The sequence below is a fragment of the Sphaeramia orbicularis genome, chromosome 18, assembly GCF_902148855.1.
Source record: "Sphaeramia orbicularis chromosome 18, fSphaOr1.1, whole genome shotgun sequence".
Lineage (NCBI taxonomy): Eukaryota > Metazoa > Chordata > Actinopteri > Kurtiformes > Apogonidae > Sphaeramia > Sphaeramia orbicularis.
In genome coordinates, this window is record NC_043974.1 from 32,957,273 (window position 1) to 33,096,588 (window position 139,316).

At 37.2% G+C, this 139,316-nt stretch overlaps 8 protein-coding genes across 12 annotated transcripts in view; 5 read left to right on the forward strand and 3 right to left on the reverse strand.

Moving 5' to 3' along the window:
- LOC115438340 (uncharacterized) overlaps positions 1–11,955 on the forward strand; it is a 37,866-nt gene extending 25,911 nt beyond the window's left edge. The window contains exon 8 of the mRNA XM_030161915.1: positions 11,772–11,955. Within this exon, the coding sequence (XP_030017775.1) occupies positions 11,772–11,955 (184 nt within the window). The remainder of the gene's footprint in view (positions 1–11,771) is intronic.
- Positions 11,956–37,247: 25,292 nt separating this feature from the next.
- Positions 37,248–57,148, reverse strand: LOC115438853 (phospholipid scramblase 2-like). Its single transcript, XM_030162713.1, has 8 exons — positions 56,991–57,148; positions 56,370–56,510; positions 47,797–48,086; positions 43,937–43,979; positions 43,584–43,804; positions 40,163–40,324; positions 38,723–38,884; positions 37,248–38,630 (listed from the first exon to the last, which is right to left on the reverse strand). The coding sequence occupies exons 2-8, from the start codon at positions 56,380–56,382 to the stop codon at positions 38,571–38,573; spliced, it is 951 nt and encodes a 316-aa protein (XP_030018573.1). The 5' UTR covers positions 56,383–56,510; positions 56,991–57,148; the 3' UTR covers positions 37,248–38,570.
- A 13,631-nt stretch (positions 57,149–70,779) lies between these two features.
- On the reverse strand, positions 70,780–77,016 carry phf23b (PHD finger protein 23b). The gene is made up of 5 exons (XM_030162293.1): positions 76,475–77,016; positions 75,206–75,237; positions 74,998–75,090; positions 73,178–73,790; positions 70,780–72,277 (listed from the first exon to the last, which is right to left on the reverse strand). Exons 1-5 carry the CDS (start codon positions 76,500–76,502, stop codon positions 72,081–72,083), a joined length of 963 nt encoding a protein of 320 aa, XP_030018153.1. The 5' UTR covers positions 76,503–77,016; the 3' UTR covers positions 70,780–72,080.
- A 121-nt stretch (positions 77,017–77,137) lies between these two features.
- On the forward strand, positions 77,138–81,014 carry elp5 (elongator acetyltransferase complex subunit 5). 2 transcript variants are annotated; one of them, XM_030162294.1, is made up of 8 exons: positions 77,138–77,488; positions 77,675–77,735; positions 78,204–78,284; positions 78,488–78,699; positions 79,529–79,704; positions 79,782–79,877; positions 79,986–80,086; positions 80,175–81,014. In XM_030162294.1, the coding sequence occupies exons 1-8, from the start codon at positions 77,434–77,436 to the stop codon at positions 80,281–80,283; spliced, it is 891 nt and encodes a 296-aa protein (XP_030018154.1). In that variant the 5' UTR covers positions 77,138–77,433; the 3' UTR covers positions 80,284–81,014. The 2 variants fall into 2 exon arrangements, with proteins under 2 accessions (XP_030018154.1, XP_030018156.1); XM_030162296.1 differs by lacking the exon at positions 79,782–79,877.
- Positions 81,015–82,124: 1,110 nt separating this feature from the next.
- LOC115438822 (CTD nuclear envelope phosphatase 1A) lies at positions 82,125–101,290 on the forward strand. The gene is made up of 8 exons (XM_030162663.1): positions 82,125–82,850; positions 87,544–87,610; positions 95,555–95,673; positions 95,772–95,843; positions 96,086–96,202; positions 97,438–97,549; positions 97,837–97,921; positions 100,059–101,290. The coding sequence occupies exons 1-8, from the start codon at positions 82,746–82,748 to the stop codon at positions 100,117–100,119; spliced, it is 738 nt and encodes a 245-aa protein (XP_030018523.1). The 5' UTR covers positions 82,125–82,745; the 3' UTR covers positions 100,120–101,290.
- Positions 101,291–108,674: 7,384 nt separating this feature from the next.
- Positions 108,675–111,459, forward strand: gabarapb (GABA(A) receptor-associated protein b). Its single transcript, XM_030162314.1, has 4 exons — positions 108,675–108,906; positions 110,687–110,765; positions 110,859–110,977; positions 111,060–111,459. Exons 1-4 carry the CDS (start codon positions 108,817–108,819, stop codon positions 111,138–111,140), a joined length of 369 nt encoding a protein of 122 aa, XP_030018174.1. The 5' UTR covers positions 108,675–108,816; the 3' UTR covers positions 111,141–111,459.
- A 2,726-nt stretch (positions 111,460–114,185) lies between these two features.
- On the forward strand, positions 114,186–119,815 carry gps2 (G protein pathway suppressor 2). Of its 2 annotated transcripts, none has more exons than XM_030161962.1 (11): positions 114,186–114,359; positions 114,744–114,861; positions 115,551–115,660; positions 115,767–115,879; positions 115,965–116,044; positions 117,004–117,083; positions 117,254–117,425; positions 117,581–117,664; positions 117,753–117,829; positions 117,955–118,050; positions 118,150–118,266. In XM_030161962.1, exons 2-11 carry the CDS (start codon positions 114,768–114,770, stop codon positions 118,171–118,173), a joined length of 930 nt encoding a protein of 309 aa, XP_030017822.1. In that variant the 5' UTR covers positions 114,186–114,359; positions 114,744–114,767; the 3' UTR covers positions 118,174–118,266. The 2 variants fall into 2 exon arrangements, with proteins under 2 accessions (XP_030017822.1, XP_030017821.1); XM_030161961.1 differs by lacking the exon at positions 118,150–118,266 and adding an exon at positions 119,214–119,815 and having other exon boundaries at positions 114,187–114,359.
- Positions 119,816–120,005: 190 nt separating this feature from the next.
- On the reverse strand, positions 120,006–135,511 carry LOC115438385 (eukaryotic translation initiation factor 5A-1). 3 transcript variants are annotated; one of them, XM_030161964.1, is made up of 6 exons: positions 135,147–135,511; positions 131,091–131,315; positions 130,013–130,117; positions 127,765–127,896; positions 123,832–123,904; positions 120,006–120,613 (listed from the first exon to the last, which is right to left on the reverse strand). In XM_030161964.1, the coding sequence occupies exons 2-5, from the start codon at positions 131,256–131,258 to the stop codon at positions 123,842–123,844; spliced, it is 468 nt and encodes a 155-aa protein (XP_030017824.1). In that variant the 5' UTR covers positions 131,259–131,315; positions 135,147–135,511; the 3' UTR covers positions 120,006–120,613; positions 123,832–123,841. The 3 variants fall into 3 exon arrangements, with proteins under 3 accessions (XP_030017824.1, XP_030017825.1, XP_030017823.1); XM_030161965.1 differs by having other exon boundaries at positions 131,091–131,259; positions 135,147–135,510; XM_030161963.1 differs by having other exon boundaries at positions 131,091–131,262; positions 135,147–135,510.
- Between the last annotated feature and the right edge of the window lie 3,805 nt (positions 135,512–139,316).

The window sequence follows — 139,316 nt, forward strand, 5'->3', positions numbered from 1 at the left end:
AAAGGGATCTGCTCTGCCCTCTTGAGGAAGAGTGTGGTATCATCAGCTAGCTGAGTTATGGTCAAATGAGGGCCTAATACATTTAAAGGCTCAATGTCTGGGCTGTTTTTAAGAAAAATAGCTAATAATTCTGCAACTAAAATAAATAATAAAGGAGAGCAGGAGCAGCCTTGTTGGATTCCTCTTCTAACCTCAAATCTCCTAGTAGTTCCTTGAGGGAGCGAGACTGAACTATTAATATCCTTGTACATTAAATTAATTACTTTAATAAATTTTCACCAAAGCCAAAATACTCTAAGGATTTCATTATAAAAGAATGCTCGACTGAGTTAAAGGCTTTGTAAAAATCTAAAAATAAAATAAAGCCTTTATCTTCTATCAAATAATTATGGTCTCTTAAATCCAGACCCAACCTAATATTATTATGTATAGACCTGTCTTTAATAAATCCAGATTAAGTTTCACTTACTATCTGTCCTATGTCTGTTTTCAACCTATTAGCAAAAATAAGAGTAAACAATTTGTAATCAACATTTAATAAACTTATTGGTCTCAAATTATCAATGTACCTTTTGTATTTACCAGGTTTGGGTAATAGAGTAATAACACCTTGTTTCAAAGTTGGCATTAAATCATTCTTTTCAATGCATTCCTTCAGTGCATTAAACAATAGTTCTTTTAAATCTTCCCAGAAAAACTTACAAAAATTTGAGGTCAAACCATCTTGACCAGGTGCCTTTCCTGTTGACATTTGCTTTATAGCTGCATCCAATTCTTTTATTTGGATCTCAGAATCACATAATGTTTTAAACGTCAAGTCAATTTTAGGAATGTTTTGTTTAATTTTCTCCAAAAAGAAAATGAATCTACTCCGGTATGTGCTGATGAGTATAGATTAGAATAAAATAGGTGAATTTCTTCAGATATTAATTTTGTGTCAGAGCATTCTCTATCATTGATCATCAAAAGATCTATTTTATTTCTTTCTTGTCTTCTCTTTTCAAGTCCAAAAAAATATGAATTTCTTCCTCCTTGCTCTATCCATTTAGCTCTGGCTGTAACATACACACCCTGTGCCTTTTGAATGTATAAGTTATCTACTTTAGTTTGTAAACAGAACATTTTTGCCTTATCTTCATCTGATACTTCAAGTTTTCTACAACATTCATTAATTTTTTGAAATAATTTACGTTCACTTTCTCTTTGCATTTTTTGTCTGGATTTACCACATTTAATGAATAAATTTCTGACCTTATATTTGAAATATTCCCATTTTCTACAATAAGTGTCTAAATCAGTATCATTTTTAATTTCTGTCAACAGATCCTGTAGATGCAGTTTCTTAAAACTCTGTTTTGTGTCCAGTTCTTGAGCTAGAGTCACTGACACAAGATTTCTTTGAAAGTTTGAACTATTTACTGAAGAAAAATGACTCACATTACAACAAAAATGTTACAAAAAGCATAGAATCTTTCATCTGTTACAGGAGATCAGTCAAGCCATGTAGTCACAGTCAAAGACTATTGCGCTCTGACCCCCCCCACTGGCTGATGCATCTTACTGTTTTTAACAGATAATACAATGCATATGTTCATAACCAAGCACATTAAACAAGATTAACACTACAAATTAGGTAACAGTTATTTCTTTTGAACACTCAACTTAAACATTGTACCTTACAAATTTCAATTATTTCACACTAATTTGGCATTATGGCTCTAACAGATCCTTTACTTTCTGTACAAAATCCTCTACATTCAATAAATCAGCATTAAATTTTCCAATATTTTTTTTCTTGAAATTTGAATTGTTTCCAGCTTTCAGAGTAATATCAATTACACAATGGTCTGTCAGGGGGCAGCAGATATTGACACCTTTGATACAGAATTTATATTCAGGGGATGTCAGCCAAAAATCTATTCTAGATCGTGATCGCCTATTAGGTTTGATCCAAGAAATATGTCTGCTATTCGGGTTTTTTCTCTCTCCAAATGTCAATAAGATAATTCCTGTCTATGGAATTCTTCAATATAGCATTATAGTGATAATCATTGTACATGGATGGACATCTGTCAAACCAATCATCTGGTGCTAAATTAAAGTCCCCTCCCATTAAAGTAAATTCTGTTCCATACATATTCTATATTCTTCAATATTTTCTGTGATAGAGTCTAATAATAATCTATTTTGACCAGTATTATTATGTCCATAGATATTAATCAGAACTGCAAACATTCCCTCTCAATTTACTACCACAACAATCCAGTGACCATCTTTATCACTCTTTGACGTAACAATTTCTCCAGGAAATCTATGAAAACAATAGCCACACCTCCAGATCTATTGCTCCCATGAGAAAAAATAGGACCAATGGCCCTATATCTTACCGGCCAATTAAAAGCTTTGGGAAATGTATCCAAATGCCATTTACTATCTCCCAGTTATGTGTATTTATTCTGTTACAGAAATAGCCATGTTTTGGTCATATTCCAATCAGATCTGTAAAAAAATTCAAATTCCAACTTGATATCATTGATACTTACTGATTTATTGTATCAATCCACTTCCTATCTGTTATAATGGGAAAATTTTTCAAAGTCACACCAAATCCAGAATCAGATCCGGATGGAAATAATTTCAATACCTTGTGTTGACATCATCATAAAGAAGCTGTATACCAAGTTTGAAGTTAATCAGAACTGGAGTTTCGGAGAAGAAGACGATTGAAATTTTTTCCCCATAAAAGCCCATGTTAAATTTTCCGTAAGTCCCCGGATCCAGAAGAAGATCCTGATCAGCATGTGGACATTATGTTTTGGTCATCTCCCCATCAGGGCTGACTGTAGAAATTTCAACTTGATATCATTTATATTTGCTGAAGTTATTGCATCTATCCACTTCCTATCTCTTATAATGGGGAAATTTTCAAAGGTCGCACAAATCCAGAATCACATCCGGATCCAAATAATTTCACTAACTTTTGTTGACATCATCATAAAGAAGCTGTATACCAAGTTTGAAGTCCATTGGAATTGTAGTTTCAGAGAAGAGATTGAAAGTTTTGTAACGGACGACAGACAACAATGCCGGACGCCGCATGACGACAATAGCTTACGGCCTGTCGGCCAGTAAGCTAAATAGTAGCTTTGCGTTTTACATTGTCCTTTAGATCTCTTGTATTTAAAGATAAAAAAGAAATCTCTGACTTAGAAAAGACATATATAAAGAAACAGAAATACTCTGAACTTTTCCTTAATAAGACTTAGTTATAAAGATAATAGCCAACCTCTTAATATGTGTATTTAACTTTGAAGTTCTCTGAAAAAAAGTTCTTACCCCTCCAGTAACTGTCCATTAATTTATCCTGTTAGGTTACATGTCAGTGTTCAGTTTTTCAGAACCGTTTCAGACTGTTTCCCATTATGAAACTGAAGGGCCGCGGAAATATGCCTTCAGTCCTGGCTTTCCTGGCATCTTGAATCTGCGGCCACAGAGCCTCCGTGGCCTGCTTATCTGCCATACTTAGATCTTCAGAGAAGCGAACACCAGCCTCTTTACATGCATCCGACTCCTTCGTTAACCTCCATATCCCATCTCTGTGGTGCTGCTTGATGAACTGGATGATCACCTGGTGGTATTCTCTTCTCCTCCTTCCTTCCCAGCCGGTGGACTGTGTCCTACAATATCATCCATCTTCTGTGCCCATGCGGGTGCAATCTTCTTAAGTAGGTTTAGCACCTCCTCTCTTGTGTTTTCATTTTCTGTCTCTTTCATGCCTTTCACTCTCAGATTCCACCCTCTGCTGTATCTGTCATGTTCACCAGATCTTTCTTTCAGGACTGTGTTTTCTTTTTCTAGAATAGTCACTTTCTTTTCCAGCTCCATCAGTTTACTTTTGCATTCTTTGACTTCTTCTGCGTTAACTCCAGCGCCGTAGCCAGGCTGCCAGTCATCGTATTGTTAACTTTAATCTGCGACTCCATGTCCTCCAGCTTTTTTTCTTACTTATCAAATCTTGAGGCTAGGGTGTTAAAGGCTGTCAGTATCATCTCAAACGCAGATTCTTTGTTTGGTTTTCCCCATTACGTATCTAGAAACTTTTAGTTGGTGGTGCTTACCGGAGAATCATAAACCTCCTGAAAACCCCGTTTATCTGCTCCGGCGGTAGTAGCTTCCATCGTGTAGTCATGGTCGTCGGCTAATGCCACATTTTCATATTGCTACCTTGTTTTACATCTATTTTATTTGAATTGAAAGTCGTATCTTTATCGTTTTTCTTCTTCTCCATATCCTGTTTGGGCATGTTACCGTCGTAACCCTATAGTTTTTTGTCAGAGGAATTATCTCTTAACTAATACTTTTGAGGAACTTAAGGAAGTGCTTTTAACCGTGCGTCTGCTCAGTCCGCCATCTTGCCCCAGCCACATATCACGTTTTAGTATCTGGTTCCCAGTCTTTGAACCTCGGCTGAGCGGTTGGCCCTTTCGTATACAGTCGTATTGTTCCAGATCTCATCTACGCATGCACATTGTAATCTGTCAGAATTTGTCTCATCTACGCATGTGCACTGCATATCTGTCAGAATATGACAGAATGGCGGCTAGTACGAAGCGGAAGAAACGAACAGGCAGGAATATATTCATGTGAACAGTAGCCAGAAGTGCACATTCATTGTATTCTTTCACATTTCAGCTTTATTAATTTAAATATTTTGAAGCAAGCAACCATGCAGCCTGTCATATAAGCATTCAGTGCAAGTCGGGGGCGGGGCAGTTGTCAGTCAGGGAATTCCCTGGGCTCTCCCGATTCAATCAGGACCTGTAACTGCAGCATGGGATTGGTGAAACAGCTCATTTACTTTACGTTCATTAAATGTTGTCAGAGTAGCCAGAAATGGCCTTACCCTTTCTGTAGAATACTGTGAAAAGTTATAATGTGAAAGAATACAGTGAATGTGCACTTATCGCAACTGTTCGCATGAATATATTCCTCCCTGTTCTTTTCTTCTGCTTCGTACTAGCCACCATTCTGACATATTCTGACAGATATGCAGTGCACATGCGTAGATGAGACAGATTCTGACAGATTACAATGTGTATGCGTAGATGAGATCTGGAACATAACGACCGTATACGAAAGAGCCAACCGCCTCAGCGGAGGTGATACCAAAAAACTAGTACCGGGTACCAGATTCTAGGTTCTTTTCGTAATGGAAATGCAAAAAGGTCGAGTCAAGTCGGTACCACATAGTGGAAATGCGGCATAGGATGGCAGTACAGGTGTGATACACTGTGCAGATGGGTAGTCTGAGGGATCATATCCTTCACAGCCATAGACATATATACTAGACGCCGCATCGGCTGCCGCTGCCTATTGGAGTCACGTGCCTACAGGGCGGCCATCTTGGTACAGTGCAACTTGCTACTACTCTGCATTAAATCTATAGAGGAAACAGGTGTTTGCACTATTAAAGTGATCATAAATCACTCAATTGTCAACATATTTACGCAGGTTGTTTGTTTCAAACGTTAGACATGGAGGATAGATAGACAGACAGATACAGACATAAATAGAACAAAAAGAACTCAGAAAATGTCAAGGGTGTGTTCAGGTCATTATTTTAAATTGCTTTAAGGGAATTGGCATTTGATTATTATTATTATTATTATTATTATTATTATTATCAAAATACTATTATCACTATCATAGATAATATGCTATTATATTATTATCAGTCATAATTAATACTGCTATTATCACTGCCATATTATTAATATTACTATTATTATTATTGTTATTATTTTAACTTTGAAATATTTAAGATAAGTGCAAGAACATAAAGATAGAAATATATTTACAAATTTACAAGAATATTTACAAGAGCTGCCTTTCATTAACCAGGCCTATGGAAGATAAAACCCCTGAAAGAGAACTGTTAGGCACAAGTTTGATTATTTCAAATATATAAACATTTCAAACCAATACAACAAGAGAAGTCGATATAAAAAAGAAGACATTCGAAAAGGAGCGAGATGAAGTTCAATTTATATACTCCTGCCCCCTTACCCTGTCTTTTTACTGACAGGGGCGATTCTAGGATCAGAAGTTTAGGGGTGCTGAGCACCCAGAGTGCTGGCTGGCCAGGCAAATTTCACTGTTTTGTGCATTCTAGCACAATTTTGGGACCATTGTTCCCACATTTGTGAAAGAAAAGCATAACATTTTTTTTTGGGTATGAGAAACTCTGTGACAAAACCATCAAATCTGATACAAGTTATTTAAATACTGAGCCACAGTAAAAGAGGAATGGACTGGAATCATAAAAGAAATATACCCTAAACCCTAATTTCCTGTGGAAGGCAAGCCTCCATTTTGATACAGCAGCTCCTCAACATATACATCTACGAGAGAATGGGTTTAACTCCAGAGGAATATTAGTCTCAGAGCTACCAGATCCACTTCAAAACACTGTCTGCACATGACAATACATTCACTTTACAGGTTCTATCAGTGGAACATTTATAAATCTGTTGTATAAATGTACATAAACCAATATATATGTGGAATAACACTTTATCACATACTGTCAAAACATCAGCAAACCAGCACTTTTGTCATTTGTTTTCCAATAATCTGATTAAATACGTAACATTTAGCACATTTAATCTATGAGGCAGATAATTTCTAAAAAAATTGTAGACCAGTGTATATGTTAAGCATCTCTCTGCTCCCCTCTCTCTTTGTGCTTTAACCAAAAGGCAAATAACCAAACAATGTGTTTTATATCTAATAAGAGATATAAACTGGTACATTTATTCAATTTATAACATCATTGTAATTGAATATTTGGTTGCTGTGGAAAATGAGGTTACACAAATTAGGCCCTTTCCCACCAAAAGGCCCAGGAACTTTATTACCAGGAATTTATTACCAGGAACTTTTTGGGTAAAAGAGTTCCTGGTAACTGTGTTTCCACTGCACCCGAAAGTTCAGGTAATTTATCAAATCAGGTTGATGATGTATGAGGGAGCAGTAATAGAACTGTAGTCCAGTTCATGTACATTCACAAACGAACCTCTAGCACAATAAAATGACACAGTACTTCAAGTGGACAGTTTGGATTTAACATTTTACTGGTTGTTGAAATAATGAATCCATCTGGAATACATTGTAAATGAAGTTAACCATCATTACATATCCTTAATTTGTATTTAAAAATGGTAGAACATGTATTTTCAACTTCTCATTCCTTAAACGAAATCACATCTAACTTTATGTGATGGATCTGTTTCATTTCTATTGTTTTATAGATATAGTCCAGGTTCAACCTAAAGTCAGACAGATTTACTACTCAAATGCCTGCACTTATTTGACTGCATATTACTTATAAAAGTACTTATACTCCACTCATATTTTGATGCCTTGTAAGTGAACAGACAGTATTAGGATAGGATTTTTTTTTAAATTAAAAATTGAAACAAAACAAAGGTGCCTTGAGATTAAAAGGGAAATAAACATTGTGAAGTTTCAGGCTTTTGGACCAGGGTCTGGTCCAGCTAGTCCAGGACAGCCGGTCTGGAACTCCATGGTCCCGGTCCCTTTTTCGCTTTCCTGCAGGAAAAGTAATAAAAATGTTAAAATGAATAACAGAACACATGATGACAGATTCCTACCAGTGTGATGTGACATGTCTAATGTCTGACCTGGGCTGTTGTAAACAGCAGTAGATGATGGACCAGGACACAAACAAGCCGCAGGTTCGGAAAAAGAGGCGAGTCCATCCAGTCCGTTTCAAGTGGAAATCACAAAACATAAAGAATAAATCAGTGTTCAGCTCACAGCGACAACACAAATACATCCAGTTCTCAGATTTAGGTTAGTGTCAGACTGTTGACCAGTTAGTATTAGGTTAACCGGACTTCACTGTTGTCTAAACAGCTGATGCCGCTGACTTCTGTTAAAGCATGGAACCAAACTAAACAGGGAATATTTCTGATATACATACCATTGGTTTGTTCGATAGTCAGATCCACTGCGACCGTTGTGGTCCTTTAGATTCTTTAATCCTGCATAAAGTTCTGCGGCTTTTCTCATATTTCTTTAGGCTTGTGTCTTATATTTGGCTCTGACAGCTTTACTCGCTCGTTTCGTGTCGGCGATTCAAAGTCCGTCTGAATTTCCTCGTCTTCCGTCCACTTGTTGTAGCTTCTCTTTCGGTCCATTTTCTGAATTATTAAAATACAAAGCTTGAGGAAATTAAATGAGTTAAATATTGGCGGTGAACAGAATGCGGAAATGCTGTGAGTCTAGTACTCCACTAAGCCTTCTGCAGCACACAGCCCCATCCCTTAAAGTTCCTGGTAATCTGGAAAGTATTACCTCCCTACAAGGAACTTCTTCGGGATAAATTCGGGGCCGGGGAAAGTCATTTACCCGGGTATTTTCGGTGGAAACGCACCAGGAACTTTGAAAGTTCAGGGTAATACAGAAGGTTCCTGCAAAACTTCCTGCAGTGGAAAGGGCCTATTGTTCTTACACTCTTACCTGAATCTGGCTTTTTTTTTTTTGAAAAAAATACAAATAATAATCGCATGTTCCTGTCTGCGCACACGCACACACACACACACACACACACACACACACACACACACACACACACACACACACAGGAGTTAATGGGTATCCAGTCAGTTAGCCAGTCAGATAAAGACAGTAGCACCTTGTTTTTAATCTGAACACATGCACAGACACAACAGCAGCTTCTCTCAGTTCCATTCAAACAGAGGACAGAGGTTGGCTGAACCACATGGAACATTTCCTAGCTAGAAAAAAATCAGCTAACTCCCACCTAACAGCATAAACAGTTATCTACATTTCATTGCAGCAAAAATAGGGACTGGCAATGATAATAATGTGTTGGTATTAGTAATAGAAGTAAACAAATGTCCTGGTTTACACCAGGTACTTCCACCACTACTGTATCCCAACTCCAGAAGGCGGTGCCTGTGCACTGCTCTGTACAGGTGGAGCCCAGAGTCTGAGTCAGGGAAGGGGAGGAGGGATGGAGTGGATCAAACCATTATTGAGGACAAGATGGGTGGGGGGGTGCTGTATTTTTGTTGTTAAAATATTACGTTTGAACCATGTACTGTATATGTTTTGACATTTTTGTAGCATGTTAAGAATGGACATAAAGTAAACAAGAAAAAAGAAAATTTCAGCAACCTTAAAATATTTAGGGGTGCTGGGAATCAATTTAGGGGCGCTTCAGCTCCCCCAAAAATGGGCTAAAAACACCCATGCTATCGACCAACCTGCTCACTCACATTTATTCCTTACTTACATCTTACCTGTGAAAACTGATTCCACCAGATCTCGTGTTGTGTTCCACTCGTTGAACAGCCATAAGCGGCAGAAGTCCGGCATCTGACAGTTTGAAGGAGCTAGTCTGTTGGGAAATATGTAGAATTTGTATTGGTAGTAAAACATCCAAGCCTCCTGTATCATACCTACATTTGTGATGGTTTAACAAATCATACCGTTGGATATCGATCCAAAAATTCAGTGAATAATTCTAAATTGAGATTGTGGTGTACCTCTTACCTCCATAGATGTACATACACTTCCACCTCTGTATGCACTGTATCAAGATGGCGGTGCCATAGGCACATCCCTCAACAGCTAATGCGGCGTCTTCATGTATATGTCTGTTCACGCCCCTCCCCTCCCAGTTAAGGGGTGAAAGAGAAAGGTGAAAGTGACTATGGTTTTAATCCTCCACCATACATGTTTGCAGTGCTGGTGCAGTTTATGTTATGCAGTGTTGTTTGTTGTATCCAGTGTGCAGTGTTTGTTTCGTGTTATTTAGTTTCTTCCTCTTGTTATTATTATACTACTACTATTACTTAGATACTCATATTAATTATTAGCATATTACTTATTATTACTTATATACAGGGTTCCCACAGGGTCTTAAAAAGTCTTGAATTTACAAATCTGCATTTAATACCTTAAAGTCTTTAAATGTGTTAAATTTGATTTATTAGGTCTTAAGTTACGTTGCCATAAACTTGTTATTTTTAAATGTGTCTGGAAAATCCCCAAGCTGCATTGAAAGTAACATTAGTCTACTGGTTCCACCCATTCCAAACTGAAAATTGATATTGAAATTAGGAACAGATTATTGTTAAAGTAGATATCAAACTGGAAGAAAAATCCAAGGACTCAAAATGACTGTCTTACTGCGTCCAACCTCAGCAGCGAAGGCACATTGCAAGAGTCCTCGCTTATGCAGCTCAAAAATCTGACCACGTTCAAAGAGAGAAAGGTTTTTGGATCAGGAGATCATGGCAGTGTGAATACCTGACAGAAAATGACACCGAATCCACATTTTGCACAAATTTTGGCTTTTAAAGGCTGTGATCTTAAACCATAGACATATATGAAAACGGGAGAAAACACCTATGTAAAGATATGCTTTATGTCAAATATTTGAGCATAGTTTTAATTTAATACAATTTGATTTTATATACCTAATATTTGGAACCAATATTCACTTTTAAAGTCTTTGAAAAGGTTTGTTAAGCATCTTTGTGTTATTTCTGCAATAAATTATATACATTTTTCAAATTGGATTTTATATTTTTTTGTGTGTTTTTTGACCTTTTGTGTTGATATAGTTTGTTAAAGTGGAAAAAATAATAAGCAGATGAAATAGATGAAGTTGTGCTGAAAAAAAGATACTGAATATGGGTATAGTAAATATTTCTTTATATAGCTAGTATATAAAGGCAAAATCAAAAACAGCCAAAATAGGCTCAGACCCCTAAGGGTTAAGATCCAAAAGTGAAAAATGTAAATTCTTGCCATTTTTCAACTGATCTTAAGGTTTTTATTAGGAGTGTCTGTCTTACATGTATACATTCTGTGTTGTGCTGCTACTGGAACCTTAGTTTCCTGAGGACTCCATCTAATTTAATGTAAAATGCCACAAGAAAACTTTGTCATAGAAGCGGCTGGGATGGACCATTACTCAGTGGACAAAATGGAATTCTGCATTCTATAGAAAAGGAACTGACAATCACATGATGCCTTCTTTTATGTATTTGAGGAGTGGGAGTGTTATGTTTGCCATACACAAAGTCAAGGTTTTGGACAAAACAAAGGTAAACTCACAAAAAAACTACACATATGAGCCAAGAACAGATTCTAAATAGTGTTTTGGGAAGAAACCCTCACAACCCTCCAACTATCTAAAGGATGGCAAAGAAAAATTCATCGAACCCACAAAACAAAAGAGTAAGATAGAATCAAGTGAATGGAGGAAAAACACAAAACACAGCACTGATTTTCTTTCAAAGGCAGAATACAGGGAGATCAAAGCAGAGACATCGACTCCTCAGAAGTTGCAACCAAACTGACAAGGAATTGAGTCCCCCCCATCACTGTCAGCCGTGGTGGATTTTGTTTTAGTGATTACTTCCAAATGAATGTTTTTCTAAATTTTAGATCAGTATGCGCTTGTGGTCACTGGCTGCTGTTTAGGAGTTTTGAGGGTTAAACCTATATTCTACCAACATTAACTTTTGTTAGTCTCCTTAAATAGGCTATTATAATTATGAATTTCTTGTCACCACCGTTCATAATATAACTGATAATAATTTCTATATTAAATATAGAAAGTCATCCAATTTGAAAAAATTCATTGTCCCTATTTTCCCTATGAATATGTACACCTCTCCGTACAATTTGTTGTTCTTTTCTTTTCTCAGAATCAGCATGTCTGCCACAGACGCTGTGCAAAGCAAGAAAACAGCGATACAAAGCATCCTGTCAGCGGACCGCCAGCTGATCCTTGACAAAGTTCTTGAAAAAAATCTGATCACACTGAGAGACTACAAAAACCTCAAAACATTTGCAAAGAAACTAATGAAGGGCATGTTATTCGGCTGGTAGATAAGATCATGGATAAAGGAGAGAACACCTGCAAAGAGTTCCTCAACCTCCTACAGACGGATGAAGAGATTAAAATGACTTACCCAGATTTACAGGACATAGAGTTGAATAATACCAGGTCTCTGTCTGTGCCAACCCAAGAAACTTCAACATCTTCTAACGGAGGTATGGGACCATCAGTGAAGAAGGATGATAAAAAACCAGTCAAAAGGAAAAGGGCAGTGGAAAATCCTAAAAGACCAGCTGCTAAGAGGGTAAAAGTAGACAAGGAGCCAAAGGCGGTCAAGGAGCCGAAGCCAAAGGCGGTCAAGGAGCCGAAGCCAAAGGCTGTCAAGGAGCCGAAGCCAAAAGCGGTCAAGGAGCCGAAGCCAAAAGCGGTCAAAAAGCAAATGTCATTGTCAGCACAGGGTCTTGCAGCTTCTCACCCTCCCTCTACTCACAATACCATCCATCCATCCATCCATCAATCAATCAATCATCCATCAATCCATTCACCTATCCATTCACCTATCCCGCCTTTGATCCATATGACCTTCCGGAGCCAAAGGCGGTCAATGAGCCGGAGCCAAAGGCCGTCAAGGACCCAAAGCCAAAGGCAGTCAAGGAGCCAAAACCAAAGGCGGTCAAGGAGCCAAAGCCAAAGGCGTCAAAAAGCAAATGTCATTGTCAGCACAGGGTCTTGCTGCTTCTCACCCTCCCCTCTACTCACCATACCATCCATCCATCCATCCATCAACCAATCAATCCATCCATCAATCCATTCACCTATCCCGCCTTCGATCCATATGACCTTCCGGAGCCAAAGGCGGTCAATGAGCCGGAGCCAAAGGCCGTCAAGGACCCAAAGCCAAAGGCAGTCAAGGAGCCAAAACCAAAGGCGGTCAAGGAGCCAAAGCCAAAGGCGGTCAAAAAGCAAATGTCATTGTCAGCACAGGGTCTTGCTGCTTCTCACCCTCCCTCTACTCACCATACCATCCATCCACCATCCATCAATCAATCAATCCATCCATCAATCCATTCACCTATCCCGCCTTCGATCCATATGACCTTCCGAAGCCAAAGGCGGTCAAGGAGCCGAAGCCAAAGGCGGTCAAGGACCCAAAGCCAAAGGCGGTCAAGGAGCCAAAGCCAAAGGCGGTCAAAAAGCAAATGTCATGTCAGCACAGGGTCTTGCTGCTTCTCACCCTCCCTCTACTCACCATACCATCCATCCACCTATCCATCAACCAATCAGTCCATCCATCAATCCATTCACCTATCCACCTTCGGTCCATATGACCTTCCGAAGCCAAAGGCGGTCAGGAGTCGGAAGCCAAAGGCGGTCAAGGACCCAAAGCCAAAGGCGGTCAAGGAGCCGAAGCCAAAGGCGGTCAAGGCGGTCAAGGAGCCGAAGCCAAAGGCGGTCAAGGAGCCCCAAAGCCAAAGGCGGTCAAGGAGCCGAAGCCAAAAGCGGTCAAAAAGCAAATGTCATTGTCAGCACAGGGTCTTGCTGCTTCTCACCCTCCCTCTACTCACCATACCATCCATCCATCCATCCATCAATCAGTCAATCCATCCGTCAATCCATTACCCATCCCGCCTTCGATCCATATGACCTTTCGAATTGGATGGCGGAATTTTTTTAAGTTTGGCGCAGGAAAAAGCTATTGGTCACCATTTCCCCAAGTGATGTAAACTGTCTTTGAGTTTTCTTTTTTTTCAATACTAAGGAAAATGTGAAAGAAGCAATAATGTCATTGAGCCTGTTTCCATGACTATAAAATCTGATAACTGTTAGTAATCTCATAAATGCAATAATCAGATCTGATGTGTTTACCAGGGCTGTGTAGAGAGCTATAAGGGGGCAGGGGCTCAAACCCTGTGAGCCCTAACACAGGCTGTGCACCTTCTGCACATACTCTGGATTAACCTCCTGATCCTGTCTTGGGGGATGTTCCTGAAGGGTCTGTATGAGCATCCGGTGGTTGCCAGGTGCTGGATGCCTAGCATACACGGATCTACCAAGAGTATCCCACAGATGTTCAATGGGATTGAGAGCTTTGACTTGCTGTGGATTAATAATGTTGCTTGTTGCTAAATGTGAACTTTGTTGAACTACCGTTTGTCATATTTTACATTATGCTCTGGATACTCATCCACTTTTTAGTTGTTTGTTGTATTTTGTTTGTTAATTCAATGTTTTTTAAGAACAAGAAAGAATTTGTTTTCATATTTAATAAAATGGTGTGAAATGGCATCACATAGAATATGTGATAAGTTTCTTTTGATGTTCAGTTTATATAAGTGGAAATAAAGATGTAATGTGTAGAAGTTTTTGTGTTAATACCTGTAATGGTCAGAGCACTGAAACTGAACCCAATTGCAAGGCCCAGAGACAGATGTAAAAGTTCACAGTGTTTATTAAACACAATATCAACTGACAAGTCACTGGTAGTATAAATAAGCAGATCCTTGAAGACACTGAGTCCCGGACTCTTCACAGGATCCGGAGACAGGACTGGAGATTGGACCTCACAGCCGGGGCCAGTAACACGCGTCGGTAACCCGACTAGGGGAAAGCAAAGGACAGTCAGTATTCGAACCAGGTCATACACGGAGAGGCAAACGGGAAGGCAACAGGACATAAGGAACAGGCAGGCTCACGTACCAGTAAATCAGGCGAAAGGTAATCACACAGGTGGGAGTAATGGGAACAGGAAGCAAAGACACCAGACAAGACAAATGAGGAGGACTTAACAAAATAAAACAGGAAATGACAGACAAGACAGACAAAACCAGACTAACATCTGGGGGCTGATGTGACTGTATGCAATGGCTTAAAAACCTTATACGATCATATTTATTCACTCTAGGAAACATCACCTTCCTAAAATAATTCAAAGTAATTTTTTTTTCAGGAAACAAAAAAACGTAAGTAGATATTGAACATTCGATGATTTAAGTAAAAAAAAAAGTCATATTTGTCAAAACAAAATAAATGAGAGAATGAGTTTTGCTTTAAAGGTATGTTTGTTTCAGAGCAAAATACTGTCTGTACATAACAATACATTCACTTTACAGGTTCATGGATGCATCTATTGGATGAATGAGTGTATATATACATACAAACAAAAAGTTACAAAAAATGGCAGGGGTATGAATAATTTTGAGGACGACTGTATATATATATATATATATATATATATATATATATATATATATATATATATATATACAGTCCGTCCTCAAAATTATTCATACCCCTGCCATTTTTTGTAACTTTTTGTTTTTGTGATGAAATGAATGAGTTTTGTCAAGTTTGTTTGTGACTTATGTGTGATACACAAGTGAGGAAATAAGAACAAATGATACTTGGAGAAATACTTTATTTCAGGAGTATTTTATTAGAGGATTTCCAAAAAAAATGCCACGTTCAAAATTATTCATACCCTAGGTTTAAGGTATGTCCAGTGTCTTTTCTTAATAGTCAGTAGAATAGCCTTTGTTCTTGATAATGGTTCCTGTAAGTGTCCACAGGTTCTCTTCTGTCTCCTGTGGGTTTTGGTCCACTCTTCCAGGACCAAAGCCTCCAGCTGGGTCCGGTTGGATGGTTTCCTACCCATCACGCTAGTCTTTGGCTCCCTCCACAGATTCTCTATATGATTTAGGTCAGAGCTTTGACTGGGTCATGTCCTTGAACCACTACTGCACTACCTTGATGGTATGCTTGGGGTCAGTGTCCTGCTGGGACGTCCAGTCAGGACCAATCAAGAGTTTCTCAGCAGACACTTCCACATTGTCATCCAGTATGTTGATATAATCCTCCTTTTTCATGATGCCCTGTATCTTGATGAGGTTCTCGGTGCCACTAGCAGAAAAGCAACCCCATAGCATTATGTTGCCACCACCATGCTTGATGGTTGGGGCTGTGTTCAGCTTGGGTTCTTCTCCTTGCCTCCTTCAGATGCAGTCAACATCCATGTGGCCAAACAACTCCATCTTGTTTCATCAAATCACTGGATTGATGACCAAAAGCTGGATCTTGGTTAAGAAGAGCTCTAGGAAATGCCAGATGAGCCTCCTGATGTTTCATCCTGAGTCATACCATCTTCGTGTGTCTGCATCCATGGAGAACTCCTTTGTGCAATACTGGCTGGATGGTTTTTCTGTGATACCTTCATACCTCGGTTATTTTGGTGGCAACATAATGCTATTGTTATAAACCTGTAATGCTAGGATGCTTCTCTGCTAGTGGCACTGGAAACCTCATGAAGTTACAAGGCATCATGAATTTAACATAATTATATCAACGTCCTGGATGACAGTGTGAAAGTGCTGAGAAACTCTAGACTGGTCCTGATTGGATGTCCCAGCAGGACACTGACCCCAAGCATACCACCAAGGTAGTGCAGTAGTGGTTCAAGGACATGACCCAGTCAAAGTCCTAACCTAAATCATTTAGAGGATCTGTGGAGGGAGCTAAAGACCAGAGTGATGGGTAGGAGACCATCCAACCGGACCCAGCTGGAGGCTTTGGTCCAGGAAGAGTGGACCAAAACCCCACAGGAGACAGAAGAGAACTTATGGACACTTACAGGAACCATTATCAAGAAAAAAGGCTACTCTATTGACTATTAAGAAAAGACTTTGGACTTAATAAACCTAGGGTATGAATAATTTTGAACATGGCGTTTTTTGGAAATCCTCTAATAAAATACTCCTGAAATAAAGTATTTCTCCAAGTATCATTTGTTCTTATTTCCTCACTTGTGTATCACATATAAGTCACAAACAAACTTGACAAAACCTCATTCATTTCATCACAAAAACAAAAAGTTACAAAAAATGGCAGGGGTATGAATAATTTTGAGGACGACTGTATATATATTATATATATATATATATATATATATATATATATATATATATATATATATATATATATATATATATATATGGTGCAGTCCATGACTAATGTAACTAACACTGGCGTAAAACGAAAGTGAAACTTTACATACTTGAACGTCCAGCTCTCGGGTTCTATTTCTGTATTATACAGTGGATCTTACACGAAACACAACTTCTACCTGTATCAACTGGGACCCCTCCACTGCTCTATGGGCTCCATAAATTAAAAAAAAAAAGGATTTGGGGTGGCAGTACCAATGAAAGGAATTGAATTAAGCAGAAGAAGATCTGATAAGTTAGGGGTCTACACACTGGAGATGGTGGCAGTGCTGGTGCTTTGAAATGGATTGAAAAAACTAAGCAAGATAACGTGTTGATGTGTTCTGACTCAGCTTCAGTTCTGAGGAGCCTGAAATCATTCAGATGAAACAGCTGTCAAGACATCTTATTTGAAGTACTGAAGTCAGTTACAAAAATAACAAAATGGGGGGACAGGTTAAGTTTTTTGTGGGTGCCAGCACATGGAGGGGTGAGAGGGAATGAAAAGGTGGATAAATTGGCGAAGAGAGCTCTGAAGAAGCAAATATAGAAATGCATATTAATCTGAGTAAGGCAGAGGTCAACATGTGAAATATGATTAACAACATGATTGACACGATTAAGGCTGGGCCACTGCGCATTAAATAAAACATGAAAGTAATAGGAAAACACCAAACAGGTTTGTGTGAGGGATGTCAGGAGGAGGAGTCTGAGGAGCATGTTTGACTAAGGTGTTCTAAATATGACACACAGACTGAGGAGATTAGTGATGGGACTTTTGGCGCTTTGAAGGGAGCTGTTCAATCAGGAGCTATTCACTGAAAAGAGCCGTTCAAAAGACTGGATCTTTTATGCTTTTGCATTCTTTTGAACACCAATGTTTTAATGACTAAATAGGCTACATGTGATGATTGACATTACATTTTAAAAGGTGTTTAATTGGCGCGGCAGTAAATATTATCTTACCGTGAAAAAGAATAGTTAGTTCAAATGTGTGGGCTAAATACATGACATGAGAAGTGACATTAGGCAAATGCTGGAATTTACCAAAAACATCACAGTACATTATGTGGACTAGCCTGTAGCCTAAAAATGAAGAAGAAAATAAAACATTTTCTTATGAAATATTTTATTCTCCTTAAAACAAGAACAATAAATGTGTGTAAACATTGGAAAAAATTGCACAAAACACAACAGTGATTAATCACTGCAATTACTTAAATACCTTAACAACTGTAGTGCATTTTCACTCAGAATAAGAACAAATGAGTGTAAACATACAGAAAAAATGCATAAAACACAAAAGCGATTTATCATGGCAATTACTTAAATACCTTAACAACTGTAGTACAATGGACTCTATGCACAGCCCCACTACTTCCTGAACTTCAGGTGGCTCCTTTATTCTCTGTCTTTCATTATTGGACACCCTGATTAACCCAGGTGTGTCTAATTAATCAGTAGTCACAACAAGAAGTAGCAGACACACCTGGATTAATCAGGGTGTCCAATAATGAAGACAAGACATAACGGAGCCACCTGAAGTTGAGGAAGTAGTGGGGGCTGTGCATAGAGTCCATTCTCCTCAGAACAAGACAATAAATGATGCTAAATTGACAGGCAATCGAACACTCCCTCCTTGACAAAAAAAAATAAAAAATGAACGGCTCTTTACAAAGACTTGGTTCCCATTGTTCATTTCAAAGAGCCGTTCAAAAGATTCGATTCGTTTGTGAACATTACATCACTAGAGGAGATGAGGAGGAGGATAAAAGAGTCAGGGGTAAATGAATTCACACTGAAGGGGGTATTAAAATGGTATGAGAACACAGGTTAGGGCACTTAGGGATGTTTTAAAGAACACAGGGGTATGATAGGATCTGAGGGACACTGGGGGTATATTGTGGAAAACAGAGGGAAGGCTGAATGCATGAGAATATAGGTGAAGTTTTTTTTTTTTTTTTTTCTTTTTTCTTAGCATTTATTATTGTTTTTATGGGGATAAAGGTTATCTATTGACAGACCCACACTCCGGAGGCAAAAGGGGGGCGGTAATGCACCAAAAGCTGGATGCCACCACCGTAAAACACGAAGAAGAAGAAGAAGCGCGCACTTCGCATGGGACCAGACTTCAGAGGTTTACTTTAAATTCATCTTTTCCTGCTTATCCGGGTTGCGGGTGCATGACCTTAAGCAGAGAAGCCCAGCATCCTGATCAGGTACAGTAACGGTGCAGGTGCAGTAGAAAAGGTGCGTTTAAGGACAGAAAAAAAAGTCGAACTTTTTGCGTATCAGTGTTGCTAAGTGCTAGTGATGTAATACTTCATTCAGTTTGTGATAGTGTTTGTAATATCCTTAGCGCTCCTCCCTCTGCCGGTTTACTGAAACGATTCAGCCACATTTTGCCAATATAACTGTCTACTATCCCTTACATGAGTTGGAATCACTCATTAAGTTTCAAAGCCTCTATAGCGTTTCAGCCCCTCTCCATCCCGGTTAAAGGAGTGAAGGAAAAAGGGAATGTGTGTAATTTTTTTTTTTATTTTTTTTTTATACCCTTCTCCATACATGTTTGCAGGGCTGGTGCAGTTTTTTTTGTGCAGTGTTGTTTGTTATATCCAGTGTGCAGTGTTTGTTTCGTGTTAATTTAGCGTTCTTCTTCTTGTTACTACTATACTACTACTATTAGTCACACACTCATATTACTCATTACCTACTATTATACAGAGTTCCCACTGCATTTAATACCTTAAAGCAGGGGTGTCAAACTCATTTTAGTTCAGTTCCATATTCAGCTAAATTTGATCTGCAGTTGGCCGGACCAGAAAAATAAAAACATAATAACCTATAAATAATGGACAACTCCAAATTCTGTCTTTGTTTTAGTGTAAAAAAACAAACAACAAAAACACATTAAATTATGAAAATACTTACATTTATGAACTATCAAAAAAAAAAGAAAAAACTGAAATTTAAATTAAAAAATGTAAGAAAATTTAGTGCAATTTGAACAATATTCTGCCTCCACTTCTCATTTCTCCATGTGCATAATGGATCAGATCTACAAAGACACTAAACACTGAGGAACAGGCAGAAAAATAGTTAAAATTGTGCTTAGTTTTCTTTAGACTTTCAGGTTGTTCATATTTGTTCAGGTTATTCACATTTTATTGTTACAGGATAGTTTGGAAATGTAAATATTTACATAATTTAATGTTATTTTTTGCACTAAAACAAAGAAAAAAAATTAAGTTGTTAATTCTAGATTTTTTCCTCAGCAGCGATGGCGCATTGCGAAAGGCCTTGCTTATGCAGCTCAAAAATCTGACCATGTTCAAAGAGAGACAGGTTTTTTGCATCAGGAGATCATGGCAGTGTGAATACCTGACAGAAAATGACACAGAATCCACATTTTGCACAGATTTTGGCTTTAAAGGTTGTGGTTTTAAACCATAGACATTTGAAAACTGGACAAACACATACGTAAAGATATGCTTTATGTCAATTTTTGAGTATAGTTTTAATTGATTACAATTTTGATTTATATGTCTAATATTTGGAACCAATATTCACTTTTAAAGTCTCTGAAAAGGTTCGTTAAGCATCTTTGTGTTATTTATGCACTAAATTACATGAATTTTTCAAATCGGATTTTATATATTTTTTGTTTTTTGGCCTTTTCTGTTGATATAGTAGGTTAAAGTGAAAAAATAACAGGCAGATGAAATAGATGAAGTTATGCTGAAAAAAAAGATACCAAATATGGATATAGTAAATATTTCTTTATATAGTATGTAAAGACAAAATCAAAAGTAGTCAAAACAGCCAAATAGGCTCAGACCCATAAGGGTTAAGATTCAGCAGTGAAAAATGTAATTCTTGCCATTTTTCAACTTGTCTTAAGATATTGATCAGCATTCAGGAATGTATGTCCCACATGTGTACATTCTGTGTTGTGCTGCTACAAGAACCTTAGTTTCCTGAGGACTCCATCTAATTTAATGTAAAATGCCACAAGAAAACTTTGTCATATCACTGTAATAAATGATTCTGTGGTCATGTGGATTTTAATTAATGTATTAGGTAAAATATATTCAATATAACTGTGTCGTAGATTTTGTGGCATTTATTTAATTGAATTTCAAATAAAAATGTCTGAAATAAAATCTACTCATTGTAGTTAAATAAAACATAAGCATTCTGTTTATTTAATTCCAACACAGAGAAATATTGAGTGAATTCAAATCACTGTAATCAGGCAATTTTTAATTGAAAAGCACTTCCTGCCAAAGTGTTATTTAATGCAGCGGGCTACCATCACATGACATTTGAAAAGAGTCCAGAATGCCCATCTTCTTCCCCATTGCTCATCTTGCACAATTCCTGGTTGGCTAAAGTAAGGAAACTTATTTGCTTTCACTGGGCTAGTACACTCTAAAAACAACTCAGGGCCTTAGTAAATATCACAATAATATAAAGGTTACTATCTTAATAACATCTGTGAAAATTACTTAAGTTCTTATTTGAGTTGGACATACCAAAATAAATGCTTAGAAATCCAATAGTTAATTTTGTCTTATATGTACATGTATTTTTTAAGTTCATTTCACAAAAAGAAATTAGTATTTGAGTAACAATTATATTTTTAAGATATCCGCTTATACTCATCAGTTTGAAGAACTTGAATTATTACTCATTCTAACTCAGTAGTCTTCATCTCCAACAACAACTTAAAAAAAAAGCGAGTAAGTTTCATTACATAGAACGTTATGATGTGCATCATTTGCATATTGTGGCATGTTTGTTGCAATGCATTGTGAGTATTGGGCATGTTGCTTGTTTATGTGTTGTTTTTCTGTGCAGGGGTTCAGCAGGGTTGTGGTGTTGGTGTGAATTTGGGGTTAATGTGTGTATGGTAATGGTTTATTGGCCTTTTTGTGTTTGTTTTGTATTTTTTGTTGAGTTGCACCATGAGTGAAAGCCATAGGCTGAACAATGCCTGAATAGTTCATCTATGATTGTTGATGTACTTAATTTAAATGGTGAATCTAAATAATCTAAATAATTTCACTGCTTTCAGATTTACTCAATAAATATAAGTATAAATATATGCCTTTGAGTAAATTGAGTAAAGTACAATTACATTCTTATACTGCTGTTATTCCTAAGAAAAAAGAATATTTAGATCTACTTCACTGCATTGATTGAATTCAAATTAATGCACTGATCAATGTAGACGATTATTGCTCAAATATATATCACTGAAATGTAGAATTAAAGAATTTTTTATACGTACTATTTACACATTAAGAAGGTTTATCTTTTTCGTATCAACTCAATACGTTTGTTTAGGTTTTAATTAATTCCATTTTGTTTAGCATTCGAATCTACTCATATTAAGTGGATAACTATTGTTGTGGGTTTTCCGTCCATCAAAAATCAGCTAATCACTATATTCTAACACTAATTTACTGTAATTTTAACACTAAGTCCTATTTTAATAGAAAATAAAAACTCACACTTGAAGTCAAAAAATAGAGTTGACCCAGCCAGTCGTCAGTAGCCTTTTTCATGCGTTTATTTATGAGCACACAAAGTAAACACATAGAACAATTTTTCAAAGAATGGTTAACATCCCCTGAACCCACAGCCTTTATTACCCTTTTTTTGCCCGACCTTCTAGCAGTTTCTAGGTGTTGTCCACTGGCAAAAATTATCTTATGATTTCAACTGACTTCAGAAGCTCTTGTTTTCTCATTAAAATTATCTTTGGTCAGGCATATCTATCTTGTTTACCCCACTTGCCTACATACACGCACACTAAGTCGTTTTTTCTCTTAGCAATTAGTCAGTGTCAGCTGTGCAGACACATGCCCAAACACGCGCCTACTGTGCCACTAGTAGGTCTGGGCGTACTACCAATGGCCTTGGGCCCACACTTGCAGGTTACAAATCTCATATCTCAGACTCAGAAATCATTTTCATATCACACACAGAGAAATCATATCACAGGCACAGAGAAAACTTCTATCACAAATCCCTTACCACCAGCTTGCACCTGCAGGCTCACACACCTTCATGTCATAGACACAGAGAAGACACAGAGAATCCTTCTACACTATTAAGGTCTTCATTTAATTTACATTTACTCAATACCAAACAGAGTGAAATGTAATTAATAATATTGCTTGTAATGTGTTGCCTTATTTTTTATTGATTAGATATGGGGTATCTTTTTTTTACAGTGTAGACGCAGCTGGGATGGACCATCACTCAGTGGAAAAATGGAATTCTGCATTCTACAGAAAAGGGACTGACAATCACATGATGCATCTTTACATGTTGCGGAGTGCGAGTGTTATGTTTGCCAAAGCCAAGGTTTTGGAAGAAACAAAGGTAAACTGACAGAAACACTACACATATGAGCCAAGAACAGATTCTAAAAAGTGTTTAGGGGAAGAAACCCTCACCACCCATCAACTATCTAAAGCAGTCTTGCTCAATGGGGGTATGTGGAAGAAGCCCAGGGGGTACTTGTATTTTTTTGGAAATATCTATTAAATAGGCCACCATGTAGTGAATACAAAATGAACAAGAAAAGCACTCAGAGAGCACAAACCTCCGCCAAGATAGATCTGCACCCCCCCCCCCCCCCCCCCCGCCCCGATCACCACCAAATTTAATTTCTTCCCCTGTGCCAGTATCAACATTTCCTGAAAATTTCATGAAAATCCATCCATAACTTTTTGAGTTATCTTACTAACAAACAAACAAACACGCACACAAAGCAAAGTGATCACATACCTCCTGGTGGAGGTAATCATGAGAATTAATGCTGAATTTCAATATTTTTACAAACTCAGACCCCTAAGCTTTGGTAACATTTTAAGAACAATTCTATTTCATATTATCCAAGATGAGTTTTTTTGAGTAATTAAGCAATTATTTTTTGTTGATGAAAGGTTCATGTATTCATTAAGGACCAGTTAATTAATGAAAGAGGACACTTTTCAGTTTATATGCAGCACACAAAATGTATTACTTAAATTTATACATTATTATTATTACTATACTTATAAACGTGTTATTTTTAATATATTACAGTTAAATATATGTTTGTTTTCAATGTTTGAAAATAAAACACCCTTTAGCACAGGAACATATTTTGCCCCATTTTCAATCAAAAGGCTGAAGGATCAGGGTACTTGGCTAAAAATATATATTTCAGGGGGTACTCTACTGGAAAGTTTGAGAACCACTGATCTAAAGAATGGACAAGACAAATTCTTCGGACCCACAAAACCAAAGAGTCAGACAGAATCAAGTGAATGGAGGAAAAACACAAAACACAACACTGGTCTTCTTTCAAAGGCAGAATACAGGGAGATCAAAAACTCCTCAGAAGTAACAACCAAACTGAACAGTGATTGAGTGCTGCCCCCCCCATCACTGTCAGCCGTGGTGGATTTTATTTTTGTGATGACTTCCAAATGAATATTTTTCTAAATTTCAGAGTCAGCATGTGCTTGTGGCCACTGACTGCTGTTTAGGAGTTTTGAGGGTTAAACCTATACTCTACCAACATTAACTTGCGTTAGTCTCCTTAGATTGGCTATTATGATTATGATTTCTCATCACCACCGTTTATAATATAACTGCTAATAATTTCTAGATAAAATACAGAATTCATCGTTAAGCAAAAAAAGAAATTCCTCACAAAAAATTCATTATCCCTATTTTCAATATGAATATGTACACATCTGCATACAATTTGTTTTCTTTTCTTTTCTCAGAGTCAGCAGCCTGCCAAAGACACTATACGACGCAATAAAACAGATCTTCAAAAGCATCCTGTCAGCAGACCGCCAGCTGATCCTTGACAAAGTTATGAAAAAAATCTGATAACAGATAAAGACTACAAAAACCTCAAAAACATTTGCAAAGAAACTGATGAAGGGCATGTTATTCAGCTGGTAGATAAGATCATGGATAAAGGAGAGAACACCTGCAAAGAGTTCCTCAAACTCCTACAGACGATGAAAGGATTAAAGCGACTTACCCAGATTACAGGAGATAGAGTTGAATGATACCAGGGACTCTGTCTGTGCCAACCCAAGAAACTTCAGCATCTTCTAATGGAGGTATGGGACCATCAGTGAAGAAGGATGATAAAAAAACCAGTCAAAAGGAAAAGGGCAGTGGAAAATCCCAAAAGACAGCTGCTAAGAGGGTAACATGGACAGGAGCTAAAGGTGGTCGAGGGGCCAAAGACAGTAAAGGAGCAAAAGCCAAAGGCCGTCGAGGAGCCAGAGGGCCGTCGAGGAGCCAACGGCCGTCGAGGAGCCAACGGCCGTCGAGGAGCCAGAGGCCGTCGAGGAGCCAGAGGCCGTCAAGGAGCCAGAGGGCCGTCGAGGAGCCAACGGCCGTCGAGGAGCCAACGGCGTCGAGGAGCCAAAGGCTGTCAAGGAGCCAAATAAGGCTGCAAGATTTTGTCAAAAATGAAATCTCGATTTTTTTTCTCTAAAAAAATTTTCTCTAAAATTTTCAACTTCAATTTTTGGGTAAAACTACAGAAGACAACAGAAGTCAGCATGTCATTTTTGTGAGCAGCCCGCAATACAAGGCACTGCTCCAACCTCAAATCTGTGATGGTATCACGTGATGAACCCACAGAAGTTTGTGTTGTGTTTTTTTTGTCTTTAAAATCTTTATTGAATGAAGTAGAGTATACAAACAAGGTATACAACAAGAAAATAACATAACAAGTTTGCCAGGGGGAATACACTACAATACAATGTCCAAATCAGAGCAAATACTGATGGTTTTTATAGCCTTTTTGGTTCCAGATATATCGAACAGCTTTAAATAAAGTTCAACATCTTTCAAAAAAATAAATATTTAGTTTTTTGTTACAGAACTTAGATTTGTGAATGAAAAATTTAGCAGCTAAGAGAAATAAATTATTATTATTATTTATTTTTTCTTTTTGGGGTATCTGGGCCCACAGAAGTGATACCAATGTAAATCAGTGACAGGCATCAGTCGTGCGTGCGTGGACCACATAATATGAGTGATCCCCATGCGGGTTCTATTTAAACTGGGGGATCCGTGCGTGGAACAGACCGACCCAGGACACACTGGAGGGGTTACATCTCTGGAGCTGGTAGATGTGTCTGGGCAGAGGGCTGTCTGAGCTCCTCTGCTGAGGCTGCTGACCCGCTACCTGGATCAGAAGAAGACAGTACGGTACAGATCCGGGACAACGTAAGATGAGTGACCCCCATGCAGCTATATTTCATTTGCGGGATCTGCGAAACTATGGCTTACATTGATATCACTACTGCAGGCTCATTAACAGATTTAACGACCGTGGTCATTACATGGACTTCAGGGAAAGACCGCTCTCACAGATAGGAGGACGAGCCTACGGTAGCCCGTGGGCACGCGGCCGGGAGGCACGAGAGAGATGAAATCGATTTGATGATTTCCCTATTTTAAAAATCGTCCTAATTAAAAAATCCGATTTTGATTTAAAATCGATTAATCGTGCAGCCCTAGTGCCAAAGCCAAAGGCGGTCAAGGAGCCAAAGGCGGTCAAGGAGCCGAAGCCAAAGGCAGTCAAGGAGCAAATGTCATCGTCGGCACAGGGTCTTGCTGCTTCTCACCCTCCCTCTACTCACCATACCTACAGCTCATCTCCACCAGCAACCCACCTCCTAATTCCATTGTATGTACAATGAAAAAGGCTAATCTATCCAGGCAGTCTTCGTTCCAGTCTGAGCCCACAGTTCCAGCTGCTGATTGAGCCACAGTTCCAGCTGCTGTACCCGCAGCTCAGACCCAGTTTGCCAACTTGGCGACTTTCCTGCTAAATCTGGTGACTTTTCAAATCCTCTTGGAAACTTTTCTTTTTTTTTCAAAAGTGACTAATGACAAATCTAGCAACTTTTTCCATCCTCATGCTCTCTCAAATGCATGCTCAAACTTGCATCCAGATGTACATTTATTGACTGTTACCTTTGGGTTACACTGCCTTTGAATAATTTAACTTCAAAGTCACCAATGTTATTCTGTTTCTATCTTTACTTTTTTTATTTTTTATTTTGTTGTTTGCTCCTGGTTATTGTGATATTGAACTATTTTGTTCTTCAAATTCACTGATGTTCTTTCTGTTGTTTGTGCGAGGTCAAGGGAAGGTTAAAAAAAAACATCTGGTCACAAAAATTTTATTACAATAATGTACACCAAACTTATATTTTTGGGTAGGTAATTACTTATATTTTCAAGAAAATATATTTTGAGATGAAATTTGTGAAAAAAAAATTTGAGGAGTTTGAATGTTTGGAAAGTGACAAAGGTTTCTGCCATCATTCTAGGTCATTTTATAAACTGTCATAAATAAACTAAATTTATTCCAAATACATTGATATTCGACTATTATATTATTTATATTATATTCTAAACATACAATGTTTTAAATTAATGAATGCATAATCCATGCAAAATACATTTGAATATAATGTTAATATTATTTATATGTCATAAATATTGTAAAAAAAACAAACAAAAAAAAAACCGAATATGATACTGATCATTGAAATTAAAAAATGTTTAATTTGATATTTACTTTTGTTGTCCATCCATGACATTTTTGGCTTTGTCCATCCATGACGCTGCCATTTGTCAAAACTCTTGCTATTTAGGTGTGATAAAATATTTTTTCTCTAAACAATTATTAGGTTGTAAAATAGAGGGTTTAAGGTATACACTGAATACGTTTCAGGATGAAAATGTCATAGGAACTTCACTTTTGAGAACTTTGTAATTCTTGCAAAAAATAGCCACTATTTTTGTCCATCTGCGACCAGTACTTTGATATTTTTCATTTAAAAATATTTGAAACTAAATTTTGCCCTCTGAGTATGTTTACGATGGCATTTAGACCTTTCCAATTATGTGTAATAATTTGTCTTAAACTTATCTGGTTCAAAAGTTATGAATGAAAAAGTAGTGGACTGTCCATCTGTGACACCCTTGACCTCGCCCTGTTGGTAACTGTTTATTTGTTGTTACTATTTATTGTTGTTGTTACAGTTTATTGTGTTTATTTTTATTGTTGTTACTGTTTATTGTTGTTACTATTTATTGTTGTTGTTACTGTTTATTCCTGTTACTGTTTTATTGTTTGTCGTACTGTTTATATGGTTACTTTTTGTTGTTGTTACGTTATTGTTGTTACTATTTATTGTTGTTGTTACTTGGTTCTATTCCTGTTGTTCCAGGGGCCGGCTGGCACATATTTGAGCAAGAAATGCATCGCCCTCCTTAAACCACATGAAAAAAAAGAGAGAAACGAGTTTACTTTGCCGGTCTACCTCTGAATATTATTGTCTGGTCAGCAGCCTGAATATTGCGGTTGACATTCAATTCAACCTTCAATGTCACTTTCCACCAGCATCCTTGCCCCATTGGGGCGATTTCACGTCTGATTGAAAATCACCCCAGATGCCTCTCATAGACTTATGGTGAGCTTCTTTTTTTTTCAATTTTGGACCCTACATTAATTTTTATGGACCCCCGGGGGAGGGCTTGCTCCAGCGTGATTTTGTCATACACACTGATGCGTGCTCGGATGATACACACAGCATGCGTTGGGAGACTGCAGATTGAAGCTGACAGGAGTTTCTCCCCTTAAGAAGAATCAAGACAAGGTTCATAAAGTGTGAAAATCTTTCTTAACCTCTTTGGACAATCTACTACACATGTACAAGGTCCTTAACAAGTCAAGATGTATGTTTGTAATGTAACACTCTGTGATATGTAATTTATTTTTTTCTACACGTGCCACTTTGTATATCCATAGGTATCTGGTGACAGCAAGGGGTTTGGGAGGGTCACAAGGGTTTTGTTTGATTTTCTTTTTTGTGTGTGTGTGAATACCTGTGTGTATTATCATTCTGTATTTTGAAATTCAAGTAACATATCTAAACACAAGAATAATCAAGACATTCCTGAGAAATACAATGGGACAGGGATGTCTGAATGCATTGATCATGCTTTCCATGGTGAGAGAACTTGTCAGGAACACACCTTATTCATTGAGAGGGTAACTGATCACTTTGCCTGCTTAAAAAAAAGCAAAATTTCAATACAAGTGATGAGTGTGTTATTAAATGATGAGTTGTATTATGTGTACTCTCCAAATGCTGAATTGTAAATAGGTTGTATTGATTGCTTATTGTCAGCCGAATATATTCTGAATATGTTCTGGAAGGACTGGATTAATTTACAGTTTTGATGACAGTATGATTTGATATTATTATCACTATGTCATCCATGATGGCTATAAATTGTAGACTGTGCTAACAGTGATTTCAAGGGCAACTAGAAGTTGACAGTGTATCTGTTGATGGCCACAGTGGAAGTGTTTTATTGTGGAACCAAATGTATTGTATTTGAGACGTAATGGCAAAATTACTTATATCCATATATAGTCATATATATATTCGTATATTTCATATATCATATAGGCTTCTAACTCTATTTCAGATATATTCATGTCACTGTGTATTATAGAACAGTTTGGACCTCTTTTGTGTTGTTCCACAGTAGAAGGCCAAACCAACATTTCTCACAGGGGTTTATCTCTAGTTCCTGACACTAACCAAAACACTTTCCACACGTCATAATTTTCTCATGGGAGACAGAAGACTACAGGGTGATTTGTATTTTTGGGTCAGACCATCTCAGTCTTTGTCTAAGGGGTATCTCTTTCTATGGCGCTCCAAATAAAGGGATTTCTTTGACACTGAACGTTTGAACTTATCCTTCTTTATTATAGACGAATTAGTAGAGTAATATTTTTTCCATAACAGAGACATTTAACTTGATATATCTATACAAAAATACTGCGCCGTATGTACCAATTCATGTCTGGTGTTACCATTTAGTGGTTGAACAGGAAAACCAAATTATTAAACAATGTAATGTAAGACTGTAAAGTTAGCTATCTGACTTTTATTTATTATTATTTAACCATTGAACGGGTTGAACTGAATCGCCTTGAATACATAACAGTTGCTGCCCCTCCCGAGAAATTTGTCAGAGGCCGCCTCTGCCGTTGTTACAATTATTGTTGCTTAAAGATGCTCTGGTCTGCTCTGTTTTGCCTGTTTGTTTGTTTCTGTTTCAGGGTCTGTATCATTGTTTGTTTGTGGTATAACTCCTGTTATGTTCTCCCATCAGATAATATCCATACAGTAACAAAAGAATTCAATGCATGTTCAAAACCCGCTTAGATCAAAACTGTCAAGCACTCGTGGCACCAGTATACTTATATTGGAGGCCAAATTGCTGTACAGGAACAGGGTAAAAAAGAAAAAAGCTCCAAGTAACTTTTCCAGAGGGGACTCCTATATTTTTTCTCGTGGGGGCTGGGTTACATGTTACATTCTGTGTCACTGTTGTGTTGTGTACCAGCCTGGTCGAGAAGTAAAACTGACTGATCACATCGCTTTCAATGATGGAGGGATAAGTTTTAAGCATGTCAGTTTTGTGATTAATTTGCATTATTGTAAAGTGAGGTCACAAATAGTGGGATGCTACACATTACTGAAGTTAACTTTAACATTCTAGTCAGGTTCCTGAGGATTTTGTTGGATTTTAAAGGGGATAAGTAAACCTGCTACATTTTTTGAAACCCATTTGTGTACAGATGTATTAATCAAGATTTAAGTATATCATCTAGTTTTGTAGAATGAACAGACTTTATTTGTGTTATCCAGATGTGAACCCAAATAGTGGGGTGTTACTTGTATAGTTTCAAAGTGAACTAAGAAGTAACATTAACGTAAACGCTGGCAAACTCAAATTAGTCTTTCCACTTTGTGTTAATGTTTTACAGATTTGCCCTGGCTGCCCTTATCTAGGCAAAATAGTTAACTGAAGTGGAAGCTATTTGAGAGTTATCATGAACTCTGAGGAAGAACTCACAAACCCTCTTGGAAAAACCACAAAAGAGTCACACTTCATTCCACAAGTGGTATGTGGAACATCATGTGACATTAGACTGTCAGTTTTAGTTGCCCTGTCCCCCCCAGTTTTGTAGTTAATGTTTGTAAATGTCTCCTTATTATGATTTTAGGTCAGTCAAGTTCAAAGATGCCGGGAAACTCAGGCTGCTTGGCAAGTGGAGGATTCACTCTGAAGAAACCCCATTTTGTTTTGTGTTTTTTTTTTTTTTTGTTTTTTGTTTTTTTATTGGTGATAGTTAACAAGACAATGTGGACAGAAAAACAACACATAAACAAAAGGAAACTCAAACAAATAAACAAACAAAAAACAACAACGACAGAGTATTGACAAACAACGTCATATTGCAATGAAAAAGATCAGAAATGTAAATAGCAATATGATAATAATAATGATACATGATGATAATGATAACTATAAAATATTACTTTCTAATCCAAAAAAAAAGAAAGAAAAAAAAAAAAGCCGGGGGGGGGGGGGGCTTGGTTGAAGAGAGAAAGAGGGGAGGGGAGAGAAAGGGGGAGAAAGAAGTGTAGGTGGAATGAAGGGGAGCAGGGATCCTGGTTTGTCTGTATGTGGAGGTAGAGAGAAAGAATGAAGTTAATGTGGATGATGTAAATTAAAAAATGTTTGTTATGGGTTTGGATGTGGTCTGATATGTGATCCTGTACATGGCTGTGGTTTGGTTACTGCTTTGGTACAAGTTCTGGGTGGACTTTAGATAGTTTGTGAAAGGGTTCCATGTTTCCTCAAAGGCTGATATATTGTTTGTTTTGTAGGCTGTTATTTTTTCTATTGATATGTGTTCTGAGAGTAAATTTGTCCAGTGGGTGATATGGCAGGAGTGTTTGGATTTCCAGTTTTGAAAAATGATTTTCTTGGCGATGGTCAGAGAATTAGTAATGGGTTATTGTGTTTAGTTGGAATTACTCTCATTGGACGCATTGCAACTGTTAAAATGAAAACCCTCCCACAAATTAATTACCTATTTTCATTACTCCCCATTACCCCCACAGACAACTGGTTTCAAACATTAAACTCTTTAACAACTCAGTTCTACTGGAAAAATAAAAAAATCAAGGATCTCACTTTCAACATTACAGAACTCAAAACCACAGGGCGGCCTTGAAGCACCAAACTTTCTTTATTACTTCCTGTCAAATCAATTACAATATTTACTCAAATGGATCCATAAGATAAGTACAGTATACCATGGTACAGATAGAACAGAATCATTGTAAAACTACCTCACTCTCAGACCTCCCATTTTCTACCACAGTCAATCAAGAAACAGGACTACTACAACAACATCACAATCTCCTTAACTCTGACAGCCTGGTGGAAAGCCCACAAAATCACTAAATCATCACTGGCATCATGTAGGCTCACCCCAATTTGGCACAACCCAGACTTCCAGCTGTACAACACCCCTGTTCACTTTCCATCATGGCAACACAAAGGCATCACTCACCTCCACCACTTATTTGAAAATAACCAGTTAATATCATTTAGTAGTACACTTATCCAGAAGTAGGGGTGGAAGAGACCAATTCCTCCAATACCAACAATTAAAATCCATCATTAAATCTAAAATCAACATATCGAACAACAATTACAGTCTTCTTATTTAAGTGAAGAAATCTTTAAAATTACAACCCCCAAAAAAATAATTTCAAAAATTTATAAACTTTTTCATTGTCAGAAACCTCCATAAAACTCCCAACCACCAAATGGGAAAAAGGATTTGGCTGTACCTCCCAACCCGGATTTCTGGATACAAATCAATAAAAACATCTTTTCCATGACCACCAATACAAATTTACAACTCATACAATATAAAACCATTCACAGAATACACATCACTCAGGGGAAAATGTTTAAAATGGGGCTGATTAGCACAGATATCTGCTCACAGTGCACCTGGGGTCACACAGATGATTATCTTCACACCACCTGGTATTGCCAGCCAGTTCTTTCATTTTGGATAACAGTCACAGAAACACTCTCGTGTATCTTGGGCTGCAGAATCCCAGCATCCCCAACGCTCTGTTTGCTGGGGGACTTGACACACATTACAATTCCAACTAAACAGAACCCCATTTTGTGTTACAAAGAGTCATTTGGGACTGTCAACATGGCACACACACCCACCGCTAAGGTAAACTGGCAAAATGATATAGGCCCAAGGGTATTGAAATGTCTTAACTAACAGTAAAATTTAGTAAAATTAGCAAAGTGACACCCCCTCTGTTGTATAGGCACCCCTGTTTGCTGCAATGGTGCCAGAAAAGAAGAGGAGAAATGGGCAAAAGACAAAGATATATAGATGTTCTCTCCATATAACTACACGTCATGAAAACAGGGCTAAGGTTAATTAGGTGGGTTATGTTTGTTAGCTTTTCTATGATGCTTGCTCTGCTCTACTACAATATTTTGGTTGAACTAACAAACATGATATATAATTTCGCCATAATAATGTCGTGCAACTAGACTGTTAGTGCTACAAGTTCAGTTAGTATTTATATCAATCATTTGGGTTAACGTCATCAGGTTCTGTCCTGTAATAAGCTAATGGAATTTGCAATGCTGTAAAATAGTTTCAAAGCTGAACTTTTGTTAATTGCTAAAACTCTATTTGTGATAAAGGTAGCCTATATCTTAACAAGTCATCTCTGAAAGTGTGCCCTGTTCCTCCCTGAAAGTTAGATTAATAGCATGTAAGCACAGACATTAATAGTATGTAATGGTATGTTTATTTAAATGTACAATTCATGGATGTTTTGTATCAGACATTCAGAGTTATACTTACTGCCTTTTCATGCAATTTCAGGGGCACTTCTAAAATATTTTGGATCATTCATCCCATGGCACTGGTCAGGATGAGCCACCATCTACCCCCTCAGCTTCTGGAATGTTCTCAGTGCCTCAAGATGATGAGCTGCCATCTACCTCCTCAGCTACACAGGCCTCTGGAATGATCTGGACACCTGAGGAACAGCCACCATCTATGCCTTCAGTGACAGTGTCTCCACTACTATCTGATACTGAGGGATGAAGACTGGTTTGCTTCTACTTCTCCTCAGCAGGAGGATCCTTCAGGTGGGTTTTTGCAAATGTGTGTCTTTGTGTCTGTTTTCCTGCAAACATTTTGACCAGATAATAGTTATTCTACGTGATTTTAATATTTCTGATCATGTCTGAATAGGCTTATGTGTTATGTTCCACTGTTATGTGCTTTGAATAATGTGCCAATATGCTGTCCAATAGAAATGCCTGCAGCTGAACCCCCACTGAGTCCCACTGCTGAGCATGGGCCTCTGTGAACTGTCCCTGCTAATTGGCCCTCACCTCTGACTGACAGGATTTGGACAGAGTTGGTTCGCAGAGGACCAAGTAAGGTATAACCTGACTTTGTTTCAGTAGTAATGAGAGTGATGGGAGAAGTTGCCACCACCAATAGTTGAAGAAGACATTAGTTAGTGGTGAAAAGAAGTTGGCTGATAAATTCAGAGAACAACAGCCTTTTGCAAAAAGGTTTTAAAGAGGATCATTCATTTAACAAGTTCAGGAATGGCAAATTGGAAACGTGAGCACGTACTCACATCACATGACAATAGGCTATTGTCAGGCTATTGTCTATGTAATTTAAATTATATATATATTTTTTTTTTTTTCCACACAGAATCTGTTCTTTTTCTATATTTTTAGATGTCCTTGTGGACATATAATAAAATATGACAGTTTGTGGGTTTTTGTTGTTGTTGTTTGTTTTTTGTTTTTTTTTGGGGGGGGGTCACTTCCCATCACTTTTCGTCATAGTGCACCCAGCTGCCGTGGATTGATTATATCCTGTGCAGGTGGAAAGTAAGAAGTTGGCTCCCTGGCTCTCTGGTTTATCAACCCTTATGAGACTGCGATGATTATTAACCTAGCTGCAGCGTGGCTCAAGCTGCTCCCCCACACTCTAGGTCCACCCCGTCTTCCATGTCTCACTGAACAAACCAGTACAGGAGAGTCCGCCACTATTGTTTGCTGTTTTTTCTCTAGCTCTATTGTTATGTCTAGGGTCAGCGTGCTGACACCTTTATGTGCTCTGTTCTCCCAGACTTCTGCTGGTGCAGTACCCCCAGGAGCAGGCTGCTGAGAAATCTTCCCTCACCATTGTTGTTCAGTCTACTGTCCACATCGGATCTGTTTCTAAGTTGAGTACACCGAGCTACAGCCTGGGCTTGTGCTGTGTTGGAGGAAGTGGCCTGGGTTGCCCGGCAATGAAGATGTCACCACTGTCCATGCTAACGCTTACCATTATTCATGCCACTCCAAGCTGCTGTCACTGCTAATCTCTGTCATCGTCTACTGCCATTGTCACCATCAAACCATCACTACTGTAAGCTAAGAGTATTGTTCAAACCACATCATCCAATCCATCACAGCTGGTTACCTACAGACTGCCTCTACAACTTCACTGGACCAGCTAGCCGTTAGCCTGGCCTCTGTCTGTGCCAACCCAAGAAACTTCAACATCTTCTAATGGAGGAATGGTACCATGGAAAGCATCAGTGAAGAAGAATGATAAAAAAAAAACAGTCAAAAGGACAGCAGAAAACCCCAAGAGACCAGCTGCTAAGAGGGTAAAAGTAGGCAAGGAACTAAAGGCAGTCAAGGAGCAAAAGCCAAAGTCAGTCAAGAGGCCAAAGATGGTCAAGGTGATGAGCATTTCTTTGATTCATATTTCAGAGCAAACGGTTATCTACTGTTACTGACTCAAGAGCTAAATACTAGTGGATTTTTATTTCAAGGAGCCAAAGGTGGTGAAGGAGCCGGAGCTGGAGCAAAAGCAAAAGCCAAAGGCGGTCAAGGAGTCAAAGGCAAAGACGGTCATTTCCTTCATTATGTAGTAGTCATATTTCAGAGCAAACTGTTACATAATTTTACCAGCTCATGAGCTAAGTACTAGTTGATTTTTATTAATCCATTTATTTAATATTATTCAACCAGGGTGGACCCGTTGAGAAGGGGGATCTCTTTTTAAAGGGTGACCTGGCCAAGATGGCAGCTTGTACAGTTTGTAGTGAATATGGATTAAACAGTGCCCACCTTGTTGTCAGAAGGCCCTTTAGTCAGAAAATGACTGTAGTTTGGATTTAGTTGATAAATCTAACCCTAACCCTTTTTTGACTAACAGGCCTTCTGACAGTAGGGTTACTCCCCCCCTTCTCCCATTCTCCTCCAGTCTCTTATCTTTTTTCTCCTCCTTTACCCTCTCTCTTTAACCCCAACCGGTCAAGGCAGACGGCCATCCTCCAGGAGTCTGGGTCTGCTCAAGGTTATTGCCTGTTAAAAGGAAGTTTTTCCTCGCCACTGTCACCAGTCAAGGGTTTGCTCCTGGAGGATTCGGTTGGGTTTCTGTAAATTGGCTTGAGAGTCTGGTTTTCGACCGGCTCTCTATATAAAGTGTCATGATATAACTTTTGTTATGATTTGACACTATATAAATAAAATTTGATTGATTGATTGATTGATTGACTAAGGGTGCCTCCCGGATTAAACAGCATTGTGCCAACTCAAGCCATGTCTACACATAGACAGGTATTTACAGTAACAGATTTCCCCAACTATGCCTAAGGAAATTTTACATTTGAATGGTTTTTTTTTTTGTTTTTTTTTTTTACACAAGTTTGTATGTTACTCTTTTGTTCAATGGTGCAGCTGTTGCACTTACTTTTCCTATTGCCATGTACGCTATCACTTTGTAAGATACTTTTAAAATAAAGATTATAAAATCAAATTTGCCACAAAAGCTTCAGTTCTTGTTTGAGCTCATAATTCATTCTTCTTTTTCAGAGCAGAGCTTATTAAGAAAAGTTTCCAGCTGATGAAAAAGAGAGATGATGCCTGTAATGTTACCACAGTGATATTGGCAACACAAAATTGCTGCTTTTCTGTTTTTAATGTGGGGAGAAAATCCTTTCCGTGTTCAGACATGTCAAGACCTGCTCACCATCATCTACAAACTCATGTTCTGCATTTCCGTCATGTTCCCAGAAGGTGGAGACAGGCTCCAGAGGATTCACTTATTTTGTTGCACATAAAGTAGGGCATAGCTTAACTTTTAACTGATGTCACCACTGGCAGATGACACTGAAATAAAGCTCACGTCTTCTATAAAGTGAGGAATATGAGTAGAAAGTTATCCAGTAACCCACCTCCAGTTTTGGTGGATAAACAGATTTCCCCTCACGGTGTCGGCCAGTTTTTGAGTGAAACCAGATGTTTTGAGGTTCATTTATGAGGGCATTCCCCAAACTTTCCACCACAGGATGAGACACTTTAACTCTTCATGGTATTTATTTTATTTCTTAACAGTATTCTGTCAAACAAAACAAAGTAAATCACCATCAAAGAGATACAGAAAAGTTATACACAAGTGCTGCAAATAAACCTCTCACTTCATACTTTGGTTACGTTTCCATTGTTTCAGAGGTTAAGGCTGCACACATCAACAGCGGCATATTCACAAAGGCAATAATAGGCGTGTATTTACGGACGGCAAGCTTCAGTCTGGAGTTAAGAGCACTAGTGGCAACCACACCCATGTTAATAAGTCACATATGAACGATTCTGTAACTATACTTAGGAGTAATACACGAGATTTAAATTGCATATTTTTTCTAAAGCGCTGTGATCAGATGAGCTGCAGATGAAAATTCACGTAATACTTCACATTCGACCTCTTCCTGCTTCATAAAGTAGATGCATTTCCTTTTACTGTCGTAGTGGTGTTGTCCAGTCACACTGAGGTCAGATGAACATGTACTAACCACAGTTTCTGCTTTCATTATCGTACTTCTGAGATGCTTTCACTCTCTTCTGCATCAAAATGGCAGTGGTATCAGGGAAACGGAAGAGATCGGAGGTCGAGGTTTGGTAAAGGGTTCAACCACAGCGGGACCACGCTAATGTTTACACTGGATGCTGATTTACAAGTTTAGCTCGACAGGCCTCGATACAGAGGGCTTTGAAGTACATGAAGAAAAAGCACTTTGGTAAATGCTGTTAGTATGCGATAACATATGACTTTGCAACTTTACTAAAACAGACTTAACACCCTCTTGTTCCTCTTACACCCAACCACTAGTCCCTTACGAAGCCACACATTTCTGGTGTTAAACCTGCGACGAGTACAGCTTCTACTTCAACAGTATTGCACTAAATGTTTTATGAAGCACATGAGTGTACTCACTGTAGACAGAGATTAAACAGACAGCATAAATATGAAATGTTTATGCCAAAGGAGCATAAAGCACATTCAAAATCAGAATCCAAACATCTTCTTATGGGTTTGTAGCTGGTCTTACTTCCACTTGTAGGCACTGGAAAGACATTAACAGCTGAGTTTGGTTTTCTTTGGCAAGAAATCTATCTCACCTGGTTCACCTGCTTAAAAATAACATACAAATTTAGTGTATTGAAAAATAATATATGTAAAAAAAACATCTGTGGTAGATTTGTGGATCAGAGTCCTTTATGTCTCGTGGCTGTGTTTGGGTTAAAGTGTCCTTGGCTGATTTTTCTGGAAAACTGAACATTTACAGAGAATGTATAACTTGAAGAAGTCCTTGATCTCCTGCTGTCGTCTACGGTTTCGTTTTCCGCAGTTATGAGAACACGGAGCTGCGCTGGTTCGCCTCCCCGACCTTCTCAAAGAACATGAAATCCTGCAAAGCGGAAACAGTGAGTAAATCCATTAAAAAGTGAAAAGGAATGAACCGAAGCGGGAAAAATGAATTCAGCGAAACAATCGACTTACAATCAGGAAGCACGCTCCCAGCAGCGTGGCCTTCATCTTCACGTCCAGGTCCAGAGGAAACTGGATGCCAAAGTTGTCCGTGTCTGTGAACACTTCCTTCAAAAGGCCGCTCCACTGTTTACTAATGCGGCCAATGGGTTTGTCGCCATCTTTTCCCCTCAGCTAGAGAGCGAGAAGAACGCTAAATAAGCTATGAAACACACTGTCACATTCATGATGACGCTTGATTTTTCTGCAATATTGAGGACTTGCAGCTGACGTCACTGGTCATGTGATTGTTGTTTACACCGCCATACTGGTAGGCACACTATCTGGATCCAGAAAGTCAGATCTGTTGCTTTATGTCGTGTTTTTCTTTGGACTCGTGTTTGCGTATTTGTTATTTGCAAGTATGTCTGCTTGTGATAAAGGCACCATAGATGAGTTTCAATGTTCACTAACAACAGTGATGCGTGCGCAACTCAGAGGTAAAAACACGAGTACCAGCTACCAGGCGGTTCACATCAGCCGTACACCTCCAGGCTCTGCCCTGGAACTCGTGAACGAGCCAATATGTTAGCTCTAAAGCGGTCCATTAACTGTCTCTATCCAAAAGCCGATCCCATCTTGTCTTTCACGGCCACATAATTTGACTTGACCGCTTGGGGAAGGCTGTCCCATAGTAGAAAAGCAGACTTGAACAGACAGGTGGGGAGTATTGTCACCAGCTCCCGCTGTACTCACTGGTGTCGCCCGCCGTAGCTCCGACTGCCACTTCAGGCTGAGGAAACTCTGGCTGCCATCGCTGGCAAAGGGAGCAGGTAGATCCACACTCACTCTGTCTCTATAGGGTGATAGGCCAGGGGAAGCCCTCCTGGTAGGTTTAAAGGGGTCTTCATCACCGTACCACATGATGGCAATTCTTTTTTCCATGCCGCTAAGCGCAACAGGGACGCAGGCTAACTATACTGAGAAGCGATGCTAACCGCGGTAATAACTATAAACAGCGGTCGGCAGAACAGAACCACCGCTGCCACCAATGGAAGCCAGCGTTCTTTCTGCCTAACTTATAATTGGTGAAAGCTAAGTAATAAACAGCACGCAGCAGTTTAGCAGGTCCACCTTTTAACATGTTGTACGATCCAAGAAAAGCCTGCCTACCAATATGGCATCGTAAACAGAAAACCATGTGATCATGTGACGTATGTGCAAAACCTCAATACAGTGGAGGAAAAAAAGCTTTTGGACACTACATTCCACTCGGAGTGCTTGCTGAGCAGAGGTCTGACACCTAGTGGTGAAATTCGGTATCCCAGTTTGGTCCAGTGTTTGGATTCATATTAAACCCCCTCTTACCTGGGATCAAACCTCCATAAAATTTAGCCCACTTCAAAAAAACCAAAAAACAACCCGCTATTTTGCCGTTTACGTCAAAAACAATGTTGTTCTTATGGCCTTTACCTCAAAGTTAACGTCTCCACAGCAGTTGCAGGCGAAGCAGGGCCCCACCAGTTTCAACAGCGTCTCCTTATTGGGTCCCTGGATGGAGAACTTTGGCAAACATGGGTCCCAGTCCTGTTTGATGTATCCTATGGTGGTGCCTGGTGGAGCCTGGACCTCCATCTGAATGCAACATAAATAGCAAGACACCAATTAGAAATTATCCACAGGGGCTTAAAATCTGCCCTGACACCGATGGCTATAAATACATCATCAGGCAGGAACGGATGGTCACATGGGACGACAGGAATGAGGACTGACAAACGAGACACTGACTGGTTTATTGTGGTTTGGCATAACAAAGGTAATAGGTCTCACATGGCTCCTGTCTGGACAGTAAACAGGGCTGCAGTGTTGGAACCAGTAGATGATCAGATTAAATGGAAATGGGATGTGAAAGGATGGAAAAGGACCGAGAGAGTCCAGGAGATCATTTAGACCAACAAAAGGCCATTCAGAGTCTTAACAAACCCAGAATACAAGAGGAACACGAAAAGCAGCTCTGCAGCGAGACTCAACAGCTGAAATAAGGACATGAAGGACGGAGAGGCCAAAGATTTTTACACTAATTAGACCCGAGTCAAACTCTTTTTAGTTCAGGGGCCGTGTACAGACCAATATGATCTCAAGTGGGTCAAACCAGTAAAATAACAACATATAATAATGTCAACTCCAAACCTTTCTCTGTTTTAGAGTGAAAAAAGTAAAATTACATGAAAATGTTGACATCTACAGAGTGCAATTTTAACAATATTATCCCATAAAGACCCAGAGCTAATTTTGTGTCAGTTTAAAATGAATCTTTCTCCATTTTTTAACCTTTAAATGACTTACCACAATTGTATTATTATTATTATTATTATTATTATTACCCTCTGTATTCTGCATTTTAAGTGAAAATCTGGTATTTTTCTGTATTTAATTCACTGATTGAAAGCTCACACTGAAGTTGAGAGTTATTATATCAAAAACACTGAGGAAAGTGAGGAAAAAGGGATTTTTTTCAGTAAAATATATCACTGACAGAACATAAACCAAGTATCTCCATTCACTGTTATTGATCCAACTCCATGGGTTTTACTGGTGAATCAATGTTGTAGAAGATGACAGTGTTTCCACGTTCACTACAGAGCCTCTGAACGTCCAAATGGGTCATATCTGATGACCATGAAAAGATGACAAACTGCATTTTACACCTAATATTTACAAGTATTGATAGGATTAGTGGATCAACAGGTATTTTACTTATTAAATCAGTCAATAATATTGGTTGCTAGTGGATGTTTGGGTCCTTATGGGTTATATCTCAGTTTGTCATGACACATATGCATTACAACTACAGATCACAGTGGATCTACAAATGTGCAAAACATTTACTAACAGACAGAATATAGACAAAATTGCACATTTCTAAAGGCATTTCGGCTTATATTTGTTCAGGTTATTCACATTTTTGTGAAAGGATATCTTGTAAATGTAAACATTTTCATGTAACTAAGACAAAAGTTTTGGAGTTGTCATAGGCTAATATGATAGAACTTGACTGGTCGGACTTGAGATCATATTGGTCTGAATGTGGAACCTGATCTAAAATGAGTTTAACATCCTTGATCCTCGAATATATTCAGTGTAATTTTTGTATTTTGCACAAATCCATCCCGTAGGCCGGATTCGACTGGACCCTTCGATGGCTGGTTTTGGCACACGGCCTTATGTTTGACACCCATGAATTAAAAGGTTAATGAACGGAAACATAATCAGTGCAGTAATTATCAAATGGACAGTTCTAAACCATCTGCTCAGTTAAATCCAGTTTGTTTTTTTGCCATGCTGTGTTCAAAGTACAAGTACATGAACTAAAAAAGTGGGCTACGGTTGTTTAACTAGGTCTTGAAAGCTGTAAATAAAATCAGGATAGCGTACACTTTGGTGTGTATGGGTTGTGTAACACTGTCCATAAAGAACAGGTTCAGTACCCACTTGTGGACTATTGACCTTATGTAGAATTAAGTCAGCTTCATAAACCCTGGAGTTCACTGTTAGTGTTTCACCCCATTTTAAGGCTAACATTGATCTACAATTCTTGTAAATTATCTTCTCAGATTAAATATGTTAAATCTTACATACTTTAATAAGATAATTGGAAACAAAGACCAAAGTGCTGGTTTTCTGATGTTTTCAATGTATATAATAGTGTTATTACACATACATATGTATTGGTTTATGTCCATTTAGCCAATAGATTTATAAAACGTTCCAGTATAAAGAACCTGTAAAGTGAATGTTTTGTAATGTAAAGTGTTTTGCTCTGAGACAAGCATTACTTATAAGTAAAACCCATTCTATCATTAATTCACATCATTTCACATTTTGATCCAAGACTGTACTGGTGAAACTACAGAAAACCAGCCATTGGTTTGAATTTTTCCTTTATTAGTTTCCCTGCTTTTATTCTGGATGTATTTTACTTGTAGTTGTATGGTCATTGTTTACATAGTTGGCAGTGCATTCAGGTACCTCCATCTGGACTAATCCATGTGCACTGGTACTTCAAGTTCCTTTTGTGAAACTGGAGCAAAAAATGACTCTTACAAGAGCATCTAAGAACTAATGCCATGCACTGTGAACACAAACAAAATGTGAGATTTTCATCAACTGATGTAAGATTACCATCTAATGTACTGCATGTGAAAAGTACCTATGATGCAGAACTACAAGGAATGTATAAACCTATACATAAGCCAAGAATACAGGTCATCGATCACTATATTTAGTCTTGATTTGGACTTTTTTCCTTTTAGCTCTTGCAGCTTTTCATTGTCAATCCTTCAATCCATCAACAAGTCATTATTATGGAAACTGAACCCACACATTAGTTAAAGTTTAACATCATAATGACCTGTTATTGATAGTGTGACACATTTGAGTTAAATAGTACCGTACAGATATGAGTGTTTGTGAAAGGTGTGGTAAATCAATATCAATTCATGAGGTCAATGCAATACTCCCTCTTCAGTGTAATACTCATCACTCAGACACGTTTTTTTTTTTTTTAATCTTATCTTGTACATGTATTTTACTACCTTGTATATATCCTTTATATGTTGTATATATTTCTTCTTTCTGTAGTTTAAAGTTGGCCCTTTGTATATTTAAGTATTGCTTTATAATTTTGTAAAATTAGTACTTTTCAATTTCAATTTGTGTGATAGTTTTAGACACAGTCTTTTCTTTTTGCACTTTAAGAATCTGCTGCTAAACGAATTTTCATTGATCCTGTAACAGTGACAATAAAGTTTTTTTATTCTATTCTAAATCAATCTGAAATGGGCTCTGATGCACTATCCTCACACCCCCTGCCACCACTGATCATGTGACCGACCTCTTGCAGGCAGCAGGGACACCAGCAGGACACGCAGCGGAACGGCCGGATGAGGCGAATGACCTCCCTGTCCGAGTTGTCCTTTATCTTCATGTCGAAGCTGCGCAGTGACCCACAGCAGTTCCTGGTGCAGCAGTCATTCTTCTCTTTGGCCTTGTAGATCTTCTGGCCCAGGCTGTTCTTTATCTCGTACTGGTTGTTGGTCTCGAACCCGATGAACGCTGGGCAGGGAGAAGGGGAGCACATGGACGGCAAAGATAAGGAAACACGTCCGAGGCTGTATTTCATTTTATCATCATGATTTATTATTGAAAGGTCTAAAGTTAACCAGGATGAAAAAAAACAGGCTTTACCTTCCAGGAGTTCCACTTTCTGATGAACCAGAATCTGGTCAATCTGAAACCAGGAGGAGAAGTTTATGATCGTTATTCAAGTCAGAATGAAGCCAGTTTTTCAACCAAATATGGTGTAAATCAAGGATCAAACATATGGATGAATTGTGAAGTGCAAAAGTTACACTGAAATGTTAATTGTCAAGGGTGTCAAATTATTTTAGTTTCAAACTCCAAAATTTTACCAATATTCCACCTGTTACTAAATATTTTGTGTGTCTGTAGATCCACTGTGATCTGCAAGTTGTAATGCATGTGTGAGGCATAATGTTAAAATTGCACTTATTTTTCTGGTTGTACATGTTTTTTTCATGTTATTCACATTTTTTAAATACACTTCTTTGAAAACTTGAGGCAGGAAAAAGCCTGATAGTGCTTAAAAAAGACATTAAATAACAGACGGTAAAAGCAGAGGGTTGGGTTTTAAACAGCAGTAGATTTACAGTCTGATTAAATACATATGTCAACTTTAAGAAAACATAAAAATAAATGGAGCTAAAGCTGCTGTAACAGGAAACTGACTCCTCCAACATGTCTCTGACCCACATATAATGACATGCATCCTCTGATTGGTAAATGATTCACAGTGGAAAGTCAAAGAGATAACGTTATTTAGGATCAAACATCCTCTAAACCTTGATCAGACACAAACCCAGAGCTTTACCATGAATTATTTATGTTGTGGATAAGTATAACACAGTACATACAGTCACACACATACATGTCAAACTATGTAAAATTTGCTTAGAGGTCTTATTTCTGTCTTTGTGCATAAGAAATCAATATAAGTGAATCCCCAAAGGAACTTTGTGTTGGTAATGCAAGTTATGCAAATTTACAGGATTTCAGTTCTGTTGCAACATGTTAATGGTCATATGAACTATGTGTTCAAGTCAAAAATGTCCAATTTCATCACAATTAATGCTATATTTTCATGGTCACGAATGGCCAAGTTATATTTAACTGAATTTACCTGAAAAACAAATATTCTATTCTTTTAGATTCCCCAATTTTTCTTACAAGATTAGATACTACACATCACATGTTTTATTTTACAGGTTCAATATGGAGTATGGTGCTGATCCATCCTGCTTATGTTACGCCAAAACATACATTAAGAATGTCACACGTCACTTTTTAAACCAACAGTTTTCTAATAATAAGCATTTTTATAAAGAAATAATTCTATATTGTTATTTACTCTTTAGTATGATGATAACTATACAATAAATAATTCTGATCCTAGTTTTTGCACAGGGATCATTTGTGGAACGGTGACATGGCTGCCGAGCATCAGTATGATGGGATCTGTAACAACCATGTCACATCCGTCCACTGCCACATTTTGTGTTTTGTGTCAGCTGTTATTGTTTTACATCCACAATACTAACATTTATGAATAAGAGGAGAATTACCAATAGTAAGTATATAAGTTTATTACTAATAAAGTACTGGGACTGACCAGATCATCATGGGTAATGTCACATCCGTCCACCAGCAAAAGTTTTCACATACACGTGCTATTCAAAATCCAATATTTCTGAAAATATAACTTCCACTGTCAAATAATATCAGTAGTCTGTGCACAAATGTATTAGCATTATTTCAACACAGTTCTATGCATTTCCTACAACTTTTTTTTTTTTTGACAAAAATGGCCACTCATTTGACCCCCTAAGTAAATTTTAGCCGATGTATAAATAGACCTAAAGCAGTTACACATACATTACAAGCCACAGTGATGGGCAAAACACGTGCCAATATATTTAGTTTAGCTAAAGTTATATTTAGCTAAACCAGTCCAGTTGAACCAAGAAGAACTACCAAGAAGAACGATGACCTGGACAAATGAGAACCTACACAGACAATATAATTAGTGGGTTTTTTTTGGTTGTTTTTTTTTTTAGCTCTGAAGTGACTTTCAGGTTTATATTCAAGATCAAATAACTTCACTGTGTGTAATAGAACTACAGTAAAATGACACAGAATTAAAGTCTACTTACAAGAAACTGAAAAATAAAGGTGGCTTCAGTGTCTTTCATGTAATTGTTACATTCTGCACCTCCTCCTAGTAATGGAAACCAGTTACAACATGAGCTAAAATTCAATTCCCTCAGTGGTCCATGATCACCACACACGTCTGTAACTGTTACCTAGATTTAGCTCTGTTGCATTTCATATATATCGCTTTGTTCTAAAGCATTTTGTACATTTTATGCATATCATGTTGTCCTGCATGTGACGCCCTCCTCTTGTTTAACTCATCATTGTTAAAGAACTAGTTTTCAGCTGATCTACCTGGTTAAATAAAGGTAGGTAAATACATAAATGTACTTCTTCTCTGGCTTCCTCCCATTGTCTAAGGATATGACCCATACAAGGTTATATTTAAGGTTTTTATTGTTTTGCATTGTTTGTTTTATGATTGATGTATAGCCCTTTCTTTCAGCTGTGGTTAAAGTGCTTTATAAATAAAGTTAAGTTGAATTAATTGGTTAATGTAAGGCTACATTCACATGGCAGTCCAAATCTGACTGTTTTTGCCCATATGTGACTCATATCTGATTTTTAATGACAGTGAATGGCACAAATCAGACACAGGACACTTTTACATATGGTCCTAAATCAGATACATACACATATACTTACTTCCAATACCAGCGTTCTTCAGGACCATAGACTGTTCACACATTAGTCTGATCAGAATTAGAATCAGAATACTTTATTAATCCTGGGGGGAAGTTGTAGTGTTACAGCTGCTGCATTCAGGTATAGTAACAAGTAGCAGGAAAATGGTTGAATGATGACTATGGAAATCACATGTAAATTACAATGTGAACAACCACATTAAAAAAAATCAGTCGAGTGCAGACGTGCAGTGTGAGCACCCTCACGACTCTCTTGAGGATTAATACGTTTAGAAAATGAATGAATGAATTGAAAGAAAAGGAAAAAAATGTAGTTGACAAATGAAAAGCACGTAAAATGTGCACAATAGACCCTATGGTTTAAATCAAGATTTAATTTCTTGGTCGAACTCTATTTTGATTAATTATTTTCTGTCAAAGTCAGTATTTCCACTTTGAAGCCTAATATTAACTATCAATCCAAACTTCTAATTAGAGGTCGACTGATATGGTTTTTCTAAGGCTGATGCCGATGCTGATTTTTTAAAATTTGGTCAGCCGATTGCCGATTTTTGAGTCCGATATTTATGGCATGTTTTTATTTATTTTTCTTTAAAGCACACTGACTGTAAAATACAACTGAAACACTCAGTAAATTAAGATTTTTATGCAGCAATATGAATGAAATTAATACACGTACACATAGTACTCTTAGCATTTATTGAACTTCAAGTGCTGCCAACACAGGTGCCTGATCAAATATCTTATAACATTTTTTACAACTGATCAAATATCAGCTTAAAAAATGAAGGCTGAAGGCTGATAATGAAAAAAAAAAGATCAATATATTGGGTTGATGATATATCAGTCTACCTCTGCTTCTGATGATACTGTTTGTAAATCATTCTATTGGAGCCTTTTTTAAAGAAAATCCATGACACTAATTGAGAAAAGATGTGAAGTTTGTGTAAAGTGGCGTAAACCAGATGGTCATGAAAACACCAGGTCAAAGCAGAGCTGAAGAATTATGATGAAGATGAGTCAGATTAAATTCTAGAAGGACGAGGAGGACGTAGGAGTATGATTCACTCTATTTCCAAGAACACAAACCTTGTCACTGAACCTCAGATTTATCATGACCTAAAGCCAGTGCAGTATTTCCTCGTATCTCCTCTGGTTTGACTTGGTTCCTACCTGTGTGAGGTACTCCAGCCCTGGAGGGACCCCGACTGCAACAGCTGGACCTGCAACAGGGGCGGGGGCGATCCCACCCGGGGGCCCGCCGTACTCCGGCCCCGGACCCACCGGCCCCGGCTGGTACATGACAGGAGGTGGACCCGAGTTGTAGCCCGTGTTGAAGCCTGCAGGGGGAGGGGCCTGACCAGGGTCTCCGTATCCCCCCTGAGGGACCGGATACGGCGCCACTGAGTGGCCGCCTGGCTGAGGCATCGGGTATGGGGCCTGGTTTGGAGAGCCCGGGTAACCTGGGAAGACAACGGTGCACGTCACATACACTGAGCCCGTTTACATCCACACTAAAAATCTGACCATTATCTGATTTATGGATTATCAGAATATCAGTGATCATGTAAACAGCATCATGTGACATGGTCTAAACAGCAGGAAGTAATCTGATTATGAGAAATCAGATTAACACACCTGGATTCTTCCGAATACTCCTTTGTGTCTGTGCACGTATACCTGTTAATCTGATTTATTTCATCTTTTACATCTACACGTGTTTAAACAACAAAAAAAAACATGAGTGGAAGACAAAGGACAACAAAAATGTCATTTAGCAGCAGAAAGTTAACGAAGAACTAAAACCATTGGCCATTTTCAACAAGATGTTTTGAAAATAAGAAATCTGACTCTACCATCACTACATAAATACATACTCTGAAAGAAATCCAAAATGGACTGAAACATCTAAACCAGGGTTTTACAATAATCACATTTCTGAAGTGCATGTAAACACATCAGATTTGATCATTACAATTACTGGTTACTATCAGTTATTGGATTGTTATGGCCATGTAAACGGGTTTAGTGTGAACTCTACAATCTGACTGGTTTAATAGTTTGTCATTTTGAACTGTTTTTTACTGCCATCTTGACCAGGACTCTTTAAATGAATGTCATATTTTGAGGTCTGTTATTTATTTTTTCTATTTTTACCAAATCCACTGACTATCCTACACATACCTCTATTTCCTTTTATTTAATGAGGCAATAAACTCATTTTCAAATTAACCCATTCTTCCTCTTTACGTCCTCCAATAATGTTTTTTTTTTTTCTTTACTGAGGTTTGTCTCCTGTTTTGTTCCTGAAAACTACACAAGATTACATTTTGGCCATTTAGGTCCAAGGTCAGAAAAAATGCCACTAGATGCCTCCCAGATTCCAGTTAACAAATCTTAAAGACCTAAGCATCCATTTTTGACCAAAAGCATCTTCTTATCTGAGGTGTTCATTAACTATTGAACCACTAATCACTGATCAGTAAATTAAAATCAAGGAAAATATCGGATTCTCACTGAAAAATGCATAAGACAATGTTATAATACACGATGATAAAACACTTAGGAAAGGTTAAATATGGAGAAGGTCTCTCCAGGTCTAGGTTCTAGGTCTTTAAGGCTTTAAAATGGAGAAAATAATATCAAATCTGTGTAAAAACTGATCTAATTGATGTAATGTACCACAACATCTAGTGCTACAAAAAGTTTAACCTTGAATTATTAATCGTGACATTGTTGACGGTTAATCCAACATAAAAATCACTATATGTCAACATTTTTATCTTAGATCTTTGCAAATTTTAACTAAAGCATCTTGCGATTCATTCCAAAATGGCGTTGTCTGGATCAGTAGGTGTGAGTGCTGTTACGTCATGGGTTAGAACAATGTTATCACTCATTACTTCCTTTGTGTTGTTGAGGACTGTATGCTGTTGTGTAAATGGAATTCAGCTGCTTTGTGCATTCTAGTTTGTTTAGTAAACAGCCCAGACTGGTACAGTGACATATCTGGCAGATCCATATTTGCTCGCTCTGTAGATAAATCTGACTCCTTCTGTTAGTTTCTCTGACTCATTCAGTTGCAAAATAATGTCGGAGAAGAAGCACAATATGGTTAAAACGACTGCAAACGACCAAAAGACAACCGCCCATGAAAGCATCTGTGTCTCATTTTTTTATCCAGATTTATGAATTATTTGACCAAAACATCATCGTTATAACCACATAATTACATACATATGTTTATATTATGTTCTACTTTCACTTTGACCTACATCTGATCTAATTATTGATATCAGATATGATTTTTTTTTTTTTTTTTAAGATTGTAACCCTTTAAATGCCAGTTTTGTGTCATGTTTCACTATGTTTTCAGATGAAAAAACAGAAAAAAATGATTATTTTCAATATACTATACTGTACTGTTGGTGCTATTGTCTTTAATGGACTATTTATTGTAGGTTTGTTGTCTGTGTGATACTGCTGGCTGTAGAACAAATTGCCCCTCTGGGATAATAAAGTTTACCTTGACCTTGATACTACATTGTTTTGAAATACTGTTCCACATTATAACCACATAATTATATCTACACACAATATTTATGCACACTTGTGTATATTCTTTTACTTAGCCTACCTATTTACTTACTTATCATACTGATAGACCTAATATTCATCTAGTACATATGTATTATACAACTTGCTCTTCAAATTGTGTATAATAGAATAGTTTCCATGTACTATTGATAATTTCTGATAATATGATTCTAATGAATGAACCTTGATATATTTACACACTGGAAATGTCATGAAACAATCAATCACAACTCTGTTCAGTTTCATATTAACTTGTTTTGCTCATTGTAAACCACATTTCAGTTAAATCAGGACTAAAACACACTCTTTTGTGCAATTTATGACCAAAAAGGCACCTTTTATTTAATGCAATGCAATGTAATTTCCCAGTTTGGGATATATAAAGTACATTTATCTAAAAAAAAAAACCAAAACAATAATATAGATAATCAGTGCACAACAGCCATAACGATAAGGTTCATATAAACTATTCTTCTTCTACATATATGTTTTGGGCTGATTAATATGTATACAACTCTTTAAGTGAGTCTGTCTGCTTCTGTTTTCAAAGAATAAATAGAAAAAGAGCCTAAAAGGTCAAAACACTGTTTGGATCTGGTCCATGTTTCTGTTTCCGGACTCAAAAAACAGACTTCCCTCAAACGTTTCCAACGTAAATACAGCACGAACACAGTTACCGGAAAGTAACAATAATCGCCTTTTCCCTTATGAAATATCACGCTGCAAATAAATCAACTCATGGACACTGTAAAATGTAGGTAAATTAGTGTCACTTGCAGCTTTTCAAACATAGAACCAACATTTGATCCATGAAACACAGAAAAAACTAGGTCAGAATATTATTAAATAAAAAACAGATCCTGACAATCACAAAAACAACAAAGCATACATTAAAAATAAACCGCAAACTCACGCATATGGAGTGGAAGTGTCAGTTTTAACGTCCAGTATTAAATGATAAAACCTCAGACCGACTCGTTAAATGACTGATGGAGGGAGTCGTGATCTCTGTGTTGGGTGTGGAACCATGTGTCCACTGTGGATCAACCATTAAGCTCCTTATGACTTGACCCACAGACCAGTAATCGACCCAGACTGGAATGGCTCTGGCTAAAGGCTCAAAGATGTATTTTTGCGACAGTTTTTGTTAAAATACTCCCTGAAGCCTCTATCTTCAATGTGGTCAGACCAGTAAAAATACACTGTTGGTCATAAAGTTGTGATAACTTTATTTTCATTCACATTCCTGTTCTTATTCTAACTTATACATATCAGTAATCCCCTTTGACCAGGCATAGTGATTACATTCTGAGTCCCAGTTACACTTTATCTATCAACAATAAATCACATTGTCACAATCATTTCATGAGAAGAGATAAAAAAAATATTTTGTTCCAACTTTATGGACAAAAGTGCAATAACATAATAACCTATAAATACTTACAACTCTAAATTTTCTCCTTGGTTTAATGTGAAAAAAGGGAAATTACATTATAAAAATATTGACATTTACAAATGAATTTACTAAGAAAAATAAGTGCAATTTTAACACTAAGTTAAAAGTAGAAAATGTTTTAATATTTTTAACACTGATAAATTAAACACAATAAGTAACAGGCATATGTTTTACTGTAAAGAAGTAATATTTCATAAAAATGTTTACATCTACAACTATTCTTTCGCAAAAAATATGAATACCTGAAATACCTTAAGAAAATTTGGGTGCAATTTTACCAATGTTCTACCTGTTACTAAATGTTTTGTGCATTTGTAGATCCACTTTTGATCTGTAAGTTTTAATGCACATGTGAAAATCATAAACTGAGACATAATATTGTAAAGTTTGCACTTATTTTCAGGTTGTATGAGATGTTCAGTTTATTTACATTTTATCATGAAAGGACAGTTTATAGATTACAGTTGCAAATTACTTTTTCACACTAAAACAAAGAGAAAAACTAGGAGGTTGACATTATTTATAGGTTATTGTTATAATTTTACTGGTCTGAACCATTTGAGATCGTATCAGACTGAATGAGGCCCCTGAACTAAAATGAACTGTCATTATAAACAGTACAATTATCTCATATCAGTTTGTATTTGGGCGACGGTCCAACTAATCCGACTAAAACAAACAGCTTTAATCAGTGGGTTTGTTGTTTAACTTCACACAGCTCTGATACGATTATACAGCAGATACATGGAGTTGAATGTGAACAGATTGTGGTAATTAAAATGCAAATCCACATGGAAATTCTGTTACATGTGTTTATGAAGCTGAGTCTAGTGAATGTAGACAACCTGCACATCCTATTGCACAGACGCACCAAGACAACATGACAAAACACATGTTGAAACAACGACCAACTCCTTCAGCTCTGTCTTTGGACTCATTTCAACAACCTTTCAATGAAGTATTTAACCTGTGGCATCTTATTGTACAAACGGGGGTTTGGAGGCATTTGTTTCAGGTGTTGAAAGAAAAATGTGTTGATTCTACACCTGCAAACACTCAGATATTGGTTCATTTTGTGTTGTTTATACACAGACTACAACTTGCGAAGTTGTAATCCTTCTTAAATCACTTAAATCCTCCACTTCAGTGAAACTAAGACAGGATATATCACGTGTTTGCACTTTTGATGATATATTCTACATGAAAAGTTGAGTTATCGTGCCTCCAATGACCAACAATAGAAACTGGAGCACTGAAAATGGAATATAGACCTTTCATTTGAGTCCCATGGGATCATACTTTGGAGAAAATTATGCAACATTTACACGCATGATGTTTGTCAGTTTATAAGATAATGAATAAGTGAATAAAGCGTCAGTTTGTTGTAAAATTGTTGAAGCGTCAGATTGTGAACAAACATAAATACACACCTGAAAGTCGTGGAAGAAGATGTGTGTGCAGCTTCAACATGACCAGACTGGATAGATTTTCACTTTTTGACTATTTTTGCTCAAAACTCCAGAAGATTACTTAAACATGTGACTAGAGATGCATTGCATTTGGGGTTTTTTTGTGTTAAATTAACAAACATTATTATGTGTAAATGGAGACACATGCCTACTGTGGCAGCTCAGTGCTCCAGATGCTAAATGCTAAAGCTAATGCTAGGTACCGCGTTATGCTAATGCTATGTACTGTGTATGTATAAATACAAAAAATATATATATATAAATAAGTAAATAAATTAAAAAATAATAATAATTATTATCATTATTATTATTACAACAAGATGAAAATGCTTAAAAATTAGGGCTGCACGATATTAGAAAAAACTGGCATTGTGATTTTTGTAACCCTGCGATATGAACAAATACTCAGGAGTATATAATATCTGTGTGGTGCCGACGTAAATGGTCAAACTAATTAGTTGTGTTTCCTCTTACTGTGGCAACAGATGTAAGGCACTATCGACACAGAACATGTGTTACAGTATCATCCTTCATGTATCTGAAATAATTCCAGATAACTGAAGTTGCTTTTCTTTTTGGCACCAAGTCTTCATTTATGGTGAATTTCTCGTTTGTTGCTCATTTTCAATATTGTTACCAGCGACTCACTCCAAAATGATTAAGAGCGATTGTGATTGGCGGTTTGCTGCATCCTGTGTGTGTCACATACCCTTGAAAATAGATGAGAACACGTTGAGTTCATTTGCCTCCTACATTGCAGGACCTGCCATGTGACTGCTGCGCACACATACATCGCAATGTCAATGCTCAAATGATATATTGTGCAGCGCTATTAAAAATCTAGCCATATTCAGCCATTATCAGTAAACTCTTGAGCTTTATGATGATAAATACTGAAATCATTGACATATAACCAGCCTTATGTTAGGTTTTCACTTATGACCTGAAGCTTTCACATCTTTACACTTGCATCAGTGAATTGATGTTTGCATGTGTTACGTGCATCAGCATTAATCATGGCTTTACTGTCAAACCTCACCAACAGTAAAGTTAACGCAGAGTTCGTGTGTCAAAGGTTATCCGCTGTGACGTCAGTTAGGTTTTGTCTCGTAACTGACCCGACTGGTTTCTACTGTGTCCAAATATAAAACCAAACCGTCTCTAAGAAGTCATGACAGAACATGTCATACTGACTCAGCTTCTGGGGGGTGACCACCAATGCATCAAGTCTCAACACAAAAACTACTGAAGAGTGAAAAGCCACTTCTGCATTTGAGCCAGAATGAGGACGTGAGTAATATCTGTGAACTTGTTCCCGCTCCACCTCTTTCCACATTCCTTTCACACTTGCAGGAAACAAAAAATTTAACCAATGTGTTGACGAGAAGGCTGCGTTCAGGACAAGGATCAACAACCGAGGCTCAGAAAACGCCACAAGGGCATCTTTCAGCCTCTGGCCAGAAGAGGAAAAAAAAGAGGAGAAGGACGAAGAGGAGGAGGAGGAGGAGGAGGAGGAGGAGGCTGAATCAGAGGTGTTTTCATATTAGGTTCCATGAAAAAAATGAGAGGAATGTGGTTCAGCCTCCAGTAGAAGGGGGAGGATTCGACTACCAAAGGGGATTATGGGTAATCTGGTGTAGGGATGCTCAAAGAAACACTGTATGATTTAATAAAACAAATAAAGAACAAGTGTCAGGTTTAAGGTCTATGTTGTTCATGTACTCAGATAAAACACTTCCAAAAAAAATACAAATAAAAATGCAAGCATTCTTGCTGGGATTCGAACATCATAGACCGTAGATTTACTTATTGAGCTATCCGTCCACATGTACTTTGGGGCACAAATGTATGCGTCCCAAAGCTCTCCTATGTCTTGTATTGCATGCACCATTTACAACGAGAGTCTGTGTGTAACTCAAAAGTAATACAGGAGTCATGTAATGCATTACAGTTATGAGACAGTAATATAGTAAAGTAAGGAATTACTTTTAAATAACAGTAACAAGTAATCTGTAATGTATTACAGTTTGGAAGTAACTACTTGTTACATAGTTTTTATCTCATTGCGTAATTGCATCTTTTTAGCCATATTTAACTAGTGCTGTCAAACAATTCAAATTTTTAATCAGATGAATCACAGGGTTGCTGTGGATTAATTTTGATTAATCACAATTAAATATTATTCATCTTTAATCTATATTAATCGCTTTTCATTTTGCATGAGCAAACAGACACAAGAAAGAAGGGAATATACATGCACTTCACATGCTGATTAAACACCTTCAACAGTTTCAACAAAACACCTGTAAACAACTGTTCCATCTTGTTTTTATTGTCCTCATATTTCCGTCCAGAGGGCCAATGTGCTGTTTAGTGTCTTCCATCTTTATGGGTTGGTTCTGCTGCCTGTCACTACCGGATCAAATTCCCATTTGCACATGCATGACGGTAACTCTACTTGGACAAACTGTGTTGGGAGAGACATTCAGAGTCATTTTGTTCTGCAGATGGATTAATGCGTTAAAATTTTTAATCAGAATAATCATGATGATGGATTAATCCACGTTAACATGTTAATTTTGGCAGCTCTAGTTTTAAGTCATTTTCATCTTGTTGTGTCGTTTACATCTGTTTTGTTGCATCTTTTTCAGTCTTGTAGTCTTTTTTTTTTTTTTTTACATTTTTAACCTTTTTATGTGATTTTTGTCTTTTGTGTCTTACTGTTGTTTATATTTTGTTACATCAAAACCACATGTAACTGTATTTTTTTTTCTTCAACGTTCCAAACCCCAGCCATAAACCCTGATGATTTAACATTTATTGTGATATTTATAATTACTAACTGATATTTTAAGTCATTTTCATCTTGTTGTGTCGTTTACATCTGTTTTGTTGCATCTTTTTTAGTTTTGTAGTCTCCTTTTTTACATTTTTAACCTTTTTATGCGATTTTTGTCTTTTGTGTCTTACTGTTTATATTTTGTTACATCAAAACCACATGTAACTGTATTTTTTCTTCAACTTTCCAAACCCCAGCTTTAAACCCTGATGTTTTAACATTTATTGTGATATTTATAATTACTACCTGATATGAAACTCTATCTTCCTGCTCATTTTCCACCTCTGAGTCAAAGTAAACCTATAAATCTGACTGAACCCCCCTCAGCTGTTGTGTGTTGTGTGTGGTTTTTTTAATGTTCCTGCTGCAGTGATAAGCCACTTACCAGGAGCAGACATGGAGGCTGGTCGGCTGAGATTTGTCAGTACAAGAAGTGAAAGGAGGTCAAGTTTCCTCGTCCCCTCCCTGTGGGGTCACTGTGGGAAACTGAAGGAATGAGGATGGGAGGGGAGGACGTCAGCCTTCACTGAAAAAAGAAGGAAAAAGACACAAAAACCTGCCTCAGACTCTTACCCAACACTGGGAGTGACTTGTGTTCACCTCCTACCAGTGGAATCACACCAGTTGATGTGAAATCATGTGATGTGAAGTGACACAGTGGAAACTATCGGTGGGTTTTACGCACCCTCTGCCTGCTTTTGTCTCTGATGCTTCATGTTTGGAGGCTCAGATGTTAAGAAAAGGAAAGTGGGTGTGACAAGCTCCAGTGGGTGGGTCTGAACCTCCTTTTTTTTTTCCACTGACACCCACTCATCTGCAGATTTTACTTCAACTTCCCCTCATGTTAAACATTAACAAATAAACTTGATTGGAATTTAAGATTTGCTCTAACTTTTCTTCTTTATAACCTGCATGTATTCATCTAAATATGACTCATAAACTCACAAAGAGTCTGGTTAAAGCATGAAATGAGTCTTAAAACACATAGAAATTATACAAGTCTTACCTTTAGTGAAGATGTGAAGACTTGAGGTGATAAATAAAGAGGTTAAAAGAAGTGAAAAAAGTCCAAACTGTGCAGCCTCACAGTTGCTTTCTCGTCTTCTTCTTCAAACCTGTTTTCGTTGCCAGTGCTGTTGCTCTCACTCCTCCCTCAGATCAATTTTTTTTCACTTTCTCCTCCCCTTTTCTAACGCCAAACGACCTCTGTTCATGGAGATTTCCGTGTTCTGCAACGGACACGGAGGGAAAATCTGAGCAAACACACGCAGAAAAAATGACGCACACAGCGCAGAAAGGCTGCACAAAAACCCGCACAGACGCAGATAAAAGGTGCAGATTAGAGTAAAAACAGCAGGGGTTTGGAGGTTTTTTTGTAGGGTTACTGTGTTTGCATCGTTTTATTTAACACTTTACCGGCTGTGAATGATAAGTCGTTATCAAGAGGCTGCAGGAGGCGCAGAGCAGCACTGCGGAAACCACAAGAGGGAGACAAACCCACAAAAACACACATGATGTCATTAGACTGAGAAGAGAAAAGGACACGATCACAATAGAAAAAAAAAAGTGAGAAGAAAACATCAAATCAATATATGTTAACCCATAGAGGCCCAGTGTTACTTTTGTGTCAGTTCCCAAATGAATTTCCTCTGTATTTAACCTTTTTTAAGTGATTTATCACCATTTATTGCAATATTATCCTTTATATTTAGCATTTTTCCAGCATAAATCATGTTTTTCCTATATGTGATTCACTGATCATGTAGATGTTTATTAAAGCTCAGAGTAAATTCAAAGGTTATTATAACAAAAACAGAGAAAACTGAAAAAAAAAAATGACTTTTTCAGCAAAATATATCATTAACTGAATATAAAATCTGCAATTTTGTTGCACAACTGGTGTAATGACAGTAAAGCATATTCTATTCTATTCTATTCTATTCTATTGTAAAAACAAGTGTCTCCATCCACTGTAATTGATCCAACTCCATGGGTTTTACTGGTGAACCAATGTTGTAGAAGATGACGGTGTTTCCACGTTCACTACAGAGCCTCTGAATGTCCAAATGGATCATATCTGATGACCATGAAAACATGAAAAACTGTATTTTACACCAATTATTTACATGGATTGATAGGATTAATGGAACAACAGGTATTAAACATTTACATCAGTAGATGGTTTTGGTCACCAGTGGATGTTTGAGTCTTTATGGGTTAAATTTTGAGCAGTAAATTTTAAATTTATGTACACACACACACACACACACACACACACACACACACACACACACACACACACACATATACATATAGATAGATAGATAGATAGATAGATAGATAGATAGATAGATAGATAGATAGATAGATAGATAGATAGATAGATAGATAGATAGATAGATAGATAGATAGATAGATAGATAGATAAACACACACACACATACACACATACACACACACACACACACACACACACACACTGCTGTTAATACTGTTAATATTATTCTAGATTTACACTGCCACATACTGTTAATACGTAAATTTGCACCTATTCATATTTTGTCCATTTTATTTTTCATTTAATTTATTTCATTTTACTCTGTTCTTATGTTACTTTGTAAAATTGTAAATATTTTTCTTCTTTTTTTTCTTCTTTTTAGTTGTGTAATTTTAGTTTGCTCTATTTTTATTTCTGTAGCACTGGTGTTTAGTTTATATACTACACTGACTGGAGTAGCACTCCTAATTTCATAGTACACCACATGCACATAAAGTCTATTCTATTCTATTCTATTCTATTCTATTCTATTCTATTCTATTCTATTCTATTCTCCATCTAGATAGATAGATAGATAGATAGATAGATAGATAGATAGATAGATAGATAGATAATAGATAGATAGATAGATAGATAGATAGATAGATTAGATAGATAGATAGATAGATAGATAGATAGATTGATTGATTGATTTGATTGATTGATTGATTGATTGAACTGATTATTGATTGATTTATGCACTGCTTTAGCTTTTGTAAGAAATTCCTTAATCTCTCAGTTTAAATGAAATTTCTTTTATCTGATTATTGGAAGAACATTTTCTGTGATTGTCACTCAGATAATAAAGTCCTTCTAGCTGAGTTTACACCTTGACTGGGAAAAAAAAAATGACCCAAAGAAGATATAAAATCCTGTAAAATACATTATTTAAGCTTGTGGTATCACTTTTTGTTTATGTGAGTGTCTAAATATGAATTCATGCATCTGTAGCTTAACTTAGACCTAAAATATGAACTTTTACCTTTTGTGTTTTGTCAGTTTTGCAGCTAAATGAATTGATTTCAATGAGGATCGAAGACACTGAGGTTTACTTGAACATTTGTTTATTTTATCATTTGTCATTGTTTCCATCAGTGTTAAATTCTGACTAATCACTGATGAAATTAACTCTCTTTTAGTTATGTAACTGAACCCTAAAATGACACATAAACACGTATAATTTTATTGTAACACCTGTTTTTTCCTGATGTGACATTAATCATATTTCATGTCAGTGTGTTTCTGTGTAAATATGACAAAAACACACAATTATCTCCACACTAAACTTATTAACACATTCAGTCTGATAAATAACTTTCCTTTTCCATCTTTTTTTTCTTTGTGGTAATGAGTCTGAAAACCTGTCTCTGTGTTTGGTCTATATTTGGCATCTGCTGCAAAGTCTGGTACTTATAGGGACCAGACCTGGGCGGGGTATGAGGGAAGTCCACATGTACACAAACACACCACTAACACACACATACACACAGATGGCACTATAACAGGGGTGCCAAACATATGACCCGTGGGCTAAAACCGGCCCGCCAGTGGGTCCACTCTGGCCCCTGGAATGAATATGCAAATGTCCATGGTGTCAAACTCATTTTAGTTCAGGAGCCACATACAGACCAATGTGATCTCAAGTGAGTCGGACAAGTAAAAATACACTATTGTCCATAAAGTTGGAATAATTTAGTTTTCAGACACATTCCCCTTTTTATTCTTGTTTATCCACATCAGTAATCACCTTTGACCAGGTATAATGATTACATACTGAGTTCCAGTGATAACTCACGTTGTCACAATCATTTCATGAGAAGAAATGATAAAAATATTTTATTCCAATTTTATGAACAACAGTGCAATAACATAATAACCTATAAATAATAACAACTCCAAAATTTCTCCTTGGTTTAATGTGAAAAAAAAATTACATTCTGAAAATATTTACACGTGCAAACTGTCCTTTCGCATTAAAATAACTCTATTACAAATATGTAAAACATGAAATGTCTAAAAAAAAAAAGTGTGATTTCAATAACCTCACACACTAAGGCACAGGTGTCAAACATTTGGCCCGGGGGCCAAATCCGGCCCACCAAAGGGTCCAGTGCGGCCCTTGGGATGAATTTGTGAAATACAAAAACTACACTAAGATATGAACAGTCATTTTAGTTCAGGTTCCACATTCAGAACAATTCAATCTCAAGTGGGCAGAACCAGTAAAATATGATCATAATAACATAAATACTGACATCTCCAAATCTTTCTCTTTGTAAATGTAAATATTTTCATGTAATTACACTAAAACAAAGTATAACTTTTGCAAAAATTTGAATAACTTGAATAAATATGAACAGCATGAAATGTCTTTAGAGAAGTAAGTACAATTTTAACAAGATTCTGCCTGTAGTACATGTTTTGTGTATTTTTCTATATTATAATGTACATGTATAATGATAAACTGAGGCAGAATATTGTTAAATTACACTTATTTTTTTCAGGTTTGTTCATGTTACTCACATTGTTTTCAAGGATAGTTTGTAGATGTAAACCTTTCCATAATGTAAATTAACTTTTTTTCACTCTTAAATGTAGAGAAAGTTTGGAGTTGACATTATTATATATTATTATGTTATCATTTTACTGGTTCGCCCACTGCAGAGCTAATTTAGCTGAATGTGGCCCCTGAACTAAAATGAGTTTGACACCCCTGCACTAGGAGTATTCAAATCAGTCCTTGAGGTCTGGTCTCCTGCCATCCTTCCATCACACCTGGAAGCCGTTACATCATATGAGGCTTTTGCAGAGCTCGATAATGAGCTGATCATTAATTGAACCAGGGGTGCTGGAAAAAAGTGGATCATCCATCTCACCTTTTTTCAGGATATCTGTGATAACACGGGCTATTGACTCTAAAAGTTGTCTCTCATGGTTCTCATCCTCAGCTAGGTCGTGGCGTTAGTTTTTTTCACCATGGGAGACCGGCAGAATGACTCACTACTCTCTCTGGTGGTCATCGACATCACAGTCACATGTGTGACCTTTGACCTAACAACAGACTACGGTATTCATTCTAAACATTCTAATGCCGGGGTCTCAAACTCAGATCCTTGAGGGCAGGTATCCTGCATGGTTTGGATGTATCCCTCTCCAACACACCTTATTCAAATGATAAGCCATTATCAAGCTCTGCAGAAGCATGATAACGACGTCAGGTGTGCTGGAGGAGGGAACAACCTAAAACATGCAGGATACCGGCCCTCGAGGATCTGAGTTTGAGGACCTCTGTTCTAATGACACTTTTAGGTCATCTTTTAATCTCTTAGAGTACAAATACTACATATAAATCCTTATAATGCAGTGGTTCCCAACTCTTTTTTGGCTACGTGACCACCATTTTAAAATCACAATTTCTGGTGACCCCAGACATTCAAAACGGAGACTTGTTTTTGTTAAATTATTCGTTTTTGATCATGTAGTAGTTGCTATCTATGTTGCAATAACGTTAATTTTTAGACGACATTTAGTTCTATATAATGTATATTATTATGGACGGAGGCAGAAAAGCCAGGTGTAGCTTACTGCACAAAGTGAGAATTGATTTTCCTTGGTCAGGATGTGTACAGTCAGTCCAGCTTGGATTTACAAGGCTGACAATTAATACTGAACAAACAAGAACTCAAACTATGAATTATGAAAGAGCTGCAGCATCTGAAACCGCCCACAATGAACATTCGAAGGATAAACAGTACCACAGTGCTTCAGTTTCAGCTTCAGAATTTGTCATGTATTTTATGTATTGGGATTGTCTCTCTCAACTCAACATATATTTTTATTGGTATATATTTTTTTATCAATTACTAGAAATTTCAGGCGACCCCATTTGAATTCCATGCGACCCCACGAGGGTCCCAACCCAAAGGTTGAAAAACACAGCTTTAATGACACAAAATAGAAAGTCACTGTAGAAATGTCAAGTAATAACATACTGTAATAGGGAATACAATCCTCCTCTTAATTCTCCTAAATCTTACAAATGTTTTACTTAAGCCAAACTAACTAATAAACTGTCCCTTAAGTAGGAGTGCATTTGGTGTGTACAGTAATAAAAGAACACACATAAACAGTGGTCTGTAATAGGGTCTGTCTCTGATAATGGAGGTAATCAGTCCAGTCTATCTGCTGACACGTTGCAGCCTCGCCTTGGTTTATTTATACACGCCTGATCTATCAGCACCAGCTCTATGTTTGGTGAGCCTCAGGGCCAGGAATAGGAAATACTTAGGATAGGGCGGGAAAAGAGGAAAAGTGAAAACGTGTCTGAGGGAGCATACGCTGGAGGCGACCCCCACCCCGTCCTCGTCCACTGTGTTTTGTTTTTGTGGAGACAGAGGCGGCGGGTGGCGGTAGGGTGGGGGTTGGGGGGGGGCGTGGGAGTCCTGTGTGTGGGTCTGAATTGGGCGGTATAATCGGGTGAAGTTGGGCGCGAAGACAAGAGATCCAGTTTTCACAGATTACCACACACCACTGAGATCCTGATAGGGATCTCCCTGTCTCTGGGTCTGTAACCATTAAAGATCTAACAACCACCAGAAACATCTACTGAAGCATCTACTGATAATGAACATATTTAATAATACTGACCCACTGATCCTGCAGCTGATTTCACTGATGAACCCACAAAGACCCAAACATCCACTGGTGACTAAAACTGATCTAAAATGTTTAATACTTGTTGATCCACTAATCCTATAAATCCATGTAATATTGGTGGTAAATGCAGTTGTCATTTTTTCATGGTCATCAGATATGACCCATTTGGACGCTCAGAGGCTCCGTAGTTACCATGGAAACACCGTCATCTACTACAGCATTGATTCACCAGTAAAAACCCATTGAGTTGGATCAATGACAGTGGATGGAAACACTTTTTTTTATGTGCAGTTAATGTAATATTTTGCTGAAAAAGTCACTTCGTCTTCAGTTTTCTCTGTTTTTGATATAATAACCCTCAATTTTGATCTGAGGTTTTATGACCATCAACATGATTAGTACACTTATATAGGAAAATACCTGATTTTTTGTTGAAAAAGGCCAAAAAAAAGAAGATAATATACAATAAATGTTCATAAATCACTTAAGAATGTTAAAATAGAGAAAAGTTCATTTTGGGAACTGCCACAAAAGTCTTTATGTGTTAAAACATCTCTGAATCCAACAGAATGAACCTTTTGGTCTAATACAAGGGTGTCAAACATACGGCATATAGGGCAAAACCAGCCCACCAAAGGGTCCAATCTATGCAGAAATTACACTGACAATATCAACAATCAATAGTGTCAAAATCATTTTATCATGTTCCACATTCAGACCACTGTAATCAGACCAGTTAAAATACTTTCATAATACCCCATAAATAATGTTAACTCCAAATTTTTCTCTTTAAGTGTAAAAAGTTAAATTGCATGACATTTTTGACATTTACAAACTATCTTTTCACAAAAAATGTGAATAACCCGAATAACTATGAACAACTTGAAATGTTCTTTAGAGAATTTTAACCTGTTACTAAATGTTTTGTGTATGTGTAGATCCACTGTGATCTTTAAGTTGTAAAATACATGTGTAAATGATGAAACTGACCACGTATTATTGTTAAACTAACACTTTTTTTTTTCTTAAAAATTTCAGGTTGTTCATGTTATTCACATTTTTTAAATAATAGGTGTAAATAATCCATAATGTAATTTTACTTTTTTCACTGTTATTTTACTATTTTGCTTCATACCTTTCATCTGTTTTAGTTTAATCTGACTTAAAGTTTAAAACCACAATGACCTCAGGCTTGAAATGTCTTAAGAGAAGTGTTGGTTTCAATAATATTCTGCCTGTTATTAAATGTTTGTGTATTTGTAGATCCACTGTGATCTGTAAGTTGTAAATGCACATGTATAAATGATAAACTGAAGCATAATATTGTTAAAATTGCACTTATTTTTCTTAAGAGACTTCAGATCGTTCATGTTAGTTACTATATTTTTAATACTAAGTTGTAGAAGTAAACATTTTCATATGTAATTTAACTTTTTTCCAACTGTAAAAAAACTTCTACTAAAACTCACACTTTTTTTAGTGAACTATGACAGAAATAGACGTGTAAAGGATGTGGATGGTCCAAATCTAATCGGTCATATGTGAAACCAGATAAAACCAGCTTGAAGACAAACAGCCAAACTCAACCTCCTCAGCACTGTCCCTATCCTACTTCCATCTGTCTCATGTCATCGTGCGGAGGAGGGCGTTGTGTTCATGTATGTGTGCGTTTAAAGCATGTTGTCAACACATAGAGGTCTCTGAGGAGCGCCGAGGGCTCGACCCTGATGGAGACAATGAAGCCGGATCTACTGGGCATGTCTGGAGTCACAACAGCCCCCTATGCCTTATAAACCCACCCTCCCCAGCCATGGGTACAAATACCATCCAGTCCACATCGGTCCAGGACTCTGAAGCCCCAGACTGCATCATCATCATCCTCCAGGACCCAGAGGACCCCGACATCAGAGGTGAGCACTCATTTCTGGTGTTTTATGTGAAATGACACCTGAAACCGGCTCTGATTCTCCCTGATTCTACCCAGATGTTTTGCTCCAGATGTGTGCTGCCTCTCCTGGCATTCTACCTGTGGATGGAGGAGGTACCTGGATCAGCTTTACCGAGCAGAACCAGAACCAGAAGGGTGGGCAGATACTTCTAATTTACTACATGTCATTACTTCTGCATTTACCCCATAAAGACCCAAATATCCACCAGAGACTGAAATGATTTACTGATATAAAATGTTAAATAACTGTCGATGCACTAATCCTATTAATATATGTAATAATTGGTGTAAATACAGTTTGTCGTCTTTTCATGGTCATCAGATATGACCCATTTGGATGTTCAGAGGCTCTGTAGTGAACATAACAGTGTCATCTTCTACAACATTGATTACCAGTAAAACTCATGGAGTTGGATCAATGACAGTGGATGGAGACACTTATTTTATGTTCAGTTAATGATAGATTTTACTGAAAAAGATGCTTTTTCTTCAGTTTTCTCTGTTTTGATATAATACCCTTTGGATTTACTCTATGCTTCAATGAACAGCTACATGGTCAGTGAATTAGATAAACAATACCTGATATTCACTTAACCTATAAACACCCAGTGCTACTTTTTGTCAGTTCCAAAATAAAAGTTTTCTATATCTAACCTTTTTAATAACTTATCACCATTTATTATAATATTATCCTCGTATTTTGCATTTTATTGGTATAAATCAGGTATTTTCCTGTATTTAATTTACTGATCATGTAGATGTTCATAAAAGCTCAGATTAACATTGAGGGTCATTATATCAGAAACAGAGAAAACTGAAGAAAAAGTTACATTTTCAGTGAAATTTATCATTAACTGAACATTGACCCAGTCTGTCCATCCACTGTCATTGATCCAACTCCATGGGTTTTATTGGTGAATCAATGTTTTAGAAGATGATGGTGTTTCTACGTTCACTATGGAGCCTCTGAACGTCCAAATGGGTCATATCTGAGGGCCATGAAAAGATGACAAACTGTATTTTACACCAATTATTTACATAGATTGATAGGATTAGTGGATCAACAGGTATTAAACAGTTTAGATCAGTAAATGGTTTTGGTCAGTGATGGATGTTTGGGTCTTTATGGGTTAAAAATGCAAAATACAGAGCATAATATTAGAGTAAATAGTGATAAATCACTGAAAAAAGGTTGAAAATACGGAGAAAAAAATCCTTTTGGAACTGCCACAGAAGTAGCATCGAGTCTTTATGGGTGAAACACATCCTCATATTGTGATTCTCATCCTCAGGAGGTGGACTGGATGGACCTAGGATCTCATGGAAGAGGAGACCTGTCAGTGGGCGATGCAGGGGTGATGTGGGTCTCCGACATGATTTCATCTCCCCGACAGAACACCAGAAACCAGAGCCAGAACAGAACCAGAACCAGAACCAGTACCAGCGCAAAAACAATGAAAAGAGGTGAGAACATAAAGGACTTGAGCAACTCTAAACCTTCATTTAAACATTAAAAAATCACCTTAAATGACACAAAATACACAAGATACAGGATAAAAATGACTTAAAACATGCATAGAATATAGTTAATAAAGAGGGAAGAGGCTGAAGTTCAGTTAACTATGTTTGTAGTGAATTCCAAATGAATTTTTTTCTGCATCTTACTTTTCTTATGAGGATCTCACCATTTATTCTTTTATTATCCTCTGAATTTAGATTTTCTTAGTGAAAATTCAGGTATTTTCACAAAATTTGGAAACCACTGAGGTCATATATGGAGGGGCTGGACTGTAAGATCCACTACATAAGCAGGAGTCCACAGTGTACCACTACCCTGATTTATCTCAGTGCCTCTGGGGTTGGGGGTTGGGGGGTCGGGGGGTGGGTGAGATGTCAAATGTGTGTTTTGTTTTTCTGCCCCCTTCTTTTTGTTGTCACTTATCAATGTGTTTTCTTTCCATTTCTGCAATTGTTATGTTGATATCAAAAATGAAACATTATGTACCAGTCAGGGAATCTGAAGTCTGTACTATGATAAGGCTTCCCAATAAAAAATATCTGAAACTGAAAAAAAAAAGAAAAAAAGAAGAAAAAAAATTATGTATTTTTTCATATTTAATTTACTGATCATGTAGATGCTCATTAAAACTCAGAGTAAATTCAAATGTATAATATCAACCAGAGAAAACTGAAAAAAAGTGACTTTTTCAGTCAAGTATATCTTTAACTGAACATAAAAACAAGCGTCTTTTGTTGTTCGATCCATTTAGACTGAAGTTAGTTTGGATGTGAAGTTGCACAGTGATATAAAACTGAGATAAAAGATCATTTCCCTCAAATGCATTAAATCTAAAACCTAGTAGGAAGTACAGATATTTGTGTTAAACTGTAGGTAAAAGTATGAATACTCTAGTTACATAGCATAAACTGGAAACACCTGTTGCTTATGTTCTCCGTGTTATTTATTAATTTGTAAATTTTCTTATTCGCTTTTGTTCTTTTTGTTGCCCAATAGTTTTTTCCTTCAATTTTGTTCAGTTTGTAGTTTATTTTGTTCATGTTACTTAGTATTTTGTTGATTTATCATTTATTTTTGTTCATTTTATTTTATTCATGACTTTGGCTGTTTTGGTTAATTTTGCTGCTTATTTATTATTTTTTACTTCACCTATCAACAGAAAACTGAAGAAAAATGGCTTTTTTCAGCAAAATACACCATTAACTGAACATAAACCAAGTGTTTCCATCCACCGTCACTGATCCAACTCCATAGGTTTTACTTGTGAATCAATGTTGTAGAAGATGATGGTGTTACCACGGTAACTATGGCGCCTCTGAACATCCAAATGGGTCATATCTGATGACCATGAAAAAATGACAAACTGCATTTTACACCAATTATGTATATATGTTGATAGAATTATTGGTTCAGGGGTTATTAATAATTTTAGATCAGTGGATACAATAGTGGATGTTTAGATCTTTGAGGGTTAAATTTGTTACAGGCAGAAGAGAGTTTTTAATGGACTAAATGTATGACAAAAAGCAGACTTAAAAAAATAATATAAAAATCACTATAATCATTATAATTCCTATAATTGCACAATGGGGATTTGTTATATGTATTTAACACTCTAGACAAAAACGTCCTGCAAATAAATTAATAAAGTCTACCTTTGTGTCATATTTTTATTTTTCCTCTGTTAAATCATATTATTCTTATGTATTTCACTCATGTTGGGCCCTGACCCTAACTTTGCGAACATCTGTTGTTGATGTATGTGTAAAAAGACAAATGGATTCATAGTTTTTCTGTGTCTTGCAGGAGGAAGGTGGTTCGTCTGGACACTATTGGCAGCTTTCAGATGTCGAACATCCGAAACCGAAAGGTGAGTTTAACCCAGGTCTCAAATCAATTTTTCTTGTTTAAATCTTTCTTAAATAATTTATTACTATTAACTCTAATACTATCCTCTGTATTTGGCATTTTTAGGTGAAAATCAAGTATTTTCCCATGTCTAATGTACTGATTATATGAATGTTTATTAAAGCTCAGATTAAAGTTGAGGGTTGTTATATCCAAAACAGAGAAAACTGAAGAAAAAAGATCTTTTTTTCTGCAAAATCTATCATAAACAGAGCATAAAATAAGTGTGTTCATCCACTGTCATTGATTTGACTCCATGGGTTTTACTGGTGGATTAATGTTGTAGAAGATGGCGGTGTTTCCACGGTAACTACGGAGCCTCTGAACGTCCAAATGGGTCATATGTGATGAACATGAAAAGATGACAAACTGTATTTTACACCAGTTATTTGCATATATTGACAGGATTACAGGATCAGCAGGTATTAAACATTTAGATCAGTTGCCGGTGGACATTTGGGTCTTTGGGGGAACATGAGAAACTAGAACAAAAGAAACAGACGCCTGGATGAGATAGAGACTGAAAATAAAACCTGATGCACCTTTTTCACTCTTCTCTGAGAATATCTCCATTTACACTGAAATTATTTTCATTTTAATTAGTGTTAATGGTGGAAAATAACTCAGTAATTAAGTACAAATTTGATGTACTTATACTTCAGTTAGGAGTACGTCCATTTTCTGCAGCTTTGTACTTCTTTTCCTCTACATGTCAGTTTAAAACACTGTACTTGACTCCATTACATTTCAGATATTTTCCAAAAGAAGAGTTTTTCCTCCCCGTCTTGAACAGTGCATGTATCCCCAAATGAAAGGGATTTACTGTTCCCTTTCTCCTCCTTGAACTAAATTAAGTCTACAAAATTACTCTTGGATTCACTGGAAAATGCATCGTCACCAAGATCAAAACAGGCCTGCATTTTAAAGCTGATGAAAAGTCAACCATTAACAGATGCATGCACCACTGTAGATTAAAACGGTTTATTAATTTGTCAAAATAAGACTTTTCATGGTCAGTTGGTTATTTTGTGATGCCTAATGCTCATGTTCCATCATCAAAATGCCTACTTTAACATTTTCCATCTGATAATTACAAGTTTTCTTTAAAATCAACTCTACGATGTGATGTTTTTACCGTAAACTCACGCAGAACGCTTTTTTTTTTTTTAAATTTTACCCATAAAGACCCAAACAGCAACTGATGACCAAAATCATCTACTGATCTAAACTGTTTAATAACTTCTGAACCAGCAATTCCATCAAAACATATAATTGATAATTGGTGTAAAATGCTGTTTCTCATCTTTTCATGGTCATCAAATATGACCCATTTGGACATTCAGAGGCTCCGTAGTGAAACGTGGTAACACTGTCATCTTCTAAAATATTGATTCACCAGTAAAACCCATGGAGTTGGATCAATGACAGTGGATGGAGATGCAAATTTTTGTGTTCACTTATTGATATCTTTGCTTAAAGTCACCTTTTTTTTTTTAGTTTTCATTGTTTTTTTTCAACATAACTCTCAACTTTAATCTGAGTTTCCATGAACATCTACATGATCAGTAAATTAAATGCAGAAAAACATGATTTTCACTGAAAAGAAAAACACAAAATACAGAAAATAATATTAGAATAAATGGTGCTAAATCATTTAAGAAAGGTTAAATCTAGAGAAAAGTTTATTTGTAAACTGCCACAAAAGTGCCACTGGGTCGTTATGGGTTAAGAACTTGCATAGATATTGCCACCTTTAAGTGATTTTCTTCCCAAACTAAACCATAATTCAGCAATGCTCAGCTGTTTTTTCCTCCAATGAAGAAACAATTATGAATAAATCCTGCAGAATGTGAGGATGTAAAAACATTCACAAAGCAGACTCATAAGTAAAATGCCTAAAAAGCTGAGGAACATGACTTTTTAATTCATAATCATTATTATGGTGCAAAATCACCAAATACTTAAGAAAAAAAATGCAATTTCTAGACACAGGTGTCAGTTTTTAGAGGATAAATAGTCACTTTTATAGTTTGAATGCAATTTTAGTCATATTGGAGTATTTTCAGCGCTGTTCCTGTATTTGTATTTCTTCAATCACTGTATACACACTTCAACAAACCTTTGACCTTGTTTTTGTTTAAGATATGAATGAGTCAACAGTTGTGTATGTGTTACAGGATGAACCTACAGTCTACATGGACGTTCATAGACCATAACAAGCAACTGCACATCATCGAATACTGAAGAAATAATCACATACATGTACCAACACTGTACAGAATCCACTGTATTTATTAATTTCTATTTAACTCATTGCTGTGTATTCCTGTCAACTGTCGCCCTCTAATGGTGAAACAAACACTTTACTATGTGCCAGCATAAAATAAAATGTCCTGAAAGTGTTTCTTGTGTTTAGTTTTAATGTGAATGATGTCCAACACCGCCTATTATGTCCCCAAAGAGTTTTATTTTTCAAGCTACAATTAAAGAACAATATCAGACTGCAGAAAATATAGAATTTGCTTGGGTATTTCCTCTCTTCACTTTCACATATGTACAGTTGTCAAAGGACAGGATATGTACACAGAATTGAAGTTGTAGAGAGAGTGCAACTGCTACCGGAGACGTATCGAGACTCTCCCACCAGCACAAAAAAACAAAAACAAAAAAACAAACGAAAACAACAAACAAAAAATAAAAAATAAAGAGCACATGGTAAAACCAAAAACAGACAAGTGCCACAACCTACGTGGCGTCAACATGTCTTCTGTACACTACGACTTTGTTCTCGATGTGAGACAATCTTTACGTCCATTCTCCGACGGCGGGTGCGTCTCTACTCCCGCTGTTCAGACAGCTAAGAAATAAACAGGTATGTGAAATAGAAAACAAATATTTTACAACCATTCAGAAATGAGCCTCAAAGCCGAACCGTTCGTCTTGTAGCTGCTGTACTCTGCTCTCATCAGAAGAAAGTTTTGATGGACAGCGTGAAACAAAAAAACTAAACAAAACAAAGCTAAATTTAAGAGCAGCTGAAATAAAAACGTGGTGAATGGAGCCTGATAGGGAGGAACGTTAAGTGCGGATTTGATGGGCTGTAATCCAGATTCCCAGAACCAGCTGAAATGGGGTTTGGGTTTTACAAAGCTCAGAGAGTCATGTGCGCAAGATCAAATTTAGTAATTTAGACGCAGACAAATCGACTGGCAGCTGGATTTGAAGATCAGTTACTGTAAGACGGAGTGAGATCTAGGTCGAAAAACAACAGAGAAAGCGCCGAAATACGATCAAAATAAAACAAGCTGCCCATCTCGCATCATGACAAACTCTGAAACAAACAGGAGTGACATTTCTGCCTCTTAAATAACACATTTAGTTTAAAACTTGCATTGATTGAACAGTTTTCCAAACTGAAAATCAGGGGTAAGATTAGAGGAAATTTTCACTGATTTGTCAATATCTTGGGAGGAAAAAAATCTACCCGATGCACTCGAAGCTCATGAGATTCAGGTGAATATATGCACATCGCTGTAGGAATCATTTCACATCAGATCTAGATTCTCTGCAGCAAAAAAAAAAAAAAAGGGTTTAAAAAGTGGGGGATAAATAAGAATGGTTGTGATTGTCAAAAAAAACAAAACAACAACAAAAAAAATCCTACACTGTTGATGTTGCCGTCTAGATGATAATTCAGGCTGTTTTGGCTGTAGGCATTAACGAAAACGAGTTTCCAGCGGATATGTCTCTAGGTGTCTTTTTTGTGTCCTCCCGACCTCCGCAAGTCCCTGCACTTGTGGCAGTAAAAGATGTCGGGGACGTTGGATTTCTTGATTTTGGCGCATGACAAGTGAACCCAGATGCTGCACTGGTTGCACTCGATCATGGGCCGCCCGGCAAACGGCTTCCCACAGTAACAGGTGATCAGGTCCCACGAGTCGTCACCTGGGGAAGAAAAACACAAAGATGAAGAGGAGGATGAGGAGGAGGTCACTGCAGATGAAAGCTGACCTGATGTACCAGGATGATAAATAAATACAATTTGAGATTAATTTGATATTTTCATTTAAAGGGGTTTTTAATCGTCTTTTCTCACCTAATATGAAATTTTCATCTAGTATCTGGAGTTCAGCTTTAGATTTTGCAAACTCATGAACATCCCAGGTTTTTCTTTCCACTGTAAACCTCAAGTACAACATCCAAGCAAGTTTTCCACCAAGATATGTGACAATGGTAAAAAATACATTTATGTGAATTTTTCTATTAACGTGGTATTTTCTTGACATAAGGACCATCAACCTCACTGAAAACTCACTTTTCACATGTGCCTCTAATTAAACAGGTTTGAGGTTCTTTATATCATGCTTTTTTTAACTTGTTCAATGAAAACCTTACATTTTCATTCCTTTACAAGTCATTGTTCTCAAAGACAATATGCTGTTATTGTATATTGTTAAACTTTTCAAGACAATTGATTTGAAGATGAAAAAGGACAAAATGAAAGAATGTGTGACAATTATATCAGTTCATTAAACATCCCATACTGTGTGAAGCCTTTTTTCCCTTAAATATCAAACATTTACATCAAGGAATAATAATTAAGCTGGTTTCTGTGTAAAACCAGTCAATTTGAACTTTGAAAACAACTAAGAATTAAGCTGATTCTTACTGACAATTATGATTTGGTTATCAAAAACAAAGAATATTTTTTCCACTGGTCCAAAAAAAGTCTACAAAGCTCCAGCCTTAAAATGACTGGTTCATGACGTTTGCGCTAAGTTAGCCTCAGTCTTGTGTTTAAATGTGTGTTTTGGAGGAACCCATGTTGCAGAGACAGTGACGTACCTGACTCCACCATAATGTCTTCGTCTGCAATCCAGGTCTCGCCCTCACTTGAGCTCATCTCTGCGTCCCTGATGGACTCATCGGGCGGCGTCTTCGGCAGCCCCTGTGCGGTCGGCGTGGTGCCGCCATGCGTCGCCAGCTCATCTCGGACGCTTCGTACCTCCGAGTGCCGTGCCTCTGAGTCTGTCTCGCTCTGGCCGGCCGAGCTCTTCAGCTTCTTGGCTTTTGGCTGTTTTGAGTTTTTGCTGCGCTTGATGCGCGCTCTCTTCTCACCTTCGCTGCTGCCGCTGTCAGCCGCCGTCATGGCAGAGCCCAGTGACAGCTTTTTCAGTTTTTTTTCCTTTTTGCGCTCTGCTTTAGCGCTGGCCTGGGTCTCGTAAAGGGAGTCTTTAAGACGCATTTTGTCCAGCAGAGAGCTGTCAGAGTGCATACGGCGGATGTTTTTGCCCTTATTTGCTCGTGCTTTGCGGACAAATGTGTGGATGGTGTGGATGTCAGAGCTTCCATCTCCCCATGTGTTCCCCATGGAGCTGCTGCCTCCGCCCCCACCTCCATCTGCTGACAACCCTGAACTGTGTGCAGAGCTGGACGATGTTGGAGACCATGAACTTTCCTACAAAAAAAAAAAAAAAAAAAAATAAAGGACAACTTTTGGCATTTCCTCTAAACCAAAGCAGACAATTACAGAGAAACGGGACCCTTTCACAAAGTTGTCTTTCCACTTCAGTCAAGAATTTCCTTGAAATAACTCATATGAAAACTTATATTACTGTACATTTATTGGACCTTACAAATCCTAAAGCAGTAGAGCTTTAGGAGGATGTAAAATACTTTTAAGGTATTAAAATTTGACCCTCTGAGTTAAATTTCATCATTAGTAGTCAGATTCTAAGCCCACCTACTGTTCACCAGATTGGGTTAAAATGAACGCTGAACATCCAAGATACCCTGATCATAATTTGCAACTTGTGTCAATTATTCCTTTCTCCACATCTTAAAATTGTTCAATGCTGAATAACAATATTTTGTGCTTCTCAGGTTCCATATTCTCTAACCCTGATAATAGATATTTCGTGTTTTTCTTGCTTTGTCCACTGTGTTACAAATGTTAGTTATCAAAAAGGGTATCAATGAGGCTGATATAACTCCTTTACTTTTATTGCATCTACAATGAACATTACTACTTTATTATAAAACATTATACACAATCAAAATGTGGGTTCCTCTGCTCTGATAATGCATTTACTAGAGTATGTGAGAATAATAACTTCAAAATGACAGAGTGATATTATTACTACACAGAAGCAACATTTGATTGCAACAAAGTGAGAACTACTAGAAATCCTAATCTTTGAGACTTCAAGATTCTTTCCTGGTGCCACATTTTTATTGCTTTGATTCAACCAATACCTATTCTTATTAATCTATTTTGCAAATTATTCTGACAGATTTGTCGAACTATAAGCACAAATTTAAACCTAACCTTGTGAAAAATAAGCAATGCACATAATAATGATGAAATTCAAGCCCAAGAGCCAAACTTCCACATTTAACGCTGTACCTGGAGTGAAGCATTAGGATTGTACAACATCTCATGCACGTTTAAGATTTTCATACAAAGATATAGTTACAACACTCCAAAATAATGTGTTAATATGTCTTTTCTATTGAAACATGTTAGCTTATTTTGGTAAGATGTCCTAAATCCTTTAAAACCTACAGAACACCTTGAAATAATAGAAGTTTTCACAAGGCATGAGGTGGGAGGACTGCATGTGTCAGTAAGAAATGACCTAAAAGGAACTTTCTGAACACTTTACCTCTTTTGGACTGGGGATGTAACCTGCATAAGCCAAGACAAAGCTGCAGAACTTGTTGAAGTCCTCAACAGTCCTCTTTTTCCTCTCGGGGGGCTACAGAAAACACAAACCAATGTTAAATAAAGATCTTAAGATAAAGCTGGTCTGAAACCAACAAAAGACTGTGACTGAAGGACACGGTGATCAAAATATCAGGGAAATCACTCACCAAGGGTTCCGTTTTGCACGTCAACAGTGAATCTGGGGAAGAAAAATAAAGAGTCACAAGTGAACTTATGCTTCATTAGATCATTAATTTCACAGAAATCCATTAGAAATATACAGAGAGCACACGGCTGCCCGGGGCGAAGATGAGACAGGAGTGGACCAGCATTAGCATAGCCGCTAGCACCACCCAGTCAACTACAGTTAGCATGACGGGGGGTTAACGTCGCCTTCTACATAGCCGTTCGATTAGTGAACTTAAAATGACACTAATAAATCTGTAAATGTAAAATTGAAAGTTTATAGCTGCGTGCTAAAATCTCTTCATGCTAGTTGACGTTGAATTCATCTCGGGACAACCGCAACCGGTGTCATTTGGTCCCCGTGTGAACTTTACACCAATTCGGAAATAACGGCCAGCAGCACTGAAAAAATACGTTAAATTCGCTAAAACCTGCATAAAACAGATTTGTACATCCGCGTGAACATCTCATTTTGACGATTGCCCGTTTAAAAACATGCCATTTTGTATTGTCTTGTTGCTAAATGCTAACGTTAGCTAGCTGATATTTATGGAGGAAGCTAACACGCTATTTCGTTTTCTCGTTCTGCTTGGGCTCCGGTGAGCCTATAGTTTTGGTGTCAGATTTATTTTCAAGCTGATCTGAAAGTCATTAAGGGTAATTATACGTTGCTTCAAGGCTAAAAAAAAAACCTGGAGCTGCCTGGTGCTAACAATCAGACACTCGGTCCGCAAGCTAATCACGATGGCTTCGAAAAGGGAGGCTCAACAAAGCTTGCCAAGTTAGCTTAGTGTTAGCAAAGTATTAAATGTTGTCAGAATTATACTTAGACATTATGATGAACATGATGTTTCGATGATGAGCTAATTTAACTAAAATTGACACGCAAAGAATATATGTCGTGAGGTGGCGGCGGTAGTTGTGCAACATTAGCAGCTATTTGACGGATCGGCGCGTTAAACTGACAAGCTAACTGAACTGTGCAGTAAATATAGCAATCGCATTAAGTTGGCTTCATTAAACGCTGCAGGGCATATGTGAACTGATTAATGGTATTTCAACGACTAAACCGCAGTTTTTGAAGCGAGTTGAGTAATTAAGATAGCATACGCCACCAAACGTTAACCCTAACATACATTAGCTTAGCTCGATTAAGGTCCGCAAAACACACAAATTCGATAAGTGAACAGATTAGTATCGCATAAAAACTATTTATCTGAATGCATGTTATCGATACCAGTGAAACATACCTTGGTGCTCAGACATTATGTCAAGCATTGTCGCCTTTCCAGCAAGGCCTCGGTCCGAGAAACAGAAGCAGCAGGCGAGCTAGCCGGAGAGCAGCGGCCGTCGCTCTGTGCCTTTCCCCGGCGTGGCTTCACTTTACCGGGCAACTTAATCAACGACCAGCCGAAGACCAAGCCGATGGTAAAAAAAAAAAAAAAATCTTTAAAACCACCACTGATGGTCAAAGTTGTGGTATTTCCTCGCTGGATGTCCACTGCGTCCCCAATGCAATCCCCCTCTGAACTGTCGCCACACTGAAGATATTAGCCTGACAAAATACTAATTCCTCTGCCGCTTAACGTGCTGCACTTCTTTTCGTCGCCACCGCATTTATATAATCATCGGTATAAAAATATGACAACTGTAAAATCTTGGTAGATTTACGCAAGCGCTGCCTAATACAGTTCCACGATGGGAACTTTTCAGATCAAGTTTTTGCTCTTCTTTTCTCTGTACGCAAACTAAACGACTGGAGTTTTGACTTTAATTCCGCACGGTCTTCTCGAGTGCGCGGCAGAAGCCTCTTGAGGCTGCCAGCGCAGTGGTTTCCCGAAAGACATGCTGGGTAATGTAGTACACTACCCAATGGTAAAGAACTATTTGTAACCACCGCTGAACTACATCTCCCAAATCTAGTAAATGTCAATGTAGCTAGAATGCTGGAATATGAAGTTTTGCAATAGCTCCACTCTAAACATGCTACTAGCGAAACATACTGTGCTAAGACAGGGCAGAGAAAGATTGTCTATCTAAACTATAACTTGCTGCGAATGTATATGCCTGTTCAAAGAGGTGTCGTGATTTCTGCCGTGAAATTACCGTACGGTTTTGACGTTTGTTTACACTTTAGAATAGATTGTAAATCAAGCATGCTAGCTAGCTGAAGCTACTTCGACCATCTCCACTTCACTTTTACGGTATCATGTTGTCTGAATTACTTCAAGGAACTGATACTGGAGGCTTTCTTATAGTACAAGGTAAATATTTATTATGGGTATAATTTGAGGGGGAAATTAACCTATCAGCTGTGCTGCTGTTGAAAAAAGAAAGTTGTTTTCATGTAGTTTTACATCAACATCTACTACACAAGCTTGGGTTTACTAAGACCTAATACAAAGCATATCGTTCAAGAAAAAAAACTAAATTTATGTCTGCATTTACAGATAATATAAGTCATTCTGGTAGACCCCTACTGAAGAGCTTTATTAGTGCTGCATTGAACAGGTGATGTATTTTCTTGCAATAATTCAGTATTTTGCAGTTGTTGTTTTCTTGAATGTATTCGTCCATATTTTTTATGTTGAACAAATCATTATAGTGGTTTTTTTTAATGTTTTAACTTTAGATTGTTGAAATGTTCTGCTGCTTGGCAATTATCAGGATTTTATCCTAAAGACTTACTTTATTTGTGTTTCACTCAGAACCACAAATGATTGCCTTTTATTTGGATGTTCAGTGTTTGTTATTTTAATGATCAGTTATGCATATGTGTAATGTATTTTCAGATTTAAAATTTAGGGGAGTATCATCATTTGATTAGCCAACTCTTTTTCCTGCAATAAATGATCACTGTTATATCAGTCCATGCCGACAACTTCAAACTTGAAATAAACAATAATTTTAGAATTATTGTTATAATTATCAACATCAACTGGTATGAACTTTTTTCTTATATGTGTCTAAACATTTTAGGGATGAAGATGTCCATGTACTTGCATTTGAAGCCAGTGAAGAGGAGCTGAAAGATGGACTGCAAGGACTACCATGTCAGAGGTAACAAATGTGTGATGAGGCAGATGGTATTTATATTGGACTGGTCACTTGTGTTGGGCTTTGTTTCATGATTTTCTGATATGTTATTTACTAGATTATTCCTCAGCAATATCTTGACAATAACTGATAAAATCATTCTCGACTAAATTTAATAATACTTTGTCATGTGCTATTAAAACTTTCTATTCATCATGTATTTTCAGGCTACACATCCATAATGCATATATTGACCCTCTCGGCTGGACAGCTCACCCAGCCTTCACGGTTCAGCAGTTCTGTTTTGAGGAACTTACCCAACTGGCAAAGCAAACATCTCAACCAAAACCAGCGACGTTAGTAATTGACTCTCTGTCATGGATTCTGAGACATCTTAATCCCCCACATGTCTGCAAGACTCTGCAGCAACTTAGAAAAGGTAAAGGATTATCTTCTGAATGTCTCTGTGTGTGTGTGACAACAAGGTTTTATGTACAATACAATGTGGTTTGATGTTTTCTGTAATTATCTCTGTGTTAAGGTATAACCAGAATATGTCAGAAAAAAAGAGCACTGAAAGTAAAAACGACAAAATAATGTGAATATTAAAGAAAAACATGGGATTGTATGGACAGAGAAAAAAAATGACTCACTTCAAGTCTAAATGAACCTTAGTTTAATATACATAGTCGTCAGCTGTTAAATTAATTGAAATGTACTTTGATTACTGATCAGTTTAAGTAAAAGTCTAAATTCCCTGACTCCAGCATCTTAAAAGTGAATATTTTAGTTTCTTCCGTCTTCTCTGACAGTATACTGAGTATTTGAAGACATCTTCATTTTTAGAAACACTTTTTCACCATCTTTACAGATCAAACAACTAATTAATAAAAGGAGAGAAGAATATACATCAATGTCATTTTTAGTTGCATCCTAAATGCACCACAAATTTACTGTAAAACTTAGTTGGCTCAAGAGGGTTCAAGATGTACTCTGGTCAAAGAGAGCCTATTTAGTTCTGATTTCTTGGTGTGTTTTTAATACTCTGTACATATTTTATTTTTATCTTAATAAACAGACTGAGTTTTAATGCTCATTCCAGTCTTGCAAAAACAGAAAAGTTCAACATGGTCTAGACTTTTGCACATTCTTGTACTTCAGCTGCAAGAAGGAGCATTTAAGTGACTGCAAAGTGCATTTTCTTTTTGTCAAACAAACTGGATTAAGCTTATACTATAAAACCATGCTGTTATGCCTTTTTTCATTAGGGGGAGCTGTGAGAGCCATTATCGGCCTGCTCCATGCAGATATGCATCAGAGGGGCACAGTGGGAAGTATATGCCACTTAGCCACTTCAGTCATCGCTGTATCTCCTGGGATGAAGGCAGACGAAGCAGTGGCAAAGACAACAAAGAGAGCCAAATCAGGGAAAGTTACGCAAGATGTAAGCAGAGTTTTATTTGGGATAATTATTTATTTCTACTTTTATGAGTTAATGATAAGTTTGTTTCCCATCTTCAGGAAGAGATTTTTAGAATCAATGAAGATCTAACAGTTGTTGTATTAAATAAAACCAGCCATCCTGGACCGAAACAGACAGACCAAGAGGAACCAGAGGTAGAATACTTTACACATGCTTCACATCTACACACCATTCTCCCATTGACATCATGAAAAGGGGCTTGATTGTTTGGAATGAAAACATTCTTGTATGTGTTTCTCTAGATGGACCCGACAGCCAATTTGACCTTTAACCTTCGCCTGTCGGACACAGAGCGAGAAGCCAAAGAAAAACTCGCACTCCCATTTGTATTCAGCAAAGAAAAGTGAGAAACTGTTCAGTTTTAATATGTTTTTCTTCTGATTATTCAATGTTCTTATGATTTTGGGAACAACCTTCTTTTCGTCCAACAGGAAAATGGCTCTGCTTCAGTCTGGTCCAGGTTCAGGGCGGATTCTGTATGAGCCTGACGCCAATGACGACTACGACCAGGAAGATCCCGATGATGATCTTGATGTCTAGACTGATGACACAGAATCTACTGAGAGAAAACAGGATATGAGAGACATATTTAAGTTTTCAGATTTCTATTAATGAAATGCAAGGGTGTCATCTCATTTTTTTAATAAATGATGAAAGAAATAAAAGATTAGATAATAAAAGATGTTATCAGGTTTTGTATTACTTAGTGTAACAGCAGCATTGAAAGATGAAAAAAGTTCAAGTGTTGAATGATGCTTAAAATGATTGCATTTCAAACACAAGTCGTACTTTAGTACTGACCTTTAAGTTACTATGTTCAGTTTAAAATACCTCAGATTGGTTTGTGAAGATGATTTGCATGAAGGACAGATGTGGTCTTGAGTATCATTCAACTTTACAAGAATCCTGGTTGGCTGGAAAGACATCAAGTGGGAGGAGATGTGTTTACAAATGTAGGAATCCATTTGACAACCCTCATGTTGAGAAATGAATTCCAATTAGATCGCCTAGACATTGAATCACAAGGTGATTAAGTATTCTGCATTTGGTGTTATTGATCACGGATCATCTGACAACACTTTGTGACAGCCACTTTGTTTATCCTACATGCGCTTTGTGTACAGTGACCACATTAAAAGTCAATTTATTTTTCATGAGTTTCAAAATCTAACTCCAAACTGGTTCTCAACTCTCTTTTCCCACTTCATTGTTTTAGTAAAAAAAAAAAAACAAAAAAAAAAAACTGGGTACTTATTCTATTCAGAAAATTATAAATGAAATATCCAAGCAGAAGAATCTATGAATCTGGATAGAATAGATGGCCCATCAGCCCAAATATAGTGTTCTTTTCTGGAGATATGGCTAATATTAATGTTTTAGTTGAATAATACCCTCCATAAAGCTCAGTGAGAAATCATATACCAAAAATTAAATCTGTACAGTATGACTGAAAGTGTGGCATGAATTATTTTAATGAAACCTCTGAAAATGTACTTAAAATTGAATAACAATCATTAGGATTCATTATCAACAGGGATTAAAAAAATACATTACATCTCAAGTTTATTTATGCTCATTTATTGCTAATTATTTCTTTCCACTGGAGCCATCATGTCGTATATATTTATTATTTTTCTTAGTGTTGTATGTTTTATTGTATCGGAGGGTTTAAAGTAATTAAATGGGTGTGGTGGATTCTTGGCTCTGACTGTGGACTCTGTAGAACCTCAGGCATCTACTGATAATTAGCTGTAACAAACATCTGCCAGATGATTTAAGGTGGTTAATAAAGGTGTTCACTGACTCCATGTGGTGTCAGTTATGATATTGGCTTGTTTGGGTTTATACTGGATAACTTTAGACTGGTAGCATGAGGTCACTGTGGTTTGGAAGTAAATTTTAAATAAACTAAACAGATGAAAGGTAAGAAGTAAAAATAGTAAAATAAACGTGAAAAAGTAAAATGACATGAATAATTTAGTCTACATCTATAAACTATCCTGTAAAAATTTATCACAGATCATTGTTATTTTTGTTATTGGCAGAATATTGTTAAAATCACATTTATTTGTCTTAAGACACTTAATTTTACTTTTTTTACACCGAAAGAAAAAATTGTAATCATTATTTGTAGGTTATTTTGTTATTATTTTACTGGTCTGACCCACTTAAGATTGAATTGGTCTGTATGTGGCCCGTGAACTAGAATGATTTTGACACCTTTGATTGTTAATATCTTCAGTGTAATCCCACGGATCGGACTGGACCCTCTGCCGGGCCGGTTCTGGCCCACGGGTCGTATGTTTGACACCCTTGTCTTTTAACTCTGCTGCTCGTCCACGTCTGTTTATTTTCAATCCACGTGGACGTGCTGCGCGCAACCATAAGGCTCCTCGCGGAAGTGACGGCAAGGCGACGATGGCGGCTTGCAGTTTCATTCCGGATTTCCACTGGACTACAAACTGATTTTATCCGGACCGGCTAGACTTTGTGGAAGTTTGGTAAACTGTCTCTCTTCGAGCGCCGCAAAGGTCGAAGTCACGTTGAACCAGAGCTTGACAGCGAGCGGCCCCAGAGGTTTTTTGGGGTATTTTTGTCCAAGGTTCAAGGTGGTCACCCTGTCGAGCTAGCGGTAGCTCGGCGGCTACAAGCTAACGTTAGTTGTACACAGCTAGCTTGAGAGCTAGCTTGTCAACGAGCTGCGTGCTAAGGTCCATACAGCAGCAGGCGTCGTGCAGCCGCTTTTCTTTTCACCACGTCCACGTTTGTGTTTTCCAGTTACAATGCGAATTCGGTCTGTTTAATGCTAATTGTGCCACAAGTGTGCAGAGCGAGGGACTCACACGTTTGCTTGGCCTCTTGTTCATTTGAGTTGCTACTTTGGCGGCTGTGGCTAAGTCGGTTTTTGCCTCCACTAATTATCCACACAACTTCGGCCAAAAGCGGCCAAGCAGCTGAGAATCAAAGTTTAGCAGCTGTGGGGTCTTTGCGTGCTTTTCAACATGCTGAAGACCCGGCAGTGTTTACTTGGCATCCGCACTTTTCTCGGCGTAACGTCCAGAATATGGGGCTTCATCATGTACATCCTCAGGAAGCATCTCAGAACGGTGAGAAGGCTCTGGAGACATTATGCAGCTCTGCCTGTGTTGTTTTATGTGATTAATGCACAAAGTAAATGGGCTGAGGCTCACATGTGCAGGATTATTAATTGTCAGCCCTTATTTCAAATTATACTCAGTTTTTCTCAGACGTCATTTTTTATTTTCAGTTTCAGTTCAATCAAAATGTTTATTTGCACTTGTGTAAATTATGTGAACACCTGTGCAAATGTCATTATCTCATTCACCATTGTAAACTTAATTGTTCTACCACTTGGCAATATTCATGTTTTGGTTAATTGAACCAATTAAATCATGCTCTGTAATGCGTTATAAGCTCAATATTATTCTGAATCATTTTAAAACAGTGTCATCTCATTTTAGAAGTAATGAGTTAAATTTCAAGCAAAAATGACAATTTCAAGTTATAGTTTCTCATATTTGAGGGTTTTCTTTTGCATAAACTGTTGCATGAGTAGGGAAACAGTGTGAGGTGTATTGATTAATCGGTTTGGCATCAGTAGCCAATATTTGACTTCTCAGCTGGAAATACTGACTTTCGGGAAAATAACAGCTTGGAAGATTTCAGTCATTCTAGTCATGATGTTTAGCTTGATGTTCAGTGCTTCATATTTCAGGTTTTTAGTACTTTGATGTAGAAATTCAGGTCTAAGTTTATACTAAATTGAAAGACTGTACAAATGTAAGATGCAAAAAAAAATTTGGGGGTGAAATTAGCTGATTTGCTGACTATCAGCTTTTTTCTGCTCCTTTTTATTAACCCACCAGTAGTCTACCTCAGTTTGACACTTTATACTTTTTACAAATAATTAACTAATTAACAAAAATAAATAACGGATTCATTGATACTGAAAATTAATTATTAGCTGCGCCATTAGGGCCAACACATCTGCAACCTTACACGTATATGAAGTACCAGACACTTTTAAAGGTTCTAAGTTGCAGCAGGTGTCTTGTTCGGTGTGAAAACCTCTCACAGCCAAACATTTCATTTAAAGGGCGCCCATACATGTTTGCAGGTCACCTTCAATTGCTCAAATGCCTCCACAATAAACATGGCATTTAAGGTGACAGAAGCTTGTAACTTAGACACACACACAGGTGTCGTTGGGTTGTTAATAGACATGCATATGTGGTGTAATATGAGTGGACTTTGACTCCAACTCCGTATCAAGCCAACAAAGCTTGGAGGAGTGCCTTCAGTGTTGTAATCATCTTGCTGTTTGGGGGTTTGCAGTTTATTGTGTAGCGGTAACACTTGCGGGTTGTCAACAGTGTGAGTAGTCCAGTCCATGTTATGGCTGAAGTGAGAGGGATTATGTTAGCACAGAGAGCACAGTGTTCTCTCTCGGCCTCTCTTTCTCACTCACAGTTTAACTCCGTTGTTTACAATCTGCGATGCACTGGAACAATGTCATGATCCAGTGGGCGCTTATAGGACAAGCTGTGTAATGGAGCTCATCCTATAGATGGCGAACCAGGCCAGGTGGGTGATGAGAAATATCCGAGGTCAGGATTTTAATAGTAGAGCCATTCGTCTCTTTTAAAACACATGTATTAATATCGATTGTGTCTGCACTTACCTCACGTCTTATCCGGCCCTCTTGGATTGTCTTTGGGTCAGGTCTTATTACCTATGTTGACTAAAATGCATCGACCGACCTAATCCAGAAATTTGGATCACAATTCATTTAAAGCTCTATTGGATTACAGTTATTAGTGCAAGGTCGTAATCCCTCACCTGTTACTTGACGTAAACACACAACATGATTATTCATTAATCTTACAGCCAGGAGTGTTTCTCAGTGCTTGTTTGTTATCTAATGTTTCATGCAGTAATAGAGATGAGTGCTGCCACAGTGGATTGTTCATCATCAGGAAATTATCAGCCTCAGAGACGTCATTTAGTACATTAATATAGTAGCTTTAATTGAAATGCAAGAATTTTCCTCTTGCACTTTTCATTTAAATACAAATTGGATATTTTATTCAGAGACTGTTGACATGCACAGAATATTAATTTTTTGCCCTTACTCTGAAAAAGACAATATTCCTACAAAGCTGTAAATATGGATAATAAAACTGAGTCTTCCATGAACGTACCTGTTCACATGGAGCCTTGGAGACTCAGATTAACAATGTCCTAAAATGTTTGAGGTAAAATATGGGAAAGTGGCTGGGTCCACTTATGCCATTTTGCTTCTTTGCATCAAAATTGGACTGGTTGAGAAGGCTAAAAACATTAAATCTGTGTTTTCCTGGCTATATGAAAGCAAGAAGCATGATACATAATTGTTCTTTACTCAACCTACATGCCTTGTATAGAATATCAAAAAGAGCCATCTTTGCATGGCTGCACAATGTATTGAATTGCAGTGTTGATACATGAACGATAATGTAGTTGCAGGTTTATAATATGTCTGGTGATATTTAGTGAAAACTGTAATACAATGAAAGCTGTTGGATCCTACATTCAAATCAGTATATAGAGTCATTTTTCCAACTCAAACATGCAAACCAAAAATAGGCCTAGTATTGGAAGAAAATTACTAAAACAACTTGATGTTCCTTTTAGTATAAATTTGAACAACTTTCATTTTGCATGTTTCACACTGTAAAATCAGACCATGTTGAGTAATCTGTATGTTTTCTTTGACCAACCAAGTGGACTCAAATCACAATATTTTCTACTTTTTCACTACATTGTGCAGCCCTAGTCTCCATGTGGATTACTTCTTAAAAAATAAAGCACGGCTGGAGAAACATTTCGATACTAATGAAGTAATTTGATGTATTATCTAATGCTATGTAAAAATCTGATAAGTTTTGGTGTAAGTTTTCTACTGTTGGTGTACCACCTGCTTTTAAAATGCCATCCTGAAAAAGGTCAAGTGTCGCAATATATGCACATATCCCAAAACCTGCTGATATAATATCCCAGTCTTTCATAATGTTTCTCTGACTAAATATATGGGGTTTTCTTTAATTTGTGAAACTCTATCCAAGCTTGGTAAACCTCAAATAATACAGATTTTCACATTTCTCCTAATACAGAATACTATTGGCAAATCCCACGTCTTAATCAGAGATGTTCAGTTTAGAAAACATTAAGTTTGGAATTTTGTGTTATTCAGAAATGGGTGTGCATATAAACATAGTGTCTGGTGGTTAGGCCGAGTGGGTAAAACCATCTGAAATGTCATTGTAGCTGTATTCTGAAGTGACTGAGTTAGAGTTAACAGGCCCGGGGTCCAGATGGACTCCCGGGGAGGAGCAGAGAGTTGAGTTGAGGGTGACTTCCCCCCCGTGGTGCCCAGCAGCTGCCACCACCACCAATAGGCTTCCCCCGAGCGCACTCTGCCAGGCGGCGGTGGTGGGAGGGGGCGCAGGGGGAGGCCCCGTCCAAGGCCGAAGTCCCGAGCAGCCTCAGGCTCACTCAAAGTCACCCTGCAAGTCTCCCTCGCTGCATGTGCCCCACACTCGCCTGACACCCGCCGACAGCTGGGGGGGTAAAAATAGCCCTGTGAAGAAAAGTGCAGAGCCCCTGGGTGAGAGCTGCTCTGCAAAGGATCCTCTGTGCAGGAACTCCGATCAGAGCAGATTAAGGAAGTTAGAGAGGAGAAGTCACCGGGTCGTTTGTGCATGAAGTCCACCTCTGTTCTCTGGCTTAATCTGTGTCATACAGAAGTAAAGAGCTGGTTTACAAACAATTTATTGTCCTCAGTGTTGGGATTTTAGGGCTTAAAGGTATTTAGGACTCTAGCATTACAGGGGTTTCTGCTGTTCTTTAAAAAGTCTAAAATCCCATAATCTGAATTTTAGGCCTTTTTTAAAATCTCTTAAAAACTATTTTGTCAGGTCTTTAAGTTGATATGAATCCAGTGCTCGGTTGCAGCTTGTGGAGATCATCATGAACCTCCTCAAAGGAAATGTTTTGACTTTATTAGAAACAGGACAAATGTTGTATTAAAAATCTATGATAAAGTAATAAATCAGTTAATCAAATTTAACAAAAACTCTAGATGCATTTTCCCTGAAATTCAGTGTTTTCCAGGTTTGAAGCATGTTGATACTGAGTCTATAAACTATCCTGTCCTCTAATAAGTGAGCTGTTCTGGTTAATTGTTCTGTTCTAAGGAAACATAGTCACTGTAAAAAAATCCAGAAACATTTGCCATCGCATGGTATGGTTTTTGTATCAATGAGAATCCAATGCCACTGTCAAACAGGTTAAATATGTATGTTGTTTATTTAATTTGCTTTGACAGGTTGAGTGCTCATTGATCAACAGAAACATGTAGAAAAAGAAAATATTCAGTGTAATATAAATCAAATCACGATCCAGCCATGACAGGATGCAACGTAGGTCTTAAATTGGTGTTAGAAACTTGTGAACGCGGCTTGTCCTTAGCACATCAATGGTTTTGAGAAAATATGACTGTGGTTTTCTAGTTAACGGGAAACCTCTTTTTAATACCTCAGAGGATTCCCAAATGTTGAATTCATATCAGTGTATGAAAGCTACTGATCAGATAAAGAGGCTTCAGAATACTTCTTCTGAAAAGCCAATTTAATTCTCCGTCTGGAAATCAGTCCGTAGTGTAAATAACTCGCTGAGGATTGCTGTGCAGTGTATTGTTTCTTCAGTGAAACTTAACATCTTCTGCTTGTGTCTTTACAGATAATCCAGTATCAGACGGTGCGATACGACACTTTGCCCCTGTCACCTATCTCCAGAAACAGACTCAGTGAGTACACATTGTTATCTTGATATGCGGCTCAATCACCCCCATGTTTAGTCCATAAGAAAACCACATAGAACTAAGTCATCTGACTTATCACACATTTATTTTCCATCTTTCTGACCCAGTGGTACCGGATGCAGATATACTTGTAATGTGGAAATTTAAGTAGAAGCCAAACCAGTTTGTCTGGGAAGAAATGTAATCAGCAACGTAATAGTACCGTATGAACAAACAGATGACCTGACCCCTTTCTTGGGACCTTTTCTCTTCAGAGTAAATTGCCAGTCTGTCTGCTCGGACACACTTGACAGCACTCCCATAATATTTCTCTGTCAGATGAGCTCTCAGCTGTCACTGATGCGCATGTCTTTGGGTTCTTAGTTTGGTATTTTTTTTAAAGCGGATCACGGGGCTAAAAGCGTATTTTCTTCTTCAGCTATTTCAGTGCCTGCACTGGTCAGTTTTCTCTCTACTCTCATGTCTCTGAAATAGCACATGTTATATGAAGAATGGCTTCCTATAAAAGGCATTCGGTTCATAGTTATAATTACATCTCTTCAGTGTTATCCTTGCATTATTGTGACTGGAAGCCAGTGAAGTTACATAAACTACAACTTCAATACTTTACATGAACTTCCCTAAAAAGCATGAGCAGTTCAAAGGAAATGTCAGCCTAAATCTACTATGTTTAGTCAAGCTTGGTATTGTTAAAAATGGGTCCTAGCTCCGATACTGATACCATGGCTTCAATATCAGGGCTAATTTTCAGTTTTAACAAAAATAAAAATCCATTACACATAATAGTAAAAATATCTTTATCTTAACCTGCACTTTATGCTCTATTTTTTTCAACCAAAATGTTGTTTATGTTCAGCTGTCTCTGTCAACTGTTAAATTTTCGTGCAGTTTTCCACTCAAAGTTGAACCGGTTTATGATGACATAGAAATATCTGTTAAGCCCTGGTCCATTTGTTTTCAGTTAGAATCATTTCAATGCAACACATAACAATGAATTAGCCAATAGCAGAAACGTCACTCGTATAAAACCAAGTTCTGATCAGAAAACAGCTCAGTTAAGACAACATTCATAATCATCTCTTTGTAATGTGACCTTTATTTATACTTTTTTGCCTTTTATTGGTAGAGAAATAATACTTGTACTGTTGGATCTGCACAGTGTTCGCTTAGCGCTGGAAAGTTTATTCGAAGTTCATCGGTGTGTTTTGTTAAATTATTCATGACATATGCCTTTCTCAGACTGTTTGAAAATTGGAATTATTTAGCTTTTAACTGATATTCTTCTTTTTATGTGGATGTATAGAATATGTATATTGCTAAAAGCGTCAGGTAGCATTACCACGGTAACGGAGAAAAGAGTGGCTACCCTGAGAGTAAGAGGCTACCGTACAGAGCAAGAAAAGTACAGTAACGACATTTCCTTAGACCAATTAGTGCTAGTTGTTTCAGAGTGGAAGCTTTTCTTAAGATTTCTGGGTTTATTATCTGCCCTTGCTTTTCTCTCAAACATATGATTATAATAATGGTCCAAAGTAATGGTAACTGTAATGGTAATTGTATATTGTAAAATGTTCATGCGGAGGATGCTCGTCTCGCATATCCAGACTTGCCTCCATGCTCCGTTTTGGTTCTGTAGATAGGTCTGGTACCTTCCACTATCATTCTGGAATAGGTGCAAAAGTTATCTGGCTAGTTCTTGGGCAGCAATGAGTGCAGAATAGTTTTCAGAAAGGTTGTTTTGGCAGAAGATGTAAATAACGAAGTGTGTCATGAAATCAAACCGACTAAATCCCAACTAAAGAAAATGGTACATAAAAGTGCATTTTTCAGAATTTCACATGAGCAGCATTTTGTGGGCTGGAGGTTGTTTATTTTTTTATTTTTTTTTCACATAGCGAGGCTGATTTTCTGAATTCATGCACACATAGAGGAGGAAAGTAAACTGACAATGTTGTTCATTGGAAATATTCCCCCTTATTCAAGCACCATTACTTTCTAAGAGCCAGTCCATGACAACTCTTGAAATGCCCATCTATGGATCTACATCTTCAGCAAACTTGGGGAAAATACCATAAGAACATGAATGGATGATTAAGTGCTGAATGTAAGTGTTGACAGGTCACATCGACAAATACAGAAACAGAATGCATAAAAAATTTATTTAACTGCCTTTAAACCCAGACAGCACTTAAGCCATTTGGAATAGAGGTAAAACCCTGATATGTAATGTATGAAAGCCATGTGTTCGTGCTTAATTCACTACCCTAATGAGATTTACTCCTTAAGTACTGAAGTTTGGCATTGAATAACAAGACATGCTCATACTGTAGGATCTGAGCTGTTTATTTGGTTCTGTAAAAGATCATAATTCAGCATTAGGGCCGCATCTGGAAAAGACATGGTGAGATTATTGTTCGATTATGCAGGAAAATATTAAAATTACTGATGTGTATGACTTTGGTTCTGCACAGTACCTCTTATTTGCACTGTATCCAAAGTTTTTTGGATAGTAATACATTTAAAACAGCAGATTTGTGTGATTATTGTACAGAGTGAGACTGATTCAATGAATTCTGCAGCCCTATAATATTATTATCTAATGCAAATGTAAATAAATAATGAAGCAGATGGAAATGATCTGAAAACCGCTGCTAATTGATTTCATTCATGCTTGATGTTTAATAGACTAATAATGAGTGTAACTAGTGTCTAATGTAGATGAAGTTTGATATTGTGGATTACACAGCACAGCATGGCTCTGCTAATAGTAACGAGAGACGAAGCACAGCTTAATTAAAACACCAGTCCCTTTGTCTGGAAATGGTAAACTGTTAAATAAACAACAGGCAAAAAAACCAAAGGAAATGTCGTTAGTTAAGGGGCTCTGTGCAGGGAAGGCATGTGGGAATGTAGAGGAAATGCAAATGTCAGGCGGTAGTTAACACCAGTATAAGGCGAGCGGCGAGGAGCTCATTCACTGTAAAGGCACACTCCGACTCAGGACGGATTGCGTTTCAGTTTGACTTGACTCGCCTTTATAAACACACTGCCATGACCTCAGCCACAGAGCAGGTCAGCCGGGACGTGAATTCAGCTGTTAAGGGTCAGTAGATTCCAAATCCATTGCTCACATTGATCCCTCTGACTGTGAGGGATCAGCTGTTAGGCAGGATTCGTACCTGCAGCAAGTACATGGAATTCATTGTAAAACAGGTACAAGTATTATGCCTAGTGTTATAGTTTAATAGTTTCTCATTTATTTTCACAAAATGGACAAAACGGGCTGCACCCATGGAGTCTCTAAATGGGCTTATTTACAGTACTGTGCAAAAGTCTCATTTGACCTTTATCTGTAGTTTTTTCAGGGTTGAAATGATCATACATAGTTATTTCTCATTCTCTTTTCTTAAGATACAGCAAGAAAAGACAGGAAATATGCGCACATTCTTAAAAGACACACGAAAACTGAAATAAATAGGTTCTAAAGGTTAAAGTCACTATTATTGTGACCTCTGACCCCATGACAAGAAGCATCACAAACAATTAGAAACATCTGACATGTGTTGAATGAAACCTGGTATAAAATATCAGAAAACTAATGCAATAAATCTGATATTGTCTTTTTTTTTTGGTTGTTGATTATTTTTATTCATTTTGTAATTAATTTGTTAATTTTCATTGATTTATCTTCAATTTGTTGATCATTTTGTTTACTCTTTTCTTATTATTACTTTTGCTTATTTTGCTTATTTGTGTTTAATTTATTACTGGTATCAGTAAATTAATGCCAGAAAGAGCTCCATGTTTCGTCACTAAGTTATTAGTGATTTAAATAATCACAAACCATTTTATAATCAATTATTTAGATGGATGGATGGATGGATGGATGTACTTCCTCTATCCCCACCTGGGAAATTACAGTGTAGCAGCAGCATGACACGCATACAATAAAAATAGAGTACCACAGCAAACGCGAGTAAAAAACAAATACAACACCAGAGCAAACACTATATTTAATAAATTTGAAGAATAAAAAGATCTGTGCAGAATCTGGATAATAACTTTAATGTGCTAAAATAGAACTGTAAGGTGCAAAACAAGCTGTAATATTCAGAATGAGAAGGTGCAAAATGACATTTAAGTGCAAATATATTCATGACCAGAGACGTATGAATGAAGTATCGTAATTTTCTGTTTCCAGTTTCTTAGACTTATATATTTTCTGATTTTTTTTTTTTACCCCTTTGTTGTAGATCATGGATTAAACTAGACATTTTAGGATGTCATATGGGCCTTTTAGAAACTATTCTTGACATTTTTCTAACAAAACATAACCTTAAGATTAGTCAGTACACTGACAGAAGACTGAATGATACACATTTTTTACACTGTTTCACAATAAAAGTCTACTGAAGTGGTAGAAGTCTTGTAATTTGGAAGAAGTGCATGGTGCTCAGCTTGTATTTAAGTTTTATAAAGACTGATCCATTATTGTACGTTTTTATACGCATATATAAACACTTGTGATTACAATACCATGTTTGCCTTCATCACTCAGTATTGTGTGTTTTTTTTCTTGTATTTTTCATATATTGCTTCATGTGTCAGGGCGACTGCTCAATAATCAACAGAAACCATGATGTTGAAGTGGAGAAAAGAAAGAAAATATCCAGTGTAATATAAATCATATCACATTTGAACTAAAGCAGAAATACAATCCTGCTCCTTCTGTGTGTTCAGGCTTCTATTACTCAACACCACATACAGTGAATCTGATTTATGGGGAAAAGTTCAGAGTGTTATCTTTCAGAAGAGCCTCAAACTGTGCTTGTTCTCTGAAATACATCAGACATGGCTTTCTGTTAAATGTGGATGTGCTTTGGGTGCATTTTAGAGCAAATTAATGAGCAAAAACCAAGACTTTACTAAATATTAACTAAATTTATGGAGAACATTACAGTTTTTACCTTCAGCCCTAGCCACAGGGTATTGTCATCAGTTCATCGTCTGTCTGTCCGTCCGTCCATACGTGCAAAAAGGGGGGGAGCAGCAGATTGTCAATGATAAGGAAACCCTGGTGTGGACTAAAGGCCAAGGGTTTTCAAGTATGGGCACATTATGTTTGTCTTTAAGCCTCATTTTTTGGGTGTTTATTCTTTGAATTAATGACCCAAAACATTAAATGACACATCTTTATAGTAATATACTTAAAATACTTGTGGCTAATTAGGGCTGCAACGACAAGTCGACAGCAAAATTAGTAGACAGCTAATTTTGTATTCCACAGGTTGTTAAATTTTTATTTAAAGAAAAATGTTTTTGTTTTGTTTTTTTGACACTTAGGCTAGTTTTTATTAGTTATTTATCTTTTTTTTTTAAATTATTATTATTTATCATTTTGTCATACAGAACATAACATTCTGCAACAGATAATAGTCACAATCTAATAATGATAAGTAGGTTACAGTAATGAAATAGCAATCAAGTTACCTAATTAATTAAATTTTTAGAGCAGCAGGTTATATAGCATTTCACAGGACTGTGAGACAAACCCCACATTAATTGTATTTAAAGAAACTAATCCATTTACCCCATCTTATTATGTAAAGTTCATCTTGCAGCCTCAGTATAAATGTTAATCTCTCCATTTTGTGAATTTCATCAACAATTTTCAGGCCATCAGAAAAATGTGTATTCTATTACTGAATGCAATTCTTGAGTATTTAGTTGTTTAACAAACTTTGGTTGGCACTATAATTGTTATGCACAAAATGAACTTTTAAGGGAAAGGTTTTTGGTTTTATTGCGGTTTGGAATATTTGTTGAGTATTGAATTGAATATTTGTTTAACTTTGTTATGCATTTCAATTGTTTTGCACCAAATGTTCTTGTTAAGGGAAAGAAAATGTATTTTAATGTTGCAATATATATAGATTTGCAGTTCATAATCTGACTAGTCGACTGTTGAAATAAGATTAGTCATTAGTCACAGCCCTACTGCTTTCAGATAATCCATTTTACAAAAAAGACCAAAACTAATAAAAACTCACCTAAAACTTAACTTTTTTGTCTCAAGCCTCCCTATAAGTCGGTGGGTTGTAAGAATTCATAGTCATCTTAATTCCGCCACAAATAAAACAAACACTATGAATTTATTAAAGATGACAAAACCCTATCATGGACCTCCATAGGTGTCCCCCATCCTGCATTAATGATTTCACGTCTGTAATGCAACACTGATCATAGTGAACGCCAAAAAACAATCCAGAACTCTTATCATGTCCTCACAGATTTAATGTCCTGTGAAACGCTCTGAGGTTGTGGGTTCCTCACACAGAATGACCTACTTAAACTAAAAAACTGTATATTGTTATTGAGCGAGCTAGTGTCTCAAAAGTTATTAAGTTGTTTTGCTGAATCATGTTGTTTCCTCAAGGCTGTGGTTGGGATCTGGAAACCACTGTCACAGTCACATGGTACCAAAACCCAGAAAAACCCAGTGGTCTAAAATTTACTTCACATTGTAGACAACAAGTACTTCATGTAGTGACAGAAGACTGAAAAGGTCTTCCTCTTTAATCCAGGCCATTTATTTTGTTCACTTTAGTTTTTTATGAGCTTGATTGACATTTTGACCTGGGTGTATATGAATGTCGTGTTTTACCTGCATCTTTTTGTGTCATTATTGCAATATACATTATTTTCAGAAGGCTTAGATGGTGTGGACGATGCATGTGTGGAGCCTTGCAGGACAAAATTTCTCGTAAAACGACATCATTTCGCATCACTTTGGAGTTTGGATCATTATCACCATATCTGTGGTCAAAATTGGGAAAAGAAGGAGCAGATGATAAAAAATAAACCACCCCCATCTCTAACTCGTACCTTTGTGTACAGAAATTGGTCACTTGTAGAACTAAAGTTCACACATCTGTTTTATTAATTTCCCCAGTGAGAAATGACTTGGACTGTGGGAATCAAGACGTTGGAGTAAATAAGAACATTTTTCTAAATTCTAGGAGTCACAAATTTTTGCCAGTATGGCCATGAAATGGGCATTAAGTTCAGTTCTAAGTAGTCTTAAAAAGGTCTTAAAAAGTCTTAAATTTAACTTGTAGAAACTTGTAGGAACCCTGTATCAGCCTGTACAATAATATCATAAAAAAGAATGTAAACTACAGGTCCAGATTCAGGAAGATTTAGAGGGATTTTTAATTGTAGGAATAGAAAACAATCTGCATGTTCTGGTGATAGTTTGGATGTAGTTGAGCAGAGACATAGTACTGTATAAAATCTGGAAAATAAGTCATATATTGGTTTTTTAATTACTTGTACTGGTGTTAAAAAAGTTTGCATGGTTGATTTTGAGTATTTCCACATGAGTGGTTTTTGCATTTTCCTCAATATCCAAGCAAAAGGACTAGAGATATCTATACCAGTGCTCTTTCTTTATTTTGTTTTTATCGTTATTTATCCAATTAAAAAAAAATCTTCATTACTAATATAAAAATAGTTACTTTTTCCAAGTGTTTCAGTTGTTTTCACATTATCTTTGAATGAACACAGATACAAACCTTTAATGTAACAGTACATATAAATATCTGCCACTTCCAGCTTCTTTGATTTTAATATTTTTGGGTTCATTTACTCCTTTCTCTTTGGGTTGTGCGTTAAACAAGACATTTGACAATGTCATTTTGACCAAATGATCATCAGCTTTCACTTTTTTCTGACCAAACAACCTAAAACATACACCACAGATGAGTCGACTCTTGAATAATCCTTTTTAGTGTAACGGGGTCATTACAGTGTTTTTAAATGTTTTGTGTGATTCTCCTCTCTCCCTCATTTATCTCAGTTGATCCCTTGCATGTGTTAAAAATATGGAATAAAGCATCACAACTTTGTATGTTTGATGATCGTCTCCAGATGCAGTAAAGAGGAAGATTCTGGTTCTGGACTTGGACGAGACGCTCATCCACTCACACCATGACGGGGTCCTTAGACCCACGGTGAGACCTGGTACGCCGCCAGACTTCATCCTCAAAGTACGTATGAGAACACGCAACGTTTTCAACTCAACACCAAACCTAAAGGCCGTCTCCATCTAAACAAACCCCCTTTGTGTGTTGTCTTTTCCGCGCAGGTCGTCATCGATAAGCATCCAGTCAGATTCTTCGTACATAAAAGGCCGCATGTGGACTTCTTTTTAGAAGTGGTGAGTGTCTTTCAGAGTTGATGCCCGATCCTGGATTTAACTTTGCTTGGGAACAGTTCTCAGGGTGTTATTTTATCCCATCTGTCAGCTTGAACGTCAGTTTTCTGTTCTATTCCATGTCGGCGCTACCTGACGAGATGAATCTTTGTTTTGGAAGCCGAGCCTTCATTACACACTGAGCTCTGGCTGCAGCTTGTGTAATTTATACCATTGTGTGCACTGTACTTTTTGTGTGTACACAGGTGAGCCAGTGGTATGAGCTAGTGGTTTTCACAGCCAGTATGGAGATCTACGGCTCAGCGGTGGCCGACAAGTTGGACAATAACAGAAACATCCTGAAACGCAGATACTACAGACAGGTATGGATACAACACTGTGCATCCAACTGCCATTTCAGGTTTATCACAGGAAAAAAGACTGTCACACTGCATTAAATATTCCCATGATGTATATCTTTCTTTTATCTCAGGGTTTTGTTTGTCAGGGTTTCTGCGGGTCATTAAAAAGCATTAAAAGTCATTAAATAGATTTTGTGAAAATGAAGGCCTTAAATGGTATTAAAAAGCAGTAATTTGATGTCCAGAGGCATTAAAAAAATAAATGCACTTGATGGGAAATAAAGCATTGTTATTCGTGGTTTATTTTGTTTTGTATTATGTCTGTGTCTGAAATAAACTAACCTAACCTAACCTGTTTTGATTATATAAACATTCAATTATTTTGATTGGAAGTATAGTGTGATGATTGACAGGCGGAACCCTTTAATTGGCTATTGTTTATGGCTGATGCATGAAGTCACAACACAGGACGCTTGGAATGCCACGTGCTGTGAGCATGCTCATGCTGTGGCGAAAGAGCGGAGGGAATATTAGCAAATGTCGGAAAAATGGGAAAATGCAAGTTTCAGCAGAAGTGATTGGAGGAGGAACAATTCAGAACCTGGTTAAAGTTTGTCAAAGGTAAACTGTCATAAAACTGAATCTGCAGTTGGGCATGAGTATTAAATTTGTTTAAAGTGTCATTAGAAAGGGCATTAAAAAGCATTAAATTAGATTTGCTGATACCTGCAGAAACCCTGTTTATGTACTTTCTCTAATGACTGCAATCATTTGTTTTTCTATCATTTTCTTCCCCACTATAACAAAATACTTTTAAAAGTAAAATTATAAGGTGAAAATGTTTACATTTACATTTCCTTTTGCTAAAAATATGAAAAACATGAACAACGTGAAATGACTTCAAGTGCAATTTTAACAATATTCTGCTTGTTACTAAATGTTGTGTTTGATTGTAGATCCACTTTGATCTGTCAGTTTTAATGAACATGTGTGAATGAGAAGCTGAGGCATAATGTTAAAATTCCACTTATTTTTCTTCAGAAATGTCATGTTGTTTGTGGTTAGTTTATAAATGTAAACACTTTCATAATTTGATTTAAATTTTTGCCACTCTAAAACATAGAGAAAAGTTTGGGGTTGACACAGATCATATTGGACTGAAATAAGTTTAACACCAATTATTTGTGCAGGCTGTGAACAGTTCAATTAAACATCTTTATGAAACTCATTCACTGTTGTTTTTGTTTCTTCCACAGCATTGTACATTGGATCTAGGTAGTTATATTAAAGACCTGTCTGTAGTACATGATGACCTGTCCAGTATTGTGATCCTGGACAACTCGCCTGGTGCTTATCGGAGCCATCCAGGTAAGAAACTGAACCAAACCGGAGTCGAAGGCAGTCTTGTGTGAGTGTGAAATATATTAGTTGCTTTTATTCTTTGCCGTGGCTTCATTGTATACGCTCAGGCTTGTGATGAGCCAGGATCTGCACAAATAACTGCTCGGAGCACAAGGCCTGTATTGTAGACAGTGTAATAGTACATTAAATCCGCTGCTGCTCAAACACTCGCTGGCCTCATTTGCAGAGCTGCATAAAATCTCCACCACGTCCATTTCTCTGTCACGACTGACTGCCTGTTTTCTGCCCTCCAGACAATGCAATACCCATCAAGTCCTGGTTCAGCGACCCTAGTGACACAGCACTTCTTAACTTGCTGCCTATGCTGGATGCACTAAGGTAAAAGGAATCATTGTCGGCTTATGAACAGACACATATGCTCATTTTATTTAATAGGGGTGTGTATCTGTGGGGTTATAGATAGGACACTAATGAATGACAGTAGCTCAACTTTACAAACTAGCTTTACCAGTTCATTTATGTTGCCTAAATGTAGGATTTACATGCTTCTAACATTTACCTTGGTGTAAATTACAGCTTAAATATTTAAGGCTCCAAGAACTACAACTGGAGCTGTAATGATAATGTAATGAAAACGGATCACCTACAATTATATAAACTTTAAAGGCTTTACTTTGGCAGGATATGTAGCTACTAGAGAGGAATTTTAACATGTTTAGCATCACCGGGGATGGAACAATATACAGTACAGTCATCTGTAATAAACTCATAATAAACCAGACTTATTGTGTCAAATGGTGACCTTTTCTTATCTGAAATTGTAATCTTATATTTTAGTTTACAAGGACAATATCACTAAACTCACATGATCTGCAATAAACCGAGGCTCATCTTCAGCCTCAAGACCCACTTTATTTGCTCTCAGAAGCCCCTTTTCCACCAACATTCCTCGGAACTTTTACTACCAGACATTTATTTACCTGGGAAAAGCATTCCTGTTGATCTGTGTGCTCAAAGTGCCTGAAATTTTATTGAAATCAAGCTCAGTCATTCGGTGTCACAGACTCCAAGTCCAGCTGAATTTCTGTTGAGATGAAGTCCAGACTTATTACCCAGAGTACATTTGGGTTGGCAGACAGACAAATTACTTCAGTGCGTTTGTAGGAGTGAGATGAATACACTCAGAAGCTCAAATGAGTGTATTTGTCAAATGGATGCTGTCATTGTCCACTTCTCATAGCTTCTCTTTTTCTGCTCCATATTCCAAATGATCAAAACACAAATGAAGTGAATCTTGTTGAAATGGAATAAACAAGTGTGCAGATGCCACTTGATTAAACATGGAGGATGAACACAAGTGTGGAATGCTGCAAATGTGTTTTACCAATCAGTGTTTTCCAACACACAGCCCCACCTCCAATTTCTGGGGAAACTGAAAAAGAACTTGAAAAGAACTTTTTTCAGGGAAAGTTTGGGGTCAAGGAAAAGTTTTTGTACTCGGGCAATTTCAGTGGAAACGCACCAAGGTTTTTAAAAATCTGGGGTAAAGTTAAAGCTCCTGTGGTGGTCAGCTTCACCATCAGGGATAGTTTGAGTGAAGGTTTACCTGTCAAACTGGGACACAGGTGAGCTCATGGGAGGAAGTTAATCACTGGGGGTCTTCAACTTAGGAGAGTCATGCATCATACACAGGTTGTATTAGCTTTTAATGCTTAAAAATATTAACCATGTAAATCCATACTTTTTTACACTAAAACAAAGAGAAAAAATTTGTAATATTATGTATAGGTTATTATGATAGTATTTTACTGGTCCGACCCACTTTAGATCATGTTGGTCTGTATTCATTCATTCAAGCTTCATTAAGGACACTAAAACTTGGGCCATCCGATAAGATAAAACAAAAAAAGGAAAAAGTATAAATCCATATGTCGCTTATACATAAAGGCTCGATTGCCAGTGAGACCACATTTTAGATGTAAACCTGACAGAACTAAAGTTAGGACAGACCAGGACTTGTACAATTGAGTTTGACAATTTTGTAACTGCACAGCCATGCAGCATCGCACACCATGACCCATAAACTTCTGACTTGCACTATGTGTGAATTTCAGAGCTGTTATCTATCCATTTTCCATGGTTTTCTTGATAATAACAAAAATCACTTCAGTTCTTACATCAATATCTATGGCATTGTACTGCCAAAAACAGTGCTTTTAGGCGTTCCATGTTTTCTTTTCTGTCTGTTTTAGTCACATGATACACACAGGAGTTAGTGCATAACCATTGTTTTTGATGACTTTTGATGGTCTAATAATTTTTTCCGCAACTGTATGTGGAAGCGGAACTAAAATGATTTTAGCATCCTTGATTGTTAATATCTTCAGTGCAAATTTTACATTTCACACATTCATCCCAGGGGCTGGATTGGGCCCTTTGGTGAGCAGGTTTTGGCTCCCGACCCGTATGTTTGACACCCCAGTTCTAAATCATCTCTTTGCGTTCCCCGTCCCAGGTTCACTGCTGACGTCCGCTCCGTCCTCAGTCGAAACCTCCACCAGCACCGGCTCTGGTGATTGGCGGAACCCGAGGGGCCCGGGGGCTTGTTGAGCGGCCCCCTCCTCTCCGCCAGATTCCATCCCGCCCTCCGTTTCCCACTCCAGACGACCCGCCAGCCCTCCACCAGCCTCCCGGTTGGATCCTAGGAGATGAGGGCTGGGGCGACCGCCCAACACGGGATGAACAGTTTGGGATGGATCACCAGAGCCCACAAACTACTGGGGAGGGAGGGGGAGCAGGCTTGTTTTTTTTTGTTTTTTTCTCCTCCTTCTTGATTCTTTGTATTTTTTTTTTTCCAAAATAAAGCGGAGCCTCTCTGCCTTACAGCTCCTGATACTGACTGAGCGTATGGAGGTGAGCTTGTGTACGTGAGTCGGATGCTTGCTGAGTTCGTTAGTCCTTTTTAAACTTTTTTGATGATTGGGAGGGAGGGGGGGGATCCGGAAAGCAACAGAGACAAATCTACATTATTTCTTCTTCTCCATCACCAGACATTGCACTTCAACACACAACTCATCGATTTACCTCATACCCCAAATAATAATTTTTTGATTCTGAGTGAGTTCCTGGTACTTTTCCCTTTCTTTCTCGACAACAATGGATCAGTTTTGCTTGAAACTTTTACCGACAGCCCATTAGTCTTTTTTTCTCTCTTTTTTCAGCCATAATAGTGATCTTTCCCCTCCCGAGGCTCCTCAATGGACTCAGTGATAAAGACTTGACTGAAAAGTTGTGAGAAAAAAAGAATGGCTTGTAACGATATGTGGACTGCCGTGCCGCCTTCCATATCTGATTGTTTCTCTATACCATAATATAAGATAATATGTCATCTGCATACCATGGCATTTTGCTCTCCCCTTTTGCCATTTTATGCCATCCTGATTTCATCCAATAGGAATTGCACTTAATTTCTTCCTTTTTTGCCCTTCTGTTTTCGTTGCAGTTGGTTTTTTGTATTATCAAATTTGCAGCCACCACCCCCCCCCCCCTTTTCTCCCCCCTTGTTTTTTACTTTCTGCCCCCCCCTCCCCCCCTTTACTTTCCTGTCTGGGTTCGACTATTAGACCCCTCCATCTTTAAATGCCTTCTGAACAATGTCAGTCTTGTCAAGGCTCACAGCAGCTTCTTATTGGCTCTGTCTCCAGGTCCGTGTTACTAATAAAACACTTGTCAGTATCGACCAGTTACTCTCCTGCTTGGTTTGGTTTTTCTTTTTTAAGACGCTCAGTCGTAACTGTTTGCAGCTTGTAACTAACAATGTGGAGAGAAGTCAGATGAATCCACAAGTATTTCATGTCCTCTATGTTCTCTGGTGCCATCTTGTGATGGTAAAGGTAACTGCACAGGATTCCACTTGGGTCAGGAGACCAACAAACTCACTGTTTTTTAAAATTTTTTCCCAGACATGGATGAAGTGGGCTGCAACTCATCATTATTTTCATTATTGGCTGAAAAACTGTTTGACCTCAAGTGTCTCATTTAATCCACAATCTAAACATTTTCGGTTAGTGTCTTGGAAGAAGAAAGAAACCAGAAAATTGCAATTTAACAAACTGGAGTCTGAGAATATTTCTATTAGATTAGGTAGAATTTTCCTGATCCCTCTGGGAAATTAAGGTTCCACTATCAGCACAACAATGTATGTACATATACAAGAAGAATTAGAAGATAAAAAAAATAAATAAAAGTAAGTAATACCTATAAAAAAAAAAGTTTTAAAAACAGGCAATTGCACATTAGAAATACTACTAGTAGTAGTAGTAATAAATAGTTATAAAGAAATAATTATGGGGATAGAATAATAGAAATAATACCAATAAAAGTATATTAAATGTACTTGTTCTTCAAATCTTACTCAAACTGATTGTCATTATCAAAATAAGTGTTGATTTAATTAAATGCTCTACCATTTGTTAGTCTACTGTTGCATCTTGTAGTTGTAGTAAAGCCTTTTTCAATGGTGATCTTTGTTGAATCTCGTCAGACCAGGATCAATCCACATCTAGGAAAAGTGTCCATCAGTACATTGGTTTACATCTAAAGAGCCATTTTTGTTCATTGAGGAAGTAAAAAGTTCATCTGGAGCTGCAAAACATATCAGAGGATCACAAACTACAGGAGATTTTATTTGTCAAGAATCACAACATAATGATTTTTAAGTTGTGTGTTTAAAGGTCTGATGCATAAGATTCAGGGGGATTTATTGGCAGAAATACAATATAACGTTCATAATTATGTATCATAAGTGTATCATCACATCAGAACAGTGTTTAAGATCTGTTTTTTTAATCAAATGATCTGTTCACATCCAACAAAGACATTTCTACAGTAGCTGGGATCAGATTATAACTTTTAATGTAGGTGGTTTCCAGTGTTAATGTGATAATGTGAGTGTGAGCCAGGGTTAAGAGTCAAAGGGACTTTATTTCACTAAGTATTTTAAGGTCAATGTTGAGAGACAAGTATTTTGATCCCATCTGAATTATGCTATTTATTTTGCACATATGTTGTCAGTTTAAAGATAATTTTACAAGTGAGGAAGTTTTGTAAAACTGTTGAAGTATCAGAATGTGGAAGTACAGTGGTGGCCAAAATTAGTAGAATATTGTGCATATTTAAAAGGTTTCATCTCTGTGTGTGTCCCAGTTGGCCATCAGAATACCATAAAACAAATGAAATATCTATCCATTTCAGATCATATTGGTCTGTATGTGGAGCCTGAACTAAAATGATTTGGACATCCTTGACTGTTAATATCTTCTGTGGTTTTTACATTTCACAAATTCATCACACGGGCTGGATTGGACCCTTTCATGGGCTGGTTTTGGCCCACTGGCCATATGTTTGACACCCCTGGACTGAAGCAAAGCAGGCAAAATACATCCACAAGTCGTCAACCTATTTTGAGGGTAATTAATCAACCTTCTGTTTTTCCTGCTCTGAACCATTATTCCATCAGCCTTTAAAATCAATGTAGGTCTGTTCAGTTTAGTTCATACCTACTCGACAGAACAGACAAACACTGGTTCTTTTTTTTTTTTTTTTGCAGAGACTACAGGGGAAGGTTAGGGCAGTTTTAAGATGGTTTCAATCTACAACTTCATCACTAGGTGTTACTATAGAACCTTTACACAATGGAGTTGTACCTTTACACCATCAAAGCTTATGTGTCTGTTCATTTTTTGTGGTTGGCTTTCTTATGAACATTTCTTACCAATTAATACCATTTTACATTTTTTGTGTATTAGTGTTTTATTAATTTGAGTGGTTTCATATTGAATCCTTCAGGTAAGTTATTGATGGTGATTTTCTCTGTTCCATCACCTTTACATCCTGGTTTTAAAGTAAAACCTCTGTCTTTATGGTCTTCACTTAACCCATAAATACCCAGTGCTACTTTTGTGTCCATTCCCAAATGAATTTTACTTTGTATTTAACCTTTCTTAAGTGATTTATCACCATTTATTAAATTTTATCCTAGGTATTTTTGAGGTTTTTCAGTGTAAATCAGGTATTTTCCTATGTTTGATTCATTGATCATATAAATGTTCATAAAAGCCCAGATTAAAGTTAAGGGTTATAATATCAGAAACAGAGAAAACTCAAGAAAAAGTGACTTTTTCAGTAAAGATATCAATAACTGAGCATAAAACGTTTTTCCATCCATTGTCATTGATCCAACTCCATGGGTTTTACTGGTGAATCAATGTTGTAGAAGATGATGGTGTTTCCGCGGTATCTACATTGCCACTGAATGTCCAAAATGGTCATATCTGATGACCATGAAAAGATGAAAAACTGTATTTTACACCAATTATTATACCAACAGGTGATTAGATAGATAGATAGATAGATAGATAGATAGATAGATAGATAGATAGATAGATAGATAGATAGATAGATAGATAGATAGATAGATAGATAGATGTATAGATAGATAGATGTAATTTATTTATCCCAAACTGGGAAATTATAGTGTAGCAGCAGCATGACACACATTCAATAACAATATAATACCAAAGCAAACAGGACTAAAGAGAAATATAACACAAGAGTAAACACTATAAATTAGTGTAACAGATCTGGGTAGAATCTGGATAATAGCTGTAATGTGCTGAAAAGAACAGTTTACCTCAGTAAATGCTTTTGATCGCCAGTGGCTATTTGGGTTTTCACGGGTTAATCCACACTGTACAGTATAGTCTTCCACATTCCTGATGTTGCTAATGCTCCAGAAAAACTATCTGCAGGGCAGGTTTGCCGTTTTCCTCATGTTACCTCCACCTGGCAGCTCAAACCTGTTTCTGAAACAGAACTGTGTTGTAATCTCTGATAATCAAGAATGATGCCCTTCAGCTCTTAATTTGTCTCTGAACAACACTCAGTCAGAGGGATGTCGAGGCAGGTGGTGGCAATGAGGCTGTTTTTTATTTAAGACGTAGTAAATAGCAATGTATGAACCCAGGTTTGGACCGCCTCAGGTTGGAGATTTATTAAAAACTGAACAATTTTTTACTCACAAGTATTTAACCATAAACAGGGTGGAGGCTTAATATCAAATACCCCATTAGCCCTGATTTCTAAACAAGTTCTGAGCACTCCTGTGTAATTTTTTTTTTTTTTTTTTTAATTTTCGCCCAAACTCCCCCACCCCGAAAATTACTTTTTTAACTCTGAAAATCGCAACTTTCACAGCTTCGCCACTCTTTTGTCCAGTGCAATGTATAAATATGTTCATGATGGGCCATTTAATGATCTTGTAAATGCCATATTGTATTGTAAGAGTACTTTGTACCACAAAAAGTCTAATGTCAAGGTCATGTTATAGGTTAAAGGTCACCAAAATATCTAGTTTTTTCAAAAAATTCATACCATTCCAACATTTGATCAAATCTGTCCTCAGTTCTCTTCCCTCTGGTTTCCTGGTGGGATCCCCCTTTCAAAGCCACATTAGAGATTAAACATTGCAACATGTACATTCCATTTGAATTTGCCACCATTAGTGTGGGAAACACTAGCACACATTTTGGCGGGAATCACTAACACTTCATTCATTCATTCATTTTCTGAACCCACTTTATCCTCACTAGGTCGCTTGGAGCCTATCCCAGCTACTTACAGGTGAAGAGGGGGGGTACACCCTGGACATTTCCCCAGTTCATCGCAGGGCTGAACATATAGAGACAATCACTCTCACATTCACATCTACGGGCAATTTAGATTAACCCATTAACCTATCAGTGCATGTGTTTGGATGGTGGGAGGAAGCCGGAGTACCCAGAGAGAACCCACACAGACACAGGGAGAACATGCAAACTCCACACAGAAAGGTCCTACCCCCATGGACTGGTGTTGGAATCAAACCCAGGACCTTCTGTCTGTGAGGCACCAGTGCTATTCATTGCACCACTGTGTCGCCTGCAACGAGACAAATAAATGTATATTGCAAAGTCATGTGAAACTACCGTTTGTTCTTTTTGACATGTCTATATGGATAATACATTGAGTAAATAGTTCTGTTTAGTGTGTCTTATTGAATGGAAGTTGTTTGTGGTCAGTAGATGTGTTCTGAGGAGAGAACCTGAGCCCAACATTTGGAAGAACCCACATTAACAGCTTAATTCCATCAAATATTCATTTTTGACCATTTGGGTGACCTTTGACCTATAATTTGACCTTGACACTACACCTTTTGTAGTGCAAAGCACAAATAAGACATGACATGTCTCACAAAAAAACATTTAAGGGCCCAGTATGAGCATATTGCTACATTGTACTTCATCAAAAGTGAAGAAGGTTTGATAGTTGCCAAAAACCCCACATTTTCAGGGTTGAAAAAGTAATTTTCGGGGTGGGGGTGGGGGGGGTTTGGGCTTGATTTGAAATTTTTTCACATTTTTGTAAGACATGGGAGCATTAGGAAGTCTGTGCTAAAGTTGAATCTGAAAATTTTCCTGAAATAAGCCCCCCCCTCTTACTGTAAAAGAACTTTATCTCTATGACTAAATCCATGGGTTCATATTGAGGTTTCAGGTGGGAAGAGTCGTTTTTCAGAATCATGTGGTTGTTGCATCACATAATAAATCATCATACAGGGCGGTTTAGAAAGACATCACATGAGCTTGACACATTAGTTTGGTAGCTGCGGCTCAGTTCTCCAGAAGAAGTTACAGTGTTTTTTTGTCAGGACATTATTTTCCCAGACTTTATCTACATGCAGATACAGACGTACAGTTCTTTGTAAAACGCTTATCAATGTTACGACAATATTTATGCAATACTCAGACTTTACACACAGAAAAAGCAAATGGTTTATATAGAACAAAACTTTCAGACATTTCTTATTCATTTTGGTTCCATGTCAGGTCTTTTTGGTGTGGATCGCCACTTAACTACATATAAATACATACTACAATAGAGCAGCTGATGCACATTATAAACCCAAATCTCAGTCATTTTAATGTGAAATATTGTAGAAATTGCCAGGTATAGAAGAATAATTTTGCATAAAAACCCAATTTAAAGACTGAAGAGGACTATAGATGAACTGGGGGCCTGTAATGTTGATTAAATTGTAATCACATTACTTGTGCTAATGTCATCATGCTATCGCCATCTTTTTACTATTTGGGTATTTTCTTGGAGGTCATGAGCACTAAGTCAGGATGTGTGGTGGATTATTCATGTTCCTTTAGTCTAGGGTCAATTATGATGAAATAAGGTTAGAATAGAGAACATTTCCTCATGTACAGGTTTGTTGCATTTCATTTCAGTTACACGTTAATTTATACAACTCTGGAAAAAATTACGCCACTGCAAATTTGTCTGAAATCAGCATTTCTACATGCATAACAGCCATTTCTTTCCAGTACCTGCTGAATGGCATCTTTTTTGGTATTTTGAGCTTTTGGTGACCTCATTGCCAAATCGCCCTTGTAAAAGAGATCTCATCTTGTTAAATAAATGTTAAAATTGTTATGTAGTTCGAATAAATGATCTAAATGACAAGATTTTTATTTGGAATTTGGGAGGAATGTTGTTAGTATATAGACTAAAACAAATGTTAATTTTAATCAAACACATACCCATAAATGAAAAAATAAGAGACTGAAGAATGCAATAGTTCAATGCCATTTGAACAATATTTAATTTTAGCACAACTCTGGAGGGTTTAAGATCATGCAGTGTCACAGTATTTATTTCCACCAATTTATGGACGCATAACGTGACACATAATGCTGTGAACCCAGACCTGACCACTGAATCGACCCCGGAGGCTCGGACTGTATAGGCACTAAGCATGATGGGTAACTACTCCATCAGCATACATTTTCCTTAGTGATTTTTCTCCATTTATTATAATATTTTCCTCTGCATTTTGCTTCTTTTTTGTGGAAATCATGTCTTTTCCTACATTTAATTCACTGATCATGTAGATGTTCGTAAAAGTTCAGAGTAAATTCAAAGATCATTTTATCAAAACAGAGAAAAGTAACTTTTTCCGCCAATTATCTCATTAACTGAACATAAAAACAGTCATCTACAACCACTGACATGTATCAAACTACTCTTCTTTACTTGACTTTACAAAGCACATTCATGTGATTAGAGCAAAGTATTTTTATAGTCATTTTACAGCGATGGATCTGGGACTTTATGTACAGTTATATAAATAGTAGCAGCACTCAATATCAGTACAGTTTCCGTGTGTTTGCTTCAAGCCTTATGTTATTTAGGATTATGGTGAAAGTGGGTAAATACTGGAATGATCCCAGATTTATAGCTGTTGCAACTCCCTGTGTTACGGTCACCCAGTCTCCCCTATAATGCTCATTATAACCTGCAAAAACAACAACAGTCTGAGACTTTTTTGTAGATATGCAAAAACAGAGGTGTGATATATTAAGAAATAACTAGATGTTGAATGAGGTTAATATAAAAAAAGTGGAGTCTACAGGATCTGATGGAGATTGCTGCATGATTATACTTCATTTACATATATATTTTTGTCCTTACTTTTCACTGACTGTGATTTAGATTGCATCATAAACCTCTTAGCTTCACCTGACACTTAGTTGCTGTTGTGGCAAAGGCGGAAATTGCGAAACTTCCACCAGATTTGTGACAGTGCACATTAATCAGATGAGACAAGGACATTTATCCCAGTGTTTTCTACTGGGTGCATATTAAAAACACCGCGGATGAGGAAAATGTAAAATCAGGGTGAAATATGTCGTGTTTTGTGAGTTTGCTCCGTCTAACTGCTACAGACCGATGCCTGAGCTACGGTCATATGACAAGGACAGAGACCATCTCACTACCCTACCCTGCGTCTCACAGCGCAGGGGTTGATCAAAATAAAATAGTTCCACCAAAAACGTCACAGAGGCATCAGTAGTGAAGCAAAAAACGCCAATGCAAATGTATACTGTTATTCTAAATATCTATGGATTATCTAGTTATGCTTGGGCTTTACATGTTGACAATTCGCGCTATGTTAACTCACCGGACTATATTCTCCAGTACGTCATGTTGTTATTGTATCCCTCCGCCACAGTCGCACTAGGAAAACAGCTGTGTCGAGCTAAGGCTAGTTAGCATCGTTTGTTTTTGTCGTGTGTGTCAGCGATTCCAGCCGTTCCTTGTGCAAACCCGCTATAAACTCGTACATACCGGAGTGACCGACTTGTTGTCTGTCATCTCTTTTATTAACGATGAAGTTTCAATACAAAGAGGAGCACCCTTTTGAGAAAAGGCGATCCGAGGGCGAGAAAATAAGGAAGAAGTATCCGGACAGGGTTCCAGTGAGTAGCTAACGTTAGCCTGGTTAGCTCGGTCTGTGTTGTTAGCTAGCCATGTTGCTAACGCTAAATGTTATTTTGTTCGCTTCTGTAACGCTCATATTGTGTACCTGATTGTGTTGACAGTTTATGTACACAATTCTTTTCAACGTATGATCATGTGTTTTTATTTAACCACAGATAACAATCCTTAATTGTGTTTGCAGTCGGCTGCCACGTTAGTAAACATCTCAGTTAGCTACCACAGGTAAAGGTTAACCATGAAGAATTTCGGCCTCGGTGAAAAGGCCAGTTTTTGCTCGCTTCGTGTAATCCTTCCGTGTGAAAATGTGTAATCTACCGTTATGCTAAATAAGAGAGACTGTGTTAAAATTATGTATTTTGTCGGCTGTAGTGGTTAAAGACACGGTGAGAGGAGCGTCCAGAGGTAGTTAGCTGGGTGCAGTTGAGGCTGTGTGTTGAAATTCTAATAGCAGTGCACCTTAAAATAGTAAGTGCCAACAAACAGGATTCTTGTTTACGTCGCCCTGGCTCCTGAAGATAGGATGGCTTTTCCTTAGTCCACCGAGCCTGGCATTTAGCCACATTAAGTCACTGATCGGAACTGTCTGGGTAGAGAACAATAATGCGATTTAAGTTCCTTTAGTTCATCTGAAAATCGTATATACCCACAGTCTGTCACTGTACAGCCATTATTAGTAGAAGAAGGTCAAAGAACAATAGTGATTATGGAGCTTGATTAATTGATCTGGTCCTTTGTCCCAGTAAATATAACAAATACGTATGTCTGTAATATACTGGTCAAAAAAGAATAGTACAGTACTGATTAAAAAATAGTTTCAGTTTCTTAATCAATGTGTGGGCAAGTAGAATGGTGAGACTGAACAGGAGCTCATAAAGGTGGTTTCATTGATTCCTTTCTCAATCCTTGTGCTTTTTCAGGCCATAAAGTGTGTAACTAGTAACTATTTTGGTAAGTGTTTGATATATTTGAGTCATTTTTAAGGGCAAAAGGTCTAAATCTCCCGATCCCAGCTTCATAATTGTGATTACTGAAGTTTTTACCTGCTGCTTTATGATAGGAAACTGAAGTCTTTGCTTAGGGACCAAACAAGCCATGTGAGCACATTAGCTTGGCTGTTTTCTGAGGTTTCATACACAAAACAGCTAAATAATTCATCCAGAAAATAATCAACAATGGTAGAATACAATAATGACAGCCTTACTATTTTCTAAATACTATAAAAAATGTGTAGTTTTTAGTCAAATAAGAAAAATCAACAAGAAAAGCCACAGCCGACCATCACAAGTTGCAGGAAAAACCTGTAATGATGACTAATTTGGCTTTTTATTGCCGATAAACATAGTAATTTTAAAGAGATTATCAAATCAAGAATCAAGTAATTGTCTAGTTCTTGTGTCAGTCACCTAATAGTTTGTTCGATGATATTGATCTCTGTTGTGTGGGCAGGTCTTATATCACTCAGCTGAATCACATAAAATGCCTTTATTTTGCTCCTTTCTCAACTCCTCTGTATTAAATCATATGTAAACTTAAATGATACATAATATAGGCATGTTTATTTTGAATGATAGAATAATATACGTTAGAGGCAAAATGTAAGTTGGACTTGATCTGCTTCATTTATCACTCGACTGTAAATTTAGAGCAGTTTCACATCCTTTTTCTGAGAAAGGTTAAATATGATACCTTCTAAGAAAACGCAGTCCTTTCATTTGCCTATATGTGATGTTTATCAATACCGCTTCTTCTTTTTCATAGGTAATTGTGGAGAAAGCCCCCAAAGCCAGAATAGGAGATCTGGACAAGAAGAAATACCTTGTCCCTTCTGACCTGACAGGTATAGATAACATGCAAAGTCTCCAAAGGTTCAAAGGATGTTAAATATCATGGTTGTATTTTATATACAACAATAAACGCTTCTGTTTGACAGTGGGCCAGTTTTACTTCCTCATCCGGAAAAGAATCCACTTGCGAGCTGAGGATGCTCTCTTCTTCTTTGTAAACAACGTCATTCCACCCACTTCAGCCACCATGGGTCTGTTGTACCAGGTGAGACTCGATTCCTGTCCCTCGATCAGCTGTTCACACCACATTGCCACATCCTAACTCTTTCTCTTTCCGTCCTCTGCAGGAGCACCACGAAGAGGACTTTTTCCTCTACATTGCCTACAGTGACGAGAGCGTGTATGGGAACAGCCAAAGGGAAATCTGATCCCGCTACCACCCCACTACCCCCACCCCCCTACCCCTCCTCCAACCACTACCCACCTCTCCGAGACCTCCACCGCTCATTCATTTAAATATTAAATCCAGCTCAGCAGCCTAGAGTTCCCAGAGTAAATATGTCAAATGCACTTTCACCGCCCATACATTCATTACCCTCCTCCAATCCATTTTCCATTTCTGTCTTTATTCTGAAGTCTGAATTATATTTGCCTCCACGTCTTCTTCATTTCTTTTTCTTTCCAATAACTGCTTTGGTTGAGCGGTCTCGTGGCCAGTTATTTTTCTAGCGTGGTAAAAAAACCAACGATCATACTTTATCTTAAAAAAAACAGAGAAGGCATCATTACAGGATGTTAGATCTAGGCCTTAAAGATAGTTAGTCAAGGGTTAGGGGACGAAGGGGAACAAGTATGTGGGTTCAAGTTCAACTTTCAGCTCTTTTTCACGTCGGGGATAATTATTGTTTTGATGTTTCGCAGGAGATTTGGTTGTATTTTATGTTCAGGGTAGGAAAATTAACAAAATGCAGGTAAAAGCAGGTCTGTGGCAGGATTAAGGATAACTGTTTTGCAGCAGTTCTTTTCCTAGAAAACCTGAAGTGGCTACGTCGCTAGGAAAGGCTTTTTTGTTTTTTGGGGGGGTTATTTTGTGTTTGCGTTGAATAAACAGCCACTGAAGCAAGTAAATCCGAATTATGTGCCGCCGTCGAGTTTTGCAAGGAGTTGAATAGAATTCAGACTAAACCTCATCCTCTGCTTCCAGTGGTAAGACTATTACGTTGACTGCTACTATGATTACTGTTGTTATTATTGTTAATTTTAGATGGCTTAATTTCTAAAAGTATTGTAAAGCTGAGTGCAATTTCTCTTTTTTTTTTTTTTTTTTTAAGTTTTGTCTCCTTTTTTAAAGAAAATAAGATTTGGACTCTGTATACAGCTGCATTACTGGCTCTTTCTCTCTCCACTCATGACCATACATGATAAAATGTGATAAAAAGCTAAATGTGTCTGTGTCTTTGTTTTTGTGTGTATTTACCAGACAGCAAATTAGAATTAGACCAGGCCTGTTATGAGCACTGACAGGATTATTTTACAAACTGATATTGGAAAAACTCTGTTCCATTAGCAGTCAGTGGTTAATGTCAGGGTCTTTCATACATTTTACGAGGAACTTACAAAGTCTAGAAAAGAATGTAGTTTAGGAGTGGTCTAGGAAAATTATCTTAGTAAGTTAGAGATAAAACCTGTCAGTACATAAAGTCATGTATGACACAGGTTGATGTCATCATAATGGACAGTGAAAGTAACAGAACAAATGAATGTCTACTAAGATCTATTGTATTGAAAGCAGAATTCTTATACTTGCAAAATGTAACTGAGTCTGTTTGTTTTTTTATTCGGTCTATGTTGGTTCCAGGTATTATTTTAAGGTACTGAGTATTTTGTTTATTCAGTATTTGACTTTTTCAGAAAACGCGACGAAAGCTCTAATTTATAGAAGCTGAAACATGTTGGATAAAATAATTACATGGCACTTATAGAACTAATGTTTATTAAAAGCCCAATATTGTTCAAAGACTGAGGGAAACCATAATGAACCTGTTTTTGTTGTTTTAGTTACTGTTGCATGTATTTATTTTTATTCCAGTTAAAGTTAATTCTGTACAGTTACATTTATTTAGTCTTTCCTCCATTTTCTCTTGTGTTCACAATAGAAGCTCATAAAAAGCTTTGTGAATAATGTTTATCTCTACATGGATTTAATCTCAAACTGATATTCATTTACCGTGTTAGCAACTCTGAATATTCTCAGAATTCTATCACTGAGAGGCTTTATGGGTATGGCCTCCGGCTTCTTTAGTGGAATTACTGACGTTTCGGGAAAATAAAAGCTCATTCAGTTTTAGATTATGTTTTTTAATTGATTTATTCATTTGACTTGGTTGTTCAGTTTAATAGTCGATGCATTCAGTGTAAAATTGTTTAAAGAAGGAACACATTTTATTATTTGTGTCATCCTAAATTTGGTCAGTGGTGCAGATATAATCAGTGCGTGATAAAAAACCTCTGATACAAATAAATAAAGTGGTAGAACGTCTCACTTTAAGGTGCCTTTGATAGCAAACTCAACATTCAGAGCTGGAGTTCTTCTGTTTGCTTAAGGCGTTCAGTATAAACTTATCTGACTGTTCATCTGGTTTTCTTCTGTTAGTATGACTAGTTTTCTGTTAAAAGGAGCCTGGAAAGATAGAGAAAACATTTATTTACATTTCAGTGACATGAAATGTTCTGGTTTCTACATGGGTTTTGGTAAACGTGGAACATCTGGAGCAATAAGAAATAAATACACAATATTGGTATTAAAAAGTATGTATCATTAAATTGGAAATAATTATTATTTGGAAATTGCAAAAACACATTGTAGTCTAACTGAAAGTGACAATTTATGTCCAGAGTGACAAATGATGAAGATAGAAATGTCTGAATCATAACATCTCATATTGTTTATTCATAATAATGAACATTTACGAAGAATAAAGAGGAGCAACGAGTGGAAAACACTGCTGAAATAGTCAACAAACTCATCAAGACCACAAACACGAGGAGGGAGCTTAAATTCATAAATTACTTTCAACAGAGGGATACATCCAGTACAAAAATTTTTCTTGTATTGTAACTTTTGAAAAAAGAAGAAAGAAAGGCATTGTTTCTGCAGCTGAGAATTGACGGTGTTTGTGTGTGTGTTTGTGTCTGTGTATATGTAAAATTAAACTCAGCACAAAATTGTGTCTTATTTGAGAATAACATAACATTAAATATTATATTTTAAGTGTCTCAAATAAATAAAGAAAAGCTCTTCTAGGTTTTCATTGTAAATTGCATCAGATCTTCACTGATAAGCAAGAAACAAATGACCGAATGCTTAAAAAGTAGTTAAATGCATATTTTAAGTACATTTAGGCTAGTTGAAATAATAACTTGAGATCTGGAGCAAAATAACTTAAAAACTACATTTCCCACAATGCAATTTGAAGACACCGGAAGTGCACTTTAATCAACCAGGATAAAAAAAAAAACACACCTCGGTCTGTTTATATTTTGGCTGATGTTCTCGTTTATTTTGTTTACCGGCTTCAGTCATTTTACTTGAAATAGAAACCGCGAGCCGGTTCACTTCTTTTTAATCGACTCACAAAGCAACAAACGTAAGATTTTTCCTATTTCATTGCCCAGTCGCTGTAATTTGGTGAAGAGTTGTGACAAACTGTGTAACGTTAGCGCCAAGTAGCGGGATGAAGCTAACACCGGGTAGCATATGTTTTGGAGGCTGTTGAAAATATTTAATTCGTCTGGTTTATTCATTTAACATGCATGAGCACTCATAGTAAGTCCAAGTCTGTGTGTAAGCCGCCACTGTACTATTTAAGGGTGTGGAGCGGCAGTTAGTGATGTTGCTAATTGTTAGCCACCTAGCAGCTGTCGCTAGGCCTTTAACTGGCTCTGTGGCTGATAGGTTTGTAGACGCTGTGAAATGTACTTCCGCTCATCACTGCAGCCTTTTCCAACACCTCATATCTGTTCCCACGCAGCTGGCCCCTCCACTGCCTGTCACCATGCCCGCTCTGCTGGAGAGACCCAAGCTGTCCAACGCGATGGCTAGAGCCCTCCACAAACACATTATGAGGGAGAGGGAGCGAAAGAGACAAGGTGAATGTCTGCTGATCTGTCACTTTACTACATATGCCAACATGCATATTCACTCAGTTGCACGGTACATGAAATTGCAGACATGGTACCTTCATACTACATTTTAAGTAAATGGAAGATCTTCATTGATATCAGTCCTGTTACAATTTAAGTGAACTTGTTCCTCAACTTCTCTCTAAAAACATCAAGACAAGACATTACAGCAGATCCACCACAAGAACTTCATTCTGTAAAACATTTTTTGCTTAAACCAATAGGGTATGAAAGCATCTTCCAGGAGAGCTCAAGGTCTTAAAAAGCAAATACAAAATGATGAACTTTATGAGATGAAATGTCAGACAGTATTCCATTATTTTTATTTTATTGAACTATTCTTATTTTATCAGGGTTTAAAATCTGTTGATCATTATGTTCAAAGCAGCTCCAAAATAGTTATAATTGAGCAACAAATCAACTTTAAATCTAATTTGTAATTGCAATAAATTTATATGTCCACATTTTTGCATGTTACATTCACTTTCAATTAAAATTATGGTTCTTGTTTTGGAAATTGGTGTTTTCAGTTTTTGTGTCACTCTTCCTTTGTAATAAATCATGAAAGAGAACATAGAATTATCAAAGTAAAACATTGATTATTCACTGTAAATGGAGAATTTATGATAATGTGAATGTTTTAATGTGTTTTTCAGAGGAGGAAGAGGTAGATAAAATGATGGAACAGAAGATGAAGGAGGAAGAAGAGAGAAAAAGGACAAAAGAAATCGAGGAGAGGATGTCCTTGGAGGAAACCAAAGAACAGGTTGATACAAAAACTGATGCCTGATATTTTATTACAGTTTTTACAAAACACACAGGTGTGAAAATATGTTCTATAGCAAATTTTTTTCCCTCAAACTCAACCATAGGTGATGAAGATGGGAGAGAAGCTCCAGGGACTCCAAGAAGAAAAACATCAGCTGTTTTTACAGCTCAAGAAAGTTCTCCATGAAGAAGAAAAGAGGCGCAGGAAGGAGCAGAGGTAGTTCACGTGTCATTGGTTTTGTTCTTGAGGCCCCTGGTTCCTTGATGTTGCATTTAATTTCATTTTTTTCCTTCTTCACCAGTGATATCACAACTCTGACATCGGCCAGTTACCAACCCAGTCTGCCCATGCACGCAGGACAGCACCTTCTCAGCATTCAAGGTGAGGTCGACGGAAGATCCAGAATTACTCTAAAAAAGTGGAGCTAATGACAATTTCTGGAATTAAACAGATTCTGTACAGACCTGCACTACACACTCTATTTCATATGATATACACTATCATATTATTGCCATAATACACAAATTATTGTACTCGCACTCATTGTCATCCGCTTAACTGGGTCTGGGTCACGGGGGCAGCAGCCTCAGCAGAGGAGCCCGGACAGCCCTCTCCCCAGCCACTTCCACCAGCTCCTCCAGGGGAATCCCGAGGCGTTCCCAGTCCAGCCCAGAGATATAATCCCTCCAGCATGTCCTAGGTCGTCCCCGAGGTCTCCTCCCGGATGGACACGTCCAAAACACCTCCCCAGGGAGGCGTCCGGGAGGCATCCTCACTAAATGCCCGAACCACCTTAACTGGCTCCTCTCGACGTGGAGAAGCATCGACTCTACTCTGAGTCCCTCCTGGATGTCTGAGCTCCTCACCCTATCTCTATGGCTGAGCCCAGCCACGTTGTGGAGGAAACTCATTTCGCCACTTGTACTCATGACCTCGTTTTTTCGGTCATTACCGAGAGCTCATGACTATAGGTGAGGGTCGAAATGTAGATCAACCGGTAAATCGAAAGCTTCGCCTTTCGGCTTAGCTCCCTCTTTACCACAATGAACCTGTTTAGTGTCCACATCACTGCAGACACTCGATCCACCTGTTGATCTCCCACTCCATTCTACCCTCACTCGTAAACAAAATCCTGAGATACTTAAACTCTGCTGCCTGAGGTAGGGCATCCTCCTGGATGTTACTTTGAAAAGTCAGACATGGACCAGAAAACTCAAAATTGAATCTTCCATGCGTTGCCATCCTGATGTTGATATTTTGGCTGTGTTCTGTACTCTCAAACTCTGCATTCTTCATTTGACATTACATTTATTACCTTGTCCTCTTGTTCAATTTCTCAGGAAGTCCAGTGAGCCACAGTCGACCTGGCCCTTTACTAGGAGAACGCAGCAAACAGCTTTTCCCAACTACTGTCATTCCAGTGAGTACCAGAGGATTTGTTATTTCTGTGAGTTTACCGAAGCCTAACAGAGTTTTTTTTTTTTTTTTTACATGTCACTCTTTATCCGTCCTCTGGCTAAATGTACAATCAGTTTGTTAATTGTACACAGGTATTTCTAGTGTGAAACACGTCAATCTGTTCTATTTTAGGCTCGTCACTATCAGACCCCTGGTTTCAGCTCGGGTTCAGCAGAGCATGGCCAGTTCAGTGGTGGTCAGAGTGTTCATGAGCCCTATGGGGTTGCCCAGGCCCAGCACCCCTCCACCTACGCCCCTGGACCGTCTGTACCCGTCAGCTTTGCCAGCAGTTCTCAGATCAGAGGTTATTACAAACAGCCCTTAAGAAATCTTCACTAATATTCACCATTTTGGATCCAAGTTTTTTCATACTTAGTTCTAAACTTGCATCTGTAGCAGGTTAGACTTCTTAAATGTTTGTTGGACTTAATAAGATGATGTTTCTTGGTTTGTCTCAAGGTGCATCTGCATTCCAGGCCATGCAGTACCTTCCCCACCAGCAGCCCGGATACCCTGTCCACAGTCACTTCACCTCCCAGCCTGGTCTGTTACTGTTACAGCCACAACCAAATGCATCACACAGTAATCACAAAACAAACAGTTTCAATAGTAACCTTTATTTCTGGTGCAGGATACATCCCTGGAGCAGGAATACCCCTCCAGAAGCAACTGGAACATGCCAACCAGCAGTCCGGCTTCACTGATGCAGTAAGAAACCCATGTTCATAAAGAGACAGATGGGGTTTACAATCCAGGTTATCTAAAACGAATTGAAAAAGACTGAGAACTTTGGATCTGACATGTCTCTGTCCTTTGCACGGATGCTTTCTCAGGGTGCTTTGAGGCCTATGCATCCCCCTGCCATGCATCCCTCTGCTACGGGTTTGCTGCCGACGCCATCGATGGCTGTTCAGATCCCAACAGCGAAGGTAAAGCTCATTCTACTTATGGTCAGTGATGTATTCAGACCCTGTTCTGATATTAAAACTGTATTCAGGTAAAAGTATCTGTTTTTGTTCATTTTACAGCTTTACAAGTTTGGGCTCATTTGAATGACTTTATAACCTGTTGGGAGCTTAATCTACACTGATGCAGCATATTCTACAAGATCATCATGTTTGTAGTTTGTCAAGAACCATGTTTGTCTAAAAAGTCAGAAAATAGGCCTGTTTTCAGCAACAGTGAATCAAAACAATAAATCTGTGTACTTTGCATAAGAAGGAGGAGAAAATATGGCCGATGGGTCAAAACCGGCCCACAGGATGAATTTGCAAAGTTAAATTACACAGAAAACATTGACAGTCAAGTTGTATTGAACATAAAGTTGGAACGCTGTTTTTTCCAGTCCCAGATGCTTGTTACAACATGTTTAGTGTATTTGTAGATCCACTGTGATCTGTAAATTGTAATGCACATGTGTAAATAATAAACTGAGGTATAATATTGTTAAAATTGCAATTATTTTTCTTAAGAAATTTCAGGTTGTTTGTGGTTATTCAGGCTATTCATATATATTTTTTTAAAGGATAGTTTGTAAAAATTTTCATAGTGTAAAACATAGATTATCATAAATAATGACAACTCCAAATATTTCTATTATTTTACTGGTCTGGCCTGCTTGAGATAAAACTGGGCTGTATGCGACCCATGAACTAAAATGAATTTGACACCCGTATTATAGATGTCTAAAATTGAGTCTAACATGATTACAAAGAAAAAAAGCTTCAACGCTGTGTTTTAAAAGCTTGTTCTGTCATCCAGTGTTACATTTTCTGATAAATGAAGTGGTGTAAAAAGTACAATATTTGCCTCTAATATGTATTAAGAAACAAGTTGTATGAAATGGAAATTGTCAAGTACAGTCCAGTTGTTTGCCTCTGTAGTGGCGCCACCTATAGGCCACACATCTTAAAGCATCTAAAACCATGTAATTCCATAGACTTTAATCACAGTCCATGATTAGTTTTTGGGCAAGATATAAGTTAAAGTGTAAATTCTGTTTTCATAGAATCTGTCTTTTTGTAAAACTGTGCATCTCGAGTCTAAAAGAGCATCATTTTCTCATGGCGTTGTTGTGTTTTCCCGCCTCCAGGCGCCATTCCAGAGCTCTCCTCAGGGTGCTCCTCGCCATGGCTTCCTCCCTCACACCCAGAACAGCCAGAGATTTTACCACCATGGCAAGTAACCTCTCCACTTCTGCAAACCCCATCACTGCGCTCAAGAACCCGACGGACGAATAACGGATCGTTAAATCTTGCTGCGTCTGATTTGTGTTCCTTCTTTCTTTTGTATTTTGACTTTATTTCGTCAGCGGTCATGACTTTAACGTGCTTCAGCTGCGATTTTAACACAACTTTGACTTCAGTTTGTTGGAGAAGTAGGTTTTTATTTCGATGTGAAGCCATTCAGGAGGTGCGTACGTGCACTCAACTGTGAATATGTTGTAAAGAGCGAGGCTGCATGATGTTTTCTAGCTTTTTTAAAGAGCATCAGGGGCGGGTTTAATTCAACATAGACCCTGAACTGGGAACACTTATTTTGTTTTAGCAAACTTATGTAAAGTACTAGAGCTGAAATGTAACGTTAAACTGTGTTGCGGATTTCTGGTTGATCACATTACACCCATATCAAATGTTTTAAGTCTCTGCTGTTTATGTTGCTAAATAAAATGAAAAGTAAACGTCGCCTCCAACAGTCTGCGTCATTTTTATCTCGAGTCGACCTCCTGAATCATCGCGTCAGAGTTTGTGAGTACGCCAAATAATAAGCCGTTGGAGTCATTTCTCCAGACCGGTCTGCCAAAAAGAATTTTAATGAAGATCGAGATTTGGCTGAAAGGACTGACATTTTAAAGCCTCGAGACAAAAAGAAACTGAATCCTGTGTGCCATGTTGGTAACCTTCATTTAATAGACAAGTTTCAGGTGATAAATGTTCCATAAAATAACAGCAGAAGGAGGGGCTTGTCCAGATGAATCCCGATGGAAACGTGCCACACAGAAAAGACTAAACGAACTTGGATCCTGTATGACACACTTCCCGTGCCAGACTTTCAACTTTGGCACGAACTGAACAAGCCTCAACAGAACAATGCAGACTTAGAGTTGAAGCCCTTGATAAAACAGAGGGACATATATATATTTGTATGTATATAAAAAAACAATGACTGTTACAGCTTTCCTCCATCGAGCAGCTACAGAAGTGTCAGTTTGTGAGACCCTCTTCTACACCGTTAGCACGTCGGGACTCGGGAGTGGTTTTATTTGGTGTTCATGTGCTGCACGTATAGAGAGTATTCTTCTTTAACATTTGGCATTTCCAATTATTTATTAAAGTTCTCTAATTAAACCCAAAGCAGGGCCAGGTAACAGAGTGAGAAGGGGACAGAGAGAGTATGAAAAACAAAGACAAAAAAAAAAAAAGAGAGGGACGATAGCATTGACGAGGCAATATTCCCCTCCTTTGCCCCGGGTCCAGTGCATCTCGTTTGCCCCTGAAACAGAATTAAACACAACAAAAGAAAAGGGAAGGAGTGAGAGGAAGGAAAGAAAAGTGAGAAGCCAGAGACAGACGATGAAACGCAGTCTTTGAAGAAATAAAATCATAAAAAAGAAACATGAGGGTGAAATATTTTAATGTGACAATTAGTGTTGGAACTAACTGAGCCATTGCACATCGACAGTTTTTTTTTTTTTTTTATGTAGAATATTTTTTTTTGCGTGGATACTTTATTCTACAGCCCACAGTTTGAAGGTTAAGAAAGTGCATAAAAAGAAATATTTCAACGCTACAACATCGTTTTTCTTGAAGGGAATACAGAGGCTGCAATCAGCATTCGCAGGCTGTAAAATGAAGTTCGACCCACAACTTCATCAACCGCACACAAACAAATACAACAAAGCTCAGAAATACAATATGAACTGTAAGCTTCCATTTGTAATAGTGCTGCATAAAAATGATACACATGCTTGTAACAGTGTTAACATGAAAAAAAAACTAAAACAAGGTACATTAAGGGGCAGGCAAATCCGCTTGCTCAGTAACCAATACTTTACAACTATAACAGTTTCAGTCCTAAAACGTTCAGATGAATACGTCCAGTTCCAACAAATATACAAAACAACAACTTTGCAGGTCATTACGGAATGCAGTAATGTAGAGAAACATCTGAAACATTATATATCCAGTATATCACTCAATGTGCATAATTGTAAATAAACACGTTGAAATTGTACGTGGCCTGTTATTTTAATAAAAACAAAAGGTCAAATCAAGGGCTGGGTATCAAACTTCAATATTTTAACAGCACTGACACTTACTGTTTCAATACAGAATGTGAAGATTAATGTGTGAACAAGCTCGGCAGGAAACGCACAACTGCACAACCGACAGCATTTTATGTGCGGATAAAATTAAAGTGCATAAAAAGAAAAGGTTTGAGCCAATGCTACAACAAATACAGAATCCTATACCTAGGAGATATAAATATAATTATATTTAATTTATTATAGGGCTGGTCAATAAAATAGATTGACTATATACATTTTTCCTTCGTCTTGAGGGTTTATTTTATTCCCACTTCCACATGTTTAAGTTAATTCTACGATAGCTTGACGTTGAACATTTTATGATGGGAATTGTTTGGAACATTAATCGTTTGAGTCATGTTCATCCTTTTGTACAAATGTGATACTGTGTTACGTCTTTCACATCATTTTCATCTTGTTACATCTTTTGCATCATTTTCCTGCTTCTTCTGATATTTTTGTTTTACCTTGTTTTCACCTTCTCGGGCCTTTATACATTTTAATCTTACGTCATGTTTGTGTCTTGTTGAATTTTTTTTTTTACATCTTTGTCTATTTGTCTTGTTTTGTTGTGTCTTTGTTATTGTTTGTGTCTTTTTACATTGTAATATAAAAACATGTGCAAGTCTTGTATCTTTTACTTCATTTGCTTTCCTTCATCTTGTTGTGTTTTTCCCTTTTTGTCTCATTGTCATTTTTATTTTTCCTCTTGTTACATCTATTTACAACACTTTCATCTTGGTATTAAATAAACACTAAATAATCACTACAAGTTTATTTTCATCTTGCCGAGTCTTGTGCAAAATATTGAAAACCGCAAATAACTGTGTGGTTTCTTCAGTGGTCCCTTGGGTCCGAAAATCAGCAACTGTAAACATTTATTGCAATGATAATCGGTATCTACTGGAAACATTTTTAGCCATGTTGCCCAGTTGTAACTTCACCACTTCTAGAAGTGAATCTCATTCGTGTCAGTGCTATTCCTTTATACATTTATTAAATATATTATCTCTACAGTCATAAAGTCATAGTAAATAGGTTTATTGTTATGTTGGGACAGTGGTTTTAAGTGCCACTGCTATATAGTTGGTATTTTTCAGAGTGGGGGTGTCAAACATACTGGCCCCAAAACTGGCCCCCTAAAAGGTCCAATAGGTCAGAGCAGTAAAATAATATTATAACAAGTGGTGCCAGGCACAACAAACCCTGGCCCTCACACAGATTTCACCCATTATAAGTAAATGGGAAGATTTTAAAAATTCATAAAAAATTTTGAACTTTGACCTACTGTTCCCAGAATGTAATGAGATCCATTCTGGATCACTGGTAATCTATAAAGTCAATTTAATATGAATTCAACAAATAGTTTTGCTGCTACAGACATTTGAAATTTTGCCCATTATAAGTAAATGGGGAAATTAAAAAAAAAAAATTCATAAAAAAACTTAACTTTGATCTACTTTTCGAAAAATGTAAGGAGATCTATTCTGGGTCACTGGCAATCTATACACCAGATTTGGTATGAATTCAACAAATAGTTTTGCTGCTAGAGTGTTAACAGACATACAAACAAACAAATCGAACCAAAAACAATACTCCTTGCCAGAAAAAAATTAAACCTCACATCTTCCATTATGTTCTGTTTTATCAGACATCATGTGGTGGTTTCCTTAATATCATTTCTATTTTTGAATCCAATAATGGATGTGAACATTGTCTTAAATAGTCTTAAATTTCACTTGTTGAAACCTGCGAATTTGCAAACATAAAGGGTGTCAAACTCATTTTCAGTTCGGGTTCCACATACAGACCAATATGATCTCAAGTGGGTTAGACCAGTAAAATACTATCATACTAACCTATAAATAATGACAACTACAAATTCTTCTCTTTGTGTAATGTGTAAATGATAAACTAAGGCATAATATTGTTCAAATTGCACTTTTATGTTTTTGCACTAAAACAGACAAAAACCTGGAGTTATTATTTATAGGTAATTATGCTACTATTTTACTGGTCTGAGCCATTTGAGATCATATTGTCCTGCATGTGGCCCCTGTACTAAAACCAGTCAGACAGCCCTGGTTTCTGTCTGTATTTCAGTCAAAGTGTCGGTGCTGGTTCTGATTCTGGATGTGTCGGACCGATACCCAGCCCTGGTGGATCTAAACATGCAGCTTCAGCCTGGGATGTGGCTGTAGGAGTTGCCTCCCCCTTGCTCCTCTGATGAACTGTACATGTACAGGACACCACACACACTGCACTGGCATGGCACATGCTGCGGCCCGTGGTGTGACACACACACATACACACACACTCATACACTCACACACACTCCAACAGACACACACACTCCTCTGGAGGCAGGCTTGGGTCAGCTGCGAGTCATTACAGCTGTATTTACCTGCAGTGGCTTATTTACCCAAGGCTTTGATACCGATTGCAGCTTCTTCATCCATTGCATTAAGAACGGTGATCTGAAATAGAATAGAATAGAGTAAATCATTATTGTCACTGTTACAGGAACAATGAAAATCACTTCAGCAGCTCTGTTCTGTTTAGCAACATTCTTAAAGTGGATAAGATAAGATAAGATAAGATAAGATAAGATAAGATAAGATAAGATAAGATAAGATAAGATAAGATAAGATAAGATAAGATAAGATAAGATAAGATAAGACATTATTCATCCCACCATGGGAAAATTACACTCTTATCAGCAGCAAATACAAAAAAACAAAATGCAAAGAAGACAGACAGAAAAACATACAAGAGTGAAGCATGACATATAAAGAGAAAAAAGAAAAATCTGCTCTGCATATAAATATTAATATACATTTATATTTAAATGTATATTTTAAATGTATATAAATATTTACAATATAGTTGCACATGGTGTGATATGGAAAAGGGGGGGATTACTGGGAACTACTGTATAGTCTAAAAAATATAAAAAATTATCAGAAATATACTGAAAATATATATTGAAAAATATATATTACAAAACTACAAAGAAACACTTAAATACATAAAAGGCCAACTCCATCAAATAGAAGAAATATATACAACATACAAGTACATATACATGATAATAAAATATAGGAACAAGCGACACAGTGAGTGTATTCAGACCCTTCATTTCACCACAGGCTTCTCTCTGTTAACATCAACAGCACTACCTGTCAACATGAACACTCTAAGGCGATCTGATTTACTACCAGCTTTAATGTGTCTGCTTCCCGTATATACATAAATAAATAAATAAATAAATAAATAAATAATGCTGAGTGAGAGCGGCCTGTTCCACTAATGTACTGTTCATCCATCCATTGTACATTTTGAGCCACAGATACGAGAAAACAACCTGGGTTGAAGATCCCAATCATATACTCATATTCCTATCTTTCCACCCATAGATCTAAAAAAAAAATTAAGATCTTCTCTAAATGCTAAACTTTTCCGTCAGCCAGCAAATGCCTGGTTTTATAAATACACAGCCTGTATGAAATACGTGGATGTAGCCACTGTGACATTGCCTGAGGGTTTATACACCGGAATTTGGTATTTTAGCGTCCTTATTTATTTATTTATTTATTGCTATAGTTTTGCTTGGGAAGAGACAGTGGTGAAACTCAAAAAACTAATCATTAGCTTCATAGCACAATTACTTAATTACTATAGTCATGTTTTTTTTTTCAGGTCATAGTCAATGATGACAAATTAATCAGCAGTATTAGGAGAATAAAGTTATGCAGAAATTACAATTTGACTAAAACTGACATAGCCAATTATGCTATGAGGCTAATGAAATGCTACTGATAACTGACTGAAAACACTGACGGCTAGCTATGAAATGTTATGTTTAAAACCTCTAAGTAACTGATACTTGGTAAATGTTAGCTTTGCATTAGATATAAACACACATAAGAGTGAGCTTTTAAATATTTCTTGACCATAAACTCAATAAAAGTCATGGACATAGTGCATTAATGCTGTTGCCATCTTATGTTTTTCTGCTTGATTATAGTAAAGTGGTGAAACTTGCCAAACTAATACTAATGCTAACACTGGTCAACAAGTAAAATGCCTCCAGAATAAAAGTAGTGAAACTTTACCAAGTTTGAGTCACTAATAAAGGCAAATAAAGTCCAAATACGTGGTTGGTTTTTCCAAAATACAGTTTTGGGTCAAAATGTGAAATAGAATTAATGATAGAATGGGTTTTACTCCAAAGGAATGTTTGTCTCAGAGCAAAACACTGTCTGTTCATTAGAATGCATTCACTTTACTGGTTATTTATTGTGGAACATTTAGAAATCAAATGGATAAATGGGCATTAACCAATATGTATGTCTTTATCATATACTTTGAAAACATCAGCACATGCACTTTTACATTTGTTTTCAATTCATCTTATTAAAGTATGTGAAATTTAGCACATTTATTCTGAAGCAGACAATTAATAAAATTAAAAAACAAACAAACAAAAAAAGCAGTGTTACATCCTGAAATCATAGACCAAGAACTTGGAAATGTTACGTTTAAAAAAAAAAAAATCACAAAGCTGTTTATCTAGATATTAAATGACAACATGTATGTAAGGGTTTGACAACAATAATGTCAAGTAAACACAATGTTTAACCAGATTAATCATCATCTGACAAAACACATAATGCTAACGTTAGCTAATTTAAGTAACTGTAAATTTCATGAAAACATTTACATAAGTAATAATTTGATTAATAAAAACGTGAAGAAAAAAATACATATTCAGGAAAACATCCAACAGAGCAGATGAGAAAGTGTTGAGCCTCTATTAGCTCTAAAATCTTATTAACAGATTAATAATTTATCCGAGTAAGTACACTCACTGTATAAAAGAGGCTCTACCATGACATCACTAATTGATTTTTTGGACTTGTCTTTCAGAGTGTTAGTTTTGCTGTGTGCTTGTCATCATTTTGTGTTTCTGGAGCCATATTTTTCCTGTATCCAAAGGGTGGAGCACAAACACTAGGTTACAGACACATAAAAGTGTTAACTTCAGAAAATATTTGTGGTTTTGTTATTGTAGCTATTAAACGCATCTACAGTCGATTCATCTGTTAAAAAAAACATGTCATTCAATAAACAGAAGCTGAAAATCTGACTTTGAAAGTGAATGAGCTGTAAATGAAACCTGTCTGTCAGCGCCCACAGAGCCTCCTATTAACCCTGGAGTTGTATTCACAGGAATTATTTACACACTACTAGAATTAGAGCAGGGGAGTCAAAGGTACGGCTCGTGGGCCAAAACCAACCAGTCGAAGGGTCCAATCTGGCCCGTAGGATGAATTTGTGAAATGCAAATGTTACACTAAAGATATTAACAATCAAGGATGTTAAACTCATTTTAATTCAGCTTCCACATTCAGACCAATATGATCTAAAGTGGTAACATAATAATCTATAAATGACAACTCCAAAATTTTCTCTGTTTTAGTGTTAAAAAATTAAACTTACATGAACATTTTACATTGACAAACTATCCTTTCACAAAAAATCTGAATGATCTGAACAAAATATGAACAACATGAAATGTTTTAAGTAAAGTAAATCTAATTGTAACAATATTATACCTGTTTTGTGTATTTGTAGATCCACTGTGATTAGTAAATTGTAAAGTACATGGATAAATGTTAAAATTGTACTTATTTTCCTTAAAAAATTTCAGGTTATTCATGGTTGTACATGTTATTCACATACTTTGTAGATGTAACACATTTTCATGATGTAACTTTACTCTTCACTGCTATTATTTTACTGGTCTGACCCATTTAGGTCATATTGGGCTGAATGTGGAACCTGAACTGAGATGAGTTTGACGTCCCTGGGTTACACCATCACAGTAGTTTGAGCGCCCCCTACAGGCAGGAATATCTACCATCTACAGTCTCACATCAAACCCAAACAGATGTAACCTCCTGTTAATGCGGAGACTGAAATTATACTAACACAACAGACATAAACTTTACTTTATCCTGCAAAGTCTGAGGTTGATCCATTATGAAAAAGTCTGAATTATTATTACTGCTTTCTTTCAGTTCTATAAAACACTTAAAATAAAAGATAGAGTAAAATGAAATGATAGTTTATATATGTAATGTAATTTTACTTTTTTCACTGTCTGACCCACTTGAGATCATATTGGGTTTACAGACTAAAATGAGTTTGACAAACCTGGTCTACATGAAGCCAAGTAGACTGTAGCGACTCCTGGATTAAAGTGACCTCATATTTACAGAGAAATCAACACTTTCTGTTGAATTTTTTGTTTTACTGTAGCGACAGCACTGACCAGGATTTCCTCTCCAGCTTCGTGCTTGGTCTCTATCTCTTTGCCCAGGTCTCCTTCTGGAATCTTCAGGTCTTCTCTCACCTCCCCGCTGTCCTGGAGCAGGGAAAGGTAGCCATCTTGGATTCCAATCAGCTGGGACGACAAGGAAACAAAAGAGATGTAAGACAGGGAGCTTTAATCCTGGGAATATTTCACCTCAGGTCTGCAGATTCTGGGCTGTGATTCACAGCTTTATCAAGTCTCTTTCATGAACAAACAGAAAACTTTTTATGTTTACACTAGAAAACATCCTGTTCACAGATCCTGCTGTTGTCGACATAAACCTCTATCAAATGTCACCCAGATCAGACGGTCTTATTTGGACAAGTGCAGACATTAAATCCTGACATAAGGGTATGGGAGCGATGGAACTCTGTAGTTTCACCTCAACAGGAAATCCTGCACCATCTGCATTTCAGTTTGGCAAGCTATAAGCATTCCACTGCAGGGCTGTGTTCTAATCGCACTGGTTTGATCAGTTATGGTGGGAATAAACTGCCTATTTTGGAACATATCAGGTTTTTGAGTCTCCCCACAGGAAAAGGTGTTTCTAAAATCCAACACCGTGCAAAAATAGACTTCGATTAGACAGGGTTGGACAGTATGCAGAACCGATTTGAGGAATCAAGTTTTTAGGTTTTAATTGATGTGAAAAATGCTTAAATCTTACTGACAATTACTGTGATCCCAGAAGCACAGAGATACAAAAACTGGGAAAAATGGATGATACACAAAAGTCAAACTGGTGACATGATTGGAAAAATATGTGACAAATGACTGGATTTTCCAAGCACTGTCTGTCCTACGCCATACTGTTTTCTTTTTTTTTTTTCTTTTTAAATTAAGATTTAAGAACAGTTAAATCAAGATAAGAGCTTCCTTTATTGAGCAGCAAAAACTGAAAATACAACCAGTTTATTTTTCATAATACAGTCACTGTGAATACACTGTGTTTTTAACTTAAGCCATTAACAAAAATACCAAATACTCAATAACTGTCATTTTTAACCTTTAAATGCCTTGTGTGTAATGTAAACAAACCATATTTTTGGGGCAAAAAACACAAAAAACAACTTTTTCAATATACTACATAAAAATTGGATTACTTTTTTTTGTAGCCTGGCATATGATTAACAGTAAAATTGGTAAATATACTTTATGGTGTAAAATCTCTCATTGCGCATTTTAACACACTTTGGAGAAGGGTGCTAGCATAGTAATTTTCCATTGTTTACAATGTGCAGGAATCGCACATGTGTCCGTCAACAGACTCATTCAGAGACATCCTCTTAGATAAAATAAAGACCTCTTTCTATTTCTCACATTGCAATAATAATGTTCCTACAGTTTCTAAGAACTCAAAACAAAAGCCCCATTTTTCAGTGACATAATTTGTGAGTGTAACTCTCTAAAGTACAAGAAAAAAACCTTTGACTAGGCTCACATCAGTTCATATTATGGAATAAAACAAAAATAACAGAACAAATATTAGTAAGAAACTACAGTATGAGGACTGTTACACTAGCCTGGCCAGCCATCCGGTTTACTCAGTGTATTCAATACTGACAAAACAGTTTGGAACCGGTCCATTCGCTGTGATTTGTGCCCAATCTCTTTTATACCGGACCAATCATGAGTCTTGGGGGCGCGTGTTCCGCAAATGCATCATATGCACCGACTTCTTTTTGTTGCGAATCAAAGTCAGTTCCAAGTCTGCAAATCTCTTTGTTTGATTCAAAAATAAGCATTGAATTACAGATTACACCCTGTATTCTTAAGTTTCTCTGACAAAAGCATCATGTCCGTCTTATCTGTGATTGGTTTACTCGGTGCCTGTTAGTCCCGCCTTCATATTTGGATTCAAGCCCTGCGATTCCAGACGGATTTCTCATTGAGAAAGACGGATGGCTGGCCAGGCTACTGTTGCACTACTTCACAGTGAATTAAAATCAAATGGACATGTATTAGAAAGTCTTGTTTAAATATCTTCATTTCTTCTCCATACTCGAGAGAAATATATGCATGAGTAGGCGTAAGTTTTCATTTTCTTTGTGAGCATAAGTCTGCAAGACTCAAGTTAATTAATGATCCAAGTACAATCTGTCCCTTAGTGACTGTTGTTTCCTAGTTTATGATGGACTAAAAACTCATTCCTCAGTAAGTGTTCATCTGTTCTTAACACCTGCATAAAGCAGACTGGGTACCTCACCTGGTAATCCATTCTCTTGATGTTAGGGACGTCCATGTTGTGGGTGGAGGGACAGATATCTTCATACTTCTTACCAGAGAAGATGTCGATACCAACCAGGTGGACCTGCACAGACACAGCAACAAACATATTCTGTTGTAAAGAGCATAATTGAAAAAGATTCAAAGATAAAAAGAATGATTTTAAGTTGTCGATTCACTGAGTTCACAGGACATACAGAGAATTGAGATGCCATTACTCTCTCACCTCGCTATTTAAATGTCATGCAGTTAGGAAAGAGGTAAAAATAGAATACGACTAAATACAGCAGTGTAAAAGATGGATGGATGGATGGATGGATGGATGGATGGATGGATGGATGGATGGATGGATGGATGGATGGATGGATGGATGGATGGATGGATGGATGGATAGATAGATAGATAGATAGATAGATAGATAGATAGATAGATAGATAGATAGATAGATAGATAGATAGATAGATAGATAGATAGATAGATAGATAGATAGATAGATAGAGACTTAATTGATCCCAAACTAGGAGCAAAATACAACATAAGATTAACAATAGAATACAAGAGCACACACACTATGCATAATAAATTAGAAGTATAAAAGACAGAAATGGTAGAAAATTCAGACAATAAAACAGTAAGGTGCAACACTAGATTGTAATGTGCAATATAAACTATAAGTATAAGATAAACTATAATAGAATATAAAAGATATAAATCAAACCTATTTAAAATAACTGCGTTAGTGCAATACAGTGATGTAATAATCTCTTGAAAATAGTGAAGAAAGGATTACATTGCATAGACTAAACTTTGGAAAACTACAGCAAAATAGTAAAGACAACCAGTGCATTGTGGGATATTAATAATAATAAGTGTCTATTCCAGACATAAAGAGGTAGACATCAATTAATAAGAGTCTATATAAGGAAAAAACTCATCATAGAAGTAGGATTTCTGTTTGCACCTTTTATTACAGTCAGCTTTTCCCTGCATCTTTAATTCTAGACGTCAGCTTCCACTGTTCCATCATTTTCCTGTCCAGGGCTTTAGGTTCTACTGACCTTAGCGTGGCCGTGCTTGCCAGTCTTGGAGGTGGACATCTCGACGATCTTGCAGGGTCGGCCTTTCAGCACAACGAAGCCATTTTTGCGCAGGGCCGAGCACTGCATAGGGTAGGTGGCGGATGCTCCAGCATCACCTGTCTGGAAGTCCAGCTCTGCATCTGCCATCCTGCTGTGGGTGAGACACGGAACAAGCACTCACACCTGGTTCAGGTAACACAGACCCTGCAGTAGAAGTAGAAGTACAGGGGTTTTTCAGACACCTGTGGTTGTGTTTGGGGTTTTATTCATTACAACACATTCTTTAGTTTATATCAGCATTTCCCCCTGGTTTCCTTTTCTCCTGTGATAAAATTTGCCATTTTTCTACAGAAAGAAATCATTTTATGTCAGATGTGGCAAATTCATTTTAGTTCTGGGACCACATACAGAACAATATGATCACAAGTGGACAGGACTAATAAAATAACAGTAAGAAATGTAAAATTGCATTATGGAAATGTTTACATCTATAAACTGCCCTTTAAAAAATGTGAATTAAATGAACAACCACAAACAACCTGAAATTTAAAAAAGCGCAATTTTAACAAAATTACACCTCAGTTTAGCATTTACGCATGTGCATTATAACTTACAGATCACATTGGATCCACAAATACACAAAACATTTAGTAACAGACATTATATTGTTAAAATTGCACTTATGTCTCTTAAGACATTTCATGCTGTTCATATTTGTTCAGGCTATTCACATTTTTTTTATGAGTTTGTAAAAGTAAAGATTTCCATGTCATTTTACTTTTTTAAACTAAAACAAAGAGAAAACTGTGTAGTTGTCATTATTCACAGGTTATTATGACAGTATTTTACTGGTCTGACCCACCTGGTCTGTATGTGGAACCTGAACTAAAAGGATTTTAACACCACTGACTGCTAATTTCTTATTTCACAAATTCATCCATGGGCCAGATTGGACTCTTTGTCAGGCTGGTTTTGGCCCACAGGCCTTAAGTTTGACACCCCTGTTGTATGTCATATCATACACCCAAAAATCTTAAAGAAAAACTTGCTAAAGAAATGCAGTGAGGATGAACTACACAAAGCTGTTAGACTAATTTTTCTTTTAACTTTATGCTATGTACTATAATCTGTATGAGTATGTATTTTATGTCATCATATACTGTAATACACTTATGTACATTTTTATACCTTTTAATCGCTTTTCTAGCATCCGAATTTTATTCATCCGTTTCATGCCTGCCACAGAGACTGGAGATGGAAATTAGAGTTGTAATCTAGTACAGAGCATCTTTACTCTGTGTCTAATGTTTTCTGTACATGGTTTCATGGTACAAATAAATAAATTGAATTAAATTTATTGAAAATGGTACACCTTCTACAATCTTACTGGTAGAAAAAACCCTCCGAGTCTGGGCTGTTGATTCATTTTGAGTCATGTAAAATTGTATTGTTTTATCTTTATGGATCCAGATTATATTCTATTTCTAATGGATTCTTAAGCATTGGGAGATTTTTTTTTAAAGTGCTGGTGATTTCCTCTGAAATTGGGGCAGCTATTGCTCACACATTTGCTGCATAGAAATACATAAACATGATTGATTTGTTTAAACCAAAGACAATCCATGACATTATTGTCATTTCCCAACCAAATCCACCATATTCAACGACCATTTCTGACCTTATTTTTAAACCTATTATCTTCAAGTCTGTTTGTATTCTATTGTCCATTCATTAAAAAAAAACAAAACAAAACAACACATTCTGAATCGCATGCACTCAAAACAGTTGTAATGATGAGAAAATGAATCCAAATCCTTGCAGTACTGTATGTCTTACGGGTCAGGGAAATTACTTTATTTCAGAGGTGGCAAACATACGGTGTGTGGGCCAAAACCGGTCTGCCAAAGGGTCCAATCCAATCCATGGGATGAATAGGTCACATGCAAAAATTTACACATACAGACCAATATGATCTCAGGTGGGTCAGACCAGTAAAACACTATCATAATAACCTATTAATGACAACTTAACATTTTTGTCTTTGTTTTAGTGTAAAAAAAGTAAAATTACACAAAGATGTTTGCATTTACAAACTATCATTTCACAAAAAAGTGAATAACCTGAACAAATATGAGCGACCTGAAATGTCTTATGAAAAATAAGTGCAATTTCATCAATATTCTGCCAATTACTAAATGTTTTGTGTATTTGTAGATACACTAGTGATCTGTAAGTTGTATCGCACATGTGTAAATGATAAATTGCGTCATAACGTTATTATAATTGAACTTATTTTTATTCAAAAATTTCAGGCTGCTAACCTTTTTTCATGTTATTCACATTTTTTTTAAAGGTTAGTTTGTAGATGTGAGCATTTTCAACACTGTTATTACAATGTTACTGTATGTGGTCTCCAAACTAATACAAATTCAGTACTCCTGATTTAATGCGTTATTGTTTTTCCTCTAAATCCACCATATTCAATGGCCATTTCTGACTATAGTTTTAAACCAAGTCATGTCAGATTTGTTTTTATTAGTATTTTTCATTATTTTAAAAAAAAAAAAAAAATCATATTCAATCACATCCATTCCAAACAATAAGATAAAAAAAATTAATCCAAATCCATGCAAGACAACTTACTTAAATGTCTAATATAAAGTGTTTATTCATTTTGGTGTAGTATGATTTTGCCTTTCAGTGCCAATGCCAACACTATAGTTAAGGGAAAGGCTGAAGCTTTCATATTTGACTGGACTGGACTGCTCAGACTTTCCTATGACTGCTTTCTGAAGTCCACACCCTGAACAGTATTTATTATTTATCTCAGTAACCTGCAGTGTTTATATAAATTAAAATCATGATGAGAGGCAGCTTTCAGAACAAGACAAGTATTTAAAGAGATAAAGTAACTGAAACGGGGCATCTGATAGCCGAAAATAACAAATAAACTTAGAATTAAAACGAATTACCATGTAGAGTGGCACTTTATTAGCTAGCGGCTATTACTTGTTAAGGTAGTTAGCTTAACCGTGCGGCTACGTGTCACCTGCTAACCGGTAACTGTTGAACTTTTTAACCGGCTGTCGTGACCCGGTTCAGCCCGGACCACGAACTGCCACGAGTACAATAAGGCTGACCACTAACGGCAGGGTGTATGGTCTAAATAAAACACATATAATGTAAGAAAAAAACATGTTAAAACTTGTGGGAGTTTCTTGCTAAATGACACTGGCTGTCACGGGGTTAAACATTAACTAACGTCCGCTAATCCGCGCTAATTACCCATAAATCAATTCTCCAGCAGCCGTTAGTTGTAGCTACTGTGGTCGTTTAGCTAACTCTGGAGAACAGCCGTAAAAAAAAAAAAAAGGTGAAATATCAGGGTTAGGTGGTGTACTGGGGGGTTGTGTGGTGCACGGTACGTCCGCAGTGTTTAAAGGGACGGGCGGACTGCGGCCTAGTGCGTACTGAACGTGCCCCGGCCCGTCGTCGGTAACGTCGGTCCGTGTCCCCGCATCCATGCGCACTGGTAGCGCTCAGGCCCTGGCCCTCCAGACGCAGACACCCAGCAAATATTAAAACCCTCGACACGCTACAACCTGCCGCAATACTGCGGGAAGACGTGGAAGCGACACCGGATGTTCGTAGCCTTCTCCGGCCACCTTCCACGCCCCCAGACCCGGGCAGTGACCAGGATTTGGCCCGGCACTGGACTGTAATGACTAAGCTAATACTGACCATGGCTACTGGATCAGTTAGCTTAATTATCAGGATGTTAGGTTAGTGGTAACCGGTGTGGACGCATACAAGGACATGGAGGTTTATTTTGATAATCATGGTTTAGTAAGGTGGTGGTTTTCCGTTCTAGTTCCATGTCAGACTGCGCCGTGGTAGAATTTCAGATGTGTTGTTATGAGTCCATCAGAGACTCCATCATAAATCATCAGCTCCAGACAGACATGTGCATGGGATAACTCCTCTGCTCAGGCGCAAACACGCCCCATCTATTGGATGTTTTGATAAGGAACTCACCCTGGTGCTAATGGGTGTCTCCGGTGGTCCTGATCGGCCGTGCCCCTCCTCTGTACCTCCCTGTATCGGCGCTAACGGGTCGACTAGCCGGGCTCGGTCTCTCCTCCTCAGTGCTCGTTTGCAGTGTCTCTCCTTTTTTCCGTCTCTCTACGCCTCTCTCATTCCACTGTCCTCTCCCTTCTCTCTGGGTTATGATCCAGATTGCAGTTTACCTCGTTCAGAGGCAACAGGACTGGTGAAGTCAGCTGCAGGGCCAATGAGATCCACAGCCCTAAAGCCCGCTTTGTTGAGTATGTAGAGTCTACAGCCGACACTCCACCTTCTCTGTCTGTCCCTCATCAGATCCACATCACCGACAACCGACACACAAACACACACACTCTGCTTCCTCAGCACAGTTTCACAATAAAACCCACCATCGTCTGTACAGTTCAGAGGTGTCAAACTCATTTTAGTTCAGGTTCCACATTCAGCCCAGTATGATCTCAAGTGGGTCAGACCAGTAAAATAACAGAACCTATAAATAACGGCAACTCTCAGTGTTTCTCTCAAATAAGTAAAATTACATTATGAAAATGTTTACGTCTATGAATTACCCTTTAAAAATGTGAATAGCCTGAACAACCTGAAATTTCTTAAGAAAAATAAGTCCAATTTTAACAATATTCTGCCTCAGTTTATCATTTACACACATGCATTACATCTTACAGATCACAGTGGATCTATAAACACATAAAACACTTAGTAACAGGCAGAATATTGTTAAAATTGCACTTCTCATCACTGCGCACTTCATGCTCATATTTGTTGGAGTCCACATTTTTTACACTAAAATAAAGAGAAATTTAGAGCTTTCATTATTTATAGGTTAATATGATAGTATTTAACAGGTCTGACCCACCTGAGATCAGGATTCCTGATCTACACTGTTGTCCATAAAGTTGGAATAAGATATTTTTACCTCTTCTCATGAAATGATTGTGAGAATGTGATTTATTGTTGATAGATAAAGTGTAACTGGGACTCAGTATGTGGTCAAAGGTGATTACTGATCTGCATGAATAGGAATAAAAAGTGCAATGTGTCTCAAAACAAAATTATTCCAACTTTATGGGCAACGGTGTTTTTCATATGGAAACTACCACATTCACACACAGAACTGCTCAGTGTATTGTGTAATTTCACACTGTTTGCTTTGTTATCAAGGAAAATAAACACATTTGTACATAGTCCCTAAAGTCCTAAAAAGTCACTTATTTCTTATCTTGTTCGCACACTTTATTATCTTGTATGAACAAGATAATAACAAGTTGGAACAGGTCATTATCTTCAGAATCAGATTTTTTTTTTTTTGCCAGGTCCAGTCTGAGCAATTTGTCTTGGGAACAGATGCAAAAAAGTGACGGAAAAGGCTGAAGAAAGAAGTAAAATACTATAGTAGTAAGTACTATTTTAAGGAATAAACATACTATTATTATAAAACATATACAGCTATATATATTAAATAATAAAATGACACATAAAATATGGAATAAAGTTAAAAATAGATAAATCATGTACATACAAGGCATAGGTAACTGTCAGGGAGAGTTTATGGTTTATTTTAAGCATTTCTTATAATTCACTTCAGCTGATAGAAGCCATAGCCCTGTGATGAATTAATGACCTCCTCAAGGATTAAACAATTCAGAAAATGAATGAAGGATAAGTCTGGAAGACTGTAATAGAGACATATAGTTTACATACTTAGAGTCAGAAAGAAGTGTATGAATAGCATATGAATACACAATGAAGGCAGGGGAATGAAAACAAAGCACAAAAAAGGAAAGGAAAAAATATGGAAAAATGTTTTATTATTTTTGATTCATTTTTCTGATCAAAAACTTCTTACAAAAATACATCACTTACTACATATTTTAATTGATTCCTCTGGTGCTAAAACGGCCTCTGAAAGTGTAGTCTTGATATAATTATTTGCCTTTTTGCATCTTTTACATCATTTTAATCTTCTGTAAGCTTTTTGTCTGTCAATGTTTTCACCTTTTTGCTTATTTTACACCACATCATTCTTGGTTTGTTGCATCTTTTACATCACATCTATCTTGTTTTGTCGGTTTCATGTTTTACATCATCTCCGTCTTTTTATGTTGCATCTTTTACATTGCATCCGTCTTGTTTGGTGGGTTTCATCTTGTTGCATCTTTTACATCTCATCCATCTTGTTTCATCGGTTTTATCTTGTTGCATCATCTTACAGACCCTACGTTTTGGAGACACATGCACACATGATGAATGTTTTCTCTCATGAGGTGAAGCTTCTTTACGTATGTTTTCTTGCCACGTCGACTCTCTTTTATACTGAAGACGAGGCGCTGTTGCTTCCTGCTTCCTCACGGCTGAATGTGAGGAGTTAACGCTGCTTTTCATCCCAGTGTCCATGAAAGAAACCTCGGCATTTGTGTGGACGTGCGCATGCTTCGCTCTTCATTCTAGTGCAGCATGGCTCATGTCTGGACTTATTTACTCGACAAGGAAGCTTTTATTTCTGCTCATCAGCACCATGACCAAAGCATCTGGTAATGCCATCTCTGCATCTTCTGAAAAATGATCAGCAAGTCATCACTTCTGTATGAATCTACTTGTTATGAAGGCATTTGCAATTGAAAGAGTTAACATTTTTCAATACGTTTCCTAAAATACATGCATGGCCTTAATCAGAGGTTCATGTGTGGTGTATTCAATGTCTTAAGTGTCTTATTAAGGTGAAAAATCTTGGTACGTCTATCTTGAACCTGCAGACAAATCCACCCTGACTTCCTCTTCTTCTTTTTTTTCTTCTGCAGGCTGTGACTTCCTGTGGCTTTGATAATTACACATGTAATTAGTATTTATTCACACCCTTGGCTCCTGCACAGCGCGTGGTTTCCTTGAACTTGGCTGTTCTTTTGAGCCGCCGGGTTAAATTTAGTGCTGGGAGACTGGAGTCGTATGACCTGAGAGCTTTAAGCCTGGAGTTAAAGGCATAGTTCGCATTAAAATCAAAATCCACTGGCTGCTTTTCTTAATCCTGTGTCAGACTGGCTTTTGGTTGGACCCACAGACCTCAGACTTTCAGCAGAACCTATAACAGAAAGAACATTCAAATGACATTAACCTCAGAGAGAAATCCAGGCAATTGCAGAACTACAAAAATGCATGAAAAAAAAAAACTTTAAAGGATATTAGTTCACGATTTAGTTAAATATTTATGCATTTTTGGGAATCCTTTATTTTTACTTATAAAACTCAGTTTTAAGTGAAATCATCTTTATTCAATACATGATTTTTCTTCAAAAATCTGCAAACTGAAGTAATAATTTACTTACAGGGCTTATCATTTAATACATAATATAAATTAAAAAGTTAAACAGGAACATCCTTGTTCATGCATTCTTCTCTTCCAGGCTAATCTACTGTAAAACAACACCATCAGAATGTCCAGATAACACCTCCACTCCATCAAAAACTCTGTATGACACAGAAATCCTGCAATATTAGCTTCTTTTCATTGGCTTGCTGCAAAACCTGCAATTTTTAATACTTTTGCAAACATAAAAATATATTTTTTTCTTCCTTTATTCTCATTATTTATTCATTCATTTTTTATCAATGCAAAATATATGTACCAGCAACACATAATACTCAAAAAAGACAACACAAAAAAGACAAAACCAAGCAAAACAAAACCAAATTTGCAGTTTTTGATGTGATATGTTGATGTATAGATATACGTTAACATACAATATAATATAATAAGCATAATGTATGAAGGAAAATCCACTGAGTCATAACATAACACAATAAGCGATTACATGCACAGTTTAAGTTGCATTAACAACTACTGTTTAAGAAAAAAATCCTCAATTTCTTGTGCATTTTGAGTCACTTAATAAAACTAAAACTGTCAATTAATTATGTCTATTATTTCATAGGATGCAGTTTTTAGATGTTTTTTTTTAATCAGGAATCGATCTACTCATTAAATCAAGAATTATTTAACCTTCTACCTGAGACTGAGTAACAGACCACAGAAAAATATTTGTACATATTTTGTGAAGTGAAATTTACACTGAAATCATTGTTAGATTTGTCCATATTAATCTTGATTTTTTTCTATATATTTGTACATTT

Excerpts from the sequence above, each read along its gene's own strand:
- LOC115438822 (XM_030162663.1), top strand. The coding sequence starts at position 82,746 with ATGCTGAAGACCCGGCAGTGTTTACTTGGCATCCGCACTTTTCTCGGC. Across the intron at positions 95,674-95,771 it reads CGCCAGACTTCATCCTCAAA|GTCGTCATCGATAAGCATCC; the intron begins GTACGTATGAGA and ends TTTTCCGCGCAG. Across the intron at positions 97,922-100,058 it reads CCTATGCTGGATGCACTAAG|GTTCACTGCTGACGTCCGCT; the intron begins GTAAAAGGAATC and ends TCCCCGTCCCAG.
- gps2 (XM_030161961.1), top strand. The coding sequence starts at position 114,768 with ATGCCCGCTCTGCTGGAGAGACCCAAGCTGTCCAACGCGATGGCTAGA. Across the intron at positions 115,880-115,964 it reads AGGCGCAGGAAGGAGCAGAG|TGATATCACAACTCTGACAT; the intron begins GTAGTTCACGTG and ends CTTCTTCACCAG. Across the intron at positions 118,051-119,213 it reads TTCAGATCCCAACAGCGAAG|GCGCCATTCCAGAGCTCTCC; the intron begins GTAAAGCTCATT and ends TCCCGCCTCCAG.
- LOC115438385 (XM_030161964.1), bottom strand. The coding sequence starts at position 131,258 with ATGGCAGATGCAGAGCTGGACTTCCAGACAGGTGATGCTGGAGCATCC. Across the intron at positions 130,118-131,090 it reads GCAAGCACGGCCACGCTAAG|GTCCACCTGGTTGGTATCGA; the intron begins GTCAGTAGAACC and ends GTGTCTGTGCAG. Across the intron at positions 123,905-127,764 it reads AAGCTGGAGAGGAAATCCTG|ATCACCGTTCTTAATGCAAT; the intron begins GTCAGTGCTGTC and ends ATTCTATTTCAG.
- gabarapb (XM_030162314.1), top strand. The coding sequence starts at position 108,817 with ATGAAGTTTCAATACAAAGAGGAGCACCCTTTTGAGAAAAGGCGATCC. Across the intron at positions 110,766-110,858 it reads TGTCCCTTCTGACCTGACAG|TGGGCCAGTTTTACTTCCTC; the intron begins GTATAGATAACA and ends TCTGTTTGACAG. Across the intron at positions 110,978-111,059 it reads CCATGGGTCTGTTGTACCAG|GAGCACCACGAAGAGGACTT; the intron begins GTGAGACTCGAT and ends CGTCCTCTGCAG.
- elp5 (XM_030162294.1), top strand. The coding sequence starts at position 77,434 with ATGTTGTCTGAATTACTTCAAGGAACTGATACTGGAGGCTTTCTTATA. Across the intron at positions 78,700-79,528 it reads TCTGCAGCAACTTAGAAAAG|GGGGAGCTGTGAGAGCCATT; the intron begins GTAAAGGATTAT and ends TTTTTTCATTAG. Across the intron at positions 79,705-79,781 it reads CAGGGAAAGTTACGCAAGAT|GAAGAGATTTTTAGAATCAA; the intron begins GTAAGCAGAGTT and ends TCCCATCTTCAG.
- LOC115438853 (XM_030162713.1), bottom strand. Across the intron at positions 40,325-43,583 it reads GTCCCTGCTGCCTGCAAGAG|ATGGAGGTCCAGGCTCCACC; the intron begins GTCGGTCACATG and ends TGTTGCATTCAG. Across the intron at positions 38,631-38,722 it reads TGGGAGCGTGCTTCCTGATT|GATTTCATGTTCTTTGAGAA; the intron begins GTAAGTCGATTG and ends TCCGCTTTGCAG.
- phf23b (XM_030162293.1), bottom strand. The coding sequence starts at position 76,502 with ATGCTTGACATAATGTCTGAGCACCAAG. Across the intron at positions 75,238-76,474 it reads CATAATGTCTGAGCACCAAG|ATTCACTGTTGACGTGCAAA; the intron begins GTATGTTTCACT and ends TTTCTTCCCCAG. Across the intron at positions 72,278-73,177 it reads AGACATTATGGTGGAGTCAG|GTGACGACTCGTGGGACCTG; the intron begins GTACGTCACTGT and ends TTTCTTCCCCAG.